Consider the following 144,179-nt stretch of genomic DNA (forward strand, 5'->3'; position numbering starts at 1 on the left):
CCTAATTGGGTGCAAGCTGTCAGCAAAAATATGCTGGCTCTCTCCTGCAGTATTAATTCTGTAAGCCATACAGATATTATTTCAAAAAGATGGAAACATATTAAAAAGAACATGTCTTTTGTCTCCATTAATAACAAAGGGTGGAATTTAATGTTATGCATTTGATGCATTTGCTGCCAGAAGAGTTTCTTCTAAAGTACAAAAAGCCACTGGAAATCAATGTGCTTCATTGACATAGGCCAGAGAACTTTAAAAGGCTTCTCTGTGTCCATACAGACCTGGGAAAATGCATAAATTTCTGTCCTTAGCCCATGTGTTGGGCTGCAGCAAACAAGCACTGCAATTTATACCAGACATTGGAGAATATGAATATTTTCTTTACTACTCAGCTCCGGGAAAGGATAATTATTATAAGCAAAACCAGATGAAAATCTGAGAATATTTTATGATCCACTTTCATTACAAAAAAAAAAAAAAAGGTCCTCTATTAGCCTTAGAACAATGGGGCCAAATTCACACTTGGAGTAACATGACTGACATCAGTAGAGCACTACAATTAATTTTGCCCATGGGATCTACTCGAAAATAAAATGTTCTGCCACAAGGATGACAGCCAGATTCTGTGCAGAAAATCTTTCTATACCAACTAATTTGGCTTCAAAAAGACAGCACAGCTGTACAAGCAGTAATCCAGTGGCCTGGATCTTCAAGTGCAGCTCTGCTCACATCTGTACAATAAAGTTAAGTTATAACCATCTGAGAATTTGACCAAGCACCTTTTCACAGACCAAATGGGAGATCACAGTATAAGTATTATTAGGCACTAAAACAGTGCTTGCATGACATTCATAAAAAACAAAGAGAAGGATACTGGGAGGTAGAATTCAAGAGCAACCAGGTAGCCAAAGATCTAAGTGAAATGCTGATATCCCTTACTAATCCTTTCTTATCCTGGCTCCTCTGTCTTCCACCAAGTAGTCTCCTGAAACATGTTAAGCTGCGGGAAGAATCAGAAAAAAAGCAGAAGGCTCTTTTGCTGTTTCTGTTGTCATTTATTTATTTTTGAACAGAAAATTCTTGTCCGTTGCAGTGATGACGTTTTAATGAATCCATCAATCACTGCAAACTCCAAACTAGAATCCTACATAAAAGAGACCTATTTGTAATACGTGACCTAAGCCCATACCTAGCGAAATTAGTTCTCAGGGAGACAATGCAGGTCTTTCAGTGCTGTCTCCATGGAATCGCAGATGATTAAGCTGGACAGGGCCTTGTGGGTCCTCAAATCCAACCCTGTACACCTAACATCACTTTACCCCTGCCTCGTTCCCCTGAGTGCGTTATCTAATCCTTTGCTGACTGATTGTGACCCACCCTACAACTTCTCTTCCACGGGCAAATTTCCATTGTGTGCTGCCTAAGCAAGCCCTTGATTGGTCCTCTAGGTTTTTGGTTCTCCTCTATCCGTGAGTGTTAGGGTATTTGGATCCAGGCTATCTCCCCTCCCCTTAATTACTTTAAGTCTTTCCAAAATTGCCTTTTACTTTTTTTGGTGTCTTGCCCATTTGCTCTGTACATCTCAGCGCTGCAGGTTCTGTTTTGTTACACCTCTGCCACCAGGCTGGGCTTCTCAGGGCACATTCATAGTCAGATCTTTGACTTTATTTTGTTGCTGCCATATGCAGTAAACCCCCAACTTCACTAAATCATGACTCAATTTTTTGCTTCTCTTTTTATGGCTAGCAGACCTATTACAATTTGCTTTCATTCCATTTGCACCATTTCTTTCAGGTTGACGTTTCATAGCTCTCACTTGGTGCTTTCTTACCACAGCATTGCTTTTCCTTGCCACTTTTCCTGCACCTACAAGATCTGAGCTTACTTCTTATCCCAGACTGAGAGGACTATGTAAGTTGTGAGGTCAAGAAGATTCTCCCTGCTCACTCCTCCAGGACTCCCTGCAGTGACGTCACTGAGATGCAAATCCATGAGATGATCTTGAAAATAAAATTTGACTTAAAGAAGGCCCCGACTCCACATTCAAAAATTCTGAGCTCTCCGCTCTTCAGTGACTGTTGTTTTGGCTGCTGGTGATCTAAACTTAAGTAGATGAGAAACATACTCAGCGTGCTGCATCTGTGGGCAACTCCATGGACAAATGTTCCTGCCGGCTTCAGAAGTATCAAAGAAAGCAGTTGCTGCTCCCTCGTGGTCATCAGCACATCCCTGTTTTTAAAGTTACTACCACCTAAACTTTGCAGCAATTTATGATCTTCTATCTCCTGTCTGCCTACAGAGGTGCTTTTATCTATAGCTTGGATAAGTCAAAGCAATCCAAGGTAATGGAGACTTACTATTGAAATGGCTTAAGCCAAACCATGTCTGCAGCCTCATGGGATGACTCAACAAGACTCAGACCAGGAGAATGTTACAAACAACAGTTTCTAAATCAACTGGGCAATCCTGAACTCAGTGATTCCCCTCCATCCTTTTGTACTTTCTCTTTTACCACTTGGTAAAGTGTTTTCACTAACTACATCTCCTGTCAGTACTGTCTGGCACAACTGATCAGCCATTTCAAAACTTAGGTGGCCTCTTAATTTTTACAGAACAGATAGAGACCAGAACACTTATATTGTATACAGACCTTAGATGTTATCACACAGCTGAACTCCTTCTGTGCTCACCATGGATGGCATCACACAGCTAATCTGCAATTATAAAGTGAATGGCAATTCCAAAACCTTTAGAAAAAAATACATCTTCATGTATTGGAAGCAGCACAGAATGAATACGTTGTTGTCACTATTCCTTTTTTCTTTTGGGGTCCATTGTCCCTTGCTATACACACCATCAGCATATTCCTTTTCCCACATGTTAAAACCCAGCATGAAAATCAGACAGGGCTCTTGAGCCTGCTTCTCACTGTTTTACACTTGAAAGCTGGCTTTACTCACTGCAATTTTCGGTCCTGGAAGGCAACAATCACAAGTGGCCAAACGGAGCCTGCCCTCAGAGAAGAATCTGCTTTAGCTGCTCGCCTCTCAGTAGCTTCCTTCACAGGGCTAGTTCTGAGGAAGTATAGCATTTTTATTAGCTTATCATTTTCCATTGGGACTGGAAGAGTTTTGTGGGAAGAAACCCCAGAGCACCTGTAACTTAAAGCATTGTCCCCTCTCTCTCGGGGTTGCTCAACAACTGTTTCCACAGTATCACCTGAATAGAAGACAATCCTTAATTCCACCAGTTTTTCTTATTTTCTTTGCCCTTGTTTCACATGTAACATTTCTACTTATGGAAGAACAAGTCATCTCTGCTTTTTGCCTCTACATTGTTCCTCTTTTGTTCCAAACCATTAAGGAACCTGTCTGCTGCCATGGGCACCCCTGTCATACACCATCATAGTGGTGGGATCTCCTCTCTTTCTTGTGTGAAAATCAGTCTGTCTTTTATTTCCCCCTTCATTCTCCCCCATGGAGTCTCAATCCAGGCTGTCTCCACTGTCTTGTCATTTGGTCTTTGGGGGATAGTTTCCCTTCCTTTCTTCTTTGCCTCTGAATTGTCTTCCTCCTCCAGTTGAATAAATTTGTTGCTCAGCTTCATCTCTCCTGCACTAGCTAATTTCATCCTCTCTCCTGTCCTTGGGTAGGGTTGTCCCGTGGATATCCCTTTCCATCTTTTTGTTCTTGAGGCCACCTTTTTATTGAGGAGTTGTGCACAAGTGTTGCTTCTGCTCTCTCCTCAGGGTATTCCTCAACCACATCTTTCAACTCCTGTCTGAATTTCCAGTTACCTGCACTTGTCTCTTCAGCACTGGCATTGTTTCCTCCTTGAGTATGGTCAAATTATGTTCCATATTTACGTACTTTCCATCTTGTGCCACACCACACTGATGTACAACTGGGAGATTCTGCAACCATCCAGCATCTTGTGAACCCTTTCCTCTTTTGTTTCTTTAAAATTATTCTTCAGAAGAGCCCAACTGAATTAGGTACCAAATTCCACAGATATTTTCTAGGTGCATTCGTTTATAATACATGTTAGAGAAACAGGAGACTATCACAAGCTGTTAGGCAATAAAAATCCCTGCAACATAATCTGTTGTGGTTGGACATTTTATTGAAATCCTGGATAGTCATTTGCAAAAAAAGCTGACATGCCGGGTTTGGATTTAATCTTCACATTTTCACTCAAACTGTGGCATTGTTTGAACACGACAGCTTTGGGATCCTGGCAAAAGAGTAAAACTGTCCGAGCTGTTCCACTCTGGTTTGAATTATCTCTCTTTTTATTTATGTATTTCTAGCTTTGAAGTCTGTGTACTTTAAAAATCAATGAACATTATATTAACAAGCAGACACTAATTACATTTTAACAAACTGGAAAGGCTTGGCTACAAATCTTTGAAAAGATAGATTCACATTTTAAAGAGCTTTCTAATCCAACTGGCATCATTGTTGTAAGACACTGACAAAGCCTGCACAGAATGGAAATGTTAAAGGAATCTGTTTTCCAGAATTTTTTTCTATGATTTATAATTAGTCTTCATCATTGTACTGTTTCATACACTAGGTCTGGTAAACAGAGTACTCGTGACTTTTACAGGATTAATGGAGACATTCTGAGATGTAGAAATTAAAAGATCACTCAGATAATAGCAACATTTCACTCTTGTAGCTCTTCTCATCAGTTCAACTTATGGTTTTACAAATTAGGATTGCTATCAGAATTCTACAGAGGGGTAAAAATGAGGCAAGGAACACTAATGTGTCTCATCTGCAACTGCTTAGCAGAACAGAGACAAATCAGAACTGGGTGTCTTGTATCCAGTTTAGAGCTCTAATTCTTAGGTTACAGTGGTTCACTGAGCAGTTTTTAAAATATGGGTATTGGAGTGTGCAGTGGGAGTCAGAGAGTTTGTATCAGGATGTTCAGCACATCAGGAAGTGCCAAAAGTGTAAATAGATGGTCCTGGAACTATAAAAAATATCATGCCTCTTCTGGCCACTCTGTCTGAGAGCAGCTGTGTCCTTGGTGAGAGGGTTGCTGGAAAAGCAGCTCCCACATGAAAGTAGGAACCCCAGCAATGCACGGAACAGTTTCTGCACAGAGCAGAGAGCCAAGACATCACGAGGTTTGTGTGGTAACAACAAGGGGAGAGTAGGACACAAGAGGACACAATTCTTGTGTCAGAGCAGGCTCCAGGAAGCACTCAGGAGAAGCTATGCTTTTGAAATGTCCCCACTGATTTCATCACTTCCGTGCACTCCAGAACAGCTGCTTGAGAGGTAAACAGACAAGGAACCCACTTCAGACGAAGCTATCTCAGCACACCAAAGCCAGCCTGTGCCAAGAAACACTTACCCACTGCTGTGTCATGGACCATGTGTGGTCATATCAGACCCCAACAGGTTCAGCAGGCCACTCTATGCTGTGCTCTGAACTGGTGAGGCAGAGATACCAAAAATAAGGGCAACAAACTTGATGGCACGTCATGGCATGAGAGATCAGTTCTGTGCTCCAGGAGCTGGAAGATACAAATACTCTGGCTCACCCACAGGATACCAGAGTCAGCTCATGTCCATAGGGAATTTCTTGAGACAATTTCAAATGGAAGGGACAGCAAAGCACCATTGCTCTGTCACACACATCAGTATTTCTCTGTCACTACAAGTACTTACTTGTGACAGTTGATTTTCTAGACCTCCTACAGAGTCCTGCTTTCCTGGCTACATCTTCTGGTTGAGCTAAATTGCCAGAAAGAAGCTCATCTGCTGGACTGACCTACAGCCCAAGTCCTTCTGCATCTGCAAAGAAGAGGACAGACTGTCATGCCTGTCCTGGAGCCACATCAGGTGCGCCTGGCGGAGCAGCACAGACAGTTGTCACCTCAGCACAGGCAGTCCCAGCAGTGGCATCCAGCAGTGATACCCAATAAGAGCATCCTAGCCATCAGTGATTCTGTGCACTCCTGTCACTAAAACAATCTCTGAGTTATTTCCAGCACCAGCACAGCTCGCTACAGCTGATGGCTCAAGCAACCCTGGCCACCCCTGCAGCACAAACTGTGGAATTCAGGTACATTGATAACAATTAACAGTTTTGGGCCTTAGCACAGCATCTGGCAGAAGTGACTCTCTGTAAAGGTTCTATGAATAGGGTACCAAGTATCAGGGTCACCTGCTATGGCACCCTGTCTACCCTTTCTCTTCATAAACAAACTGGAACAACACAGGTGGTGGGATGCCTCTGTCTTTGCCTCCTTCAAAGTCACTATTTTGATATTAAAGAGCATGTTTTCCACTTTCCCACCTAGCTGGTTAAAAAGATTTAATAGCTCCTGTAATGCTTGCACAAAAAGTCTCTGTACACAACTGGATCCAGTCCAAGTCTCCAGGTCTACCACATCTCTCCAGATCCTGTGCCACTACACAAGCTTTTCATTTGGTTAGCACATGATATAAATGGATTTATCTTTGCTTCCTTATGTCACTTGTCAGTGACATGCTACATGTGTGGAAGCACACTCCCCTCTTCAGTAAGTGCTGAACAACCAGCCTGACTCAGACCCCAGACTCCTGTTCCAATGGTGCTGAACTATTATTTTGTGTGGTCAGATGGGTGGTGGTTTTGGGACCATCTTGACAAGTCTGAAGCTCTGCCTCCCAAATGGATAAAGTGAGTTCTCACTATCTTGTGACTGCTCTGCAGGGAGTACAAACCACCCTGGATGTGCGGGTAAATGAGGGAAACACCTAGATGCTGTTTTTGAAGGCATCCGGAAGCTTGAATGTTCAGCTGCCGATAATGGCATGACATCTGCCATTTCTCAGCTGGTGGTGTGGTTTCCTTAAAATTTGGTCCTGATCTGTGTTTTAAATTGTAGAACAATTAAACTTCATGCACAAATAAAAAGCAGATCATATATTAGAGAATCTCTATTGGATTTTGAAGCAGGCTAGAAAGTACATAAACACCTTTAGTACAGACTGCTTTTCCTACATTGCTACTTTATTCCCTGTCTCAGCAGGACAGGGAAACATGCAACACACCTTCAACGAAACACATTTTGGAAAAAAAGAAAATAAAACCCAGCTGAAATCCTACCTTAAATAGATCCACTCCATATCTTGGTCCCCTGTGAAGAGCAGCAGCTGTGAAACAGTCCAGAGACACCAGCGTTCAAACCCCTCTGAAACAAATGCAGGCAGCTCACCTCACACTGGCAGGTTCCTCTCACAATTGTACTACTTTTAAACCAACAGTATGCACTTCAAAGCAAGACTTAACTGATCTACACTTGCAAAAATGTCAGAACAAGCCCGTTCTTGGTTCAACAGCTTGGGCAGTTCAGATTCGATTCAGCGCAGAAATTTTGCACCAGTCACAAAAAACTTCTACTTGAAAAGGAAAGATTAAAGTCTGTAAGAGCTGATGAGAATACCAGGAAAAGCAGGCAGTGAGGCAATGCCCAAAAAGCCAACTGCTGCACTCAGGTTCACTGCAGCTGCCTGTGTGCTTTCCCCCAGCAGAAAGCAGCAGAACAGAGAGAACAATAGAAAAAACCGGAGAAGTGGAGGGGGGAACCACTTCGACAAGTTTGATAAGCTCAGGAGATGAAGACTTTCTAAAACATGAGGTAGAATAAAGGTGCAGGAAAGGGCAAACAATTCAGTTTCTCTGCCAAGCAGAAACTCTTGAGTTTTCCCATATCATAAAGGCCAATCAAGATTTTACGCAAGATAAGAGGATGCAGCTTGCCCACAAAAACTTAGAGTAGTTATACTTACATTTCCACTGGATTAAAATATGACAACTTGAGCATTTTTTTCATTTATTGAAGGCACTTCTTCAAAACCTTCTAAAGCAATTACAGAGAACTATGTTTTCCAAGAACATGCATGCCTGAAGAGGGAGCACACTCTAGGAAATACACGATCCTGTGTTAGAGGTGCAAATTCCCTAATGGGTACTCTATCGGATTTTTTCTTACACGAGCTAAAATAGAGTCTTCAAATGCTGATCAACTCTAAATCTATTAAAATTGAAGTAAACCAGGGAAAACTCCACACTGCTAGAAAAGCAAGTGCCAGACTATAAGCCTCATGGGGAAAATCTAAAAGACTAAAGTTCCTGGGAGTTTCATTATTGCACCAGTGGAGCAGAGATTTCTCCCTAACTGCTCCCCAAGCCCTGGGGTAGTCAGTCTGTACTTTCTCTAGTGTGTAAGGGATGGAAGAAATCAGAAGAGAGCACATAATAAATCAACTGACAGCCTCTAAAAAATAGCTGTCCTGTCTCCTTAACATGAGTGAGAGTAATGTTCTGAGGGCAGGAAGAATTCAGCTTTAGACTGAAAACATTCCCCTATTGGGGTACAGAAAGTGATCACTCTGTAGTTTAATCAGTCTCAGGCCTCTCTTTGAGGGAAATAGCGTGTTGCCTGCAACAGCACGTGTAATAATGTTTGCTGAAATATAAACTATGGCTATATACCCCAAGATGGAAGGTCAGAAGTCAACTGAGGATCTGGCCACAGATGTTCAGCAATAGAGATCAAAAAGCAATCTATCAAATCCAGTACTTTTCCTCAAGGAACAGGTTGCAGAAATTTCTCAACCCATCTCCTTTCACAGTAAGTGCACTCACCCTGCATGTAACAAAGCTGTGCACCACAAACTGCCAGGTTACTCAAAGACAAAGTTCATGCCTCCTAATTTCTCCTTGTCCTGTGCTCGAGTGTTTAAATATTTATATAGTGAGTTTGCTCTTATCCACAAACACAGCTCCCCTGAACCTCCGCAGTGCTTTCGAAGCCCATCTACCACAGTGAAGAATCACATGACACACCACTTAGTCCTCCCCCAGCCCTTGATACACGTTTCCTAAAGCTGACATTTGATATTATGGAATGTGTTGTAATCAATTCTTAAAGTTATAGCACCACGGGATTTTTATTAACTTGCACAACAACAACAACAAAAATCCAACAAAAAATGGGCCCTCATAATCAGTCAGCCTTGTTATATCCTGAAAGCTGCTTTAACAAGCAGGGAGTAATATAGTGTAATTGGTACTCCGCAATTTAATTGTTCTGTTCTTAAATCTAATATTGCAGCTGCGGGTTAAGTTTACACCACAGCTTTCAAGAGAAACATGAAAGTGTGGTACATCTGTGCAGCAGAAAGCTAAACATCTCTCATCTGATGTGTTTACAATGACATTTGATAGCATGGAATTGTTTGGAGCTCATTCTTAAAGCTGCAGAACTGCTTTTCAACGCTGCAAAAAAAAAAAAAAAGGAAAAAGCCTCCAATCTCCTTCCAGCAACTGAGCCCACACAAGCCTGATGATACCACTGCTGGCATGGCAGGGAAACTGCTGGCTGGAACAATTCCTTCAGGTAGCTTTGAGCATTTGTCACTCAGGCAGTGGACAAGGGGACAAGGGCATCTTCCTCTTCGGGTGATATAATAATTATTTGAAGAACAAACAACTCAAAAAAACTCCTGGACAGGACAACCCCTGACATGCATAAAACAGACAAAAATATTTCAAGAAATGTTATTACATGGATGACTGTAGCATGTATAGAAACGGTGGAGTTTTCTATTTAACAGGTGGCAGAACTGCTTATGGTATCTTGAACTTCACATTCTGTATAACTAACAGCTTCGGCATTATGTACTTGTTAGTGAATTTATTAGGCCCATAAGTAGTTCAAGAAACTTAGGAAGGGGCCCATAAATGTCATCTGCAGTTTGTGAACTGCAAGTATCTGACTGTTTTGATCAAGGTTTTTACGGGAAAGTTAAATGGTTATTAAAATTATTTACTACTGCGCCACAAAAAGGGAGCAAGCCTGCTGAAGAACTTAGGTAGTGATAAGATGTGATAGGTTGTAGGTCAAACGCGTTGGCAGAAACGCATTTCTGTTTACGTCTAAGCCCAAATTTTTGTACAATTCAAAGTTGAAAGTGCATTTAAGAGGCCGAGAAAAGGTCTGTGGAGGGGAGGAGGAATTTTCCCTTTCCTGTAACCTGCTGTCAGAAATACAATCTCATCAGGATACTTTTCTTGTTCCCAGCATTAGCCTTTTTCTAACATTTTCTGTCCTTGGAGAAATGCATGATAGTGCAACTTAGTTAAAGAGGTCACTTTCTGCTCATTCCTTTGTAGCAGTCCACACTGGCATCTCGATTTATGATCTTTAACAGGTAAAAGTCTCACTGATGAAGCTCAGCTATATTACACTGGAATCTATTAACTTTTTAAACTTTATTATTTCAGTCACAATTAAGACTATCCGAAGCCTCTTCATAAAAAGGGGCCATATCAAAAGCTGTATGTTAGCAACTGGATCAATGGATGCATTCATTCTGCATCAAAAATACCATAAGAAGAACAGATCTCTCCTGGGGAGGCAAATCTGTATCAATATTCCAGTCTCTTGAATACAGAAATTTGATACAACGTGATGCAACACCCGAGCTTCCCCTTCTTTCAATTAACTGAGAAATAAAAATTGTCCTTAGAAGGGAAGAAATGCATTTGTATCGTTTAGTTTTCGGGTTTTCCGCCCTTTCATAGCATCATAATGTTCTCTTCATGGGTGGAAAACTTAATCTTCAAGTTCAAGCCTAGATTCTTCATACAGTTCAGGATGAGATGACTTGGAATACCGGGAATATTTCAGATGTAGAAAATCACCCAATTCATCCAGAGCATTCAAAACCTGTAAGATCATGATATTTTGTCAATTCTATAGGAAAAGAAATGAAGTTCTAGTAACTTCTACTTTACTGCAGAACAAGAAGATTATAAAAAGAACATCAATCAAAGTTTAAAAGACAGACTGGCAAATTTTGCATTCATTCTAGAACAGTGAACATCAATACAGTCGTAGATGTACAACAGCATCTATGAGAAAGGAATTTGCTCCTTCAGTAGGTTACGGTTTATTAGTAAGTGCATTAATTGAGCACAGATGAAAAAAATTACTTTTTCTAAAAGCATAGGGAGGTTACAACCCAGGCAAAAATTATCTTTGCTTGTGCAAAAGAAACGTGTAAGCTATACTTCAGTATTTCTCCATAGCTCCCAAAGACTGGAGTTGCCAATGCATTTTCTTAGGTAGGACTCAGCCCCCAGTGCTGAGCAGAGTCAGCATAAACAGTCTGAATAGTTGAAGATAATTTTAATGAACGCCATTATCTTACATTAATATAACAGAGACATTTAACTTTTGTTCATTAATACTGTAATGCAATTTGCTGAGCTGAGTCTCCAGCTTTCAGTAGTTTCAAAATGTAGGCAGGGAATTCTGTATCATAGGGTAGCAGCTCAGTGTTTTGCAGCACCTGACCCACATTCAAGAGCAGCCAACTTTTTGGCATCAAAGAAGGAAAGAGCAATTTTGATTTTGAGCCTGTTTCTGTTAAGTCACTAAAACAAGCTCATGAACAACAAGATGTAATTTAGAACAAAAAGAAGTAATTTAGTAATGGTTTATGCAGAGAGATAGCTTCCAGGTCATTAAGGAAGTTATTCTTGGGAGCTTGCCCTTTCATGGATCCTTCCTCTTTAGTTCCAGGCTGAGATACGAAACAAATTTTGTGAAAGGGAAACATTTTCATCGTGCTTGTTACCTGTTGTTACCCTGGGTTTAGGCACACTCACAAAGTGTTTTGTCCTAAAAGCTTTGCATCTGCAAGTAATTAAACTCAGGGCATTTCCATTCCCCCAAACTGTAAGAGTGCCACAAGTACTGTGGCAAGACCACAGCACGTTCAGTGATGACTGGGGAGCGTCAGATCTTCCCTGGAAGCAGCAATGTGAGGTAGCAGGAAGTGAACGTACAATGATGGCCCAAAAATGTGGTGGGCTTGACATTTGGGGGCAGGGGGAAAGGAAGAAAATCAAAGCAGCAGCCTCAAGAGATTAATCTTCAGATCAATTTCACTGCCTGTTACCAGTTACATAAGCCAAAATCCACACAGTCAAACAGCAGAAGCTGGCAAGGACCAACACGAGAGCTATGCTCTGTTCTACAAAATACTACCTTAACGGTATTGTACCTCGTTAATAACTACTGCACCTTTAAAAGCAGCAGGAACTTTACACTGCACACATGCAAGGCAGGTTTTTGATGTTGTTTGAAAGTTACCTACACTGGTATGGGAGCTGGTCAGCAGGGCAAGGCTCTGGCCTCCACATCCATGCGCATCTCAGGATGCAAAAGGAGAGTCAGGAGCTCTCTGCAGGCACAAGTGCTTGTCTGCATGAACCAGTGGCATATTTAACTCAAATGCCTTTCCATGTTCAAGGATTTTTTGCTTTGACCATTACACTCGTGCGAAGAGAGGAAAACAAAGCCTGAAATTTATTGTTAAGCCTCTGTGTTTCATGCCTCCAAGTTGGCTTATTATGAGAATGAAAGAGCATATCTCAAGCCAGGCCAAAAACACCTTCGGCAAGAAAGGGAGACGGAAAATTTCAAAGAGTTTATTTTAAACACATTTCTGACTGCGTTGGAACGGAGGTTTACGATGGAAGTCTCAACATACTGTTAATGGTATTTCTGATATCTGAGAAAGATACGGAACTGAGACTGGCCAGACAGCACCAACTAAACTTAATTAGGTTCAAACAGTTCCAAATACTGTTTGCAATTTCCACCTGTACCCCCAAGGCTGTCCCATATACTTCTGCAATTCAAGAAACATGGGGAAATATGGAATAGAAATATGCGTATGGAAAACTTGATTTTCAATTATTTCCATATCATTTTGGGTTTCCTACTCTGATAGTTTTGACATAGCATTTAACTTTTGTCTTGCTGTGCTGTTCATGCAGGTTTTTATTAGTGATGACAGATTTGGTCATTCTTAGAAATAGAAGAACATAAGAAGTTAACTCTCCGATAATTTATTTTAGAAAATAAAATGTATAAGGCTCAAATGCCTTTAAAGATCAAGTGACAAGGCCAGAAAAACAAATGTAAAAATGAATTATTGAGATTCAAAGTAACAGAGGCACAGCTTCTCCCAGCCTCCTTTGCACCTGAAGTTAATTTGGGCAGGACATCTGCTGTGCTTACCGTGTCTAACATCTCCCGTGTATGTGCAGCTGACACACAAAACCGAGCCCTGGATTCTGTGATAGGAGTAGCTGGAAACCCAACCACGACCACCCCAATATTTTTTTCTAACATGCGTCTTGCAAAAGCCCTAAGGAGAGAAAAAGTAGAAGGAGAAAAATCAGAAATAAATTATCTCCAATAAACTGAACACAGAGAGAAAACATTCAGATATAATGCAACAATAGATAAAATCCTGTTTTCGACTGATTGAATATTCCCATTGATTTCCATAAAAGCCAGAATTTTACCAGTAGGATTGAGACTGTTTGCTGCTTAGCCACTCATGAAGCCAAGTGGGTGTCAAATCCTAGAAATGTGATGGCAGAGAGGGCACTGCATGATAAACAATTCATTTCTGTCAATGAAAGTCTCTGAGTACAAATCAAACCATGCGGACATTCACAGTCCCTAAGCATGGAAGAGGTTGGGCTTGTGGAAAGTATGAATGCTTGGTTCCTGAACATCAATAGGAATACACCAATCTGTGTGATAGTTTATTTGCCCTCACAATTACTCTGCGAGTTAAGAAGGCTTGTGTGGTATGTATGAGACCTAGAGCTCACAGCCACCCTAAGCTACTTGCAAATTCTCCCTACAGCTCAACCCTGACATTATGCTACGACTGACTTCTGGTCTGTGTGCCCAAGTCAGTGCACAAGTAAGTGCTGCTTGAGTGGAACTGAATGGTAAAACATGCAAAATCCATTCAAAGACCAGATGGGACAAAAAGGCATTCATCTAAACCAATTCATACATCAAAGGCAACATGTCTCCTTTAATGATTACAAATTAAAAACCAAAAAATTCAAATGAAAAATGTTATCAAAAGTATTATTCCAGACCACGTTAAAAAAGGAAAAGAGAAAGATTTTAAAATTCTGAATTCTGGAACAACTCAAAATTAAATCTACGGGCAAATCTAAAAGAAAGCAGAACTAAATGACGTATTCAACTAACAGTGTATGCTCCTCCTGGGAAGCACCTACCACACAACATCATCTTCTTCAACATATACCAAATAACCATCAACATGAATAGTGCTTGTTTTGCCAGCAAAACAAGTACTTTTTTTCAACACTTACCCTATTTTACCAGGCATATAAAGGAGCAAGGGAACAACAGGAGAATCATCATTGCCATAAATGATGAAGCCCATTTCATGCAGTTTTCGTCTGAAGTACCTTGTGTTTTTCTCCAGCTGACGCACTCTTTGGAGCCCTGAAATGAGCCAGTCAGGAGAACAGTCAGTGTAAAGATCATAACTGGCGTCTAGTCACAGGCAAGAATCAGGGCTGGGGGTAACAGTTTGGCTGAAATGTAAATGTTGCTATTTGATTGAGAAGAAAAACACAGAATGAGCTAAATACAACTACACTGATTATTGTGGCATTGTAGGACGGATGGCTGATACTCCTGTAATTGTGAGGTGCCTTCCCATGGCAGAAACAGTCCCTCTCTGGGGATAGACATGTGGGCAATTCCCTGGACTTTGTTGTGCTAAATAAAGCCTCCTAGATGACACACACCTACAGAGAAGTAGTGCAGACATGTAAATAGAGAATTTATTTCTCGGTGTAATTGAGTATTATCTCTGCATTGTCCCTGGCCTCATTTAGTCATGGATGCACAGATGTGACCCCCGGCAAAACTGACAGAAGAGTTGAAACCAATTATTTTTATGAAGGAAAAGGACAAAAAACATCAAAGAAAAAATGTGCTTGAAAAGACATTTCAGCCATTTCTTTTGCAGTGCCACTAAGGAGGTGGTTTCTGACAAGTGCAACTGCTTCCCAAACCATTGCATAAAGAGAGAAGAGACATGCTCTACATTACTGTAGTAAGAGATATCATATGTCCTTTCACTACTCCACCTGCATTATATTTAATCAGTAAGCTGATCTATGTGCTGCTTTTCCACTGCTGTGAGGTGCTGACAGGGATGGTGCCACCTCCTCCACACCCACATCCCTGTCCAGTGCCAGTCCAAGTTGACACGGCCACACAGCAAATCGAGCCAGGTCTGTCATCTGCCTGACCTCACCAAAAACAAAACTGGCAAGCCACCATTAAGCAGATTGAGTCTCTAAACCTGATTGCTGTTCAGCAGCTTGGATCTGCCCAGCAGAGGTGGTGAGAATGTGTGGTAAGACTGGGATTTAGCAGGACCCAGTTACTCTTAGCTTTCATTTTCCTGCTGTTCATCAGCCCATACTTTCAGTATCACTTACATTATGTCACCAGACATGAACACTGAAACCTCCAGTACAACTCATTTCCTCTTTGCCTTTGCACAGATGTGTTATGTTTTCACTCTCCATTTACGTTTTCATTTTACTTTACATTTTGTTCGCTTCATTCTTCATTTACTACTTTCTGCTGTCACTGTTCTCTCACTGGATGCCTGTTTCCTAATTCCCCATCTTGCTCTGTGCAACCACAGTGGCCAGTAAGGCATTTGTAGCAGCTACATGCCACCTTTGGCAGATTTGTCCTCAGACCACATTCTGCCCCACCATCTGCTCTGGCTTTTCTTCCTTTTCCCTCTTGGCTGACGTGGGGATCACCATACCTACATGAACCTCTTTTCCATTAATATGTCTGAACATGTGTAGGTTTGAACAAGATCTACTACTTCATCTGTTCTGTATCCTCCCGAGTCAAGGTTCTGTCAGTTTTCTGGCTGGGAAATTTATAGGAAAAGTGGGACTTGCTTCACAGTGATCGGTGTTTTGCTTGAACAAATTAAAAGATCTCATAAAAACAGTGCATTTGTAACTTTATGCACACAACTGCCCATGCAGACAACCTGTTACTTACAGTCTCAGTCATTCAGTTTAAAGCACTCAGTGGAAGAGATCTGCTGGGTTAGAAAAGGCCACAAATAGTTTAACCATCTCTCTAATGCTGCTAAAGCAAAAACAGCTGTGCCAGAGCAAGGAAAACAAATGAAACACAAAAGCATCCTACTACAAAGCTTTCCAGTCACTAATAAAAACAATAGTCTGTGGTATTTCCAAAAATATTTTTGGTGTAGTAGATCTCAAAGAAACAGGAGGAAGAGGAGGGGAGGGGAGATGATGGTAAGGAAAGGGAGTTAGAGAATAATGTGGCTGAAGTCTAAAGAGAGATTTTTCCCTTGTTAAAATTTGTTAAGATGTTATTAGCACCTCCTCAATGTCCGAGTTACAAGGAAGAGGGTGGGGAGTAACCTGAACTGGGGGCTCAAAGCAACTGCTGTTTCTTGCTATATAAGCAGCCCCTGAGCTTGTTTCCAAACTCTCAGTTGGAAAGCATTTGAAACTACTAGATTTTCAATTAGGGAAAGTTTTTCATAAATGCAGATGTTCTTGGTGAGTGCAGTTTAAGACTTGCTGCCTTCTCCTTTCTATTCACGCGTTTACCACAGAGCTGGAAACACAGTGTGAGCCATGCGAGATTCCAGGCGGTGCTGTTCGCTATTTATCAAAACATATGTGCAGGGCCCAGAGGTGATCAGTTTGTCTCTACTTAGTTTTGGTGCCAGAAATTTATACTCCAGCTAAGGAAACTTTACAGCTGAAAGAGGAGGTTCAGACAGCCCCCCAAAAGTCAAACACCTCTTCCTTTCTAATCTTCCTTTCCCGATTCTACATCCTCAACTGGTTTGTGATGCGAGATCTCCCTTTTCAAGACTCCCTATGGAGCTCATTTCAAGCCAGCCAGTGCTGATGCAAAAGAGCCACTTGAATGTTTTAGCAACATCCCAGAATACTAATTTCATTTGCAGGGATGCATTAAAGAGCCAAATAAAAGATCAGAGCACTCCCATATATCTGGAGGGAAAAAAAGCACATTAGGAGACGATTGCTACACACACTCTATTTGTGGGTGGGTGGCTGGGAGGAACCTATTTCTTTACCAAATGTCAACACTTTCCTTTCTCATGTTAAGTTTTGTGGTCAAAGACCACAGACACACATCATATACACAGGCTTCTTATATGCTGTCCCAATAAGAGCAATAAAACCATTAAAATTTGTAGCTGTATTTCAACACTGTTTTTCATTCCTTTATGGGACCTTCCAATGTCAGATAAGGAGGTAGATCTGAGCAAAACATTTATTTTTGTTTCACTGGCCTGATTTTCCCTTTACACTGCAGATTAAGAGTGATGAATTCAGTTTAGAATCAGGTCTTAGTCCAAATGCACTGTAGTATGTTTAACTAAAACCACCACATTTAGAAAGTATTTTCTTTGATTCCTGAGGCTGTGATCTCGCATCCTTTAATATTTATTGAGTGAAAATCTGCAGAGCAGACCCTTGAGCTAAAATAATATGGCTGCATCTATGTGAGTGTAAGAATTTACCTGTATGGGACTAATTAGAGGATCAGGTCCCTAGACAGTAAATATATGTGTTAGAAAATTCTTACTTTGCAAAATCCTTGAGGATTTACAGTCTATGCAAAGAGCTTACAGCACAGCAAGCAGCATATCCAGAGAGTTATATTCCATAAAATATGTGAACCACAACACAGCACATGTTTGGAAAAAACAGCCTGGACAGGGAAAACCAACCCTCCTCTATTTAAAACTAAGCCCACTAATGCCCCAGAGTATTCAGCTAAGGCTGAGAATGACTTTATTAAGTGCTCTACATCTTCTTATTGACTGAATTAAGAAGGGACAGAAAGAGAGAAAAGTAAACGATAAACAGTTCCCAAGTTTCACAAGTTATCTTCATGCTGGTGGGAACACACACAGCCAGTTTATGGGGATTTTTCTGAAATAAAGGATTAGTTGCCTGGATGGTACAAGAAAAGCAGATTTACTGCATCAGCAATCCACCTTCTGCTGGAAAATTCAGAGTTTTCATTTGGTTGCACCACTTTAAAAATATTTGGTTTACTGCAAAGTTCTAAGGTGTCGGCAATTCTGGGAAAAATGCTGATTATATTTTTATGTGACACGCATCATTGCATACTGCTGGCTTTAGCTCATTAGTTTCTGCAGGCTTTTAGAAAGCTTTATAGCTCAAAATTAATATGGTTTAGTTGAAAGAAAAATACAAAAAGAAGGCAAGAGAGAGAGAGAAATGATAAAATGTAGTAGCTTGCTCATAATTTCTTTGAAGCAACAAGCTTTTTAAGAGAGCCACTTGGAGAAACAGACTTGGCAGAAGCTTTGTCACACACTTTCAGGGTACCTGACATCAGGAAGGCATCCTGACTACATGTCTGAGGGCCTGATCCCAGGCTGGCTTTACCTGGCACAGCTCTGTGCACTTCAGTAGAATTCTGCTGTTTATGCCAGCTGAGGACCTTATCCTGGCAGTGAAAGAGGCAGTAAAATTATCAGCTCTCTAAAACAAAAGTTCATTTTCCTCTTCCACAGATGTCTGCTTTTGCCTCCCACAGAATGTTCATAAGCAGAGAAGCTGCCTGCATTCAATTCCTGCACAGTCTACCTTTGAAATCTTCTTGTAGGCTTCTACCCTCGGAAGTTGTGACTCAGTCTATTGAAAACAGGAATAAACAACCCGTAGCCTTTCATATCAAGATCTCAGGTGTAGGAGGGGAAGGAGAGCTATTTTTCCTGAACCCGTTCCAGGAAAGATAACCCCACGCCTTACTGGCTTTTGGCATGCGGTGGGCTCTTCAAGACACAAATCCACCTGCTTTAATCTTCTCCAGCTGTTGTTTCATAGGGTCCTTGTAGATAATTAATTACACAATTGGACTTTCACATACCAGTGTCAGTGTTCCTTGGATGGGGAACTCAACTCCCTGCCTCCCTCTACTAACAGCTAGATAGGAAAAAGCAAACTTCCATAGGCTGAAAAAAAATTGGAAAACAATAGCTCTCTCCCACTAAACTATTGCAGATGGACAGATATTTTTCCCTCTGGTTCCATTATAAGAGTAACACACATGCAGCTCCATGTGCATTAAATCACATACAGAATGCTATAAAGTTGGGGTGCCTAAAGGAAATATGTTCTCAGATAAAACAATCTTCATCAAAAATAACTTTGCAATGAACTGGGGAGAAGTGAAGACATTTACTTCTACAATCTAATGCTAACTAGAAACCTAGTGATTTCAACCTAATTCAGCTGCTAAATAAGCCCTTAAGGACTTATTTGAACTGTGAACTGCTGCAAAACACTGTCCAGAGAAGATTACGGGAAGAAAAATGGCAATTTCAGTTGAAGCAGAAAGGAGAAAAATTGTAAAGATTGGGTCATTTTTACCTTATTTCTCGGATGAGTCAGCTCTGCCTAGCCAGCACCTTATCTATATTCAGATATACAATGCAGGGACAGAGCAGCCAGCCTTGGCTGAGTCCTGTTTACTCCCAGCGCAGGTGATTAATCACGAAGCGGGTCCGTCCCGCCGCTGAAAACCAGCCAGCGCACAACGCGCTCCATCTGCATCCCATTAGGTGTTTCTGAAGCGCCAGGGATCCGGATGCCGCGAGAAGCGGCACTTCGCTGCTTTGCGCTCAGCAGGCTGAGGCTTTGCTGCTTTGAGCCAGGCAGGCGCTGGATTCCTCGGGCACCGCAGCGCCAGCGGCATCTGCAGCAGAGGAGGGATCCTCACTCTCTTCCGGCAGCAAAGACACCCTGGAAATGGGACTGTGTCATGGAGCTGCCTGCCGCTGTCCCTGGGGAAAGCGTAGCTGTCACTGCTGGGGGACAGGTCACATCCAAGTCTGACATCCTTCCTCTGCCTGCAGGTGATGCTTATTTCAGGATACAGGGAACATCTATCCATGGGTAGGGTCTGCTAGAGGACTCCAGCACAGGTTTAACTTTGAATGGGGAAAAAGTGACTGCAAATGAGGTAGAATTCAGTTAATCCTCAGAGATCTTGCAAGTCACTGCAAATGCTGTTAGTCCAAAGCCCCTGCTTGTTCAGATCCACTGACTCTCCGTGCATACATTTGATGCCCTGTGGCAGGTGAATCCCATGGCAGGTGTCTCCACCAGAACAGCATATCTCATTCATTTTGAGCAAAGATGTCTAAATTTAGCTCTGTTTCATCATCAACTGCTGGGAGAACATCTGTGATGTTCAGCATATACAAATAACTGTGGCAGCATATTACTATCACTAATATCTTCACTGTTGTCGTGACTGGAAGCCCTAGTCATGGAGCCAGTGCTGTGCAAACAGGGAATAAATGTGCTTAAGGGCTTGAAATGTGACCACATACTTACTGGGAATATTAACTTAAAATTAAGCCAGGGTTCAAGCATTCTGCTTGCTAAGGACCTAAGAGAAGCAATGCCCTCAGAATGAAGCCGCAAAACAAGAATTTGAAAAAGATAGACTTCAGCATGACTGATTCTGCAAGCTGTTTTGAGCAGGTCCAAGGGGTCCCTCGCTAAGTCACTTGCAGATTTAAAGCTTAGAGCAATAGCTTCATGACCAGTCCAGTCTGGCAGACATTGATTTTGCTGCAAAAGGGATTGTTCCTCTCAGCTCCAGCTGCTCAAGTCCTGGCACTGGGACTCATGGAGCCATATGGCAGATTGGCTCTGGGAACCAGTTTGGGTGTGGACTAACCATGAGTGGGAGGGCTGGTTGCTTTTCAGCTACATCAGTGCTCTGATTCAGTTCCTTGCATGGCTGCACGAACACCCACACTGGCGTAGGGAGAAGGGGCACGAGAAACAGGATGGGCAGGCGGAGGAGAAACTGAGGACAAGACTGCCCTTCCTTGCGCCAGTGCTGGCTTATGCCAGCTTGTAGTGATGTGGAACTAAGGTTTCTGAATTTAGAGGATCCTGGCAAAGCAAAACTAATATTTTCAAAAGACTCTGGAGGACAGATAGCAGAGGAAAATGCTGGAAACTGACTTTAAGGAGCTGGTCCTCCATTTATACAAAAAATCTGAGACCAATGGAAATACCTTTAAAAAGGAACCTTTAAAAAACAATCTCTTTAATGCCAAACCAAAACAGAAAGTGGCATTCTGCCACTTCTCACGATCCGAATGAGCTCAAATGCAAGAACTCAAGCACTTGCTAAAAACACAAATGAAAGCTAGTAGTTACAAAAAGATAAACCAGTCAGCACAAATGGGAGAGTAAATGAACATTTTAAAGGAACACTTCTAATCTAAACAACTTCAGGAATTATCTTTTAACAAAACATCTTTTACTAGTTTGAGAGGACAGGCTTTTAAATGTTTCAGCATCCCATAAAAACATGAAAAATGCCCACTGCTGTGAATTATTGTTTGCCATGCATTAAACAGAAAAAATATTTCCTTTACAAATGCTGCAATTTGCTTTTTACACCAGTATAATCTATTATTAGTCATTAAAAAAATTGCTTTGGATTTCCCAGCAGTCTTAACTCCGTCTGCCTAGTGGTTCTATTTTATACCTATCAAATTTAAGTGTAAAAATATGCTTTTGGTATTCTCATGCAGAAAGGGGGGAGGAAGAAAAGGTCTGAGGTCACAGCTGGAGGGGCTGTGTTGCATGCAAGTAAGTGTACTTGCAAATTTGTGCGGGGTCCAAACACTCTGAGTCAACTCCAGTCTCATCATGGGATAAAACCACGAAGGCAGCTGCTGAGTTTCCTGAGGTATCTCCAGTGGTGTAATGAGAAGCCACAAGGAGAACACATAAAGAATATCTATATAATGAAATATAAAGAGTAAATGCCATGGGAACTTCTGCTTCCCATATTTCCTAATAAATGAGCTGAGATACATTTGAGATGAAAAGGCCACAAAGGCTTAAGAGGGATAAAATTGTTTCTTTTTTTTTTTTAAATAGATACATGAGCCGAACTGTGGAACTTGCTGCATTATGACATTACTAGAGGAAATACAGCTGCCAGAAGTTCATACACTTTTGAACAACTCTATTAAAGGAACTATGAAAGTACCTATGATGTTATGGTACTAAGAACGAATGTGTTTTGTTCTGCAAGACATCGATTTTCACAGTTCTGTGAAACATGGCACTGAGAAAAACAGGACTTTTACTCCACTGAAAATCTGATTTCACATTTGCATTTTTTTGTAGTAAAAAATTTTGATTCTTTGGACATAGTCACTCAAGAAATACTGGCAATATGGACCTCAACCTAGTCCTCCTTCCCAGGCAGGAAAAATGCTGTATATCAGTTTTGAGGGAGCTACTACCTTCTCCTAATTTAGCATTTCTTGCCCTTCATTTTCTCAAGTCACCACAGAAAACACAACAAAAGAAGGAAACTGCAATAGCTGGCTGTGGGCTCTGCAGTATCCTCCCAGTCACATTGTCATTAATGTCTCACAACCATCACAAGTACTGGTAGGGGACATACCCTCATGTTTATGCTGAAACAGACATTGGCTGTGGGTAACTTCCAGCTGAACAGTTTAGGTTTCACAGAATCACCCTGAAAGTGCTAACCTGTTCCTTCCTTGTGATGAAGCAGTACCCCCTGGGCCCATAAACATCTATTCATATCCTGCAGTCATGCATCTGGTATACTGATCCTGTCCTGGAAATGCACATCTCGATTCCTTTGCCAAACAACCATATTCTTACTAATTGAAAATAAAGGAAGAAAATATATAAGATCAATCAATTGGATACACACCAGGATGCACAGGCAGTACTGCTGCACTTCTGGGCCCTAGCATTACCTACTACATAATTTCATCTGTGCTAGTCTTTTCTAGATCAGCTGCCTAACAAATTAGTGGAGAATAACTAGCAAGAAATCGAAGGGAATGTAATAGTCTTATATCTGGGAAAATAAAGAAGACCAAAAAATATGGATTTTTCTGAGCAGCAGCTTAAATGACCAAATCAGTTTTCCTTCTCTTAGTTTTCTGTTAACCTGCCAAGGAGTCAGTCATGATGTTCAGATGGAAGAACATGCTGGATTAACACATTTGTTTTCCCCTTATTTCATCCTCTTTCCAACAAACACCATCTAGTTCACATGGAACTTTTTAGCAAACTCTAATTTCATTATTTTCTAAAACATTCCCAGTAACTTTTGCAAGGCTCACTCCCCTAGAGAAATGACCTCTGGAGGATAAGCCGTTGGTGGACATCTCCTTAAAAAGGATTCCCTTTATAAGGGATAATCATCCAGTGGGCAGAGAATGCCATTTAAAACAAATTGCAAAATAAACTCCTATGGATCTGAGAGGCCTCCAGAGAACATGTGGTCGATACTACCCTGCAGCAACTTCGGTTCACTTGAAACTTCTCTGCTCCACAGCTCATGCCCTCACAAGAACAACTCACATGCAGGATTCACCATTTTCTGTGATAGTGGACCAAAAGAACTCTGCCAAGGTCATTGTCCTAGGAATCAAAAATATCTAAGGAGAGACAGTGCTTCCTCCCTTCTGTTCCTTGCTGCTTTCTAAGCCACCACCTTCCTCTCTCTGATGCCAAAGCAACACATTGTAGTGTGGTCCAGCAGAGCATTTTTTCCCTGTATTTTGGGTTGTGGGGTTTTTTTGTAGTCCACAAGACAGCCTAATGAAGGGAGGCCCACATGAAAGAAAACCCAAAGACTAAAATAATGAGTCTGGCTCAGAAGGACAAGAAACAATTTTACACATCATAGCCAGCTTGCTAGCCTTTGTGCAGTGCTCTAAGTTGTGATATATGATTTATTCATTTGTTTTTCTAATCATTTGCATTTCATATTACAAGACAATTTTTTAAAAACTGACAAAACACTAATTTATTTCGTAACGGATTTGCAGAAGACTTAAAAAGCTCTTATTTTGCGCAGAAAAACAAACATTGTGTCATTAAACAACACTGCTTGTGGAAGAGAAAATGCTTCAAGCTCTTAGCCCTAAGACAGACACGCACATCTTAAATCTTGAACCTAGTTCTCCTCTTACCCTGCACTGAACTGCATGCAGAATCACGCTAGCCGAAGAGCGTTCTCAACAGGCTTTGAAGGCCTGGAAGCGCTCTGCGTGTTCCATGCTCCACACGCGGCATCTGCGCGCTCCCGAGCCAGCCAGCCGCGGGCAGGCTCGGTGTCAGACCGCCCTCTCACGGCAAGCGCCCGCGCAGGGAGCGCCCGCGCAGGGAGCGCGCCTGGCCCGACGGCCCGCACGCCGCGGCCCTGGGCTGCAAGAAACGTGCCGGAGGTGGTCTCTTATATTGAACATATGTAGGCATCAGCACATGCAGCAGTGACCTTCCAAATTTCAAGCTGGAAGCAGTTTTTACGCTCTGGCTTCTCTGCCAAAATGAAAAGAGCGTCGCTTCCTCATCGTCTGCACATCGCGCCGGAGTTTTGCTGTCTTTTGTCCTTGCACTTGGCAGAATTTGGCACTGGGACTGGATTCTCTATCCCTCCTTCTGTACTCTGGGGTCTTGTAAATTCCGGTCTCATTGAAGAGCTGCGATAAACGTCTTAATAGCCTCGTATCTGTAATTTGAATATCTATTTGAAACGGCCCTCTAGGGCACTGCAGCAGAGTAGTGCAGAGCAGTATCTTACCTGCTCTCATCTACTCTTTATCTCTTCCATTTCCACCTTATCCCAGTCATATCTGTCAGGGAGGACTAATACAGAATTAATTCTGTTAGTCTCAGACAAACTAAGAGAAAATAGCACTGCTGGACCGGTATAAAACATTGCAATTCAGAGCAGAATCTGTACCTTCAGCTGCATGTTAAAGAACATCATGACTCTCCGGCATTCCCGAAAAAAACTACATAAATCCAATCAGTTTTTCTCCATATTGGGATTTAAGTCCTAGAACACTGAATACATATCAGCATTGCTTTGAAACAGTAATAGACAGATATGTCACAGTTGTTTTGTTTGTTGTATAGAACACATATTACACAGAGGATAAAACATCACGCAGAGGATAGAGCACGTCACACAGAGGATTGGACAGTAGCTGCATCTGCAGCTTCAAGAGACAAATAGAAATACACCTGATTTTTCATAAAGACACCAAGCAGTCAATGCTTTGGGGACAAAATGTAGCACAAAACCAGGTTCAGGACACCAGAATTGATGCCTGAGGGAGGTAGGAATTATTATAACCATCTTCTCATACTATGATTTAACATTCAATACCTGTTCTGAAATGCTGCACCATGCTTGAGTTGCTTGCCATTTTGAAGGTTCACACTTACAAAGAAGCTAAACTGACAACACCTAGCCCGTAAATGAAGGCATATCCTTATGAAACTGACTACAGGGTCAGACAATACTACAAGGAAAATCCATGGGTTTCTATTTTTTGCTGCAAAACAGGATGGGCTGGCGACTATGCAGCCAGAATTCCAAAATACTTCCATCCCTGCTACATGTGGATGAGCATGGAAAAAACCCCCAGGGTCGACAGCACTTAGAAGTATGATGATTTGGGTATTAATTTTACAATAAGAAGGATTTCTTTTGCATTGCCATACTTCTTTGCTGCTGATGACATTTTGCTTGTGTGTGTACCCAGGAGATGCTCTGGTCGCAGCTGAAAGGAGGGAGGGAGGGAGGGAGGGAGGAAGGGAGGGAGGAAGGAAGGGAGGGAGGAAGGGAGGAAGGGAGGAAGGAAGGAAGGAAGGAAGGAATTCGGAAGGAAGGAATTTGGAAGGAAGGAAGGAAGGAAGGAATTCGGAAGGAATTCGGAAGGAATTCGGAAGGAAGGAATTCGGAAGGAAGGAATTCGGAAGGAATTCGGAAGGAAGGAAGGAAGGAATTCAGAAGGAATTCGGAAGGAAGGAAGGAAGGAATTCGGAAGGAAGGAATTCGGAAGGAAGGAAGGAAGGAAGGAAGGAAGGAATTCAGAAGGAAGGAAGGAATTCGGAAGGAAGGAAGGAATTCGGAAGGAATTCGGAAGGAATTCGGAAGGAAGGAAGGAAGGTTGGTTACCTTGTGCTGTCCCATCCAGTCCCATGAGGCATTTCATGGCCCTGATGATTTGCTCTGCTACGGCGGGACACATAGATGTGGCGTACACAGCGCTGTGAGAATGAGTTCGTAAAAAGTCCACAAGGTCCTTACACAAGCAAAACAAAGCATGAATGAGCTGTGAGCTGGCCAAACAACAGATCTCCCTCTTAACTACTGCAGGAGTGGGAATGTGCAAAAGGAAGAGGACATTTCACCAGCTCCTGGATTGCTTTCTTGGCTGCCACTGTTGATACATGGCCTGAAGAAACATCAGGCAGGTGCAAATACTTTACATATAAGTGGGGCAATTACAGCTGAAACAAAAGTCTGGAATAGAATAATGTTTACTTCTGCGCTAAGACTTATTATAAAGGAGCCAAAATAATTTCAAGACCAATGAACAGCTGTGCTTAAAATAATGCTGCTCAGTTCCTCTCTGGTAATGAAACAAAGGCTATATGACATCAGTATAGGTCCTCTGCCACATGACCTAGCCCAGGAAAAGCAACCTTAATGGGATCTATCTTTGTCTATAAGCACATAAATTTTCAATCAAAATTTTCAATCACTGCGGCAGGTACAGTCATGTTAAGAGTTGGTATAATTGCTGGTATAACTAAGAACACAATCTGTGCTCTTAGAAAAACCACTGATATACTGTAGGCATATCTAAAGCACCAGTAACTCTCCTGAATCCAGGCCTGCAGTAGGGAATTCAGATCTTATTAAGATCTTCATTGTTATAACAACTTATGTCCCTTAGTGCAAAATATCAGAGTAACAGTTACCACACTAAGAGTTGAAAGCATGTTAGTGAGGAAGGGATGAGGCCTGCTTGAAAATTGACTTTGATAAGAAAATATAATCAGAAAAAAAAAAAATCCAGTGAGAGTAACACAAATCACTACCAAAAATACTGTATGAGTCTATGCAGTAATCCCAGTGCTGGGGATAAAGATTTACCTAACCTTACACAGGTTATGCACGGCCATATTGCAATTGTATTCCTAAGGGTTTGGTCAAAAGCTAAGGCGGCCTCTGGGCTCCAGCTGATGCAGAATAAACAGTGCCACTGAGAGCGTTTGGCTGCAGAAAGGAATGTAAGTGGGTGAATGGGTGAGCAGCCTTCCAAGGCTGAGAAGCCTGAGGCAAAGCTTGGTGATACACACAGGCATGAAAAGAGCAACCTGTTTGCATTTAAAAAAACTTCCAAGGATTAGAGGATAAATTAAATCAAACTACTTTTCACAGGTCTAATCTTTCTATACTTTCTAGCTACATTAGCCACATTGTCTTTGGTAAGAAATAAATGTAGAGATACAAATTCAGGAAGCCAATGAAACAAAGAAAATTGATTCTTGATGTATTATGACACTTGGTTTTAAAATCTCCAGGGGCAAACCCAAAAAAGACAGTAAAATATACACAGTTTATACTTTCTTATAGCCCTTTTATTCTACTGTAGGACTACCCTTATTAATGTTATCCTGACAACAACCATATGGGCTGTCTAAACAGGCTTCCCACTCATTCAGCAGACTGCTTAAAAAATACATTCAGCTGGGTATGAAAAGAGCAAATAATCAGCAACCATTTGATCTCTCTGTCAAGCAACAAAACCAATGACATTTCACAATGGCGCTGATTATGCTTTCTCTTCTACACCCTCAGTTAAAGCAAGCTCAGCTCTACTTTTTGTTGACATCTGTTGTTGGCAAGAGACTGTTTTGTTAATGTATGTGGAGCAACTGAGGACACAGAATTTACTATTGCAAAAGGCCCCCAGTAACCTTTCTCCATTCTCCTCAAAAATGCAGCTATGTCAATCCACAACTCTTTAGGAATTTTATTATCAGTGGATGAAACTGTGGTTTTAATCTCTCAATATTGCTCCACACACTGTTTACAAATGTGAAACAAAGTAATGAGCAATCCGCATGCAAATTAATGTAGGGAAGTATATTTAGCCAACCACAACATGTCCAAACGTTTCCAAGACAAACAACAATCATCAGGGTGGCACAGAAATAACCCAACTCAAGCAAATTACATAATGTGAACATGAGACAAAAATAAGAAAGTCTGACTGTTTGATGTGCATTTGGGATCCAGGCAAAAATGATGCTAACTTTAGAATAGTGCTCATGTTAAGCAGTCTGTGAAAAAAACCTACTGAAATATATCATGTATAATATGAAAGCAGTTCCCACACCCTTGATGTGAAATTGTTTATGATTTCCTTTTACCTTTCTGCCAGCTATGTATCCTCCAGCTGCACCAAAACTCTTTGTGAATGTTCCCATTAATACGTCAACATCATCGGGACTCATTCCGAAGTATTCCACAACTCCTCGGCCCGTTGCTCCCACTGCACCAATGCTGTGAGCTTCGTCCAAGTAGAGGTAGGCTCTGTATTTCTTCTTCAAGGAGACGATCTCTGGCAGGCGCACGATGGACCCTTCCATGCTGCACATGGGGAGAATCAGGGATGAACAACAAACCCTGTACTCTTTCTGATACTGGCAGAAAACACAGTCATTAATTGCCTTATTCCACCAAAACTCTTCTGGAATCTCAATTTTTACTTACAAGCCAAAGAAAACTTGCAACCCTTTCCCGCTTGCAGGTGAGTATAAAACAGTTAAATAGTTTTGGAATTCAAGCAATCAAAACCAGTCCAAAAGTCTTTGAATGTTTGTAAATTGTCAACATGTCAGAGGAGAGAAGGAAAGGTGAAAAGCAAGGGAGAGATACTTACCCAAAGCAGCACATTACAGTTCATCTCTACAAAACAAATATTATAAAAAACTGCTATAGTTCAGTCTGGTCCTTGCTTACTTCATCATCAGCTACTGTGGCAATATTTGGGCATAATAGCTCGAGAGCAAATTCATCTGGTGCAGAGGAGTTGAGTCCAACATACACTGGAGATGGGCCATGTGAAACCCACAGCTGGTGCCATAAACTCTAAGCAATCCCAGCCTTCACAGAATCAAGGATTAAAACAGGCAGCTGAAACCCAGTCTTGCCAATTTTTGCTCTTGATATGTACTTTTTAGGAAATGTAGCCTGCTACCTAGTAATCAAAAAAAAAAAAAAAGTTTCCATTCCCTTTCTTTTTTACTTTCTTACAGCCATGCAGAAAAATGAAGTATTTTGAACTGGCACAGGTTACTCAGAGAAGTTGTGTCCCATACCTGGCAGTGTTCTAGGCCAGGCTGGATGGGGCTCTGAGCAACCAGGTTTAGTGGAAGATATCCCTGTCCATGGCAGGGGGGGTTGGAACAAGATGAGCTTTCAGGTCCCTTCCAACCCAAACCACTCCATGATTCTGTGATTAATAGTGTATTGAGATTTATAGGAATGAGAAAAGATGATAAATCTTTTGCACTGTTGGCAGTCATGTCAGTAAATGAGAAGACACAGAGGAGGTGTCCAGCAAAATGAAAGCCCAGGGAGATAAATAAGAAATGCTCTCTGATCCCATAAAGATGACATATCCAGAGTTTTGCTGTGAAGACTTGTGTCTTGAAAACCTTTGTGAGATGACTACAGCTATGCTTGGATATGCTCAGATGCACTCAGTATTAATTTCATAATGAGTTAAATGTGTTCTCTTCCACTAGCTCTAGTAAGCAGGTCTTTAAAAGCTAAAAACTTCCTATCAAACACAAAGTCAGCACGCTGTGTGCCAGGAAAACCAGGGCTCTTGTGGCTAAGGCCCACAGCTATGGTGTATCCACTTGCAAACTCATCAAGTTTCAGGTGAGCAGAAACATGGACTTTGGTCCCAAATAGCAAGTACAAAAGAGCAGTGCAATCAATAGTGTCCTGGGAATTTTTAGATCCTGGACCGATGACTTTCACAGGCTGCTTTGTTGCCACTCTACTTGTACTGTGCAGCTGGAAGTTTGGCACCACAAAAGGAGCATGATGTGCTTTTAGCACTCAGGAAATTTCTGACAATTTTAGTCCTTCTTCATCCTTTGGTCTTCTGAGTAAGCTTGGAAACTGTTTGGTCTCCAGTTTTGAAGGAGACCTGCCCACAGGCAAGTCTCCATCAGTGTAACAGCACGGGGGAGTAGCCGTAGACAAGGGTTGCCTGTGCTGTTCATACTGGGAGGTTCAGAGAGCCTGGCTGTGTGTGCCTGGAGGCATATTTTTGGCTGTTGGTGACTGCTGGCAAATCTTGCCCTTATGTCTTGCCCAGCCATAAAAGAGGCAGCTGTGGGACTGTATGTTGGCACCATGGTCCCTTGCAGCAAAGAAGGGTGGGCTTGTACTGCAAGCTCCTGAGGACTGGGCTTTCTCACTTTTCCCAAATGGCACTTGGCAGCTGTGGGAGAAGCAACTTAAACCACCACAGCTATTTTCCTAGTGAATACAAGTCCTCACATAGCCCAGAGTCAAAGCATTAGTCAGCTAAAATGACACTGAGCCACTGGGTGTGCTTGGACATGCAGCATCCTACGTGCTGGGCTTGGCAGCTTTCAGCTGTGTCTGGTCGGTCTGCAGGAGAGCCAAGGAGCACCTCTGCAGAGGGAAGCACACTGCCATCCCACCCTCCACCTTCCAGCAATGCTTGGGCACAGAAGGACAAGAACAGTTTTTCCACATTTATATGGTCATCACTACGCTTAGTGGCTCACAGAGATTCAGGCAGGACAGACAGCATCTAACTTCAAAAAGACAGGAGTAAAAAAAAGGCAAATTAAAAATGCTGTGTATTTGTGTAATGGAAGGAAAGTTGTGCTGAATCCCAGAATACATGGAGCTGGTACATGGCTGATGCAAGATTCAACCATTTAGAAGATTTAATGAAAACTTTTCTTACTCATATGAGTAGGAGATTTCTCTTGGAACTCTAAGCTGTTTAGAAAAACAAGGTACTTGTATTCAGTTTCAGTTTTGAGTTACTGCTCTTGAAAGATGCTGGCTGACAAAAATGCAGTAGTTGACGGAGGTCCTAATGTGGCCTTGAAGTGTCCATGGAATAGATAAAAGTGCTGCTGGAGTGCACATATTCTGTGCTGCCATTCAAACAAGTGTCAGCCCTCCTGACGCAGAGATGAGAACTGTTTTGCTGCCTGCTCTGGTCTTGGTCTCTCTTTTGACCCTGGGAGACGGTTAGTGATATGCACACCTAGAATTGCTTCAAGATAAAGCTCATTTCACATGATCCCTTGGGTAGCCCAAATAGAAAGTTTACTGAATCCTTCAGTAAATGTTGATGTCAAGTAGCTTAAACCAAAAAGCCAGAAATGAACTGTAATCGTTCTGTCTCACTCTGGTTGTGCCACACAGCTTTGTGTACAAACAGCTATTGGGTTCAAACGTATTGATCTGTTTCCAGATCTGCTCAAGCACACAGGGCATATAAAAAACCCCCAGGCACAGATGAACTCAAGCTGGCTCTGCCCAGGCCAGGCGTTCCCATTATGTGGTATGACATCCTGTCTTGTGGCACAAATTCTTAGCTTGGGGGCAGGGATGGAAAACTTCTAGATTGCAGCTGACCCTCGTATCTCCCCTGTCTGGTGGACAGGCACAAAAACTTGAGTTAGTACACACTCATTTTGAACGTACTTCCAGAGGTGAGGAGATAATCCCAAATTTTGGGAACACTCCAGTTTGAAACTGGACATTCCTCCTGATGTAGCTGATGAATTGTGGACCCAGGTGCTTTGAGAGACAGGAGGTGTGTGCTTGGGATGTTCACTTCACTTGGAACGCAGGCTCACCCTTGACATGATACTGATGGTTTTTTTGCCCAGTTTATTTTGAAACTTCTTGGGAAAAGAGGTTTCTACATTCTGCTACATTACCGCAGTTTCCATTTTTTTTCCATCAGGAAAACTAATTTACAAATATTCCACCTGTTATCTACTTTGTAACAGCATCACTCAGCATCTCTAGACATGCCCTGGAGTACCACTGTCTTTTCAACATTTGAAGAATTTATCTGTTCCCCTTTCAGGCTAGTTCGTAATTGGGAAAATCCCTCCCTTCCTGGCTTGCTACTCCCAAGACATATACATTCCACTTTAACAGTTATTTTAGGTACTGTTTTCTTACATAAACCTTGTACATTCATACAACAATCTCTGTTTTGTAGTTTAGAGCAATAAATTTAAGGATATCTTTCAACTCTGCCCTCAAATACAACTCCATTTCACCACTGAAATGATAGAAATGTTAACCTTTAATGCTGGTCCTTGGCCAAAGACATTAAATGTTACCTCATTCTTTTCTGGAAGTCCAGTCACTTAATCCCAGGAAACAAAAAATAACCCCAATAAATTTCCTACACGATTGGAACTTCTAATGCACATGAAAAGGCATTGGACAATATCTAACTGATCAGAGCTATTTTCTTAGCTGGAAGGGAAAATACACAAATTAAATTAAAAGCAAGGAAAAAACAAATGAAAACCAATCTGTTTTGATCAGTTTCTGATGCCCCATAACTCCTGCCCTGGGCCTTGGCCTATCTGACTCCTAAGTAAATATGCATGGCAGAGAGCAGAAGCCTACCACAAACCATGTAAGAACACAGTAACTGATTAATCCTGAACTGGAAATGGTAGAAGCCAAGGGAAACATTAGCTGGAATTCAAATAATAAAAATATGATTTAGCAAGTCAGTTTAACTTGTGCCCTGGTCATTGCCAAAACTTGTTCATGCTTTTTGGAGTCAAGATTGATGGCTAGATGGCCTCCCTCAGTTCGGAACACAAATGGAATATATTTGCTCCTAAGCTGGTCCAAGTTAAGAACCAGCTTTCACTAGGAGTTACATTTAATTTTGATGGGGTTTTTTTTCCTTTTTAAGATAATAGAGACATTAAAAAGCAAACAAACATATACTTAATGCTATTTATTTGACATGTTGCTTGAGTGCTCCCCAAGTCGAGGGGCTAATTGTGCCTTCAGTTGTAACCAAACAAAATCTGTGGTTTATGGTATCAAACACAAGTCTGATTTCCAGAAATGCTCGCGTTGGCTAACAGTCACCCTTTTCAAATTTTGCCAGCTGGTAAGTTTAGGCTTATGCACAGTGTAAACACTTTAAGATACTCCTAATGGAAACAGAAGGCAAATTTCTTTCCATACCATAAACTTCACCATACTAAGACTATGGTGTCCCATATAACAATATTTTTTTAAAGAAGGAAAGCTTAGTGTTTTCTTTTACATCTCTGGAAAAAGCATTTCTGTAAAAATTTGCCAAGCCAAACTTGCAAATCAAGACATTTTAACTTTGAGAATGGCTCTGAACAAGTTGTTTAAATTCTATATTTGCTCCCCCTGTAGCATAACTTAAGGAAAAAAAAATAAAAAGCAGTATTAACTATTGTAAGAAGAATACATTAAATACACTCTAACTCCTCTTAAACCCTCTTGATGAATGCTAATTTGGCATTTGGCAGACCTTCAAGAAAACTAACACTAGCCAATATAGGGCTGGAAAATTTTAGTCTTTCAAAAATCCCGGGCCAAGAAAGGAAAGAACATACACACGAAAAGAGTAAGAGTATTTCTATTCTGTCCTTCTCCAGCTGTTTTTTTGCATATGAAAGGTTCTTAGCTACCAAGTGGCTCAGACTGCCCGGCCTGTGAGCCTGCTCCCGGCGTGCCGCAGGGCTGCCTGGCTGTGCGTGTCCCGGGCTGGCAGAGGTGGCAGGGCCACGGCACGGTGGCACATGGTGGCATTCACCCTCAAGTCACAGCAGATTTGCTTTACAACCAAACCACGCTCTACAATTTCTGATCTGCTTAGACCACGAAAACAACTAAGCAACCAGCCTCGCTACTGCTAGGGATAGTTTCCAATGAGAGACTATTAGAGAGCTGAGCTTTGTTTTTCTTTTACTTTATGCCTTTCAGGGCATGAGTGGTCTTAACATTATTTTGCCTTTATGGAGCTGAAGGAACTTTACGGTTCCTTTTAGTAGGTACTCTGAGGTTTAACATGCTTTTATTTTGCACTCCAACAGAAGGTTCTTTGAACTCCGGAAAATTAAATCTCATTTGAGAATGAACTGCAAAACTAAAGGAAAAGAAAACTCTACACCAAATATAAATCTGGAAATACAGTTGTAAGTTAATGTAGTTAAATAGCTGACAGTGGATTTGTCCCACTGCTTGGATTGATCTGTGTTACCAGTCTACCTTCTTGCTCCCTAGTGGTCAATATTCAGGGTAAAGGATTTAAAAGTGAACAAAGCTCAGCAGCTGGAGCCTTTTCTGTCAGCCATGTGACCAATGGGAACATTTGTCAGTAAAATGTTGGTGGTCCACTTAATTTCTGCATGATCAAAGTCCTTAAATCTGAGCTTTCTTTTAGTAGTACCAAGCGATGTTTATTTGTAGTTTTGCTCTGTTTATTCTGGTTGAAAGGACATGTTCAGCCTGCTTTGGATCAGCTGATCTGCTGCCAACCTGTTTCACCTCTGAATGACACGTGTTTAGATAAGGACTGATTTGGTCTCTTTGCAGATGGAAAATGTTAGGCATAAAGAAAGCCCTGATTACTCTGAAGTTGTGATGACATGAGATCATAAAAAATTTATCACAAAAAAAAGCTAATTTGCTAAGCTGTGCCAGTGTTTTGCAGTAAAATGGCATAAGTGACTGCCCATCCAGACTGGCTGTATTTCAGCCACACATGATATGATCCCTACATATAAAGTTTTAATGCCACTTTTATAACCATGTCATGTCCTGTGGATGAGTGGTTCTGGTTCCCTTTTCCCTGGGGCAGGTCTCACTACTCCCCAAACTACCCTTCTCCTGCTCCCCCATCTCCTGTCATCACCCCAGTAGCCGTGCCTAGATCCCTGCAAAAACCCTCTTACTGTCCAAACCCCTGCTTCTTCAGCCCTTCCTGCCTTTCCCTTCTCCAACTCCTGCCCATCAGTGCCTCCCCTTCCACGAGCCCCCTGGCTGCCTTCCCAATGACCTTCTCCAGACTGGAGAAGTTGCCGGGGTGAAGCCCAGGATGGTGAGCCTGGCTGGTGCCACTGCTTTGCTGCTCAACTCCAGTGACTGTTTGCCTTTCTGCTTGGGTATAAGCTGCACCACAGGAGTGAACTGGAGTTACCTGACTGAGATGCTCTGTAATTATATTGTATTATTTATGCTGGTATTATCAGATGGATTCTCAAAGGCACTTCTCTCATTTGAATTCCTCCAGGGACCAGGGCTACATTAAATACCACTCCATAATTCTTTGAAAGCCAGTCTTTCAATTATTTTCCTGTTAAAGTGTGAGTCTATTAGATCCAGCACTAGTTATTAGAAAGGTGCTGATATCACTTAGCTTAAGTTTAGCTTGAGATTTAAGATTCCAACAGCTGGGCAAGAATTGGGCATGCAGACCTTAATTAATTCTGTGTAGTTGTCTTTTGATCTGCCCATGCATAACAAACAACTCCAGAAAGCTCAGCTTACTCACTTAGCAGAACTCCTCACCACCTATAGCTCCATGAACTCTATCACATCTGTCACAGCAAACATCACCTTATCTGTCTTGCTCTCACAGTACATCTCCCACTCCACTGTGATTTGCTAAATCAACATCCAGAACAATGTACAGGATCTAACTGGAGCTACAGGATCCAAGGTTCAGGATGACATAATGGAAATCAACATATTTATGAGATCACAGAATGTTACTGTAACTTCCACTCTCGTTAAGATTTTCCTCAGATACCTACAGTCAGAGTTTGCCCCACTCAATTCATCATTCTGTCCTCAGAAATGATAGAATACTCATCTTTCTACAACATAAACATACCTGTAAATGCCCTCCACGAGGATGATAATTTTTCTCCATGCTCTGTGGGTGCGAGGCTGTCCATATATTATTGCATCCCTCAGCAACTTCTCGAGGCTCTGCATATCTTTATTTAAAAATAAGAAAAAGGAGGAAGGAAAAACATTAACAAAGATCTTTCTCAAGAACTTCCAATTTTCTCCTGGGCACTATTTTTCCTATACAGAAAAAGACAACATTACAAAACAATGTGTCCTAAAGATAAACTTCCTTTATTAGTAGGCAAGACCCAACAATTAATTTAATTGGCGTGAATGCAATGTAGTGACAAAAAGAGTTATAAAAAGCTTCGAGTAATACACCTGCTCTGGGAAACTTTCAGAAATCCTTGGCATACATTTTTATTTAAAGGCAAAAGGGAATCACTTTGCTTCAGTACTGAGGCTAATTGCCAGCAGCTCTGTGTAGGGGTTGCTGATACTCATAATTTATCAAGGCTTCAATAGTGAGTTTTGGTTGCTTTCCAATCACAGGCTCATGAACAACAAACATTTCTTTAGCAAAGGTTTTAACAAGGCTGCACGAAGCACATCAGGATGGCAGCAAGAGAAGCCTTGTCCTTCTCAAGAAGGAAAGCAAGTGGAAGGTTGCTGATGAAAAAGGAAGAGACAGGTGGATACAAGCACATGGCATGGATACACTGATTTGGGGCCTAAATGCTTGGTGCTTGTGGGACTTCAATAAAAGGAGACCTGGAACAAGGTTATGATCCTTAGCTGATTTCTTAAGGGCTGAGTGTGGGTCACCTAAAAAAATTCTTGAAGGAAAGCCATTGAAATTTTGAAAAACGTGGAAAAAGCAAGAAAAAACACCACAGAAATCAGGGTCAGACCAAATGTGGCTCTCAATGCACCAGCATTCTAGTGTCTCTAATGCATGGACACTGTTCAAAATGAATTATTCTGGTACTTTTCAGGAATTTGGATTGGTACTTCAAAATGTTTTCCAAGAACATCCTACAGAGTCTCATAATATCCCAAGGAACACTACAGATCAGCTCAAACTGTGGCCTGAGAAAATCAATGGCATTTTTTCCCAATATAACCCCATTTGCTTCAGCAACACACCTTAACACAGTTGATATAACCTACTACAATAGCACAAAGTTAATGTGTAAAATGAATTGTCCCAAGCAAAGAAAATACACCTTAGAAATATTAGTATTGATCTCTACTTTGGTTTCTGCCCGAGGGGAATGGGGTCATTTGCACATTAAGTGCCCATCGTGAGTAACCTGTGCCCTGAGAGGTGGCCAGGTTATGACCCAAACCCTTCCACATCCTGATGCCTCACCTGTCCCCAGCAGCATTCAGTGATGTTGATGAAAGGTGAAGTTCTCAGCAACAAAACTGCCACTCTGCACCTTCCACACTGCCACAAGGACCGAGCAAGCCCTTGCTGTACTCTACAGAGCACAAAATAGGCATGAACAATACCAGTTGCCCCTTATTTCAGTGGTGCAATCGCCTGCACAGCTCAGTGAGCTCCGAGACGGAAACGCTGTTAGGAATGATGCACACAGCACACTTTCCACTAGATGGCAACCAAGGAAACAAAAGTTTTTTGGTGCTTTATAAGGGAAAGCTATAACCAAGCTGAGCATTTGCAGCTGCTCACGTTGTCTTTTGTTTCAAGAAGATAGTATTTAGAACTCCTCCTAAAGGGCTCCCTCAGGATGACAGAGAGCTCACAGTAAAATTTGGACACCCCCTTTTCTCCACCGAATTGTTCTCTACTGTTGTCACTGTCATCTATATCCTTTTGGGACCTTTCAAATCCTCTTCTGAATCACACAGGGTTTTTCAATTCAGTGTTCTATGTGTCAGTCCAGATTGGCTCTTGACTTCAGGGAAGTAATTTTGCCTCTGAGCTAAAAGCATGGCTTGAAGATTCAGTTGTTTCAGCACACATTCACATGAAAAAAAAAGGAAAGAGGGGATGAAGTGAAATGTATAATTCTGTTTTAGAAAATACAAGGCTGTGAATAGCTTCTCTGTTCAAACTACTGTGGAACATGAGACCACAGACTGGGGAGAACCTCTCTGAGGGATGAGCTTCCCTGATTTTACACATAAGATAGTCCTGCTGGAGTACAGGCTACGGACATGCCTGTTTGCAGGGTCAGGGCTATTTCACTTTCTTTTCAATATCTCATTCCAAAAAACATATACATGTGACCCTTTCTGAAGCCTGTAATAGTCAACACATAATCTGTTCAGGTGCAAATGAATTTTACTGACCTATTGACTCTGTGCCTCATTTGAAAAGGGGAAATAGGCAGGAAGAAAAAATCTGTAACTTTAAATATTCCCCACAAAAGGCTGATTCCATTCTTCAAAGTGAAGACAAAGTGCTCTATGTGTTTGTGCTTAGGCTTTTCAGAAAGCAGGGATATACTGAATAGCAGGAAAAACAACAGTGCAACCCCAGGTGACTTTCAGATATCAAATTATTTACCCATTAAATATAGTTAGATTGAGAGACATTAGGACATTAAGATGATGAGCTGCACGAGTCCATCTTGAATAACCAGTTATAGAGAAAATAACAGTCCTTCCTTGTTTGACCATCACCAGCCCAGGGTTTTCAGTGGCAATGGCCAACAACTGCTCACCAGCCCAGGAGCTGGTGTTAAGAATTTGACTTGAGCAGTCTGTCAAAGCACAACCAAATCTGTCCATGTTTTGCTTTCCACCTTGTCCTTATAGCATATTGTCCAGATATGGAGGGAAAAGTTTCCTAAGAGGGAACAGTGGATCTATCAATGGGTTGGTGGACTTGCATAATCCTTGTTCGGGATTTTTCAGAGTTACTTCAGGAGAAAACAAACTGCCAGTGGGCTGGAGCGAGTCTGGACCTGGGCAGGCAGCGTGTCATGCTGCCTCCAGTGCAGGTGGGACACCAGGCTCCTGGAGGGAGCACAGCACGCTCAGGGAGACACGGCGTCTCCACCCCTCATCCTTACACTGCAATGCTGGGGATGTCATCACCATTCCTCTGCGTGGGCTGGCAGCTGAATCCTGTTTAATTAAAATAAACAGGCTGCTACTACTCTTGTCACATTCTTCTTTTCACTTTGTGCTTGTAACTCTGATTTTCAGTTTCTCCCCTTTTGCACTCTCCTGCAAGTTCTTGCAGACCCTGTGGCTACACATGGATATCTGTTTGGAACGTGGGAGTGGTGATCACTGCAGCCTCAGTGACAGTCTGAGACTGCCCTCCCTGCCCCGTAATAAATACCAATCTCTCTGAAAGGAAAGGGCACTGGCTCAAGAAAGCTCCCTGCTCACACTTGGCAGGTCAGACGTGGCTTTCTCAAAGCAGAGAGGACAAACGCAGACACAGCGTGCAGGGAGCAGGACAGACCAGTCTCCTTGCCCTGGTGGCGTCTGTATGTGTCACAGGGAAATACACACCCAACTGCCGTCCACCTATCTGGGCAATAATCCTGTCTCTGATAGTGGCCACAGGCTTCAAGAAGCACAAAACTCTAGTGGGTAATGTGCCTTTCATCCTGCTCTGTAATAGCTGTAACACTGCCCTCCCTTCTGAAATTCAAGGCCTATCTACACACTTAAAAAAAAAAATATTAAGGAACCATCCTGTACTAAGCCACCACAAACTCTTTGGGTTTTGTAACCAAAGAGATCTCTTTCTCATTTTTACATGTTTATGTATCTCTTTCATTTCCCTCCTATTTTATTTGCTTGCTTGATTAGTTGCACTTAGTTTACCAATTTTCTTTTTCTTTTTTCCTCTTCTTTCCTTCTTTTTAGCCAGAGAATATATTTACACTGAAAAATGAAGGACTTCTGCCACTGAGAAGTTCCTTCAGTATTAACTACAACTCCTCCAGGTAGCTGTGTTTTCTCTTTAAGGTGTCCTCATGGCACTTGTATCTGAACTCCAAAGCAGTAATTTGACTGAGTAGACTGAGAAATGCCAGAGTTGGATTAACATAAATTCACAGTTGTTGTCCAAGTTGGAAACTGTATTTTGTATGGAAACCTGGACAGCTCACACCTGCATCACAGACTTGTCATCAACCACGTGATCTGTGAGAAACTAAAAAATCCCTTACTACTTTCACAACACTGAAAAAGGGCATAAGGAGGAGCTAGGAACGTTTTGCCCTGATTCCCATTTCAGATGTGGAGTCAAGCACCAGATTAGAGGCTGGATTTTCACCAAGGTGCTTGGTTATACTTTGCAATTCCCTGCCTTCTTCATAGGATCCCTTGTTCTGATTGCTCAGTGAAATGCCCTTGCAATGAAGAGAACTGGAAATATTTTTCCCCCGTGGCCTGATTTCTGTACCTTGTCACAACATTCCCACAGACAGTTCCGGCAATTGCAAATCTAAACCTGAAAATGGGACTGCAATTGAGTTGCCTGATGCTGCAGGGGAAAAATGCAGTAGAATTAGAAAGAATAAACAAATCCTAAGCCTTGTATGGTGCCTTCTTTTACAGGCTGATAAGAACAGAACTCACTTGGATATAGTTAGTCCATAACACCCTCATCTGTTCACTGAAGGAACACCTGATACTGGTATAAGACCCAGAACTGCTGTGAGAGACACTCCTTGATAAAATCACAGGCGGATTGATTAATGGTTAAATATTTGGTTTTGCTTTTCAGGTTTTATTGGAAGTATTTATTTATTGTTACTTACCCAGATAAAGATCGGAGGTCCTGAAAAAGGGCTGTAAATGTATGGTGTTCTTAAAAGAGTGCCTTAGAAATTAAAAAAAGCTAAAAACCAACAGGGGATAAGTCAATCTCTCCCTGAGCCAGGAAGTAAATCCTGAGTTTAGCCCCCATTTAGCTGAAGGACCCCCATGCCTGTCACTTGGGGAAGGTGGGAGAGAATCCCTGGAGCCCAAGGCTGGTGAAGGTAACACCAGAAGCCTTCTGGCAAAAAACTAACCAAGGCCAGGCCACTACTACCCCAGAGGTGGGGAGGGGTTTTAGCCTCCCACTTTCTCCCACTGCATACTGGCTGTTGGACTGTGCTGCTGCCTGCATTCCCAGTGCAGCAATGCAGCTCTTTCCCATCTTCCCAAAGAAATCACTGCCTGGGAAGTGGTAACCTGAGTGGTGTCCACACCACAGCAGGGGAGACAAAAGGCAGGTGCTTTATGGGCAAGTTAGAATGATTTTAGTCCACTAAAGCACATTTAGGACTGCTTAGACCCTTAAATAAAATTGAAAAAAAATTAAAATCCCCTAGGCCTTCCTCAGAGCAGAGGCTCAAGGGAGCTGAATGTTGCTCACAAAAACCTCACAAATGCCTGCCACAGAAAAACTCCCTGAAAGGCCAAAACCCCTGTGCCAATCCTGCTACGACCTGGGCAGGGTGAAGAGTAGAGACAGTGCTAATGAGAGCCCACAGGAAGGGAAGGCCCTGTCCAGTAGTTTTTAGTTATGGGGCTAAGATGGAATATTCTCTTACATTTCTCTCACATGGATGATCTGTAGGTGTGTGCCTGTGCATTTCTCTCAGGCCTGTAAATTCCTGTCTGTTTACAGGAAAGGGATTGTTCACTGGCAGGCAGGATGCAGGGCACATTCCTCTGTCCAAATAAAAACAGACTTAGAGGTCCACAGCACATTTTTGTTCCATTATTCACCTTAAGGCTTGTAAACCTTCTCATACACCTGTGCAATTTTTTTGTCAAAAAGGAGAGATATCTGGATGCCTTTTATTTCATCTAGGAAAAGCATAGAGGTCTAAGAATTTTGCCTGTTCTAGAAAAACTACTCAAATTTTTTATGGAAAGTGTAATGTCTAAGAGAGCTACTCACTTATTGAAATAGAACTTCATTAACTTTTTAAAGAATAAGAACTACATTATACATAATTAAGGTAATAGGTAGATTCCTTCTTGTCTTACAAATGAAATAATTCTCTATTAATAATAAAAGAGTAATTATTTACTTTTGAAAGATGAAAAATCAATCCAATATTACAGATTTTATGCTTTGAAATAAAGTAACACAGTTTTACAGAATTAGCTGTAGCACAGCCTTTGAAAGATGAAGGTGTTTCATAGCAAGTTTAAAATGGTAGATTTTACTCTCTTTTCCGTGAAATATTTTTATCATAGAACAAAGTTTTGTATAATTTTTCTCTGACAAATAGTTTTTCCATAACAGAGCAGGGAAAGGAAAGAGGAGAGAGATTTATATGCTTGTTAGAACCTGATGGTGAAATTGATGCTTATTAAAGATCTTAAAGCAGTAACTTAAAGTGCAAAGTTTTCTATTCGTGCACAGGGCCAATACAGCACAAGGAGCCTTGCTTTCACATCAAGCAGTGTGACACAGAGCATGGCTCAATTCCCCTATTCCTAAGCATGACAATGACAGCACGAGCATACTCTGACAATTTGGGCATGCCTGTATACATCATATATCCACACAGTAGCAAGAATGAATCTGGGAGCATAAGCAACACAGTTCTGATCTAACAAAACAAACATCTGTCTAACTGAAAAGAAACCTCCCAACCCAAGCTGGAAGTTTTGGTTACTTAATTAATACAATTTTGGCCCTTAATTTATTTGCTGTACTGACTTGTTTACACTACTCCCTGACAGACCCAGAGAGAACAAGGCTGTCTGCTTCATTTTGGGTGAAACCATGCATCGTACAAAGGCACTTCCTGCTGTATTATGCTTTCCACATCCTATTTCCTCCAAAGCAAAAGGCACCTACATACATCTCTGTGTGTGTGATTTTAGATGTTAGTGATGTGTACTCATGAGTATGATTAAGGAAACATTAAAAGACAGAACTTTCTAACCATAGAACTAACAAGCTGAGAGACTCACAGAGGGCTGAGAGAAAGCATGAGCATGTGAAGCTTTCTCACATGAAGTGTTCTCTAAATGCAGCTTAGACTTGAAACTACAAAATTGTGACAACAAAAGCTGTCACTCAATTCCAAACAGTATTTGCAAAATTTTCCACTGTTTTATTTTGGAAATAAGTTAAGGCAATGTCTCAGCAATGGCATACACGACTGTCTTTGTCAAATAAAGATCTCTAATCTAGATACCAATGAGTTTTTCCAAAGCTTTTCCACTTGAATGGGCTTCCCCTGAGGTTTGCCAAGATTCTTAAAGGAACTGTCTGCATTTTCCAGTGCTGGATTAGTGCTGTTTGGGTAGCTCACTATTATTTTTAGGTTCACCCATTATTCAGAAGAGCATCAGATTTATTTACTGTCAGTGCAACAGAAGCTGGTTAGGTATCAGGTTCTGGGGAGGGGAATGAAATATTGAGAGATGGTTAGAGACCGAATTCCTTAAAGAGAGCGCGACAGCTCCAGGTGATATCTTCACAGCTTAGAGTAATAAACTCCTCAAACTGTGCTTGAATGTGCTTTGAAATGATGTGGGAAGTGACAGAAGCCAGCTGGACTGCACGCAGCATAGGTGGGTGGAGAGGCTGAGAACATTTGGATTTGGGTAGTAAGAGGTCAACCTGCAAGATGTGATGTAAACCTGATTGAATGGGAAAAGGCTTTGGACAACTAAGGAAAAGTTGAGAAAAGACTGGTGTGGCAACCATGCTTAGCATATCCAGATTTGTGGAAGCGGACCAAGATGGGGTATGCTACAGGTTATCTATGAATAATTAATTCTGGAAAAATATTCATGTTCAGATGGTCTTTAATTCTTGAATGATCTCCAGAAATTGCTTCTTGCTGAAATTATGAATAGATATTAATTATAACAACATCTTATAATTATAGTGTGCTTTTCATTCCAACTCATCCTTAGGCCTTTTACAGCATATGCATAATTCATTTTTGCTCCCCTTGGGCCTGAACACAACACTTAATAAAGAGAAGGGATTGTATTAGCTATTAAGAAAGGTAATCAGACCTCTCTTCTGATTTCTCACCACTTTTCTAGTTTCTAAACCTTTCTTGCAATCACTGTCTGGTGGCAGCAGTGAGGATGGAAAAGGGAATTGCAATGGGGAATAAGGGAAAAGAACAAGGTCTTGCCATCAAAGGCAGTCCCAATGTCTGAGAGTAACCACAGCAGCTTTAACAAAATAAAAGTTAAAGAGCATGAGCATTTTATAAGGTAACTATACAACTGCAAATTAATGTGTGATTTCTACACTAAAATTCTATTTCAAAGAATATTTGGGATGATGCTCTTCATATAACCATCTGCATCTTTGCTATTAGATCCCTGGGAGTTCAGAGTAACTGCTTCAAAGGAATGCCAAGTTAAGGTAATTCTGGTTTCACTGAACCTGCTGGAAACAGAAGCATGTTTCTGTAATTGTGTTTCTACTGTTTGGGCTACAATGACAGTAACAATAAAACTTTTATGACAGCACACAATCATTCAGCAAGTCAAAAAGACACAATAGCAATTATAGTATTGCACTATTAATTTTTCCCATCAGAAACCACTCCTAATATTAAATGGTTGATCCTCCTGCCTGGACAAAAGTATCATCTAGGAACTGACAGCAAAGTAAGCATTGAAAGAAAGCATTCTTGCCTTTGAGATGTGAACAACTCTGTCTCTAATTTTTCCAACTTCAATACTCACTATTGTGCTTGAAGATTCTAATAGTGGCACCTGAAAGCCTCGCACCAAGAACGAGAGAAGTGTGGTTCAACTCATCACTTAAAATGAGGCAGCCCTGTGGAGAAGGAGTACAGTGAGCATCTGCATGAACTGGGAGGCTGCTGACACGTGGGCATGTGTGTGCCAGCACAGAGCATTGCACCAATTAAGCTGTAAGGATTAAACATGAAATGAATTTTCTGCCACTTTCCTGAAGGTGCCAGGGTGCACTGCAAAGGCAGGCAGAAATAATGGGATCAGATTCTCAGGCATTCCTGGTGGTGAAATGCTTCTTGTAACTGGCAAGCAGCAAATAAGCCTATTAAAGATTGAGTGCTTTATAGTAACATCAGGTGATGTTGCTTACTCTATCACCTGTCTACAGCCCATTTCGAGTTGTAAAGAAACTGCAGCCACCACCCCACACATAAAGACTGTGTGACAGCAGTGTAAGGAGGAGTAGTACTGAGGCTGGACTGACATCAGCAGTTTGGACTGCAGAAATGAGATCAGGAGAGACTGATGCCTTGTAAGTCCCACCTCCACAAAGATGTGGGTGAAGTTTAGGAACCAGAGTCTTCCTCTGGTAAATGCATATAGAGTTGACCTGTAGTATACTTTCTATTAATTAACTCAGTTGAAAACTCATTTTGTTTTTTGGAAACAAAAATAGAAATGCGGGAGAAGTAAATTTGTATATTGTACTAACAAGGGGCAGGACTCACAGCTGAGTTCCAAAGCTTGAGCCCTTGTTTAGCTCTGCTTTCTATTAACCATGTTTCGCTGTCCTTCATTACCCAAAGGGCAACACATCATTAAGCAAAAACTTATTCTCGAATAATGGATTAAGCCTAGGTTGAGAGATGCTCACACAATCCCCCTAGACACTGGTATGCAGAACTAACAGTAAGTGCAGATTCATCTTGACAAGAAAATGTAGCTGTTAGGCTTAATTATAGAGGAAAACATAGGAGTAAATCTCTCAAATATATGGTGGATAAATAATATTTGTAATATATAATATATAATAATACTGTATAATAATATATACAAGAATATATATACAAGAAATAATATATTGTCAAGAAAAAAAATACAATACATATTTATTATCTTTATTTGTGCCACTTATATCTAAATATCCCACCTCTGACAGAAGCTTGAATCTCTACATGAGGCCAGGTAAGGGAGGGAAAATTATTATACAGCTAAGCAAAGGACAAGTACCTCACACTGTATACCTGCAATTTCATAAATTTACCTTCATTAATTCTCTGTATCTGTTCCCTTTTAAACTGCTGGACAGGTTCTCTAGCACTGCAGCAGACTGAAGTTCATGTTCTGGGCAGCTGAAGCAACTCTCCCTGCCCAACACTTGTAAACACGTATTTTAGAGATCTCTTGCAAAAGCTGCATTCATCTTCAACAGCGAGTGAAGAAGTGACTTCACCTCTACACTGGTGTTTCAGAAGAAGTCTTGGTCATACACCTCAAACTGAGCTCATTCCATTTCCACCAAGAGGGAGGTCATGTTTTGTATTTGCATGGCACACTTCATACTGTTGCCCAGCTGGACGAGCTGAGGAGGAGTTACGCACTTCCCAGCTATCAGCACAGTGCATCTGCCTGTGATCTCCGGAGTGATCAGTGGCAGGATGATGGATATCCATGCCTTTGAGTTAGGTACTCCAAACTGGAGATGAGGTCCCTTTGGCACCAAGTAAGAGCCCAACTTTTGTAACATGATGGCAGCTTTAGACTTGCATTTCCTGCCAGCTTTCTTCGAAGGGCTGGCTGGAGCTCTGTTCGTCAGGAATGCTAAGCACCGTGCTTTTTCTTTTCTCAAAGTGTTGTAAACTCTATCCTAATCATCATCTTTCGTCACAGGCAGCTGGGCAAAATCTCAGCAAGTAGCCCAAATACTTCATCCCACAACACCTGGACATGTGATTCAACATTTGCTTAATTTTTAGGGAGAAACAACTTCACTGAGAGGAGCTAGACAGCCATGTCACCGATCCTTAAACAGATGTTAGGTATGTGCCATAGCAACACTCAGCGCTAGCACAGATGATAAAGGAGCCTATTTAAAGTCACGAGGTCATCGGCTTTATGACTCACACATTCCTGATAGCAAGCTTTGTTCCTCGATCGAGCCTTTCCACTTACTGAAAGCCTAGAATACTGCAACAGTAGTTAAAACAATTAATAAACGATTGCTCTGCATGTTCCTGAAGGAAGTACTCACCTTTCCAACAAGGGCTGGAATATTCATCGAGTTAGTTGCAAAGCCCATGCCAAACACCATAGCATCTTCCACACCAAGGAACTTGGCCACAAGTTTCTCTAGCTCTACATGTTTGTCTAGGGTGCCTGCAGAAATAAGCACACGGAATATTAAATCTCATTAAACTGTGAAAGTTATTAAGACACAAAACATACAAAAGAACAGGCTAGAAGTGTGTCATTAAGCTCTACGACATTAAGTTCTAATGAAGGTCTTCCATTTGTATCCTGTGCATGTGGGCTAATGCAAGAGGTGCAAACCAGCTGTGACTAATGCTAACAAACACTGCTGCTGTTAAGGCAGCAAAGCAGTTGCTATGGGAAAAAGCTTCCTTTTCCCGTAATAACTTTTGACATAGTTTATTCTGAAGACTAATTTTTTTTGTCTTTTTCTCTCCCCTGCAATGAGGGTAAAAATACCTCCTTTTTGCAAGAAATGTGGGACAAACATTTTAGGCATTCTTGAGTTCTCTCGATGTGAAAACAAATATGGGTGACAACAAAACTCTCCCTTTTTTATTGCCTGCCTATGTATATGTACAAAATTCTTAATTAGGATTTTATATGGATAGACAAACAAAAGCAGTCTCCATATTTTTCTGCTTTGGAAAGTAAAAGCTATTCCACTCCCCATAACTGATGATAACTCTCCTCTTTCCTTCCTCTCAACAGGAAACATAAACAATAATGCAGCACTAGAGAGCCTTCTTAATTGCATGTTAATTATCTAATATTAGTGCCTGAAGTCTCCAAACAAGTAAGGTGCTCCAACTATCCAACAAAAACAGTATCCTTTCTGCCCAACTCACAGCGGAGGATGACAAAATACAAAAGGCAAACAAACAAAAGAGTGGTGTTAAGAGACTGAGATAACAGATAGCTTTGAACAGTAAGGAATCATCTCAACTTGCCAGCTCTCTAGTCCTTGGTTGCCTGGCTGTGCATTGCAGGGACCAAGGCAGAAGGAGCTCTTACAGGATGATCTGTGGGGAAGAAAAGAGAGTGGCCTGTGGATTCTGACAGCATTTCCCCTATGAATAAGGCTGTAATCAGAGAACAGAAGAAAAGAATTAGGCAAGTGAATATGTTACCTCACTTGCACTGCACAAACTGATGCCACAATAACATAAAGTGAATTACAATGGATGGGACAGGAAAGCTGTGCTCACTGTGATGAACAAAGGGCAGATGAAGGAGGAAAGCAGAAGCTTGGCTAGAGTGTCTCAACAAGAATGATGAGTCAGGAAGATGATCTTACCTTCACCATGGAGCAGAGCTCATTAAAAAAATCAAATATAAGTGGCAGGAGAACAGTTTCAGCAACAGCACTAAGTCAGCTGGTTACAGTGAAGCAGCGTTTTCATTATTTTTTCTCATTAAATATCTAAAGTCAGAATGACATCCGTTTGGAAATAGACTGTGACAAATATCTATCACACAGGCAGGTAACTCTCCAACAATCAGGGAGATAAGGAGCAAGGGTCATGTGGCTTCTTGAAAAACGTGGATTACATGGACAGTAAAGGACAGCAGTGCTGAGATTTTGCCAGGGCCCTCCTGGGCTGTGCTAGACCAGAGCCTACTCCAGCAGAGCTTCAAGAGTGAGTCTGCACTCGTATCACACTGCATCTACCTGGAGCTGGGTTGTCTCTGTGCTCTGAGAATTAGGTAGTGTGATACAGAAAAGGTGGCTCTGCAGAAACTCCACTACGTGTGAGCTGAGTTTGTGTGAAGCTCTTTGAGGATGGCTATTTTTTGAGTTTGTACAACCCAAGATACACAAGGGTATGAGCTGGCTCTGCACACAGCCACTGTTTAGTAGCCAGGCTCCATGAAATACAAAACAGAGCTGAGCTGCTCACTGGGAATGTGGGTGAGAATGTCTTAACTTGTAAGCCCAGCAGAACTCAGCACGTATTTCTGTGGTTAGTTCTGTATTTTTGCAAATTGGGCCCAGCTAGTTTTCAACCTGGTTACAGTTCTCATTGACAACTAAGAATTCCAGCATGATCAGCTGCCTTAGTGTTCCTTTCACGTGTTATTTTGTCACTTGAGGGCTATCAGCACACAAAAAGGAGATGAAGTCGGAAATGGAAGCTTGAAGCCGAGCACACTACGGTCATTGCTTGAATTAGAAGGTTTGTGAAAGCATGAGAAACAAGCAGTGCGTGCTTTGCAAGGCAGGCATTTTAAGGCATGACACAGTTGTCCCTGACTATACCAGGGCTAAGTCTGACACTACTGGGGTGGAGTTAAATTGCTTTTTCGGGTTGCATCACATGTTTTCTGTTGTTGCAAACAGGAAAAGCCTGACTCAATACAGATTGTTCTGTTAAAGCTCCTGTTAGATGACCCACAAAGGAACAGCACTTTTTGGAGCTATTTTTATTGATTTTGTCATGGTGAAGAATGAGACATTCTGAAAGTGACTGATTCCTACTTACTATTTACTGATCCTAAGAGTGAATGCAGATGATATTGTACATCACTATTGCCCACAAATCCTGGAATACAAATTGAAATTGGTTTGCAAAACAAAATCCTGAATGACAAGGATTTGCAAAACGAGCCCTGGTTTTGAATCATGCTAATTACCGTGGCAATATTGTTGGTGGTAGGTAAGGTGTTGCAGAAGCAATACAACACACACCAGTACTGTCAGTGGGAGGTTCGTGACAGCTGTGTACATCGAACAGAGTTGAAAAAGCATATAATTATGCTTTTAATTTAATCATATCAGATTTAATTTAATCATATCAGACGATACCTCCACACAGGATGTCCTTGGACACTCTATAACTGACACCAATTCCATCACCTCTCTTCATTGGAAGAAACAAGGGGGCAGGTGTGTGCTGCTGGGATGAGGCTTGTCCACTAGCATTCCCAGCTGTCACAGCCACCGCCACGACAAGCATAAGCAGCACTACCAGACAGATGCGAATTTGATCCAAAGGAACTGGCACAAGCTGAAACATCTCAGCATCTAAAGCTACATAACAAAGGCAGTAATTACACAGCTCTTCATTAAACACAGCCTCAGAGATGTCAAGTGAGGTTATCCTGGCCCTTTTAGAATGTTTTGTGTTGTACTAGATTCAAGGCCAGTATCGTGATCTGATGAATGAATAGTGATATACTGGCTACATTTTTTTTAATACATTGTATACACAGATACGTTTTATGCTTGCCCTATAAACAGACATTAGAATTTCCCCACTGACTGACTACAGCTTGGCTTGACCCAACAAATGAGGACACAACTCAATAATATACACCAAATCACCAGGAAAGATTTAAGGAAAAAAAAAAAAAAAGGTAACTGCATCTTTAAGAGACAAAATTAAATCCTTTTGAAAGTTATTCTTCCCTGCTGAACAGCTGTACGTAATAGAGTATAGCAGGAGTTACTGTGATCTGAGACTATATAGGTATTAAGATCAAAGATCATATCAAAAGTGGACTTTCACAATGAGAACCACCTCCACAGATTCCCACACTTCTCAAAGCAAACCCCCTCCTTTTCAAAATCTGGTGACCCAGTTCCCTCCATTAACTTGCCACTGCACTCTGTTGACAAGGAACATGAAGTACACTGTGTTTTGACAGGCTTTTTCATAGACTTACCCATGCTGTTGGGCTGAAAGTCACTGTCAGACTACTAGACTGATAAAGCTGGAAGATGGACTTCCCATGATGCATACAGCCATTATTTAGTTTGACATTTTCAGCTCGGACAAGATGGTTTATGCCACTGGTTAATCTGCCCAAGACAGTCTTTCAGGTTCTTATACACCAATGACACAGACTGGTTGAACTGCCAACATGGGCAACAGTATCTTGTAATAGAATTTTATGCTTGGAATTCCAAGACCCAAAGAAGACAGGGAAATACCTGCTCGCCTCAAGTTAAACAAAAGCTGGGGGAGGAAACTGATATAAGCAACAAGCCCTTGAAAGAAAAAAGAACAGCTGGGAACCCTACGCACCCCTGAGGTGACTCACCAAGGTGAATGAGAACCATTACACTATGAAAATGAGGGCTTGTCAGCAGCATCCTTGGGAGGGTGGGGAACAGAACAAAGCACCTGAACCTCCTTGTCGCATTTGACACTTACGGACATAAACTCACTCTGGTAAGATGCTTGTCAGAGATGAAAAAATCTGTATTATTGAAACACATACACGCTTTTACAAAAGCAAGATTGGATGAGTTATCAAGAGAAGAATGAAGAAACAGAAGCTGGAGAAATGGTATTATTTCTTTACACTGTGTTGCCAGAGTAGACGATGCAGATGGTATCACTGTCCTACAGAGCCACCACCAGAGGAAAGCCTCAACTTGTAGACTGAGACATGTTGGAAAGAGAGGGAGAGAAGCACACAGTAATGTTATGTAGTTGCCTCATTTGACACTGCATGTGCAGAAAAGAGTCCTAAAATAAAGAGGTTTTGATGAATCATTTGATAGAAAGGAAATGCTCAAGTTTTCTAAACATTGCTACCAACTGACAGGGCTTTCATACCACAAAGATGCCATGGGTGCCATATATCTAATAATGTACCTGTGTAATTTATTGATTCTCAGAAAAAAGGTGGATTAGTTTTAAAAAACCTTCCAGTTGAATTTAGATCTTCTGGTTTTGCTTCCTTTTTTTTTCCCTTTAGAAAAACGCAAGGTTAAAATTTCCAGTTTAAATGGAGCTGCTTCATGCTAAAGCCTGTATGGCAGTATCTTAAGTATCTAAATACTTGCATGCCGATAACATCATATATCGGCGATATTTTAGGTATTAAACAAGTCACACAACCCTTAACTCCTACAGATGCCTTCAATTCCACCTGCCAGAAGATGGACTATCCAGACTATTAATCCTGTTTTGCAAAGTATACTTTTGTAATGGTGAAATACCAGGAAATATCCTGACCCAATGATCCCAAGTTGTTCGTAAGTTGTTCATAAGTTGGATTAGTTATTTATGAGAGGGTAGGTACAAAAAAGGAAAAGGCTGTTAGTAGGAGATGACAAAAGAGAATTCTAATGTTTCCTAATTTATACCATACCCTATCAGAAAATAGCTAAGATTATGAAGTGTGTGTGTGTGTGTGTATATATACAAACATGCACACAAATTCTCATTTTTGTGGCTTTATTTCTCCTTAAGATCCTACTTGGAAACCGTAAATTATGGAAAATTCAGTTCTTTATCTCTTTCTCCTAACTGAAAAATGAAACATTTATTAATGTTTGTACAGTATTATGTTTAAAATGAGCCCTGGCACTAATTAAACCTTTGAAGTAGTATAAAAGAAAGAACGGCCAAATAGTTATTTTTGTCTTTTTGAAATGCTGCTAGAAATTCATATTGGGCCTTAAAACCCAAAGGAAGGAGGTAAATAGGATTGAGCTACTTTTGTAGGTTGAATGTTGGCACAGATTTTCAGATCTACTTTTTAGAAATGAGACCACAATCAAGTGTAAAAATCCTCAAAGAAAAAGCCCTAAAACTGAGTGCAAGTTAGGTGTTAAAGGGTAATCTCCTAATATGCCCTCCAGAGTGAATCACCCTGCAAGTGTTCTGTGCAGGCTCCATCTTGTCTTTTGGTCCAAGGCATAATCACAGGAGAAGGATTTCAAAAGGCAGGAATCCTGCCTGGCTGCTTAACCAGCACTAATGACACGTTTGCTCCAGTTACTCACGTATACCATCTCCATGAGGAATAATGGGGAGCTAGATAAACAGAGCATTGGAGTACTGGCTGTCCATGTGACAGTCCTGTCACCAGCCTGGTCCCAAGCCTAGGAGCACTCAGAGCACGATAATCTGCCTTATCTTAAAAAAAGTGTAACTTTGCTGATTTTATTATCATCTGAAAGCAGCAAGCAGGAAACTAATTGGCATGTTTCTCAATAATTCTCAGTCACATGCTTACAAAAGGCTGACTATAAACACTGAGCCACAGGATGGGCTCAGAAAAAAGGCTTTTGAGCTGCTTCCAACAGTAGCCAGCTCCCACTCCAGCCATTAAAACACACTGATTTGCATGGGAAAAAGGATGTTATGTTCAAGCTGTCATTCTTTCATATTTTTCATTATATGGGGGAATACTTACTATTTCGTATTTATTTAGGTTCCTATTTGCTGGCAGTTTTATTGAGCTAAAAAGTAACACTTCTGAGGGAAAAAATTAACACACGGAAAACAGTATAGGTATTTTTGGGGGGTAGTTTACACGAAATACCCTAATGTTACAAACACTCCATTAGTTGAACAGTTGCTGTCCAGTTACTTATGGAATCATGGAATGAATCACAGAATAGTTTGTGCTGGAAGGGACCTTAAAGATCATCTCATTCCAGTGCCCCACTTTGGGCAGGGACATGGACACCTTTCTCTAGATCAGGTTGCTCCAAGCCCCATCCAGCCTGTCCTTGAACACTTCCAGTAATGGGCATCCACTGCTTCTCTGGACAACCTGTTCCAGTGCCTCACCACCCTCACAGGGAAGAATCTCTTCCTGATATCTAGTCTGACCCTGCCCTCTTGTCAGTTTGAAGCCATTCCCTCTCATCTCGTCACTCCACGCCCTTGTAAAAAAATCCCTCTCCAGTTCTCTTGTAGCCACCTTGCGGTACTGGATGTCTACTTAAATCCTTCATTAATTATTTTCCCAGACCCAACATTTATTCCTAAAAACTAAAACTTCCTACTTATTTTTGTCCCAGTTGGTTTCTTGATGTATAGTGAACAAGCCAAGAAATAAAAACAATGACCTTTTCCTGCACCTACAGGAGAGACTGCTGCTGACAAAAGCTGCTTTAATTTAAATAACTCCCATGGTCAATTTTGTCAGGTACAGTAGGGGCAGATCTCTCTGTATCCTCCCTTGGCATCTCCCACAGTTAATAAGGGCACTCTGAATCAGGTACAGTTTGGGTATTTCTAGTAACTATCAATGATCTCTCCTCTGCACGCGTGGCCGATGTCCCTTAGAACGCAAGGGAGTGAGAAGTCCTGGCACCTGCAGCAATGAGCTCCTTGGGTCTGCCAGTCTCCAGTATTTAGGTGAAAACCTTCTACCAGCTTCATACTGAAGATCAGTAGATCTGGTAGTGGGAGAGGCAATGGACAGTGAACCCTGACCACTCTTCCACATCACACATTGTATTGAACACTTCTACAATTTCTCCCTTTAGGCTCTTTTTGAATGAGATGACAGGCATTTGTGACAGCTGAAGACAGCAAGCTCAGTAGTTGTTCACCCAGAAGCCACCTGAGGCCTTTGCGGATGTCTGTGGCCCTTCTCTTACACTTTCCAGTTTTGCTAAATATTTCTGATCAGACCTGCACAGAGTACTCAAGACAACAGCAAACAGCAGCTTTATGCAGTAGCATACTGAGGCTCTATGGCTGGCTTTCTGTGTACTTTCTAGTAACTTCTAGTGTTTGATTTGCTTCCTGACCATGGAACAGTAAGTTAATTCTTCCATGGATGTACCACTTATAACTCCAAGATCTTGCTCCTAAGGGATAGTAGCTAGCTTGGTCTCAAAAAAAGGAAAGTATTTTTCTTTCACATTGAAAGTCCCACAAACCCCTCAGAAATGTGTCTTAAACAACACCGTTATACTAAGAAAGTAATTTATTAGTATTATAATTAAATAGAGCATGGAACTAAAAATTGAGAGAAAAGCCTTAAATCTTTTTATGAGGGACAAATCTAGGAAGGTCAGCCACTGTTTTCATCAGTTTTAACCATGCTCTAAGAGGAAACTACCTGCAACAACATTCTGGTATGACAGCATTGTATACCCTCTTCACAGCCTGGCCAGTTGTAAGAGGAGGCGTGTAGGCAGAAGACCATAAAAGACAGTTTTACCATCATGTATTCTTTCAAATATCACTCACATTACTTTCACTTGTGTCTTCTTTGTTTTACCCTCTCTCTGAAATCTTCTGAAAGCAGTGGAATGATGCTTCTCAAAAAGAGAGCTACCACTGCTTACAGAGAGATCTTGGTAAAACTCAAACATGCCAGACACTTAAATGCACACAAGCAGAGCAGTACTTCCAAAGTCAATTAGCCTGAAAATATAAATATGTTCAAGTGCTCTCTTGGATTAGAACCCCACAGGCAATTTGCACAGCCTTGGCTCTTGCAGCTCACTGCACTTTTACTTGAAAACACTTTAGCTCTGCACACAATAACAACAGAAGTTTTGAAATGTGATCTGCCCAGAAACAAACTCATCCTGTTCTTTTTATCTAAGATGAAGATGAGAAATGATAATTTAAAAAGTTAAGACCTTTCATTCAGACCCTTCCCTATCTCTCTCTTTGATACATTTAACTCAGAATTTTTCTGTTCAACTGTGATGAGAATGCAGCACAAGAATGTAAAGGAGCAAGGAAAGAGGATATCCACTATGAATAAGAGGCTGTTTTCCTTAGGCTGTTTATAGAGATCTTGGTGACAGACAGGCTCCAAAGAGCCAGCACCAACGAAGGAACCACTGCTCAGCACACAAACACAGGCCCTCTGTTACCTGCCCAGGATAAAATGCTGTGACTGCTCATTTACACCAGCTAAGTCAGGCCCAAACACACTGCTTTCCTTTCTTAATAGGTCTATGTCCAAGCTGCTCTCCGAAATCCACTTCCAAAAGACTGAGACTCACAAGGATTTTAGGATGTTCTTTATCTGTAGTCCATGCTTGCATTGTGAATAGTCTTGATGCAGTTCATGGGACTGTTTGTTGTGAAGGTAATTAGAATGAATCTAAAACCCTGCTCAATCAATGAGGACAACAGCAGCACAGGAGCTCAGATGAAGAGAAAATCCTATAAATCTCTACACACTGGCTCTCAGATACACTAAATGAAGTTACCTAATAAGATTTTTAATATTTGAACACAGAATCAATCTTTTAATAAGTTGGGTTGGTTTGTTTTTTTCTTATAAATTAAGCCACACAAGTCTTCCATTAAAAAATCTCAGCAAAAGCTACAGAATAAGGAACACCAGCCATAACCTTAGATGTACTGAAAACAACTTGAAATGTTCTTAGACAAAATAGAACCCAAGAAAAAAAGAGAGAAAGCTTCCTTCAGTACCTTAAAGGACTAGCAATGGTGACCACTTTCAAGCATGCAATGCAGGTTAAATAATATATTGCAGTCACCAGATGGGTCACCTACAAAAGGAAAAGTAGGGTCAATCTGTAAACCCTCTCTGGGTGGTGCCGCTGACATAATTACTATTGGCAAATCAAACCACAATGACAAGATAAGAAGCAGGTGACAAGGTTTGCATTACTTTTTTGTCTGAAATGGAGACTTTATATAAAAACTTAAATTAAATACAGCATTTTTTCTGTAAAATTTATGGAAGAACAGAGGTTACTTTGAAGATACAAAACGTAATTTTTTCAGGTTGCTGGATTAGAAACAAGAAGTCTATAAAGACTTCTGCATTCTGGGAAGCCTACATCTTCTTTCTTTTTTTTTTTTTTTGGATAACTCCCAAGAAAGGTAAAGCCTGAAGAGAAATCTCCTCTTGCGTTTCTATGGCTTGAAACGGTTTTATTTTTTCTGAAGTGTAAGATGATGGTACCATAAGGAATGCAAGGCTTTGTGTAAAAACAGAAAGTTGAAGGTAACACTGCATGCAGCCTACAAACCAACAAAGCAGACAAATCATAAAGGACATATAAACCAAGAATGTCAGATGGAGCCTTCCTGAATTTATTTGCTAAAGGCAAACTAGAAATATTTTGTTTGCATTTGTGTGGAAACTACTGGTTTTTGCCAGTAGTATCTCATAAAACATTGCAATACATTCTTAGAACACGGGATTAGAAACATTATGTAAAAGATCATTTTACTAATCTGAAACCTCTGTGTGTGATCATTTTACTAATCTGAAACCTCTGTGTGTGGTAACTGATATAAATCTGTGATGCAGTTGAATTTGCCCTTGAACAATACTTGAAATCTCAGTGCGTTTTTTACTTCTCTTAAAATATAAGCCTGTTACTTCCGTCATTAAAAATCCCAGGCCAGTATACGACACATGTGCTTTTGCTTTTCCAAAAATCAGTACTATTTTTCCTTTAAAAAAAACCCTCATGTGAGAACAAATAAAACACAGCATTCCTTTTAATTGTGAAACGAGTATTGCTGATGTGATTAAAGTTCTCTAAGAATCCAATTCTTTCAAGATATCTGTGAGAAAATGAGAATAGTTTTACAGAAACTTTGGTGGCCATCTTGCTGTTTACTCACCCATTTCTTGCCTGGTACTGCAGACTCCTGTCCCGTATTTTTCTAACTCTATGGTCACAGTTTTCAAAGCATTAACATCTGTTTCTGCAAAGCCGAGGTAGTTATAAGAACCCATATTGATTACATTCTTGATAGTCCTTCCTGTAAACCTACAATTAAAGCAAATTTTGAACAACAGCGCAATTTTCCCTCCAATCCCAAATGAAAAGAAAAAAACCCCAAATTTTCCCACCAAATTTTGTTCTGGTGTCAAATTCCTACTTGGGAATTTACAATCCTCATACTCTAACAGCCCCAAAGTTTTTCTAGCCTTTCTCTTTTCCTAACTAAGTACTGCTTCTTGGTCAGAGTGCTTTCTAGAAGCCACACTGTAGATGGCAATATACTGGTAAATTGAATGGTGAATGGCTGCTTTTATGGTTTTAAATAAACAAACAAACCTACAACTTTATTTAAGGAACAACTTCCAGGCATTAATTTTTCAAGCAAATTGTCAACTGCTTCCATTAAGTCATCGGTGTTCTCACACAGACAGAGAGCTTAAACTTGATGAAAATACGGGAAACACTATGATGCGTTCTCAGTAAGCTCAAATACAGCCAACCTACCCATTGTCTATGCTGTGAATTTCCATAGCTGCTTAATTCAGCTGCAATACACCAAAACCTTCAAGCTGTAATCTGCTTAAAACCCACTGCCAAAGACTCACTATGAAGGCAAGAAGCCACATTCATGCAATGCAAAGTATTATGATTTAAAACCTAACCAAGGGATAAAACAAATTTTGTTGTAATATTTTGAGTCAAGGTCTGTTATAAATGGAGTGTGAGCAGTCTTGTGCTGACACAGCCGAACAAAATCTTGCAAGCCAAATTTTTGGACTGTAAACCTGTTTGCAATAGAGTTGGAAATCCATACTGCATTTCCAAACAAATACTCAGATGAAAAGGATCAGATTGTCGGCATGGTGCTGACTGCAGAAAGAAGCATGCCGATGGATTCTAGACAGAACTTTCTGTGCTTTGCAGAGGTATCAGGAGTATGCTTATGAAGCTGAGAGCAGCAGAGTGTAAGATGACTCACCTAAATGTCCAGTTGTAGTCATCTGTAACGCGCTCCATGAGGTCAAACTGTGGCCCAGGGACACTGCAAATTGGACGATTCCAGTTATCCCGTATTCTCAAATAGAGGTTTCTGGTGTAAAAGTTCTCAAAATCTTGATAAAGTGGCACAAAGTCCTGGTTTGAAAACATGCACAGGGTTATGTTGCTGGGAAAATATCTGCTTCTGTACCCAACTCATTCCTATTAACAGGGAAAAACTGATTCATCAGTAAACAGAGCTATAGCAGCCACAAGTTGGTCTAATTCCCCCTACATATCCTGAATGTTGGAAATGGTAAAAAAATCAAAATTCTTTCATTTAAAGAAACCAATTGTTTCAAATTGATTATTTTTCTACATGTGGAGCAGATTGCAAAAGTAGGATAAACAACTCACTACATTTCATGAAATGCTGGATACATTAGACTAAATCTAGTCCAACATATGGGATTTGGGCATTACTGGCCTGACCTGGAGGTGCAAACATCCAGTTAAGACAATTTTTTTTGGTTGAGAATTAGTGTCTATCTAAGGATTTTACTTGGAAATTAAATTTAAACAAAGCTTTATATGAAACAGCAATATATCCATGTTGGGCACTGCATACAATAAACTGATAAAATAACATGGCATGCAGTTAACATACATGGGAGAATTAAATAAACATGCAATCCATAGTGAGGACAAAAAAATTTAAGTGGCACAACTGGAATCAACAAATTGATAAATCATGAAGTGAATTGAAAATGATATTCATTAAGTTATGCACACATCTTTGAAAATTGAAAACAGGAAACAATTTCAGGAATTTTATTTGCAAGGGAAACAGTAACACTCTCCATGTTTTTCCTTCGTTATGCCAGGTGTTACCATAAATGATGACTCAAACTGCACAGAGGAGGAGGAGCAACGAAAAATTCTAAACAAAATTGGAAGGCTGTTGATCTTGCAAAGGTGCAAGTTTCACTTAGAACTATGTGGGATGAAAAATTTCGGGAGTTACAAGAATTCAGACTACATCCGCTTTGTTCTGGGACATGACTCCTTAGTGCTCTGTGACCAGCAGTTCAGCAAACAAGCCAGCAATTATAACAAAGTTAGTACTGCCTCGCTGTGAAAGACAACATAAGACAGCCAGATGGGACAAAGGAAAATCAGGGTTTAGGAGATTTGGAAAGATGATATATTTAACAATAAGGCATTTCTGAGTTTTCTTTTTCTGTGGATTGACCTCAAATACTGAGATTCTGTTTTGCTGAGAGTATTATGGCACTGTTACAACAAAGTGAACATGTGCCTGGGTAAAAATCAGGACTTTACATAAATGTGGGTACATAATCATACACATGCATACAACTCCACTGCAGGGTGTGTTCACTCCTCTCACCCCTTGTGCAACGTTCTGCAAAAATGAAAGTTGTCTGCCTTGTTACTTCCACAAGTCACTGTAAATCACTTGCAAGCAGGGGAAAACTCAGCTGTGGATACATAACGTCCTTTTCATACATACTTTTTGTTGTTCTCTCTCCGCAGCAATGTTACGTTTTTCTAGTCCCCAGGCTCTCATAAAATCTCGCAGGTAGCCAAATATTGTTCCCACTGCAAACCCCACGAAAGTAAAAACTGCAACATACATTGGTGCCTGTTCAAAGTGCTCAATAAATGTTTTTTTGTAGAGAGTTCCGTTTGATACTCCATTCTTCTGAAAAAATAGAACAGAAACTTTTGATTAATATGTTTCATCTCATCAAAACTTAGACCTTTAGACCTTGGGGCAAATCTTTTTCTCTAATTAGGAGAGACTTTTAGACCTCACACTGTATCAGCTGAAGAAGAGGACCTTTAACACTGAAGCTGCTACTGACCACTACAAGTATCTCCCATTTTCTCTCCTCTCATATCCTCAGTTGCAGGTGTCTTCAACACCACTCCCTTGTCTATTTTGAAACATGTGAAACTTATGAAAGGTTGGCAATATATTATTGTGCAATTGAACAATTATTTCAAAGGTGATTAAATGGAAACCACAATACTCTGTCTCGCAAGACAGAGCTATAAAAAGGGAAGGGCAGCATTAAAAACTCACCTACACTGTGCCTGACTGCTTCTGGAAGTCTTGTGTAACCCATTGCAGCAACTAACCTTTATAAAACAAATCCTGCCTAAACCAGGGCAGCTTTATACCACAATGTTCTCCAGACCTGACGAAGTATCCAAAACAGTTATGATCCAGGCCTTCTATTTCTCTTCTGATTTCACAAATGCTTTTAATTACATTTTCAGTGACCTCTCCCATAATTCTAAGGGTACTTAAAAACAAAATAGAGAAGAGCAAAAGAAAAGGAAAAAAAAAACCCAGAAGACACACAGACAGCCTTGCTTGTTAGAATTAGTGATTCCATTGTGAGCAAATTCTAGAAATTTACAGCTGTGTGTGGACAAAATATTTTTTCAATAAAACATATTAAGATTTCAATTTTCAAATTAAAGAAGTTAAGTTTTTCAGTTGCAATATTCACTAGGCTCATCAGATTATTCTTTGGAAGAGTGGTAACTCCCTTATTTCTGCAAAACATCATGGCCTTTACAGTTACTGTCTAGTAACAGCCAATTTTCTAATTCAAAACTAACAAACCACAGTCCAGAAAAAAAAGTGCCCTGTTTAAAAAACCCCAAAACCAACCAACAAAATACCCAAGACATATACTTTGACATATTATAAAGCAAAACTACTAGCATATGAAGAAATACCATTAATACAGTTCTGCCTGTGGGAAGGATGAATTAAACAGAGTAGATTACCTAGTTATGTAATGAAGCTAGCTGAAATACCATATTCATATTAAGAACAGTTGCCAATTCACTATACTTGTAAGGACAGATTATTATTGATCTTCATACTGCATCAAAATGTTTTTATCCTCAAAGGATTTAGATTTCTGTTGTAACTTGCTGTCCAATCCTGGATTCCCAAGGGGTTTTTGGGAGAAAAAGAAATCAAAAAAAAAAGAAAAGCATTGTTGGCCACAAGAGAAAATAGAAAGGCTGTGAAGGAAACCCAAAAAAGAAAAAAATATTGGTTAGTCTGAACAGAAACACATTTAGACTTTGGAAACACTTATTGCCCTGCAAGGGAGAAAGAATGCAGGGCTGGCTCTCACCATGAGAGGGGACACCTTTGAAGCAATGCCACACATGCACTCCTACCTCAAGCTAATTGCTCTTTTAGGGCAACCTATTTGCCATGAAAAACATTTTATGAGGACGAGTTAAATACGTGGTCAAGTCAAATTTCACATGAGTCACAACAGCTGTGTGCACACAGTGATGAGACAAAGTAAATATTTCAGACAGGATTAAGCTCAGTCCTATTACCTTACATTTGCCATGGGCTAAGAGCACATTTATGGTCATCTATGGGAAATTCAAGTGGCATTGTAGCTTGATGCTCTTGAATCAATTGGCGTCAGGCTGTGATGATGTGACAGTGCACCTGAGCCAGAGGAGAGAGTTACAATGTTTCTCTTCATCGATTTTATTAAGAAACACTTAATTGCTATAAACCTTATTGGTAAAGGAACGGGAAAGCTCCTATCAGACTTTTGCATTGCAACACTCTTCTTCCACAATAAAACTCTGCTGTTGTGGAACTCTCATTTCAGCAGGTGCCATTTGATGCAGTCAGTATGACACATGTATTTATCAGGTAACTGCTGTCACTGTCCTTAACACAAACAGCTGGGAGTAAAGAGCATAGACACTAACGAAGTATGAAGAATGTAGAGTCAGATCTGACCCACATTCTCCAGGCTATGAAGGAAAAAAACCAAGATTCTTCATACACTTAGTCCAAGGCTGGGAGAACAAATTCAAAAAACACAGTGACATCTTGCCTAAAAAATAAAGTGAGGAAAACGAAGCGCATTTAATCCATCCCCAGAGTCCCACAAAATAGTAAAGAGAGAGTCTCAAGAAAGAATAACCAAAACAAGTGGATTTGCTGCTTCTGGAGAGTGGGAGAGTGGTGGCGGGGATGTTTTTGTGCAGCACTTCTGATCCAAGCATGGGGTACATGAGTGACTGACTGAACATCATGAGGCTGTTCAATTTCAGCCAGTCTAAACTGGCTGAATTGGTCAGTGAATGAATGCTTAATAGTCATTTTGCACTACATTACTGTCAGCTTTTTCTGTGTTACATAAAGTTTTATCTCAGAAGAAAGAGGTGGATTTGGAGACTGTGCATTTAGAACAGCAGCTATCCAGTGAAGGGTGATTTAATTCAACTCTGACTGGCATTGAAATCAAACACAGCAGATTTCCTACAAATGGCTGAAACGACTCAGAGATCATTACTTACACCATTACCCAGTTGGTGCTCTGCTGAACTGTGCACCCACAAGTGTCTTATTACCTGTAATAACACCTGCAGAAGACAGTGCATTTTCTCCTCCATACCTTCAACTGCAGCAATTGATTGGCCAAAGAGTCTAAAAAAATATACATTCTCCCAACTTCAGCAATTGGTGGCTTTGAGATTTTATGACTCTAATAGTGTGTTATCACCTACAATAGTCATCAGGGATAACTGTGCATGTGTTCACCGTTTTTGAACCTAAATATGTTGGGAAAATGAATTGTGACTTTTGATAATTCATTTCATTTTTAAAAATCTGTTTCCTTTTCTATAATAAAATTACCTGACAGTGTCACGACAGTCTACTTTGACTGTTCTTGTCTGTTCAGCTTTCCTACTCAGCCAGTTACACAACTCATAATTTTCTATACCTAAATAAATTCTGCCTCTCCACTTGTCTCTTTCCAGCCTATAAGAATCTGAATCTATATAACTCTAGTCCAGTCTCCTTGTGCTAACATGGACTTAAACCCCCCAAAAATAAATGTAAAAACTCTGTATTTTAATTTTCGACTTTCTATTCACTCTGCAAAGTTCAATAAAATCTTTCTGAGATACAGAGGATATGAATTAGGATTGCATACCGCACTTGAGAGCACAGTATGGATTTATATACCTGCAAATGATGCTTTGTCTTCTTTTCTGTTGCTTTTTAAAGACTGTTAACATTCTATTTGCCTTCTTGCCACAGTTCAGAGTTTCATCTCTTATGATTACACATATCCTTCCTCAGTTGCAAAAATACCAAATTTAGAGCACACTGCTATTTGCGCATTCTTGGGACCATTTTCCCTTCCAATTAATTATTTGGTTTTTATTTAGTGACCTGAAATTTTTTCTGCTCTTTTGTCAACATTATACACACTACCAATGAGAAACTTCTGCAGAGTTTCTTGTTCAGACCAAATTTTGCAGCAACCTGAAGAATTCTGTATTGTCAATACATACTGTCACCTATTTCTCCTCGTCCCTTTTTCCACACCATTGGTGAAAATACGAGAGAGTGCAGGTCCAAAGAGTGGTCCCTGGGGGACTCAACTCCCTGCATTTCCCTCGTCACCTTTTCAAAAATTGTTTATTTGTAACCCCTAATTTCTCTGGCAAAAAGGCCAACATAAGCAGCAGCCCAGAATTATTCAGCAACTTTGTCTTCCTTTAAAAATCTTGAGTAAATACCCCTTTCTGATGTGTTAATCCACAATTTACTGGCTGTTTTAAAAATTCTGTTGGCATTCCAAATCAAAATAGTTTCTCAGTGGCCTGCCACACAGTAAGTTTACCTTCTAGGCACAAACGCAGGAAACCTACTGGTGCAACATAAAGGCACGCAACACAGAAAGGCTATAGGCGAAATTCAAGGAGAATGGATGTTTTACCAAGGAGTTTTACAAATCTAAGATTTCATCAACTTTTTGGAAACCACAAGCACAATCAGGGCAGGCAACTTTTGTGTGTTGATCCTCTGCTTCACTGGTTTCCAGTAAGATACTGCAGCAAGAGAATTCCTTGCAGCAAGATTTTGATGCCAAGGAAGTCAACAGGAGTGATGGCAATGCAGCACAATCAGATTTATGTACAATACTCTTAGATTCCCATTCCCTATAATTAGCCATAGTATTTCAAAACTCTCCCCTAATGAAGAACCCCTTCCAAAATGCCTTCAGGTTTTCAAATGGAGAAATCAACTCTTACAACAAATCTCAGAGTGCTATGAGAATGGACATCAGTATAAAATACTGAATATAAGGGACACACAATGTTAATCAAAATAGCTTACTCTAGTAATAATGTAAACTCATCTTGAAGTCTATTAAACACTTCTGGCAACACCTTTACAAGGAATAGTTACAAAATATATTTGCATTAGCAAAGAAAAAAAAGGATAACTATGCAACAGCATTAATAATACTTAAATATTTGTTCACACTACCATTAAAATTAGGAGATAATTTTTCATTGCATTTAGGTCCTGCAGCCCTTGGAATTGGCTAATTGGCATGCTAATCGGCATGAGCCAGATTTGCATTGAGGGGAGAGTGAAGAATTGAGCAGCACAGACACGGTGCCACAGTACCAACCCTGCGTGCTGGCCCTGATCAAGTCCCCAGCAAAGAGGTAACCACATATGCTGGCACAAGGTGTGAGTAAGCCCGTGTGAGTGGAGTTGTATCAAGGAACCAGAGACACAAGAACTCATGTTGACAAGCAAGTCTGTTCTGCAGAGACAACAAGCACTAATTAAATGTTCTTCTGCTATTATGGCCATTGTCCTTATAGCAGCAGGAGGTGCAGACAGGTATATCTTTGAAATAAAACTACTGGGAGAACAATAAAGTCTTTAAATATAAGTTCCCTGCTAGGAATCAAATCTGATCCAGAAGTGGATGAAACTTTATGTGTGTTTCTGGATCAGATTTTATCAAGTTGTTGCATACAACCTATGAAAAAACAATACAAGCTGACTGATCCTAATACTTCCCTACAGATATGTATATGAAGAGAGAGGTGTTGAAAACTGTGAACCAAGTGACAACCATGTTTGCTCAATATCTGACAGACCTACAAGATGACAGTGAAATCTTAAGCAAATTAGGACAGGGTGTTCTTACAGCAAAAAACTGATGGGAGAATAGACATAATTGCTAATGCAACATCTGATTGCTTGTAGACAGTTTGGTTCTAAACAGGTGTTTCCTCCCCAGCATTTGAAGAGCATCTGGGACAGGACCCTAAATGTAGATGATTTTACATGTCCTAGGATGTGTGAGACAGCGACATGGGGAAGAATCTAAGTATCTACATAACTAATAACATAAACAAGTAACAGGATCTACAGAGGCCTGTAACCTTCTGGAGCAGAAGCGGAAGATGGGATACTACAGGATTCCATTTCAGCCAAGGGAAGGGTATGGTCCAGCTGAATCCCACTCAGAGCTTGCCACTGGATAGTCACAACTTGAAGCGACTGGTGAGCAATTCTGTCTCCTATAGATCACTGTCACCAGAGGGCTGGGTCCCAAAAAATAAAACTGTCAGGTTCTGTGCAAACCCACCAGGATGACTGTCACAATTACTACTTTTCCCCCAAATCACTTCAGAATCCATTAGACACTGGAGGAATCTGGGTGATTGCATGCAGTTCCCAGGAGAGAAGAAAAAAGGAAATTGAAATTATGAAAGCAGAGGTTCCCTGTAATGAATATACTATTGTCACAAATTTAGATTACTTCATAAATCTCCTCACTTACTGGCAATGATATCCTTCACTTTAAATGTGTGATTTCTTTTCTGTAACAACCCATTTCATATCTTATGGGCTCAAGTTTCTAAACCGTAAGTCAAAAATGGCTACTCAGGGAATTCATATATTACTGAGCTATAAAGACAAGACTTCAATTAAAAATAGTTGTGAAACTTTTAAGTCTAGAAGGTGCTAAAACGAAGGTCACTGCCCCGCACAATGTAACAAAGCCACAAGAAAGTGGCTACAAAACAAACTGCAAGTAGCAACCAAGCCAAAAAAGCTTTAGCTCACAGTAGTGTGCCTGCAGAATCCTCGTTTAGACTGATTATTGATTTCTACTGAAGTTTCAAATAAAATATACACCTGGTAGTAATACAGTCAATAAGGACTAAGAGTAAAATCTCCAAGATCGTCCAGAAGGTTTAGGAAATATAAAACACCCTCAAAATAACTTAGAAAACCATGTACTCTTGAACTTGCCAGAGATTCAGGATTTAACAATTCAGAAACTCTATAAAGTTCACTCCCTGTAAACAGTATTAAATGCTGCTTGTTCTGCTGCTTGAGGTTTGTTTGAAGATTGGGTCTTCACCACACTTTTCACAAGCACCAGGAAATGGCTTTTCATTTCTTAATCAACTGTCATCTAATTGCTGGCTGAAAACTTGCAGCCTCTCTTCAACTACAGGCAAACACCAAAACGATATGAAAAGATGGGATCTTCACCTTCCAGACTTGCATAATCTTTTCAGCTGAATGCAAGCTAAACTCCAACATATTCATCTTGCAGCAATTCTTTCAGCATCAACTAAACAAGTCCTGCAATGCTGACTGTGACACTAATATTATGAAAATACAGATGTGAATGACAAACACATTAGAAAAATACTGTGAAATACTGTTATGTAACGAGGAAAACAATACACATACTATATAATTTTCAGACTAACACTTTACTCTGATGCTAAAATGATACTTTTGAGTGCAACTTAGGAGGTTGGGAGGATACAGAAGACTTATTCATTTATAATGTCGGGGACGAACATTCAACAGCGGCAAGAGTTCCAAACAAGAAGAAACACGAACTCAGAAAGTACACATTTTATCTCAGTTTCGTAAGTTTTTGTTAAGGTATTTATATTAAGAAGTACCTTATCTGATATATCAGAAATTTTAGCCCTGCACACACTACAAGCAACATGCACTCCAGCATCAATGAATGTTTAATTTCAACTATTCAGAGACTGTCTACTTTGTGCAATTTTTCAGCAGGTAGTGGTCACACCACAGTGTTTGCCAAAAGAAAAGCCATATATAACTCTTTATAGCACAGAAGCCTAGATTAATGCACACAGACTCAGAACAAATCCCAGGAGCAAACCATGAAAATGCAATCTCATGAAGGGGAGAAAAATAGTAGAAAACACAATTCTGAACTTCAAGGTTCATAAACTGCAATATAAACCATAACAGCTACTACCCAATACCAAATAACTACGGTACTTACATCAAACAGTACATGGGAGACAAAAACAACTGCATAGCAAACTCTTTTCCCAATGGCTTTACATCTGTACATTTCAAGCAAGAGTAAGAAACAGTAGAAAGAAAAAGTAACATGACTGTCTTATACAGCTGTTATTCTGCTGTTACTCCCAGAAACTTCAAAGTGACTCAGCGTAAATAGGAAGGCATGAGGGCAAAGATGGAGCTTAGTAATTTCAAATTACTAGAGACAAAACAATGAAGTTCACTACCCAGAGAGATACTTACAAACACCAGAAGGTATTTCCTAACCTTACAGCAATTACAGAGCAGAAAGCCAGGCATATGGGATCAGAGAGAAGTGGATGAAACACCTGGGTTACAGCAATCCCGACATAGTTTGTGGAGTCAAGTTGCAGCAAGAATTTGGTATGATTTCCAAAGCTTAAGGTAAATTACAGGATTCACACTGCTTGGCCACATCACAGTATCTCCTGATCATCCAAATCCTATGGCTTTGGCTTTAAAAATAAACAAACAAACAACATGATGATGAAGTGGTATCACTTCAAAGGCTGCCAATTTCTGCACATCACTGGTGATGATCTACTAATATGGGAAACTACTTCCAGAAGTGATCCAGCATTTAGAAATTAATCTTATGTATCTCACATACATTTTTGATACGAAATTGTTCGTTGGGATGAAGACTGTAGCTGAATGCAAAGTTCTCAAGATGCGCTAAACAGATTGCTACTGATTTTGCCCAGTGTGGATTCTGAGTAAATATCCACATGAAGCAATCCACCAACTCCCACATATTTCCTACACAGTGACTTTGAACCAGAAAATGTTTTAATTAGCCATCAAATTCCTCTCCATGCAAAATTCCCTTGTGGAGAAAATGCTTCATCTTCTGCACTAACTAACATAATGAATCCTCATTGGATCCCAGACCCTTCCCCATTATATGGCACAAACAGCTTCAAACAGGGCCAGGATTTTGCATTGTTTTAATAATGAGTTTAATAATGACACACACATTCCCTATCAGAATGGATGTGGCCATGGATGCTGGATCATGCCAAATACATTGCAAGCTTAAATCTTAAGGTGTTAAACCTTTAGAGGTGGTCTCAGGCCATCCTTGGTTCCTGAGATTACAGCAGCAGTTTGGAGAAAGACTTCTGGAAGTCACAATACATCCCTTGTTAAAGGAGCACAAACGTATTCACACTTCCTACCTGGAAGTTGCATAACGTTAGGATAATTTGCACATTATTTTGATGATTCTGAGAGTTATGCACAAGTTAAGTTGAAACTGTGTGCCTTCCAAGACATTCCTATTATTGCAAGGAGTAACTTGTTATATTTCAAAAACCTGATGAAAGTCGTTGCCAATTTTGTTAATGCAATCAGTTTAGCTGGATTTATGCTACCTCCTCCAAGGTAATTAACTACTTTAAAACAATACTTAAATATAACTATCTTGGCATACCACAGATGGAGAGGAAAGAGAGAGAGAAGAAATTCCACAACAAAAAACCCCAATGGGGAAAGCAGAATTTCTCATGAACAGATGAGAAAGAGGCAATCAAATTTGGGCTGCTAGCTTGACAGATAGGGGGATTAAAAACTCAGTAGGAAGATGATCGTCTGGGTAGACAAGGTCCACCTCCAAGCTAGGATAAGAATTCAGCATCAAAAGAGAGCCCTAGGGTGAAAAAACATCAGGATAAGTTCAGGTAAGGCATAGCATATAGGTTTGTAGGACAGAAGATTTCGAGGAAGGTGAAGGAGATACCCATCCTATCAACGTGTCAAGAAAATGAATAGCTTGACACCTTCAAACACAATAGAAGCTGTTTTAAGCAAGAAGACAAAAATGCATTTAGCCAATCGTTAGGCAACTTGGCAGCAGTGACCACGGCTAATTAAAGTCAGTTGCCCTATACCAAAGCCAGCATCACAGCTGGTACCTGTGATCAAATCACTGCACCATTTAATTTCACAACATGACGAGGGCTGCAACCCACCTATCATCAAAGTGTCTTCAGAGAACCCCAGTCTGGAGTAACCCACATTCACCAGCTTGTGCCCTAATGCAGCGAAGCTACTTCGTTTAACCAGCGACAACCAATTACTTTTTCTTTTTTTCACCTAAAAATCTACAGGAGCAGTAACATCCTTCTTTAGCTGCTTTTTTTTGTTTGAAAACTACCAGGAAAAGGCATTTTCAATCTGTCATGGTTAAGTAGTGCCCACACCTATACCTACGAGAAACTTACAGCTGGATGCCTCCAGGAACAGCAGCTCTGCAAGAGGCTCTCTCCTCTTCCCACCAATTTCAATTTTTTCCTTGTACAACTGGAAAAGATGATCTTGGCCTATATGACTTCTTAATGGCTATTTAATTGTTATTATGTTAATTAACTATTATTAAATTGACTAATTCAATCAAAGCTCAAAAAATTTCATTTTACTTCAATTGCTCAAAGATCAATAAAAAAGAATCTAGAAATAAATTAGTGCTTTTTAAAAAAAGAGTGCATTCTACATTGAAATGCTCTTTATAAGTTGTTCCAGTAATTATCTAAGTCATAACACTGAGCATGAGAAGTGCTAGCTTTCTCTCATCTGAACCTTCTGTAACTACCCAGGTTTGCAGAAACATCTTTAAATAAATGCTCTCCTCAGATTTTATAGCAGTCTAGACACAGACAAAAAGGGAAGTCCTCAACCCACCTTGTACTGATTTTCACCAGCGGGTCAATGTCTACCTAGAGCCTGTGGCTCTTGGCTGGAAAGACATGGGTTAGGAAAAAGAAGCACACGAGAAATTCAAGAGACAAAAATCAGGCGCAAGAAAACTGAGGGAAAGAGATGACTGAAGTGTTTTGTTGTTTCAGCAAAGGACGACACCTCAAATGCACTGCAAAAAGTAAAAATTCAATTGAATTAGCCTTTGGGTTTGAACAATCTTAACTTTTTTTTAAGAAAGCAATGGCCTACTCCCTCATGTTACTTCTCTCTCTGCAAGTACTCCTCTACTAAAGCTTTTGAACTCACAGAGCATTTCCATCAGATCTGATGAGGCCTTCATGATATCAAATTTTCTAAAAGCTTCAGGAAAATGTAACCTTGATAAGGCAAAGGGATCCAAATCCCTGAACTGAAGGACAGGCAGCAAAAACTTGGCTCTTTAGCCATTCTTGGAGTGAATTACACAAGCACAACTGTAATAACCCATGAACCAGCCTCTAGTTAGGTCTGAACAAGGTTCAGCACATTCTGCCTCTTGCCCACCTGGAAAGCAAGGATGTGGTAGGCAAGCTGGGATGTTCTGGGGTGGCAGAAGATGCTGGATATGTAACAACATGAAATCACTGCTTATGGAAAAAAATGCTTACAGGCATTTCACAAGTCTTTCCCTTACCTCTATTATTATTTCCCCCCATTTTGCCATGGGGCAAATTGGAAGACAATACTTAAAACATTGCTGCACTTTGGAAGTAATTTCAGGACACATTAAGGTGTATTAACTCAAAGTTTTCATTTATACTGATAAAATGGTAGAAATCAAGGGACTTAGGAAAAGTAGGAAATGGAACAGCAAAATCACAGATTTCAGAAGAGCATGACTGTATTCAGAAGTAGCAGGTATTGCTCTAGGAAGCAATGTTAAAAGTAGAAGGAGTTAGAGAAAAAACAGCTATCTCTTAAGAAACTCATGTTAAGGGCAAAAGGACAAACCATTCTAGAGCTACTAAGCAGTACTAATGCAGGTCTCAGCTGAAGTGTCCATCCAGCTTCAGACACTGCTTTTTGAGAAAGAAGATGTGAACCAGATGGAGGGAACTGGGAAAGAAGCATAAAGTCTTGTCAAGTAAGTTATGAGGAAAGAATGAATGAATTAGAATTGTCTAGTTTAAAGAGAAGAGAAAACTCTAATGACTGGCAGCCTAAGAGTCTTCAAACATATAAAAGATAACTGCAAAAGAAAGAGAGTACTCTGTGCTCTATTAAGCATCAATGTGCTTAAATCACAGCCAAAGTGATCTAAACCAGACATTAGAAGGAGCTTTGTACTGATAAAATCAGTTAAATGTGAATCTAGAGCAATGGAGGTGTTTAAGATGGACATAAACCACCGGTAGGGATATTTCATGTAAAGTCAAAGCTAACATTGTCTAGCAGGGGACAGCAGAAAGCAGTGCTGTCAGTCTTAATGAAACCCCAAAACAGAGTGGCACATCTTATGAGCTGAGAGGCTGCAGAACAGCCTTCAAGATATTCCAGCAGAAAACCAGCCCTGGATAAAACTGACTTGCAGAAACTGACTAGATGACATCTCAAAATACTTTTAAGCCTCATGTCCTATTTTTCTGCTTACCTGATATTCACCTCACTATGACATGAAATGTGGAACAGAAATGATTGAGAACTGCAAAAACAGCTGAAACATATCTTCAGAGGGTAAAATGTAAGCAGATAGAGAGAACCTCTGAATCACAGGTGCTGGAAGAAGGAAATAGGTATACAGACTTTCTGCTTAAAATTAAAATAAAATTAATATTACTCTGGCTCTAGGCAGCTGTTGATGTTTGGGAAACCTAAAACTGTTCAGCACATTTCACAAATCTGTGCAACAAAAAGTCCATATAGACATTTTTTTCCCCTCTTTTGTGGACAAACAAAACCCCCCTGTTATCTTTACCTCATTAACATCTTTACATATCACCATTCTAGTATATCAACCCTCTGAAAGATACAATAAGGTTTCTTTGACTTTTCCTTAGGATAACACTTTGGTACAGACGTCTGTGCCCGTGCTCCTAAATTTGGGAAGTACAAAGTGACAGTAGTTAGCAAAGCAAAGGCTAGGCAGGGTCATCTAGAAGGATGTGCTGAAGCTCTGATCAAGAACACACTCTCCTGAGCTACCTGATATGTTTCTAGAGCAACAGAAGATGCCTAGATACCAATCTGACTTCTTGTCAACGCAATCCAAAAGGAAAGCTCACGTAAAAAACATAGTTTTAAAGCCCATTAAAATGTAAAGATTTTAAAATACTAGTAGTCTCCTACTTCTGAAAAAAAGAAGTTACTGTTTAAACTTATACATGATAAGCAAATAACAGTAAACCTTCATGCAGAAGATAAATAAACGTTTTTCAGAAGACCTCATGTTTCACCTCTACTCCTCCTCATTTGCAAAAAGAACCCCCCAAAAAATACGAACTTGAGCATAAGACAAATGTTGTACCCTTCTATAATGGCTGCTACAAATGTATTTCTGCAATGAGGCAAATAATGAGCAACAACAAAAGGTGCCAGTGTCTCTCTCAACTGCAGTGGAGAGAGGGCCTCAAACTTGTTCTGACAACTTTAGTTCATCCAGGAACTCCCCTGAGAGGATGAACTACATACTTACAGCCTACCATCTAGCAGAGAAAAATATAATTTATTTGTGAAAAATGTCCACATGTGCAGAATGATCTCACTAGCATGTCCCATGGTAGAAATCAGTTAATACAGAATGAATGAAATTCAGCTACAATAGGGAAAAAAACCCCAACAAACTACTTGAGGTCCCATGACAGAAGCTCCTAACAAGATCTAAGGAGACACTCCTGTAGGTAAGTATTTAGATGTTTCAGACATAATGCTTTACAGTGAATTCTGAAACAATATTAGTATATTCTGATAACTCCTTATTTTACATTCTTTCCCAGTCCACAGGGAAAGCTGTGCACTCCCCTCATACTCAGTATGAAATTAATCATAATTAAGAAATTTTATGTGCCCATCCTGACAGCTCCCTTATGGACTAATGGAATAACATCAGCCTGTGTGAAAAATATCAGTTGATACAAAATCAAGAATGGCAAGAAGGACATGCAGAACAATCATCATAATTCAAGAATATCCCCCTCTGAGGACCAAATTCATAGTAGATAGTATTGTTGTCTCTTTTTCCACCCATCTTTTTTCTTTATTTTCATGGATCAGATCTAATCTCTTAAAGCTGCTGGAAGACAATAAGTACACTAAAATACTACCTGCAGTTCCTACACCATAATTTTTCGTCTGCATTCTGCTTAGGAGAAATAAAGTAGAAGCCCGTGAACAAAACTCAGGTGGAGCTGCCCCCCAGCACGGACTCATGAGGAACAATCTGGGGTCACTCAATGGGGAATGCAGCTAAGGCACTGTGAGCTGCGAGGAAGGCACAACTCAGTACTCGGAAGCACAGCTGTTGGCACCACCCCAGGGCCCTAGAGAAACTTGGAAAAAAGATCAATCTTGCTATCAGAAAAACAGAACTGTCAGCTGTAAAGGCTAAACGATGTAATTAGCTTGAATTACCTGTTTAAATAATTGCTTGAGTATGGGAGGTCTGGATAGTCCCAACAATGCCTTTTACTTTCCCCCTTTAAGCAGCAGGGCTTCCATCCAGGCTGCAGGAGATCACACACAGGGCCCTGTGCTGCCCAGCTGCACTCCTTGTTTGACAGTCAGTCAGTCAGTTCGTGTGGCAGGTGCTGTCTGCAGTGCCTGGAGGCATGGTCTTGCCTCAGTGACACACAGGGGCTCCTGGCTCCCAGCCTGGACAGGAGCTGGCAGGTTTGTGAACTGCTGCCTGATGCTGTTTTATGAACACAGGACACCCTGGCAGTACCTTCCCTCTGTGAGAGGCAGCGGCTCTGGAATCCAGTCAGCTCAGTCAGAGGGGTGGGCAGGTGTGAGCCTTGCCTGCATCCACCCAGGAGGAGATGACAGTTCATGTCCCTGTCCTGTTATAGAGCCCAATCCCTGAAGTGCACCATGATCTCTAGCTTTAAGTCAAGAGAGAAATGAATGAAAGGCTTCTCCTTTTGGATAAAGGCAGTTCAGACTAAGTCAAGTGCTCAGTACAGCCATGTCCACTGGAGCTGCTGTGTGAAAATGATACAGAAATGTCCAGTAAAAAGCACTGGCTTGCCTGAGAGACCCTGAAAGGTACCAGCAAAACGTTATGCCAAATTTGGAAGAGCCAGAGAAAAGCATGCAGAGAGATTATATCCTTTCATGTCAAATATTCTAAAACATAGATTCTGTATGAGTAGTTTACTTAAAGGTCTGCCTTGACCAATGCATTTCTGCTTTATTCTCACAGAATCACTGTAAGCCAAAGCACAGGGTAAAATCCAGTATCCTGCCATTTGTTAATTAACAGAATAGATTAGAATTTCATTTAAAAAGCCCGGACAAGTAGAGGAGTGTCCAAATTGGGATTCTATCAGCCAAGGAGGAAGATTGGCTCCTACACCAAGAGAACTGAAAATGCAACAGACAGTGCAGTGAAGGTATACAGGAAGACACAGAAAGGAAAGACAATTATGCTTAAGGTTCAGATTATCACATAGGTCTTGACTGGAATGGAATGTAAAATCTTTAAAGTATCTTCACTCAGGTGCATCACACTGTATAGATTATTTACATTAAAACAGAACATAACCTCTGGGGGAATAAATCCATGCCAGGAATGGAAAATATTTGACGCAGGCATTCCTGCACTGTCAGGAGAAAAGATCATAGACCACAGAATTTTGAAATATTTTTATTTTCTGTGGGAGCCATTCCAAAAATCTGACCACTTAGTTTGCAAAGCCTAGTGGAATTATTTTGAAATTCCATATATGCCCTTTTGTCTCTGTAGTGAACTAGAGTTAAGTGCTAACAACTTTTTCCTGTGTTATAAATCTCAAAAGAATAATGTGGAAGTCTTGCATTCCTACACAAACCCCTAGAATTCCGTCCTCATTTCCTAAGATCCATCTCAGTCCCACACAGCCCTCAAATGTGCTTTTGCTATTTTACGAGACATGCTGCAGAGGACACCACATTTCCCCAGAAACACTACAATTTTGGAGCTAGCAAGAAAATTTAAAAAAAATTAAGTATATCCTTGAGGGACATATGACAAAATGGATTAAAGCACTCTTACAGACTCAGAAAAACAGAAGAAAGGTGTTGTAAGCAGTTACAAAAGAGCTTGTGCTAGAATTTTCCTAATGGGAGTATGGAATAGAGCTGGTGGTAGCAGCCTCTGCTGCTTCTGTTTTAACTAAACATTCAGTCAGCACTAAAGTATTTCATTTCTGAGTACTACACTCTAGTCAACACACGTTACCTGTGAAATTATTCTGCAGCAATCCACTTTCCAGTCCTATTTCTTTGCTATTTATGAAAAAAAAAAAAAAAAAAAAAAAGAAAATCAACTCCCTTTAAGACTGCAGCTGCTTACAGATCTCCATCTTCCCCTCCTTGTACCATCCCTTCCCTTTGGTTCCTTGCCGTCATCCTGGCTGGGATCACCTGCTACAGACTCAACCCATCCACCTTTCACCTCCTCTTGGCTTTCCCTCCGTAGCCTCGGGCTACGCCGGCACCACCAGCGCACCCGGCACGCCCTGACCCAGTTCTCACAGCGCATTTCGCTCCCTGGGGCAGCTCCACCTCACTCCACCCGAGCACCACCACACTGCTGAACGCTGCTGAAAGCAGCTCGGGACAACCAAGCGAGCCAGACTCTCCAGTCCAACCACTGCTTTATCACACTCGCTCATTTCCACCCCGCCTGGCCAGCCGTCACCTGGGAGAGAGCTCTTTGTCCCTTCACTAACACAGATTTCACCGACCTGGCCTTGCAAGTGAGAAGGAGTTACAACAGTTCAACTGTGATTCCTTGTCCCTGATACTGACACCTGAATAATTACAAACTGTTGCAGACATGAATGTCACGTTTCCAAGTATGTTTTTCTCAGATGTGAAAGTGGGACCTAAACAAAGTGTTTGTTTATAGCTGTAACCTGCTTGGCTTACAACATAAGCAGCTTTGTATCCAGCTGGTGATCACCCTTAATATGAAACTAACCAGTATTAGGTTAATTAGATATCCACCATAGCTTGAGAATTAATTTTCATAATGCAAAAGTGACCAGTATCCGTACATAAAGACCTGTTTCTGGCAGCTTTCGAGACATCCTTCCCTTTCAAAGCCTTGCATGTGTATACATTTTCTTGTTCCTTCCATCTCCTCCACCCAAGTGAATTCTCTTTTCAAAACTCAGAATGTTTCAATGCACTGCTAAAGTTCTTACCTACTCAACTGTTTAAACACTTGTTTATGAGCTCTGCTAAATCTTACATGTTGAACAACATGGACTGAAAGACACAAGCTCCTATTCAGTTTTGCAATGATCTGTCAGAAAACGTGAATAGATAAAGCACAGGTGTGTCTGCTCGTTTTACCCATGCCTGAATGAGGCTAATAAAGAAACAAGACTCCAGCATCTGCTTCAAGTTAAGAAAAATATTCCTTTTTCCAATAGCACAGAAAGTAACACTAGTTAATTTGCCTCTATCATAAGTTTCAAGAAATTGTGTCAGAAGATTTATCATCAGACTTGGCAAATCCTTTTATCACCATTATCTCATAGATAAAGCTGTTTCCTATTCCAAGGAAGTATAGTTGGCAAATATGATTTGTTACAGATGATTGATGCCCATCTCTGTTACCTCTGCTGAAATACTGCATTGCAAACCCTGCATGAATCCTGTGGAAAAGGTCTCTTTTATTTTTGGCCACACATCTAAGTGGGGATGTAGCACAGCCAAGAATGCCACACACTGTGCAACAGTGACTAAATGCAGCCTTGAAATGCAGCCATAAACCAGGAAGATGTACAGGGCTGGAAAAAAGAAATACAGGAATTAGCAGCAAACAGTGGAGTCTGCAAAAAAATTATTGTTAGTCAACCATGGTGGCTGCTTATTGAGAAGTGACAGAGTGCAGGGATGTTTTGATTAGCTTCTCCAGCAAAAAATCACTCTATAAAAAAAGAAAACTAAAGAACCCTCAAACCATCCTCTGCCAGTTATTTCCAGTTATAGTTTAGAGGCATGACCCTTCTTGGATATCTGGTTAAAAGCTGTTAAAAATCCTTCCACACTATTCAAGTAATTCTGTGTGTAGCTCTGAAAAATAAAATATTCTCATCATGTTCATATTAATCTCAAGGAAGAAGTATTCAAAGCCCTCTAAAATGCCTGTGCATCAACCTCTGGCCTGAGCTTACACAAATTACCTGTCACAGAGTGAGAGGTTTGCATTTCTGTCTTTAAGCTGATGTCCTGAAATACAGCTCCAACTAGAATGCTGTTGCTGAGCAGGCAAGGTATTTGATCAGCAGGAGGTGAACTGAAATAACATGGCCCTTGTGAACAGGAAGAACACCAGGCAGACGACAATGATGAGTTTGGAACTGCTCCCCTTTGGATAAGACTGCTCTAAGGATGAAGAACTGATGTCTGAGTTAGGAACTGAATTACGGGAGAACATTAACATTTAACATGAACTCAAGTTTCATCCGTAGATAGACTGGGAGAACAGAAATGTCCCATGAGAGATGCCACCAAGGCACACTTCTCCATCCTGACTTAGTAGCATCAACTAGAACAAGAGGCAGGGCAACTGCTTTACACAATACTGATGACAAATCAATGATATTTGAAAAACTGGGCGACTTTGATAAAAATCCCTGTGAATAAAGGTACCCTTAATGGACACTGATCATATGTGTACCAAGTATTTTACAAGTAGAGACCAAAATAAAATGTCTTTATGTCAGAAAGTTTATGGACTAAACAAATTCCAGAGAAATGCAATGGTAAGATACACACCATGGAGAAATGAGTTGGAGCAGAAGTAAACAGAGCCGTGCGAGCTCTGGGAATAATAAATCCTGGGGTTTTTTTATATGTGTCTTGTGTTTGCTGACTTTGGTGTCAAATAAAGGAACACACTGACAGAAACTTCTTTCTTATTTGGAACATAGGTCAAATCTCCTTTCTGCTGCAGACTGTCCAGGTCACTGGAGGAATCAGTTCGCACTGCAGCATCTCTTATTTCAGCAGGGAAGGTGCTGGGCCTTTCTCCTGTGCCCAAAAGCCTACTTAAAGGAAGGAGTGGATAATACAAAAATGGTTCACGAGTTCACAAGCTGTTAAGGAGTTGACAGACAGATAGCATAGTATCGCTAAGTAAGTTTTGTTTCTTTAGGATACCAGCCAAGATTTTATAATGCTACCATGCTGAAAGCTCAGACTACGTAGGTAGGTTTTTTCCCCTCATGTAACACTCCTGTTCCCCAATCACATACATTTTGGACACCTATAAAGTGTTCGGTGGGGAATAAAAACAAATAGGCCTACCCAATGTTTTAAGAATCTGCATAACTTGCCATTGATTGAAATTTTGTTTCCTGTAGATGTTAACATCTTTGTAACAATAGCACAAGCTTACAACACTGTTTCTCAGCAGCTACACATTGAAACAGTCAAAAAAGCCCAAGTCTCTGATGATACCAAAAAAAAAAAATTGAAATCATGCTTCAATTTACTTAAATATACCCATGTGATTCTTAGCCCACATGCAAGTATTATAAAGGTCTTCAGTTACACTGAATCACAGATATAAAATTACCTGCTAATGATACCTTACTTCTGCAAATTTTAAAATGTTTTCTACCTATTGATAGGTAAAGCTAATTTTTACCTTCTGACTTGCTTGATTTAATTATGCTGTGGTGAAACCATAAGGAAGTTAATACAAGATTTTCAAAGGCATAAATGAATGGATACTTTGGGTTGGGGATGAGATGGAAGCTGACAGAGCTCCATTTTTGTTCTGTCATGCTTGGTAGTGCTGTCTTGTTTATTGCTAGCAGAGTGTCTGTTGACTTTCATTCTTGCATAACCTCCAGAGATGGATTTCTAATGCAAAACCCACAGTGACTTCTTTACCTAATCAAAGAGGTGATGACAGGGCTTCACTTATAGAGAAAGACAGTAAAGAGAAGAGTTTTCTCTCATCTCAATAGAAATTTGGCAAGAGGCAAGACGCTAATGAAGGGCAGAGAACAGCCTGTTGGGAAGGGACAGGTGAACTTGTGTGCTTGGGAAGACATTGTACACAGAGGGATGTGGAATGGTCTTGCAGACATTACTTCACGCTGAAAACTGCTGCTGCTAACAATATATCCTCTGCTAGAGGACCGAGGGGCCAGCCTGCTCAGCTCCTCATCCTTACAGTAGACACATGGAGAAAAAACATGCTTCCTGAAGCCCTTCTTGATCCTGAATATCTTTGGCTCAAGACAGTCATCGTGTGCACAATTTTATTTCTTTACCTTTCACTGGTGAGCAAGAGATGCAAGGAGGTCAATTAATTCCTCTTCAGGGAGGTAATAAATTACACCACTTCTTGGACAAAAGGTTCAACCCAAGGTGAAGCCAGATTTTATTAAAGCTGCTCCTCAGTTTACAAAGCACAAGTCTCCTGTCTCAGGACACAACCTCGTAATTATTTTGCCAAGTCTTGCTAGTGCTCACAGAATATCCAACATTTCACACTACGCACATCAACCTACCAGTGCCATTAATATGCATCTGAAAATAGACACAAATTATGGAATTGATACATTTTCTATCCCCTGAAAACAGATTTTAAGAAAAAGCTATTAGACTTGGCATATATCAACAGCATACTTATCACAGCATGAGAAATAAAAATACTAGCTTTTTTCTTCAAAAGGTGTTGTTTTTGGCAAACGTACATTTTTGATTTGGAATCTGTACTTCCTTCTTGGTTATGAGTAAGAAATAGATTTAAGAAGCAAAGGTTCTGAGTTTAACTTGAAAAGACACTGTTAAAACATGTATTGAGAGCCAAAAAGTAATAACAGACAAGTTTTGCCCAGGAGGCATTCTTCCCAGATCATTTGATAAAGTAATTTCTTATTTGCTAACCTGCGATAAAACTGGGCTGTACATAGAGAGAAATGAAAATCTGCTTTGTAACACCCCTTACTATTTATTTACCCACAGATGCACCAATCCAATACTTAAAGGCTTATTTCACAAAGAGTTTTTTTGTAACCTAAAGCAAGCAGAAAGGAACCAAGGATAAGGCCCACAGGGGAAGGTGATTGTGATTAGAAGAGAGGAAAAGGGATGGAGACTGCATCCAAACAGTATGAACAGGTTTTCTTTTCCTTTCTGATCAAAATAGAACAATCAAAAGCCAAGAAGATTTCCCCCTTCAAGATTAACATATCCTGATATCTGATAGAACCTCCCAGACAATCTTACCACCCACATATGCGCACAAAAAACCTGTTTATATAACACTGATGCAAGGAAAATATTGCACAGAGGAGCAATTTTAAAACAGCCTTTTATAAAGAAGAGATGACTTCAGGAGACTTGCAGACACACATTTGTGTGCCAGAGACAAAGTAGAATGTTCCCTGTGAGCATGACTGATGTCAAGAGATTGCTGGAAGTTCAAAAGCCCAAACCCAGAAACTTGCATGAATACAATCTCAAAAAGAAGGGCAAACATGATTTTTCAAATGCTTTCCTGAACCCTGAAATGCCTTCAAAAAATCTTGTTCACTTTAAATTGTTTTGTAGTTTGGTGTTGGGATCTGTGCAGCACCTGAAGTTTTGAGGTTGGTCAGCAGGAGATATATTTGATTGGATCACAGGGCTGGGATTCTTTCAGGGAACAGCTGACAATGAGGTACAATGTGACAGCCACAGGTGGTCTTAAATTTATTTCTCAAGTTATATTCCCCGACCTCCAAGGTCTCATGTAAATCACTACAGTCACTAACACATGGCTGCTAGGACTGGGTGGAAACATCTGTGCCCTGCTCTCTCCAGGCAGCAGTGTGGCTGATCTTAACCGATCTCCCCCACAACAGTGTGCAAAAGAACTTGGCTGCAGCTTACCTTTACCTGCAGGAAGTGCAACCTGGTGATGACAGGGGAACTAATGTCCCTTTACGAAGAAAAACAGAGTTTTGTGGAAACACAAGAAATGGGCAGAAAATGGAATTTCAGAGCTAGATTGAGGGATTCTCCTGCAGAACAGCCCCGCGAAGCTCAAGAACATACAAATTGGCTGCTGTGATTCCAGATGAAGGCTGACAGCTTTGGACTGTGAAGTCTCAGATAGCTACATGTGAGTCACAGGGAGAGATGCATAGCAGCTCTTCAGGCCGTATGAATCAGCAGCAGCAACAGGGAAGCAGAAACTCAAATGGAAATTCCTGGAGGAAGCAGAGTGCAGCATTATCTCAGCTGAAATGGCTACAAGCCTCAGCTCCGCATCTTGAATTTGTCTTTCCATATTTCTTTTTTATGTGAATAAATCCTCACGTCTTGGTAGGCTGATGGAGAAGACCAAATTTTTTGGAAGAAATGACAGAGCACATGCCTGTGCTTGATCAAATGAATGAAGGCAAGGATACAGCTGAATGACTTCCAAAAACCCCTGAGATGATCAGTAGAACAGATAAGGCATTGCTGTGTTACATCTACACTGGGTGTTCTAGAAATTCAAAATACTTTAGGTGGGAGAAAGACACCTGGCCAGAACAGGTTAAATGTTACTTTGTTCTGAAGACATGGGTGTACACAGATGGCATTTACCCTGGAAATTCAGCTCTTCATCTCACAGTTTTGTGCTAAAGGTATCTCGCAGAATGTTCTAGTCATCTGTCTGAATTCATGTATCTTTAACTGCAAAACACTCCAGTTCCTCCTCTGGCTGGCACACAACACTGCCGGTCCTGCTGCCTGCTCTTCTCCTTAAATGACGTTTTTCTTCCCAATTCAATATCCATGCCACAATGACAACTCTCAGACAATAGAGAGCAACCCTCACAAAATTCCTGGCTGGGTTGCTTTCTTAAAGTATTTTCTGTGGAAAAAATTAGCTGCCAGGAATGGCAGGAATTCTCTGGCTGTGCCACTGGTCATTGTAGGCAAATTTAATTTCCTGCTTTGCTGGTTAATGCCACAAGTCCTACCCACAACAAAAGTTAATTTCTTTAAAAAGAAAGTAAAAAACCAATAATCCACAAGAGAATTCATATGTCTATGTTGGCAGAAGAAACAGACCTGCATATCATGATAAATTAGGATCTTTATGGTTGTCTTGTACCCTATAAACCAGGATTTGAAACACCACTGCACACACGCAAAGAGCAAGCTGTGAGAGAGGCAGCATGATGCTAAACAATTTTCTGGTGAAAAGTCAGATTTTATAGAAACTATGGGAACATAACAGAAGATTGTTGAGGAGAATTATAAACATGCTGAAGTGATTGCAGCTGAGGTGTAGAAAAACACATGTATCATACCAATTGTTGCTTAGCTTTGTATGTTGGCTAGGTCCAGGGTCTGTGTTTCAATAATACAGGCTGAGATAGACTTATAGGCACTCTATCAAACACGCTTGAGATTCCTTCCCTGCTGTGGGAAAGATTGAAGCAGGGAGGTAATCTACACCTGTGAGAACCCCTGAAACACAGGTGAAAACAGCAGGTTCAGAGATCCTCTAGCATGGACCAAGCAAGAACTGAGCTCTGTGGCTCTGCCCAGGTGCTGCTTTGGGGATCCCTATTTTGACAAGGTAATGAAAATAAAATAACTCTTTTCATTTCATTCAGTGTTCTGTGGTCATCCCTGGGTCCTGTACATGCCAGCTCACACAGAGACCCAAACAGGCCCTACGCAGCCATAATCTTATCATTCTGCTAGTTATTATTGATGAACTTGCTTCTGCAATGGAACACATCCAGCCACATTGCTCGCTGACATTGCAGGTAGAAGACACATTTTACCTTTCTTGTTTCTGTAAGGCAGACCACCACTTACAGCTTGCACAGGCAATTAATTCTCATGCTGAAGGGATGTAAATAGGCGGGCAATGGGACTAGTCATGCCATGGCTTTCTATTACTAATTACCTCTATTGAGCATGAATAAGCTGCTTGCCAAATAGCTACTCACAGAAGCATGACTGGGGTTCTGCATCAGTTTAATCCATTTTTGGATCACTGCTGCTGACTCACCACAGAAATGCTGCCTCCTTGCACTGAAAGGTCACAGACTCACGTTGACTGGATGGTCTTCTGTTTCATCTTCATATTTAAAGGCAGCTCAAAACCAAATTCCCAGCAGGGTGCTCAGGGTTTTGCCCAGCTCAGCCCTGAAAGGCTCCATATGTCCCATTGCTGTTACCCATTATCTTGATTCCCACTCCCCATCTACATATATGAAACCTCTCCAGCCTGCAGGCAAAGTATGAACCACTCACCACCACCCTTTGAGTCCAATGATCCCGTCATTTATTAGCCCTTATAGTAGTCTGCCCATTGAGACCGTAATGTCCCAAGCAGCACATGAGGGTGGTGTGGCCAACGTCAAGGTGGTGACATCCATTACTCACCTCTCATACACAAATGCATGGAAGATAGTCAAACATTATTTACCTCTCGTGCATCTATGCTTGTTATTCCAAATCACCTTTCTCCCTATGCTCCCAGAAGCAACCTTTGCTAGAAATGATCTGTCTTTTGAAGACAGGTGAAATATTTGTCTTATCAGGGATCTTTGACACGTGGGAGCTTTCAAAAGCTGATAGTGTGTGATATCACTGTGATATCAGCTAGCACATGTGAGTGCTTCCTTCCTGATCCCACACCCTTGTATGGGTTGTGATTTCTCAAGAGATCCATGACTGAACCTTCTTTCACTGCTGGTAGTTTGACAACACAGAGGCTTGGAAGACTGATGGTGAAAAGTGAGGCAAAGAAAGCACAGAGTACACCTTACCTGCATCTGTGGTAAGGTATAGGTCACTAAGTCATCCACCCCAGTTGTTGATGGGACATGTTTTCCTTGTTTATTATCTACTACTAATGTAGCAGTAAAAGCTGTTCTTGCTTCCCTTGGTATTCCCTGCAAATGTTGACTCCAGGAGATCTTTGGCTTTCCTAACGCCATCCCTACATGCCCCCAGAATGTTTCAAAATTCCTCTTTCAAAGGCCACTCCTGTTTCTATCTCTTGTATAGTGCTTATTTTTGCACTGGAGCTCAGTCATGGGTTATGTGTGTAGCTAAGCCAGCCTCCCAATACATTTACTTGCTTTCATGAGTAGAAGGATGAGCTGTTACTGTGCTAAGAGGAGGCTGACCTTAAAGACCTGACAAGCTGAATCTTTCAAGCCAAGGTAAATTTCTCTCTGTTATTTCTGTCATGGCTTTACCTTCCAAAATTTAATTACCTGAATTTAGAGATTTCCAGGCGTTAAGAAGGTAATGACTCCAAACCAACCTTACATATTGAGCTATGTGAAAAATTGCAGCCTTGCATGCAAAGTCTCATGCAACACACTCACAGCATTGCTACAAGAGTCAGAGACTGCTACATGTGCCCACACAGTGGTGACACCTCGGCTGCAGAAAGATGTCCCCAGTGTTTCCTGCTTCCAATGCATTGAGCTCATCACATAGCAGGACAGATGACAGAAACAAGGGCGTGGATCCAAGACCTGTGATTATTAGCTGAGAGTGCAGGTGCAAAGCAACACTTTTCTCAGGCTTGAAACCAAGGAGAAAAGAAGGCAGGAACTGAGGATGAGAAGGTCATATCTATGGTGCAGCTGAAGCAACAGGTACAGTAATTGGCAGAGAATTTTACTGAAAACCAAATTTCAATTTTTTTCCTGACGTCACTATAGCTACGAAACCCAGAGGGCAAATGGGAATTGCACTTTCCATGAACACATGCACAATGGAAACCATCCAAAATCCTGAGCTGCTGTAAGTTCCCTTTCAGTTTGTTTTTACCCAAACCAGTATCAAAATATGAAGATATTTCAGAAAAAAGCTATTATGTTGGTAGACCATTATGGCACAACTGATGCTGCAAACAGAGCAAAGAAATTACAGGCGGCCTTTACAACATGCAAGAAAGTTACTCCTATGGAGAACAGTTGCATGGCATGTTCCATTCCTCTCCTTCTAAACAATCAATGCTTTCTTTAAGATCCTTATTAGGGAGTAAATGATTTGTAGAGCAGAAAGGGGAGGAGGAAAACTGGAAGAGGCAAGAGCATGGAAGGGACTCAGATTGGATGCTGGAATATTTAACCAAATAGCTAAGTAGAACAGCTGGGAGGAGGTTCAGATATCACAGGACAGAGGTTAAACATAAACAGTTTCTGAATTTTAGAGCCTCCAAATGTTGGAGGCTATCACATTTTCAGGCCATCAGAGTGGGGCAGATGCTGCTGGGTTTGGTCTCATCCCAGGCTCTTTTTTGCTTTCAGACAGGAGCTTCAAAGTCCTGGAAAAGGTTATAGTCTTGCTGACTACACGTTTCTTCCAAGCCACTGCCATTCTCAGTGCAGAACATCAAAATAATGAGTTTGCAAAATAGCTTTATAATGTCTTGGAGGTTAAGGCATCCAAGGAAATAATCTATCGAAGAAATGGAACTGTTGCATGTGTTTTATAGGAAAAATGTTTCCACTAGACAAACACATTTATTGTTTTAAAAATCCAATGTCCCCTATTGTTGGTACCCAAGTAACAGCAATGAAACAGCAATGAAACCATCACTAGGAAAATACCTTCTCCTGGCCAATACAGTTAGCTAAATAAATAGGTTAGCTACTGAACTGTGCTTTGAGTAAAGGCAAGTCCAGACTATGGATTCTGGAAGAACACAAAGCATCTGCCTCTGGTAAACACTAACAAAGTAGAAGGCATGGTCTGCAACCCACATCCCGAAGTTTAGGACTTACTGTGGCCCAACTTCCCAAGACTACCTGGAGGCAGCATGGCTGTGGGGACGTGGTTAAGCCTGATGTCCACTAGTACATGGAGAGTCTGTGCTATCAGCCAGAATTGAGTGAATCAGACTTAAAATAATCACAGAAGCTATCTGAACAAGCCATCCCACCCCAAAGCAGTCTAGCACTTCCCCAAAAGCAACAGCTTCTCTTCTGGAAGGATGCTTCACTGCTTCTTTATCACTCGGCTACCTCCTCTCTGTCCTTCGTATGCCATAGATTGCTGGAAGCAAAGAGAGCCTCCCTGCTCCCCCACATTTGATCATCCCTCATTACCTTTCCCAACCCATTAAACAAAATCCTTTCTTCAGAAACCCAGGGTAGATGGGGGGGGTGGTTTGTGGTATCAGAATTGCTTCTCTATTTCTGTCAAGCACGCACAGACACAAAAAATGTTCTTACATCATTAAGATGCAAAACACATTGTTCTTGAGCAAGTGCTTTCAAAAGCAATGTTTCCAAAGCCAGCATTTCCTGAAGCCAGTGCTTCCTGTGGGCTCCCTTGGAAAAAAAGTGTATATAGAGCTGATTTCTGCAAAGCCTGATGTTCCAGCCAGCCAATTGTGCAAAACTATTGCTATAGGCTTAGAAGCCTTCACTGTGCCATTCTCTCACTGCAGTCTCTGCATTAGCTGCCTCTCTCAAACCACAGCATCTCTCCCTCTTCTGCTCCTTGCAGAGTAGCACGGCCGTAACTGAGCCCAAGAATTTTGGAACTATCATCAGTCTTAAGTTCTAGAACCAGCATCAGCAGTCACATCCCCTGAATATACTAGCACTATATTTCTGCTATATAAAGTGTTTAATGGTCAATTAATTTACTGCATGGGCAGTAAAGTACATAAACATGTGTCAGAGTATTGCGGGAAATAGGGGCAAGGTGGCTAAAGAGCAAAAGAAGAAGAAGGGAGAATGACTGGAGTTAAGAGAAACCTGGGTCTGGCTCTTGTACAGGCTTCTGTGTGCACCCAGCTGCCATATTCCCTGCTTCTCAGATCCCAGCTTGTAAAGTGGGAAGCACACCCCAGCAAGGGGTTGCAAATACAAACGCGCGGAGGGCTGTGTGGAGCCACACACCTCCAGCAGCGAGGCTCGTAAACAATGCAGGGAGGAAGGAACAGTATCTGTTCCTGTAAAATAGCATCAAGCACTGAACAGGGTGAGGCAGCTGGGGCGGGGAAACAGACCAGACAGGAATGGGGAGATTCCTGCCAGGAATGAGATTCCTGGTTCATTCAGGACTCTTGTCTCTCTTGTCTGCTATTGTTTCCTTCTTTCCCAATCTGTGTTTGGAGCAGAAAGAAAGGGGAAATGGTGTGTAATTCAGAGCACAGTGCTCGACCTGGACTTACCAAATCTGTCTTTGATAAGCCTCCTGAACTTTCTAAGTCTTCACTTCCTCACCACTTCCCTCAGCCATGGATGGTATTTACAAGTGGCTCAGTGCTACTGTCAGGTGTCGCACAGCAGGGTAACACACCTTCTCCTCCAACCATGTGGCGCTCGTAAGACTTCACTAATCTTGAAGGTTCACCTACTAATATTTCCCTCATTTCTTTGCCACCCCTTTCAGGCCAATTTTTTTTTTTTTTTTTTTTTTTTTTTTGCTCATCCTCAGTAATATTATTCATTACTTCTCTAGCTGTTTACTTTACTTCTCTTTTTTATTAAGGAGGAAATCCTAGTAATGCCCGCCTGGGATTTCAAAATCACTCATTTCAGTTGACAATAACTGAATGGCAAAGCTTAGCCCTTGAAATCTGTCACAAATGGAAAGCAAAGATTTAGAACACTGTTGTGACAAATAGCTAATGTATAAAATGATGAGGAGGTGTATGTGATATGTATAAAAGGATACTGAATTAGGTTTCTGGAAGCGAATCCAAGAAAGGCCTTTTTCAGTCATTGCGCAAGACTTTTTGCTTTCCTCATCCAACACAAACCAGCGATTGGGAAACACTCGTACCAGGGGAGACACCTAAAGCCAGACAACCATTAAGCATGACACTGGGCGTGCCTTCATTAGAGTGCTAAGGTGTGTTAGCGCCCCATTTAGAGAAAGATAAAAGATAGCAGTTTATTTGTAAAACAGCGGAGCCCTCACCACAGTCCTTGTCTAAAGCTTCCAACAGGGATAGTCAGGTGAATGCTCAGGCTCCACAAGCAACCTCCTCCATCCCCCTCTCACCACCACACCGTGCTGTAAAGCCAGTCACTACAAGACTTTCTCCTAATGATTACATCAAGATCCAGAATTAGGACACTGCAAGACAGACAGTAAGCTCCCAGTCAAAGCAGGTATCGCAGACAGACAACCTTTAAGACTTGGGCTCTTTTGGTAAAAGTATACTGTTAGATTTGTCATTCATCCTTTAGGATGTTAACATGCCAACAGTTCTACAAAATACTCAGGTATGTGAGAAGTGCTGCTTCAAAGAGAACAGCTTGAGAAAATAGAAAGTAAACTGACTTGGATTTTAAGCAGTACAAGGTTGGAGAGCAGGCATCAGTAAAGTGCAGGGATCAGCTAAACCAACCCTGCAGAAATGTAAACATCAAGAAAAGACAGCTTCCCCTGCCTACATATTTTTATTGTTATACTTGTACAGCGACAAATTGCACTTTAAAAATTACTCCACACACACTTGAAGTTGAAAAAACAGCCCTCCACTAGTGATTAATACATTGCAAAGTCAACTCCACCACTGGTTAAGCTTTAGAAGGAAGCTACTACATGTGTTTGATATGAACTAGAGGCTGTCAGTCCACAGGACCAACAGCATTTGCATGAGCATTCCCAACTCTCTCTTGCAGTTTAGGAGAGACAAAAGCTGTGTTAGGTCCCATGATTACAAAACTTAAACAGAAGCCTAATCCATACAAGTTGTTCAATGGACACTAAGACGGTTATAAATCTAGCTTAATAAGTAACGTTGCAACTACCTACTTGTTTTCAATATTGAGGCAATTAGGGTAAACAATTAAACCTTACCTTCATTCCTTTAGTGATTCCATTTTTCTTAAATATTCCACTTTTTAAGAGGTTATTCTGTTTCTGATGATGATGATGTAGATGTCCATTGCAGACAGCACTGGGATTAGCCATCTGTTTAAATTAGTCAGATTCTCAGTCCTTAAGGGTGTCTCAGGTCTCTCTACAGTAAAAAAGACAGTGGGTTGAGAAGATAAAAGTTCTTGGTTAAGGCCTGAAAGGTATCCAACTGGTCTGTCAGGATTTTCCAGGATGAGAGGAGGAACTATCTTTTGCAATATCTTTGAAACGTAAAACTTTCTTCCATACAGCTTCAGCCTCAGCAAGCTAGAATGAGAAATACATAGCAGGAGGTGTGCTCTTAAAATCTCTGAAAAATACTGCTCATCGCTGGCTCTTGCATGAACACGGCTTCTGTGAGTCAACAAGACTGCTGCAGCTATCAAGAAGTGGGTGGATTCAGAGGCGGAGACACTTAAACATATATTACCTCTTAAATACCTCCCAGGGAGAAACCTGGTTTCTTTTCTCCGAATTACACTCAGTGTAGAGCGATGTCACTCCATATAAACTGCCAAAATGTTTTGAAAATTTTAACAGAGTAATCTGTACAATTACATGCTTCATCTTGCTAAGAGCATATTAGCTGAAAACAAGTAGTATTGCCCTGAGTAAAGCAGAAACATTTCTTTTAATCTTTTCTTATATAAGTAGCACGACAGACACAACATTAACCCTGCAAAGAAATGGAAAGCATTTTGTCACTAAAATGAAAATTTATCTAGAGCTAGATCCTACAGACACGTGCACAAGTACTCACTGGAGTGAGCTGTCCCTTTAAATTCAGTTTGGCCAGCAGCAGGGGAAACGGTGTGCAATGAATGGTATTGCAATGAATGAGAAATGGAGTTTTATAAAGCTGATTAATATAGTTTTAAAACAAGTCTGGCTTTAATCATATGTGCAACTACTAAGGAGGACTAACATACATCCTTTCTTTTAAGAAAAAAGATTTTTAATTGTGAAAATTAATATATGGTCTTTGAATCAAATTCTCATGCTTCAGATTTTAGTGACAAAAAGTAAAAGTAGAAGCATCTCTGCTAGCATTTCATAGGATCCCTTTATACCAAAATAATTAAAGTTAGTGTGGAGACAGATTAAAGGAAAGCTGTGTTATAATATCAGTTTTGAAAAACAGTTAGGATGAAAGGCTGGGAGAATAAAAATACTTGAAGTTCTTTAATTAGAAAAAATTGCTATGCCATCCTAGCAATGAAATGTAAGTAATATACAGAAAGAGAAGCCTAGAACTTGAGTATGTGGAATGCAGGAGATGAAACGTTACATGAACCACTGTGAAAATACACAGGGGAACTCACTGTGTTGGTTTTGAAAACTTATCTTAGACACATAGCATATTAAATCGCTAAAATATATTTTCTTCTTTGAAGTGATTTGCAAAGCGAAATATCTTCAATGTGCTGGAAAACTTTTGGGTCCTGCTTAAGAGAGATCTAAACTTAGATTAATAAGACTGCAGTATTTTAGGTGAAGAAAACAACCCTTTAACTGACTAAAATGACACAGAAGCAGCAAAACACCAAAATGTTTTGCTTCACAATTACACAAGATTCACCATCAGAAATCAGATTTTTAAAGTTTTATCTTTTTGGTGCTTTTCCTAGGCAAGAATACCTCAATTCTGTACAAATCAGTCATGTTTAGGCTTCATTAAGGCATCTGTAAGTACACCTCAATGACAAATGAATTGTAAACATAATGTCAACAACAGTAGCAAAATAAATTGTTGGTCTTAAGAGTTCATATTTGCTAAGGAAATTAGAGACTGAGATGAGGACAAGCCTGCAGGAAGGATGGTTGGTAATACCTCCTGCCTACCTCTCACCTCTGAGCTGCTGATAAATGGAAGAAGGTAATGCGAGGCATTCTCTCTGCACCTGGCAAACCCCTCCCACCAAGAAGCTTTCTTCATTTGGGAATTATGTCCTTGATTGTTACGGCAAATCAAACACCTGTAAAACACCCCATCTGCTCAGTCAGTTACTGACCATCTTCCCCCTACTGGGATAAAGACAAGAACACTTACCGGAGTAGTGCTCTTCCCCTTACCAGCTTCCCGTGCCCCAGCTAGCACCTCTGCCAGGTGCTCTTCCCGACAGGCTCAGCACCTTCCAGGGCACAAAGCAACAAAATTAACATCTCATATGTCTCTTTTATTTTTTCCTGTTAGGTTCACAAGGGAGGTGGAATCTCCAATCAGATAACGCTTCAGATAATGCAAATTCTGCTGCCAGGTCCAGGTTCTAGGTCTACACTTGATATCTGTTTCAAGACCCATGAAATACCAGTGTCCTTACATGAATGTAATAGTGAATTAAGTATGTTATAGTAATTTTAGTTTTCAGTATCTATAATATTTAAGACAACAAACAAATGGAACTTTAAAAAAATACTACATTTAAAGATGACTTTAAATGAGCAATTAAAAAAAACTCAGAGAAGAGCTGTCCATTTGGATATCTGTTAACCATGATCTAAAAGCCAGTGCTCACAAAACAAATACCACTAGAAGTTGACTAAAATTCCTGCCCTGACCCTATTCAGAGCAAGAAGGGACAAGTCTGGCCAAATACACAAAAATGATCTGTAAACAGAATGTGATATTTCTCCTGCAGTAAAAAAACAAAAAAACCCCAACAACAAAACCAAAATACCCACCAAAAAAAACCAAAAACCAAAACAAAAAAAAACACCACCAAAATGAAAACCACCCAAAAAACCAAACCAACCAACTGACCAAACAAAAAAAAACCCAACCCAAAGCCAAAAAACCAACCAAACAAAAAACCCAAGCCCAACCAACAAAAAAACCTAAAAAAAGAATTGTGTCCTTCAGAACTCCATCTTACTCAAAGCCATCTCATCTATTACTCAGCCTTCTAGATACGTATCTATCATTTTACCAGTTATCTGCACCTAAATCTATTACTCAAAGATATGAGGAGCTGTGCTGCCTGGACACTGGAGGAAGGACTCAATAATTGTCTACTTTGCAGCACCAAAACCACCACTAGCAATACCCTATTTTTAACATTCTGGGAACTGGGAGCAAAAAATTTGCTATGCTGACCTTAAAAGAACTGCACGTATTTAACTGCAGGGGACACCAATCCTACTAAGATTATATGGGCCCTTCTCTTTAGTGGCTTGGGTACTGGTCACCCTTCGTACATTGGCAAGAAGATGGTGAATTTCTAATATTACCAGCAGACCACACATCATGTTCTACAAAAATGCTAGTAAAGTTTGCAAGACATGAGTGCAATTGCTATAAATCTGTAGGAAAACCATCAATGAATTCCCAGGTTCTAGGTTTTATTCCTTGCTTTGTCATCATCCTGTTAATGCCAGTGGATTTTTGCTAACTCACATCAAAATCAGGATAAAAGTGTTTAAGTCCTTTTTAAATGCTCTGAGACAAATTGCTGAGGAGTATGGTACAAAAGTGAAGTAAAATATACTCAGTTAATTGGCCAAGGTTTAACAACAGAGCAGAGAAAACAGGAGGGGGGTAGGGTTCTGTCTAAGTTGTCTCTCAGCGTGTGAAGAAAATCACTTTTATGGTATGCACTCCCATTGTTACATAGGACAGGTTAAAAGGCTGAAATCTGCTGATGCACCCAAGAAATGGGGACAGAAACATCTAACCTCCCACTAGACTTTTGGCCCAGTCAGACATGTAGCGTCATTGGAGTGGTCACAATGTCTCCATTTAAAATAACAATACTGGATTCACAGTGTCCCCATTTATAATTGCAGTACTGGATTACCTACCAATAAAAAAACATAAATGTTGCAAGAAAGCATGAGCGCTCATCCCAGAACACTGTCATGTCATAAGCCAGAAGGACTTTGTAGGATTCCTGCTCACCCCAGAATACAGTTACTTACAGCACAGTTGTGAAATGGTCTTGCAATCTAATGGCAAGACCTCGATAATTTCAGTTCATGACAGATACACATTTACATACCACACGAAACAATAAGCATCTAAGCAAAGACACCTGGCAGCTTTATGCTTGTTTTGAGTGGACAAACACCGATGTCAAACACGAGCTGAAAAAACTGGGAACCCAAGCCTGCTCCTCTGTTAAAATCCAAGATTCTAATAGTGTTTAAATTGGCAGCAGAGCATGCCAGTAGTGGAATACACAGTAAAAAAATCCTTTTTGCTCTCACAACAATTTCCCTTACAACAGAAATCCGTCTCATAAATTCTGTGTACCATTGATGACTTCTATTTATATTTCATGTATGTGGACACATGGATGTTGGAGGCAATTCCTGCCTCGCATATGTAGATGACTTCATGAACTGATAGGGAGACACAATTACAACAAAGCAACAGAAAGTACCAGCCATCAGCTGGTCAGTCACCTCCATTGGTGTCTTTCGAGTCATCCACACTTCACCAGCACTGGCTGTAGACTAAATTTCCTAAATGTTCACATGGAAGAACCCCATATCTACATTTGCTTCTTTACACCTTATCTAGCAATACATACGTGGGAATGAGTAGGGATTTGCCACTACACCTGGGTGTAAAACTGCACACTAATGTGGAAGGATCCCCTCAAGTGCCCTTGCACAACTTGAAGGACATACAAAATGGTTTGATATCGGTCAGGGAATAATCTAGAGCAATTCAGAACCGTGGCACAGGTGGATGCACGCAACCAGTGTTGCAACAGGGCAGGGCATGGTACAACAGGCAGGGCTCCTCCATGTCTGGCAGGTCCATGCAGCCCCTGCAGAACCCTGGGGCTGGCACAGCTGCCTCTTGACACCTCTGCACCTCCTTGTTCTTCACAGTGCACAGTAAGATAACAAGACAATGGTTGAAAGCCTTAAGCATATAAAGATGCTGTCAGCCTGGTTTCTTAGGCAATATTACCAGAACCAGTTTTCTGACTGCATCCAGATGTCAATAAGCTTTGAGTACTCATAGCATTTGGAAGTTGTTGGGATTTTCTATCTGATACATATATCTGATTGATATATGATACATAAATCCAATCAGGAATCTGTAGCTAACCTGAGGACATTTGTAGCACCTGCAACTTTTACCTCCTTGCAAGGAGTAAGGCTTCATAAATTGTGCAACTGATAGAGTTCTGTCTTTATCTTATGATACAAAAATAAAATGAATCTGACTAGAACGTCATGATCAGACGAAACCAACATTAATGCAAAAAAATCACACGAGACAAAAAGAATAACCATATAGCAACTAAGAGCCTGCTGCAGAAATCCAGCAGCAAGCACAAGTGAGCCCACTGTACCTTCTGCTCTATCTTCTTCCAATTACAAGCCTGATGCCATTACTATACTCTTACCTGGGAATTTCTCATAAAGTTGAATCTGCAATTCTTACTCAAATAAAAAAAACCTTAACTCAGATAACTAGACCCAGTGAAGCCAGTAGAACCACTCAGCCAAGCCAAAGGCTAAAAAAACCACTTTAGAAGCACCAGGTAGAGGCAAAATGTCTTTCCTGAGACATTTCTCTACGGACCTCTTTCAGTAGTGATGTGATCCATAGCCATGTACCCTCTAGAGCCGTGCAAGGCAGATTTCAGTTTACTTTTCCAAGACGTCTGCCAGTCAGGCTGATTTGCTTGCTGAGCTCCGTAATTTGCCAAGAGCCAGCGTGGTATTGTCATTGTTTCCACTGGACACGATGAACGGAGCAGGGGCAGCTCTGTGCCATCTGTTCCTTCTCTGTGTCATCACCACGTCGCTTCAGACAAGTCATTCTCCACTACAAACACCTGGAACATTAAGACAACTGATGCTTAACAAGGTAGACAAATCTCATTACTATTATACTAATAAAACTGAACAAAGCAGACATAGCTTTGACCTATGTTTAATGATGAAATGTCAGTCTCTGAACAGGAAATTATGAAGTGATTTCACACAAAAGTTAAAAGTCATTGCTTATTGTTCTTGGAATGTAATTTTTCAGTGCTTCCAGAAGCATGAGACTTATGCAGGCCCAGATGGGAACTAGTAGTGCTACTCAGGAAAAAAAAAAAAAGTAGGATTGCAAAATACCCCATTTTTTAATCTAACAAGTTGCTCTGTTTTGCAATTCTTATCCATTCAGTGAAGCACTTCATTGAATTAGACCCAGTGAGGTCAATACTCATGCAAGTAGTAGTTACGCTTCAAAACCTTTTTATTAGCATTACTAAACTTAGTGACATGACAGAGTAGATTATTTGCCTTCCCCATTGCCAGCAAACAAATCATTTCAAGACATGCTACAGAATCAGATTTTTGTGTTACATGTGACTCCATACATGTGCTCTCTGTAGACTTATTTCCTCTTGTCACTACCTACAGTTTTGTTATTCACACCTTCAATTTTGTTCATCCTATCTCTTAGTGAAGTACAGGTTGAGAGAGAAAAAAACCCAAACAAAACTCCAAAACCTGTGTTTCCCAGTTATGGTAAAGAAGTGGTAGCTGAGTTGCCGTATAAAAACTTAATATTTTTCATTCAGTTGCCTCATGATACTTTATTATGGTTGACATTAGTTATTTTTACCCTACAATGTCAAACAGATGGAAGAAACCAAAATATTGTTCACTTTACGTACTTACTGTAAACTTTCAAAAGCTTTGCCAGATCCATTTTTTTTCTATTTTCACTTGTGCAGAATTTCTTTTCACTATCAAGAGTTTTGCTCTCCCTGCAGCTTGGCATAAATAGTTGCAATTCTGTTTTAAGCAGACTTAACTGCAATTCTTTCTCAATTTCATGCCTCACTGAAGTCAATGGAGCTCTGAAGAGGCGCCAAGTGTCAGATGGGAGACTGAAAGGGGGAAAGAGAATTGAGAAATTAATTCTAGAAATTGCTGCCAAATGCAGGAAGGGCAACGTTACAAAATTATCCCAAGAGTTTTTTTAAATTAGTAAAGTTCTGAGACAAGTGTTTTTTGAAGTTAGTTTAAGACTTATATTTATCATTTTGACAACAAAATAAAATGTTATTCCTTACTTGAAGTTATTCGTATTAAAGGTTCAGTGCAGAAGTCTGAAACATCCAGCATTTGTTACAGAAGCTTTAGGAACACACTCTGGTGTTCCAGAAACAGGGCCATGTTTCAGGAGCTACAACTCCAAGAGTTCAGTTCAAAGCTGGTACATATACCAGAAAATAAAATTAATTGAAAGTTTCCCAGAGCAGCAGGTCCTATTCAACACAGTTTCAGTCAAAAAAGATTTTCATTAAACCCAGTCAAGTTTAGGATTGGAGTCTTTTAACTCTCCTGCCAAGACACCAGAAAACTAAAGTTTCTTTCCTGTGGTATTTGTTTGTTTTTATATTCCATGTAATCTCTAACATTATGCACAGTAAGCTTGTCAGACCTCAGTAAAGAGCTGGAATCAAATGTTACTATTTTCCAGTCTGCAGTTCTCTTTTGAAACAAATTCCAATTCAAACAAAGCAGCATATTTCATATTGTTGGAGAAGAGTTGGGCAAGTTGGGCCTTAGAGAACTTTTAGACAGGTGGCATTCCACTCTGCAGCTGTTCATTCCTTAGCTGGGGAGGCAGCTTTTGCAGCTGCATTTAGCAACCTATTGCTTGAAGTGGATTTCAAAGCAACGTTTTCTACACAAGATTAGCCCATGACAGAGGTCCTGTGCTGCTTTTTCAACGCTGCTAAAATTTCAAGCCATTAAGTGATCAGCTACAACCTGCTCTGAGAGTAGTGCATGCCCTTCAGCTCCAGCACTCTCACTGTAGCTAACAGACATCTACACCAGTCTCTTACCTGGACTAGCTCCTTTCCTCACCTGCTATGCACTATGCTGGCAAACAGCAGCTGATGTCATAGAGTTACTGCATCATTACAGTTTCTTTGCATAAGGTTTCCTTCTCTTCCTTTTATCTGCTAAAAATGGAACAGAGGTGACTCATGACTGAGATAAGCGAAAACTAAATACTCAGCAGTAAGGGCTCTGCTGAGGTTTCCACTGCCTGAACTGGTTCCCTTCTTATGCTCATCCATGGGATAAACCTATTCCTGGCAACACCTCAGCCCCTTGGACCATGCCACAGCCCTGGGGGGCTGGCTGGATCCCCCACCCCAGCCTCTCCCCAGTGCCATGCCTTCCCCGTGGCAAAAGCAGTGCTGGTGGAAGGTCTTCACCTGGCTGATGGTCCAAAGCTTCAGCTCATTCCCTTTGCCATGGGGCCTGGCTGCTGTACTCCTGCCAGTCTGTGCAGGACAGGTGAGCATCACCCCCAGCAGGGTGGGGGAAGGTTTAATGACTGTTTCCATTGCAAACAGATGTATAGGGGAAAGGAGTTGAGCAGGGTTTGAGAACTGTCGGGAGAAAGTCTCGAGATGGAGGTTTACTATTGTACTTCTGTGAAAGGAATGCCAGGAAAAAGCCCTTACTCCTCCCTTCCTTCCCACGGCAACAGCCATGCTTCAAACTCCAACCTTTACCAGTCCTAGCAGCCAATTTAGCTCCTAAGATTTCTGGTCCTGGAAATGGAGACAGCTGAGCCATGGCCCTTCGACTGCTCTAGCTGCCCTGGATGACTGGCTCTTCTGTCTAACGTGTAAGGCAGGGGTGGAACAGATCTGGCAAAAGCATTTGTTCATGGGGGCCAGTTTCTACAGCCCTGGGAGCCACCTGACATCAACAGGTGAGTACAGGAACTGCTACTCCTTGTCATGGAAGAATTTCAGAATTACGATACTGTTTCTAGCCTTTTAAAACAGTGTGAACATTACCTCTTTATCACTAGATTTCTGAGGCCAGGAGACACTGCCAATCATTAGATTCAAGATTAGAATAATTAAATTCAAGATTAGTACAGTTTTACTCAGACAGTGTAGCACTCTCCTAGACCAGAGCCTGGTGCTCTATTAGTGATCTGAGTTTGACTAAAGGATCTCTCAGAAAAATTCTCTGATGTAACTAGAATTGCTCAACAGTGGGAAACGTAATACCTTTGCAACACGTTCAGAATTACCCAGAATCGGATTTTGATGTTTAAGGCAAAGAACAAACACACAAACACACACACACACACACACACACACACACTCTCTCTCTCTCTCTCTCTCTCTCATCATTAGTTCTATATAAAAATAAAATCTAGAGAGGAAACCAAAAAAATCCCGTGATCACTCTGCAGTGAGTCATGGCCTTCTCCTTAAGAAGACACACATGCCTCTACAAGGCTTTGCTGACTTCACACATTCTGTCCAGACTAAGATTTATACCTGGGTCTATCTAGGCCTAGTTTATACTTGCTTATATTCTTACTAGCTTAATTCACTATCTTACTGAAACTTGACAAGAAACTTAAATATCCACCCTGACACCAAAGCACAAGAAGTTTCAGACCAAAGCCACCTTCCACATGATGCTCAGGGAAATATTTTAATTAACTTCAGGAAGCAGTGTAATTAAAGATAAATCCCAGATTTCATGTAGTATAGAACAGCAAGAAAAACATCCACACATTTCCTCTTTCCCACATAAGATTAATTAGAACTATAAGTGGACTTCACAAAAATTCAAACCACCGTTCACTATTATGACCTTTTGATAACACAGAACACCTTTAACTGAAGTCTTTTTAACAAACTACTCTCTCCCAGAACAGCAAAGCTTTTCCTGCAGACATCCCTGCCTTCTTACAGTTCCATACATCCTTTGGACATTTCCAGTCAAATCAATACAGCTATTCATAGTGTAAAGTTAAGGCTGAGAATAATTGTTTATAAAATACAGCAAATTCCTGACCCTTCTTATAACATTTCTCAGATCATGATTATTAAATGTGGTTACAGTTTGGATTCTAAGAAGTTTTCTTTCCAGGGTTGTCATGGCCTTCCTAAGACCTCACTGTGTACCTCTGCTGCTCAGCATCAATAGAATACAAGTAATTTTGCAATATCCTAATGCTATGAGACAGGTAATTATTACTGAGTCAACACCAGTAAAAAGCAAAGACTTTTGGGTCAACAGTAGCTGATGTGGCAACAAAAGTCAGGATACTGCCTTGTTTAGTCTCTGTTCAGACCTCACAGCATATATGATAATGTTTGATCTGTATTTTATCAGATACTGGTATGTCCCAAGTCATTCACCAGGGCTACGGAGGCTTTCTAGTCAGTTCAAAGATGTTCTCTCAATGTCTATTCTCTGGCCTCACATTTGAGCTAGACACTGGGAGAGGATTCTCTTCCCATACTCAGCGTTCCAACTGGCACAGTTTCATCAATAGTCTAACAGCATCTAATGTTCCTTCCTGTAGCCCCAGCTCCTGCAGCAATGGGACTTTATGAGATTAGCTTTTTATCCTTTTTTTTTTTTTTTTTTTAAATGACAGTAGAGGAACACTTCAGTTTGGTACTTTTCCCACTTTCTCATGGTCCTCTACAGGCACAAAGACAAAACCACGGTATCTTAATGAAAGGTGAGATGATAAATAGCTCTGGGAACTAGGCTTAAAGATAAACAACCAATATAGTGAGACCCATGTTGAACCTGAAGCCCTGGTAATTCTGGCTGTGCAGCATTTTGTAATTTTTATTATCCTCCGAGACCGAGTTTCAGTGTTTCTTCCAATAAAATCAAGTTAATAAACGGCATTTTTAATTTTCAGTTGACCTTGTACACTTGAATTTTATTTTCAGAGCTTAGTTACAGATAAGAAGCATTCACATTATTATTCCTGCTGCCCAGGGAATGAATAATCATATTTCATAGATTTTTTTCCTGTGTTTCAATATTTCTTTTGGGTCAAACCCAAAAGCAAGTTTTTCTTAAACACTTAAATGCATTATAGTTGCCTTTTTTTTCTTTTTTACCTTTTCAATTTGTCTCTAGAGGGCAAAGATCCCATAACTGATAGACCATTTTCATAGTGGGAGACAGAAGCTCAAATTCACTCTCTGCCAGATTCCTAACAGGGATTCTCAGCCCCATTCTGCACCAGGGACTTAAACCACCAACTTCACTGCCTTTCTTTCACTCTCCCACCCTATAGCCAAATAAAATTTTATTCACGTTCTTTTAGGGAAAAATTTTCAGTGAAATAGATGTAGAAGGGTACAGAAATAAGTAAGAGTTTGGGAAAATAAATTCAGAACTTCCTGAATCTTTTTTTACCTCAGAGCTTTCAATTTTTAGCAGTTCATAGCATGGGCTTTTTTTTTTTTTTTCCTTTTTAAATAAGTATAATTTAAAATCACTTATAAATCCACAGAATGCTGCCTTCGGACCTCTATGTTCTTTAGCTGAGGATTATTTAGATATTTTTTTCAGAGTGCACTTCACTGTGATCCATTAATACTGGACTCAAACGAGCCACTGAAATAACACATTGCAAGGTATAGGCTCTTTGCTGTAGCTGTCCTGGGGCTCCCTCTTGGCAGCTGAAATGCCATAACCAGCAGGTTTAATGTCAAACAGAGCTCAGGGAGGCATGAGCATTAACTGAGTATAGCTATTCCACCCATTCCAGTCCTTTGTCAACTGCTGAGTGAGACCTCCAAAACTAGAACAAACTTTAAGTGGTGCTTTTCCTGGGACACTGCATGGAGTCAAGACATTTGCCTCAGCATACATTTTGTGTTCATTAGCTTCTCACTGTTCCCCAGAACCTTCCTACCTAGTAAGATGTTGTAGATGTGAAGCATCATTTTCTTGATCAGCAAAAACTTGCCATGTAAAACTGGAGGAATAAAGGACCATAAAGCTGCTTGGATGAACGAACTTGTACTGACCTCCGATGGCTGGAAATGTGTATGAAACACAGTCCTGCAATTATCTGTGCTTCCTTAGGAGCTCCAGGGCTCTAACTGAAGTAATGCTGACATGACAAGAAGGAAGCATTTTTGAGGTGGAAAGCAAATGATTTATAAGGGAATCCTGGGATTATTTTTGCTTTGCATCATCATTCTCTTTTCAAAGCATGATGAGAATGTATTACCAAATGTTTGCAAAAAAAAAAAAAGTTATTTTCAGTGGGAAGTTGGTTTTTCTCTTGGAAGTTGGTTTGGAAATTTCACAAGAAGGTTTTCTTAAAACAATTTCCCACCTTATTTCTTCTTTATAAATGATTTTATAAGGCAGAAAACAAAACCACGTGAGCATGATAAAAACTACTGTCACAATTTCTATGGCTGCTGGGTTCACAATACACTAGAGAAGATCCAACTGCTAGGGATGCTAAGTCAGGAGAAACACTTGTACTTAAATCACTGTCACTACGGTAGAAACTGCCTTGTGAGCTTTGGGATGGGCCCACCTGGGGCACCAAAAAAGGTAGGGGACAAGGGAGAAGCCAACTTGATTCTGACATGATTTTTCCCTTGTGTTTGTCCCTGAGGCAAACTCTGAGAATTTCTAGAGCTTTATGCTTTGCTCCTCCTTTTAAGGAGTCTTATAGGCAGCAACTCTGAAGAGTGAGATTATGCGCTACAAAGTATCTAAAATAAGCCCCAGTATAAGAGCATAGCCAGGAAATTCTGGGTGCAGCAGGAATGAAGAAAATATATTTTTTTTTAACATTGATATACAGACTTCTTTTCCTCTGTACAGTGAAATGAAGAAGTTGAGTGACACAGGAATAGGGTTAAAATCCTCACCTATTAATTCAGAGAAGACAAACAATTAAATAAGAATTACGGGAAATGGAGTTTGCCCATTTTAGTGCAGGAAACCAGAAAATCTCAGGCTGCCACTCTGAGGTGGAAGGACAAATTGTGCAGAGATACCAAATACTGGTCCTAAGTTAATCACATCTGCTTCAGTGGAGAGCAGGTGAGAGTGACACAGGAAGCTCACAGATGGATAAGCACTTTAAAAGTGACTGAATCTGAGTAGGTACATCTGGGAAGGAGAACAGCAGAATGCCAGATGAGCGAATCAAATTGAAATATGCGAGTAACAACCAGGAAATGAAGGAACATTGGTTGCCTATGGGAGGACATAAATTACTTCCAAGAGAGAAATTCCACTATCAGCCTTGGCATCTCCATACCAGCATAACTTAGGAATACTGCAGCTAAAACTATGAATTCATTGCTCAAAATGCTGTGTTTAGCTGGGGTAATTAACACACACAAGGCTGTAGGTTTTTTTTTAAACAAAACAATCCAAAAAAAGCAGCAATGTCAGAATACTTCAGTTTCACTGTGAGGTATGTCAACTTTAGGCAGATGTATAGCACTGATCTTCTAAACTGAAGTGTCTTGCTTTCACTACGCTTTACCGCAGGAAAACAAAGGTGTATTAGTAACCCTGAGGTAAAAGAAAGGAAGGAAGGAAAAAAAAAGCTGCTTCAGCCCTATCGACAAATAGTCAGTTTCATTTACTGTAAAATGAGCAGAAGGGCTGTGCCTAGATAGGAATACAGCGCTGGCCTCACATACCTAGCCAGAGGCAAGCACCTGAAGTGTCACCTTCCTCTTCTGTATTTGTAGTGACATAATCCACACTTGTTAGCTTGCTCTAACAACCTCATCTGTCTTGAGCAACGAAGGTAAAACCTTCTTATCTTGGTTTTGGGGTCAAAGGCAAAGCTTGGAGAAGGTTATTAACAGAATCAAACATATTCAGAATTCCTAGGAAACCATTCCAGTCTATTAAAGAAATCGGTTTTGTTTTGCTCACAAATTTCTAAGAGTTTTTCTTTAGCTTTCAGTAAACATAAAGCACCCATCACCATGCCTGTCAAAGCTGTTTTACCTTTCCCTTGCCTTCGTCACAAACCAATATATCAATTCCCATATCCCTCTCCAGACTGCTCTGAGAATGAAGTTATTTACGCAGGATAAAAGTTATACCTTCCTCTGACATTAAGGATCAGTCCTTCTTCCCCAGAAGCTTCTGGAAGTGAACACCTGCAAAGAGCAGCAGTCAGCAATTTCAAAACTAAGTCATTTAAAGGGAAAAATCCAGACTTTATAGATTAAAATTGAGCCAAAGTCATGAAATTCATATTAGATATAATGAAATCAGAGCAAGTCTAGACCTTTTTTTCCCCAATTTGCTGATGAAGCAAGAGTAAAACGTTACCTAGCAGAAAGACCAGCTTCTCAAATCCAGCACGCAATCTGGCAGGCATCTCTCCTGAAACTGTCTAACCTTTTTCTTCCTTCCTTTCAAGGGCCTTCGTCTCAGGTAAGAGGACTCTATTACCAGGTGGGATGTGAGGATTATTCCTGTTCTAATAGTTGCATACACAGAGACTGGAATGCCTTTCCAACCAAATTGTCCATTGAGTTTGGACAGAGACTACAAGATTTACCTCCTGTAAAAATTGAGAACATTTTTGTGCATTAAGGCTATATTGTCACATCATAGAGTAATTTTAAACCTCTGCTAGGGGCTGGAATTCATAATTAATAAATTTTCCCTATCCAACTTTAAACTCTCAGACAGGTACAACCTAAATGACAGCATTCAACTCACAGTAAGATCTGCAGGGATGTGAACAAGCTGGCCTGCCTCAGATGGTGCTCTTATCCTTCTAGCTCTATCAGTTCAGCAGTACCTGAGCCTCATTTAAAACAGAATATTAACCTCCTGATGAAAATGTGGGATAAATGCACCCCAACCAGAAGCTGTCACGATCTAAGTCAAATTATTGAAGTGGGACTTGAGGGGTGGGAAACTGCCTCTGCGTCCTTTTTGGAGCAGTTCCCACTCAGCCCGGTCAGCTCTGGACGCAGGAGGCTGCGGGGGCCAGCCTCCGGAATCCGGGAGACCAGAGGTCTGGCTCGTGGGTCCTTCCACAGGACCGCGGCAATAGAGGCAGGTGGTGGAAGAAGGAGGCAGGCTCAATTGGGGATGAAATCCGGAAGGTTTATTGTGTCTCCGAACAGGGGACCTCGCCCCCCAGGGGCGTCCAGCAATGAGCAACCCTGAATGCGCCTGCCAGGGGTTTTATGGGGGGGTGGCGACAGGGGAGGGATGACAATGGCATCGAATCAGGGAAGGAGAAGGATGGGTCTGCGGGATGAGGGACACACAAGGGAACCTATCTTGGGAAAGGAAGGGAGGGATCCTCCCCCCAAGACCAATCACTCGACGCCCCTGCCAGAACTTTCTAGAAGCTTGGGAGGGGTGCTGGAGCGATTGGCAGGGGTCTGGGAGGAGACAAATAGAGAAAGCAGGGTTATGAACACGAAACCAGGAAGGTATAAACTGGGATGGTACAGTAACACGAAACCCAAAGGGGAGACCCGGACTGAACCAAACAAGACATACTCCCACAGGAAACAGCACAGGAAGCCACAATATGAGACAAGATTATCACATGGAGTGCAGTGGTCAAATTCTCAGTGTTTGCAATTTGCCTATTTCCGCCACAACAATCACAGGTGTCAAATGCTCACAAAGGATGTGCGCCACGAAATATAGCAAACAGATCACTAGTGCAGCTCAACCAGTACAGCCTTCTGCTCCATTATTTAGCATAATCAGTTGTTGGGGTACCTTTCCTATGGTTCAGATGCCCTTGCTCCTCGGCCTGTATCTTTTGCAGCCAGTACTTGTTTTCCCTTCGTGTGATTTCACTGATCTACAAAAGGATATGGGGAGAACTTAGAGAAAAAAAACCAAATTAATTCACACCCATTTAAAATCATATTAGAATTAACAAGTTACTATTTATCTCACTCTAATTTTTATTGAAATTCAATCAGTCTGTACTCAGAAATGTATAGGGTGTGATTTTTAACAGCGGCTCAATTGTTTTCTAGCTTTAAGTGTAATTGTCCTCAGCAGGGACAAAAAATAAAGCAAGCCAGGGACCTCTAGAAAATTGCGGTTTGTGCCAGATAAGAACACTGATAAAATTTCCATTGAAATTGCTGTGGTTAGGAGCTTAATCCTGAGTACCAGCATGCAGCTGTATTGGCTAGTGACTGCAGCAATATGTGAGAGGCTCACAAAATCCCTGCCTGAACACACAGCACCACAGTACCATATCAAGAGCTCTCCTGTGTGTTATTGTCACTTCAAAGAGAGATAACCAGCTCAATCATTACACTGTGGTAAGAGGGAGAGCCAGTATATCCATTGTTTTGTCTCTATCTAATAAAAAATCTGGAGACAGACAGCAGAGTGAAGTTACCTCTTTTTTATTGGGAATTGAACCTACCTAAATGGTCCCAGATCCAGGAAAGGTACAAAATCAGTTCAAAGTAGAAGCCTGGCAGAGTATCTCAGATGAGAAAGATGTGCTGGTCAGCCCCTCAGCACAAATGGCAATGATACGTGACTAGTCTCATTTACCAAATCGTAAATCTGTGTCAGGAGATCTGGGACAATCAAAGACCCAGTTTGTGACTGTATCATTTAATGATCTCTATGATGGAAAAGATTTTTAGTAGAAGTCAATAGCCTACAAAACATAAAGATCCAAGATATCTAATTCAAACTTCACCCTAACCCCAAGCATTTAAAGATAAATGATTATCTTCACTTGCATGTTCCTTACAATGCAGACCTGAAGGTGTCACACAAGCCCAGGGACAAGCAAATCTCCTGTACTACACTGCCATACATTTAGAGATCACTGCTTGCTCTCCCCAAGCAGTGGATCAGCACCAAATCCATCACCTTTGATAGCACCTGGCTACACAGTCCTGCAGCACAGAATTGTTACTTGGGAAAAGATGCAGAAATCCAGCCAACAGCATGCTGATGACAAAGCCCTGCCTGCACCCCAGATGTCTGCAGCACTCCCAGGACCCATTTTCACAGGCATACATTTCCTTCTTAGTGGACTGCTGCTCAGCCTGAATTTAAGCTCTCCACAAAGACCATCTGCCCTCGCAGTGAGCACTGTACTCATTCCTGCCTGGCTGCAGGCAGCCTGCCCTGCGACTGGGAACCAAACGGGTTTCTGCACAAGCCAACAGATGGCTGTCTTGCATTTCTTTCCATTAACAGTCACATGTGCTACAGAGAAACAACTGTCACTGTTCTCTGGAATCTATTTCCCATCAGGATTCTACACGATTTTGCAAAAAGAAGGAATAAGAAAGTCTCTAGACCATTTCACCTTGTATATGGAGAAAATTTTAATGATGACTTGAGTGCTGCACAGTTTAAATATAAATAGTATAAATACTAAACATTCCTTTTTTTCTAATTAGCCCTCATCTATTACTATGCCAGATTTTTTTTCTACTTTTATTTAAACCTTTTCAGCCTACCTATATTCAGCCGAATTAAAACAATAAATGCACGTAGATATAATGATCATCCAGCATAACTAGGGAAGAGTACCTGATCAATACTATCTAGGAAATCAGAAAAATGACCCAGTAGTCTGGGCTGGCCTTCAGAATCTCTAAGTCAGCAGTTTTTTATAAACCCTAGGCAGACTTGGCTGAATACCACACAAAATAGTGAATAATTTTGTCATAAGCACTGTCAGCTCTTTCAGTTGTTATTTGTGGCTTATTATTAACAACTGCATATGCGTATCTGCATGACAAATGGTTTTTTGCCCTGAAGATGTTTATGAATCCTAAATACTTCGCAAATAGTCAGTGAATAATTATTCATGTTGAAAAGTAATATTGCAAGTCATTATGGGTTAGATATTTTTGGTGATTTTCTCATTTTAAGACTAAATTATCTAATCATAGTGTAGAAACAGAAGACTTGAGTAAGCAGACAAATCAAATGGCTGAAAACAATTACCAGATTCTTGAAGAACTAGTAGCAGGGGATTCATAAAAAGCCTTTGTAACAATTACTTTTTTTCTTAAGTGGCAAAAATTAGAAGAATTAACACATTCATAGCAAAACCTGATCAGTTCAGGAACTGAAGAAAATAAAAAAAGATTAGTCAGTTCAGTAGTTCATCAAGGATAAATCTGAACACTTCTAGTCTATAATGGACTTAAAGATTTACAATAAATCACCATTTTCAGAGTGAAATTCTCAATCTACATAGAAAAACAGCTTCAAATGCACTATTTTAGGATAAAATCTAGAATCTCGATAAAAATGTTTATGGCTCAGCCATTAAGAGAACAGAAACACTATCACATAACTAGCACATCAAATAAATCATGAACTCCTCTAAACAGATGTTGAAAGGAATTTGTAGCTCAGAGTTGCTCAGGTAATCATTCTAAACAAATACACTTGGAAAAACACCACTGCTAATGTCAAAAGAGAAAGGAAAAGTTAAACTTATGAAATACAATTTCTGCTGTTCCTTACTTCCCTTAACACAGCATTTCTTAGTATGCAGTTGCTGGGCTTACAAAACTGGGCTACCAGAGGAAAGAGAGCAATGATGGTTAAGCAAAAGGTTTATTTTCTGTCTTAACAGAAAAAAAATCTACAGTCACTTACTCTGGGGAGAGTTCACATAGTATCAAATCCTCACCTTGCCTTTTCCCCTTGTCTTGGGAAGGGCTCTTTTTTGACATGGTAGAGGTCAAACATGAACATGAGTTCAGAATCAGAGGAAGAGACAGATGATGATTTTGTAGAATGTCTTTGTGTGGAGTCTTTCACGAGAGGCCAACCTCCCAAAGTTGCCAAAGATTGTGAGGATGATGATGAGTACATTCACATGGTGGTGAGCAAGAACAGGCAGAACACCAGGGATGTGACACCGATTACAGTCCAAGTACTCCTGGGTCTTTTTTGTTCCATCCACCCTGACACTTCATCCTACAACAATGCTTGGATGCAGGAGACTGAATAAGAAACTCACATTTCTTCTGCAAAAGAACACAATCTTGTCTTTACTGTGGCGTATTTTTGGGAAGCATATACTGCACAGCAGGTTTGTAATCTGCAGTAATCAAAGGGCAAGTATTTTTCTGTAGCAGCAGAAGGAAAACAATGGCCCCTTTTTTTTTCTGGAAAAATATGTAGCCCACATTTATATGACAGCAGAATGTATTAAAGAGCAGTATATCTGTGAAGTGAACAACCACAGGTAAATTGTTCCTGGCCTAGCTGTTGACACAGCTCGCAGTCTAAGGGAAAGTTTTATGGTTTACACAGTCGGGACTCAACAAGCCAACTACACCACCATCTCTGCTGAGAACCAATTTCTTTCCAGACTCTCAGCAACTCTTAAACTCCATGGTGTCATTATCTTCCATACAGCAGATAGATTATCTTGCATACAACGTGCTCTTTCTAGTAGGACATTATTTATTTAAACAGAAGAGAGCTTTCCATAGCCAGGATGCTGGGAATTGTCCAGATTGCTGTGTTCTGCTGAAGCTGCACAACTTCTTTACAGACACTCATCTCCATGTGTGGCTGATAGAGAGATTGACAGTGTCTCCTCAGAAGCTGAGTTATCACCCACAGAGGAGCAACCACAGCCAGGTCTCCTTAACATACTCCAAGGTTACCTTGGCATCTAGATGAAACTTAAAAATCCCAGCAGCCAAAAAAAACTTGTGGCACTGGCAGTAGAGAAAAGCAACATCCTGCAAATCTTCCCTGTCAGTGTAGTGGAGAGGGCACCATGGAATATTACCAAGACCCCAACCAATATTAGTTCCTTTTCATTCCGGTCTTGATGGACATTATCAACAGCTTCTGCTAAGCAGGCTGCATTTCATATTTACAGCTAATGCATTCATAATGGAGCAACCAAACCTTTGCTTGTTACTTTAATTTGCTTTCACATCACTTTAACTAAAACTTGAGATTCTTCCCTGGAGCCTCCCTCCCTTCTTTTACAAAATTCCCTTCTGCTTCAGAATATTGTAACTTTTTATTTTATGTTTCTGGGTTGAAGCTAGTGAGACCTGCTGGCCTGCAAGTGAACAGACTAGCACTGCATTTCTAGATATGGACAGAACATCTCAACCCTGGCAAAGTCTTTTCAACAGTGCTCCTCACACCCAGAGCTCTTGAGTTTCTGCAGTCACTCACAGCCCTGCCCAGGAATTAGCTTTCCTGTTAGGAAATTTTTCACAGTTGTTAATGTAGGGGATGCACAGACTGCATTCCTTGACCTCCTCACCATGATTTAGCTGCATCAGCAGCCCAGTGTCACTGGAGCTGACTTAAAAGACACAAAAGGGGCAACTATGCTTTGACTTCATGTCTGCACACTTATCCCTATGCTCATTTTAGGAGCGTTGATAAGATTAGGTTGCTGTGAATAGATTTTTCTCTACATGTACTTATGCTTGGCTATTTCAGATTAACTGGCAAACCACAGGAATCTCATTCCTAGGTAAAAAATGGTCTTGGAAGATTCTCATGGTGCCCAAAATCGGTCTTCAGCAATACCTAAACGCATGAAGACTGCACAGGTTATTACAGATATTGTGTAGCAGAGGGTCTGTGTGAAAGAGATAATAACAGTTGCCGCAATAAAGAGGTAATTTAGAGGTGCAAGAAGACCACACAGACCCACACCCCCTAAAAGACTTATCCTTCCTTAAACAGGGGAACCATTCTGGATCTCTGCTTTCATATGCATCAGGAGAGGAAAATATTTATCCTGGGAGAACCACTTACAGTAGTAACAACACAGCTGGAGAAACATCCTGTTTTTCAAAATGGAGTATGTTCATAAAAATATCTTTAACCAAGTCATACTTTATGGAATGATACTGACAGTAAGAAAACCCAAACCTTCCATAAACTTAAAAAAAAAAAAAAGAGAAAAATGGTATGGAAGGAAAAGAAAAATCACACACATGACAGAAAAAATTCCAGTATAATCTTGGGGTTGGAGACAATAATCATAATTTTCTTCTTCTTTTTCATTAATATTTGTCTTCTTTTACTAAAACATGCTTACTAGTAGCATGTCTTCAAAAATGATTATGAACACCTGTCCCCATCCAGCCACTTACTGGAAAAGTTTATGAATGAACATTCTCAGTTCCCTGACTGAGACAGCAAACTGACAAGGAAACACACTTAAATCTAACAGGTGCTGGTGCATATTCAGCCTTGTGCTGATTTGGCACATCCTAGTTTTTGGTAGCAGGGAAGGACCACAGAAGTGGCTTCTGTGAGAAGCTGCTAGAAGCTTCCACCTGTCCAGCAGATTCAATCCCTGATGGCTCTGAAGATAGACATGCTACTGGCCCAACTAGAGAGTTTGGTATTGCCTCTGTGATGACATATTTAATAAGGAAATCAAAACAGCGCATGCAGCAGCTTTTTCCGAGGGGTGGCGAGGTGCCACCATCAGGGGCAATCCCAGCGCTGCGTGTGGCCATGTGGCTGCCACCATTTTGGCATGGCCTGTGGCGATGAAACACGGAATTTTAAAAGAAACATAAAAGATTTAGTTAGGAGGTTAGCTGTGCTGAAGTTAGTTAAGAAGAGCTGGACCTGAAATGAGTTTTCAAGATGCGAGTAACTGATTACTGAATAACTGATTACCTGTCACTTTTATGTTTGTTTAGCTGTGCTTAGAATGAGGAGCAGAAACATTGACAAGTAGATCTAGGGAACGTAAACAATTATCAATTTTCTCCCCATCTGAGAACCTATTCAAAAGTCACGCAAACAGGAAGTGGAAGGCCACCAAAAGTAATTTGTATTGTCAAAACACAGGAAGGCAGAAAGGTCAAATCGAGAAAGACCACTTTTACTTCATCTTGGAGACCACCGACCCAATTCAGGGAGCATACCACGCATGCTTAATGACATTTAAGCTAATTTCCATACGAAGCGGAGAATGGGAGGTATCATTGTTATATATATGCATTTGTATTTTGGATATTCATAACTTTTGTAGATAAATAGACTCTGTATTGGCTTGTAACTTTGCACTGCGTATCAGGGAATTATCCCGCACAGCTGCCCGGCGCTGGAATACGCATACACTTTCTAACTCTAAACTGTTAGAGAGTCTTTGTCCATCTCATATGGGTGTTGATATTAGATCCATACCCTTATTTTGGTAATTCAGCGAGCCATAATTTGCCTGCCTGGCCGCCCTTAGCCAGCCTCACAGTGGGTGGAAGGGCAGGGGCGGTGGCTTCTCCTTTTTGGCACTCCACATGAAGAGAGGCGTTGAATGGTGCTGGCATCGCGGCAGTCAGCACTGCCCATGCGGTGCTGGCTGGGCCACACGGCCGGCAGCGGAAACACAGTGAGCAATTCCCCGACTCAGAACCTAGATGAGATCAACTCCTCAGCGCTGTGAGATCCTGCAGAAATCTTTGGATTGGTGGAATTTGTTGGCAATGGTACTTATGAGCAGCAGTTTTTTTCCTGACAGTCGGAGAAAGAGGAGGAAGGGAGGACATGTGGAGAAAGACAATATGGTGGCACCAAGGTCAGTAGAAAGAAAGAGGGGGAGGAAGTGCTCTAAGCGTTGGAATTGAGATTTCTCTGCAAGCTGTGGTGAGGACTATAATAAAACAAACTGTCCCCCTGTAATCCATGAAGTCCATGGGGGAATGCAGAGATCCAATCGCAGCCTGTGGGAAAAGGTGCTCACGTTGGAGTGGGTGGATGCTAAAAAAAACCTGTAATCCAGTGGAAGAGCCAAACAGAGAAAGAGCCCTTGTTTTCCAGAGATAGAGAGAGAGAGCCCTTGCTTCCAAACTAGAGCAGCTTATCCTTAAAAGACTACAGCCCATGGACTAGTGATCCATGCCATGGCAGTTTTGGGAAGACTGCTTTGCCCGTGAGAGGGACTCACATTACAGCAGGTTGGGCAGGATTGCTACTTGTGAAAATAGAACTATGCTGGAGAAGTTCATAGAGAACTGTCTCCCATGGGAGAAAGACCCCATGGCATAGCAGAAGAGAGACTCCTCTCCCTAAGCGAATTGAAGAAAGATCTCGAGTGACGAATTGATCAAACACCCCCACACCTGTCTCCCTGCACTGTTGGTGGGAAGAAGGGAGGGACTGAGAGGGAGAAAGGTGTTTTAAAGGCTTATTTTACTTCTCGTTATCCTCCTCTGACTCTGTTAATAATAAATTTACTTTATACCTTTAAATTTGAGTCTGCTTTGCCCTTAGAATATTTTCTCCCAATCCTTAACTCATGAGCCCTTTGTTTTTTCCCCTCCTCTGCTCAGCTATAGCAGAGGAGAGTGAGTGAATGGTTTTTTGGGTGCCTGGCATTTTAACCAGTGTCAAACCATGACAAGCCTAAAAACAGTAAGTCAAAATTATCCCCACAGAAGTAAAACAAAAATGTTTCCAGAAGAAAGAAGTTCCATGGTTCCCATCACAACCAGCACTATTTAATCCCTTTCAGAAGAGATCTGATTAGAATTAAATCCAGAGGTATCCCCAGCTAGAAACTGAAACACACTGCTGGAGAAGCTTATTCACTAAATCAATACCAAACCAATAGTTTCTTGTCTTGGTATGGTTGACTGTGTATTCTGCTTATTCTAAAGTCAGTGATAAAGTTCATATTGACTACAGTAGAGCAGACCTGACCAGACAATGGCAGTGCCCTTTAGGAAATACCACCCATATGTAATAAAACAACAAAGAATTAGGACAAAGAAGGTCTAGATTCATGTCACAGCTCTTCCTTAAAGTTCCTGTGTGAGTGAAAAAAACCCAAAAGTCATGCCATGCCTCTGTATCAGAGCTGCCATATCAAAACCAGGGCAAAGGAACTTTCCATTCCTTCACTTCTCGTCTAAGTCTAAAAGGAGTGACGAAGATTTAGCTCCATCTCTTACCATCCTGAACACCATATTTGTAGAAACATAGAATCATAAAATGGTTTGGGTTGGAAGGGACCTTAAAAGTCGTCTAGTTCCAATCCCCTGCCATGGGCAGGGACATTTTCCACTAGACCAGGTGGCTCAGAGCTCCATCCAAGCTGGCCTTGAACACTGAAAACCTGTTCCAGGGTCTCAACACCCTTACAGTAAAGAATTTCTTCTGTATATCTAGCCTGTATCTCCCCTTTCAGTTTGAACCCGTTACTCCTTGTCCCATCACTACAGTTCCTGTGGAGTCCCTCTCTGGCTTATTTGTAGACCCCATTCAGGTACTCAAAGGCTGCTCTGAGGTCTCCACACAACTTTCTCTTCTGCAGGCTGAACAGCCCCAATTTTCTCAGCCAGTCCATAGCAATGAAGTGTGCTTGTGTGCACTGATCCCCATGGGCACAAGCCTAAAACTGCTGAGACTGATACCAAATAAAGGGTTGTTTGAGTTCCTGGGAACAGGGCAGCTGTTGGATATGTTGCTCTGGGAGTCACCTCATCCTGTCCATTCACTCAGACACCCCCAATTTAAACACCTATGAAGCAGAAGCAGTTGAGCTGCAACAGCAGAGAACTTTGAACAGGCTGTTGTAGTTTTCCAAGAAGCCAGCTCCGGCATCTCTGCTCTGTGCTGTGGCACTGATGTTTCCTTTGTTACAGGGAGGACATCGCTCATCTCTCTCTCCCCAAGTACAAGTGTCTCACAAGTCAATTCTGTGGTTAATGCAAGCTGACTAAAGGAGGTTTATGTACTGTGCAACAATACCACTGCCACTCACTCGAACAGAAGATACTTCAAGGGCAGCCTGCTCCTATGTGACACAACTACTGCTTTGCCAAACAGAACAGATGACTTGCAGTGGTAACGCTGTTTTTTGCTGTAAGTCCCTCAGCTAGACTGTTAACTTCTCTCTTGTGGCAGATGTGCCGATTAATTGCTATCTCAGCCTGCAGTGCTCCAGCTAATTTAAACACAGATGCACTGTGGAGAGTACAGAGCCTGGAGGAAGAGGGAGGGGAAAGCTGGTGTGCTTTGAAGGAAGCCCAGCCTGCTAATATCTACAAAAACTGAACAAGAAATAGATAAAACTAAATTAGCGATCTATTAAAAATAAATTAATGACATCTGCAAATGAAACTAAATCTAAAATAATCACTCTAGTAGCAGGGTCTCTGGTGAGCATTAGTGCTTAAGTTTTTCTTGTATTTGATGAAGGCATCTATTAATTAAAAATATTTATACAAGGTAGAGGCTTGACAGGAATACTCTGTGCAGCTGTTCTTAAGGGAGCTGCTTCTGTAAATCAGCTATTTTAGAAGAAAATGCCTCTAGTCTATGCAATGAAGGCAAGATTGTACTTCAATAAATAATATTTAAGGCCTGTGCTTTCTAAATAGTCTCTGCAGCTAGACTTGGATGAAGTAGGCTGCTTTCTACAGATGATATAATGCATTTCCCATTGTTTAGTTACCTTGTACTGAAAAGAAACCTTCATCTTATCCTCCTCCTTTTTTACCACTTTTTTATTGCTAACATTTTGTTGAATTGTTGAACATCCAGGAACAAAAGAGAATGATCTGATATGTATGAATGCATTGTACAAATGAGGAAGACAAAGCTAAACACACATTCAACCGCAAGTATAAAAATATCAGACATTGAGGCAGGGACAAACCAAGACTGTGTGTCATTAAAGAGACTATTCAAAACAATTTTGATGAAGTTATGATTCTATTGTCATCCAGGACTGAGAAGGAATCACTTACCATTTGAAAAAAGAATTGTTAATCATTATGCAGCTCTCTGGGGCACTAACTCTTTCAGGATTTTCTTCTTTGTCTCCCATCCCCCTCTTTTTTCTATTCTTTTTTTCACCTCTCATCTTTTCACTGCTATAAAACAGAGGGGATTAGAAGTTGTCCCTGACGATGTTTCACTGTAAGGTTGTTAGTTTTGTCTTTCACCATTTATTGGTTTGAACTCTGTATGAAGCACCTGTTGGCTGATGAGAATAAATCAACAGGAAGGTCACAAATGGGTTGGTATTGTACGCTTGCCTTTTTAAGCATTTTGGGAACTCACTGCTTTGATATACAGGAATAAATGCTGGAAAGAGGGCAAACCAGACTGTCCAACACTATTTCATTATGTGAATTATGTCTGAATTGTGTAGGCTCCTAGAACAAAAGTTAGGATTGAAGTCCTGTTGCTAATGTTGTCATAATTAACTTAGGCTAGTGAGGGCAGGAGTCTCAGGTCATGACACTGGTTAAGCAACCCACAGTTCAACTCACCTACCACAGCTATTGTGATGCTGCACGGAGAGAAATGAGCACTGCGAAAGGGCACTCAGAGAAATAAACAGGGAAGGTGATGTATGGATACAGCTTTCTGAAAGCTCTGATAAAAAGGCCTGGCTGTGCAGTCCATCATGCTTGCTAAGTCAAGGATGGGTGGCATAAAAGCAAGTGATGAATGTGTTAAATTGCTAAAAAGTGGATCGGGGGACAGCCTGGGACTTGGACTTAATGATTTCTTTTGCTTATGCTACTGCTATGATAAAACACTATCGCCAGCCAAGTGGGAACAGAGCCCCCTCAAGCCCCCTCACTCTTTTAATCCTGGGGACCTAGCTGAAGTGAACTCTGGAGTAAAGAATATTTCTTTCAGAGAAGGGAAATAAAAAAAAAATATTTTATTTTAGCACACAACTTGATGTACATCATGGCTCATGAGAATGTCCAGTTCCCCATGTCCTTTACAAACTACAGCTGGGCTTTACAATGAGATCTTCACAATTAGATGTTTCTCACCAACACTGCCCATTTCTGTAACACTGCAGTATATCCATAAGACCACCTCCTCAGGAATGGAACACTAAATCAATTCCCACTTTGGGATGGGGAGGGAAAGGGATGCGACCCTCCCAAATCTAAAAGCCTTTCTCACCTGGCAGTCAGCTCCATAGGCACTCGCTGCTCCATCCCGAGAAAGTGCATGAAAAGAGAATTCAGAACTGAGCAGGCCAGAAAGAGGGAGCAAGAGCTGTTGTGCTCCAGTCCCTGTCCTAAGTCTTGCTTATACATTTTGATTAAACATAGCTAAGTATCTTGGACTTTTCTCATTTCCTGAAATGCCAAGAAAAAATATTCCTCCTTCCTTTCTTCTGTATAACCCCCGTAATCTTGCAATTTTTAAAAATTGTTTTTTTTCTATTATTAAAGATACATGCTATTGATACTTTGCATCTGTGGCCAGTTATATCTCCTTTTCCTTTCATTAGTAAAAGATACATTTAGACATTTATCCCTGTATTTTTTTAAATCAGATTGGGTGTTTGATGAAACATTTCTTTTTCTTATACAATTTTTTTCACCCATCCCTGCAATTTGGAACTCCAGCCAATACCAAAATCAAAGCACAGCCAGAACATCTTTTCATGTGCTAAGTGAAACCGTTAAGGGTTGGAAGTTGAATTCATTCTTTTCAAAGCTCATGACAAAGCTTCTACTGGTTTCAGTGAATATAGCAGTTTTCCAGGTTATTTCAATATATGAGCAGATGAATGTTACAGTGCAATCTATTGTAATTTTATTTAAATTGAAGGAACATTCAAATTACAGGTAGTTATAAAAGTCAGGGAAAAACCCCTCCATTTCTAACCCAGGAGGACAGCTTTAAATGTTGGTAAATTAGATTCATTTTTCCATAAACTCACTGATTTTCCAATTCCAGTTTTACAGATGCTGTAGGTACTGGCATGGTAGAAATACATATTTTTCCTCTTCAAGACATTATTCCAGTAATAATCAATTAAGAACTCCCAAACTTTTAGCATTTGGCCATCATTAAGATGCAGCATAAATTGGCCTATTCCCCAGGTCCTTCATTCAACAATGAATTCTGATGATACCAGCACATTAAGCAGCAAAGAAAAATAGATAATAGGAAAAAAAAGAATCGTCATTCTGTCTCCAAGTGTTAGTGAACTGGCACTATTAATGTTTTTTCAGTTCCATTGATGCTTGCCATGCGGCATGCAACACGCGGTGCCAGCTCAGCAGCTGATGTAATTTGTCATTTTTCTGACAAAGCTAATGGATCTGTGTAAGTTTTCCCCCCAGGTGAGAATGTGACCCAACATTTAGACATGGTGTTGCTTTGATAAATTTGCAGTATAAAGAGGATGGTGGCATGACAGGCAAAAGCCTCATTGTGAAGGCAGAAGCCAAGACAACTGTAGTCTGTCAGCACAGGTGAAAGAAGAGGGGCTGAGGAACAGAATAATAGTGATAAGTACCAGAATTTTATTTCACTACCTAGAGAAGATCTGAGGGGTTTTGCTGGCCATTTTACAATTCTTTCACTTGACTTGTTTACTGATGGAAACGTTTGCCAAGGAACTTTGGAAAAATAGTGACATATGAACAATCTGTTGTGGCATATTGTAGTGGTGATGTTTGTGCTGCTATAGTTACTAAGATTTTAGCATTTTTGTAATTTGTCTTGAAAAAACTGGAATTTGGCATGAAGTTTTTGGGTACCTCCATGTTCAAGTCAGATGGTTTTCATATTTTTTCTTACATTTCTTGTTTGAAGAAAAGCCTGAATATATGCTGTGTCAAGGAAAAGGAAAAAGCATTCTCAGATGAGAAAAGAAGCAGAAGGAGGGAAAAGAACCAAACACATTGCAAGATTAGGAGGAACAAGTGCAATCTACTTTTCAAGGTGAGAAGAGTATTTACAGGATACTCACAGGTCTTATGCAACTGCAAAATTAATCAGGTTATGCCAAAAATGCCTTGGGATTTTTTACTTGTCATTTGATTTCTGATCTGACACTAACACTGTAAGGTTGGTTGTCACTGCGTGATAAGCCTAGAGCAGAACCTCATGTTCAAGTACTTGGAGTTCCACATGGCTCTGCTGTGGTGGGACACAGAGCCACCCATCCGAAATGTGGCGGTACGAGCAAACATCTGATAGAAAGAAGTCTAGAGCGGAACTGAGGAACAGGGAAAGAGCAAAAAGGGAACAAAACCTAAAAAAAATTGTTGATGACTAATCAAACAATAAGAGGAGAAAATGTCATATTAAAGTTCATCATGAGGGAAACTGGGAAGTGATAAGTGTGGTCAAAATACTGGTGTATGTTATTCCATTTGGGAACCCTTCCCATCACATCCTAGGGCTCTGTATACGGGTACTTCCCGTTACAGCTGAGTGCATATGAAATACTGATTTTCTGTCAGAAGAAGAATACTCTGCCTCCCCCTCCCCAAAACACAGCCCACAGAAGATTCTATGCTCCTGCCAGGCATCATCCTGAACACAGAGAAAATCTTACCTGACACCTGTTAGATTAATAAGGCATTTAGCCAGTGTTATGGAAGTCTTCACTGCTTGAATGCATGTCTTATCACAGTTCTGCAAGAATTTTCTTGACACTTTGAACTTTCCAGAGGTCTTTCTGAGGAAGAAGGAGGCTGAAAGAAGAGTATTACAGTGCTGTTAATGAACCTATTAGCAATCATGCTTGTTCTGTATGTGTTGGGGAAGACAATATATAGATAATTGTGTTTGCTTTTAGCATTTTGCCTTTCATAGTAGTTTAGCAGGTGGATGCATAGAAAAGTTGACTATAGCAGCATTGAAAACAACTGAAAAATTATACAGTGTATGTTTAACCAGCAGAATTGATTAACTAAGGGAAATATAGCAAGAGGTTTGGTGTGATTAAGTGGGATTAGAGACACACATATATCATGAGATATAACCTATCAACATTTGTATGGAAAGAATAATATCCTGTATTACATTACCTGAAATACATATTCATATCCATATATAGATTATACAAGATATCAATGCATGTATTAGAAACAATTATGAACCAAAAGAACAATGGTTAGCCCAGAGCTCACTGAAGGTTATTGGAAAGAAAATTCCCCTCTGGGAAGTTTATTCCAGAATATATCTTCTAATTCACTCTTTACGAGCTCACAGCAGCCACAGCTGTATACTGGATACCTGCTTACGGCCCTCCAGTACTATCCTGCAACATGACTCCTAAGTTCTGATGTTCTCCCCATCAGTCCCTGTCCTGCTGTCTCATACCATGAAACACAAATTACCCATAAAAATGATAATTCTCTTATTAGTTTTAAAGGTCAAATCAAATGATGTGGAAAATATGCGGCAGTGTGACATATAATTTGCATAATTGCCACAAAAACACTGCACTAAAGCTGTGTGAAAAAATAATAAATAAAATAAATCAAGCTCCATTCCGAGGAAAAGAGAATCAGCCAGATTTGTGGTGAGAATAAATGGGGGCTGTGCTACCAACATATGAACACCAGCAACCCAACAATCCCCCCCCATTCAGGTCTGAATTTACTCACCTCTTCTCCTTTCCCCCAAATATTTACACACACCCTGAAAAAGGGAAATTTAGATCTTTCCCACCAATCCTGGATTTTGAACTGATTAGTTCTAGGTGTGGAATGTAATTTCCAAAGTCTTTATATGGCACACTACACTTGAGTGAGGGGGGGACACAAAGATGAGATTGCCAGTCCCACCTGATGTCCCAGATGGGGCCGCACATGGGAGCTAAGGAGGTGTGAGCAGAGTCAGTGCTGGGCCCTGCCAGTCCCTGCCAGCCCCTTTGCAGAATTTGCTTTTCCCTTGCCCAGGCTCTCAAATCAAGCAGGTAAAGGACTTCCTGACAGCTGACAGCACTGCCCTTCTCTTCCAAGGCTTGCCATAGTTTGCGGATCCTGCTTCTCCTCAGGACACAACTCATGTGGGAATAAGCAGGAGCCTCAAATGCATGGGGTGCAACACCTCAGATCCCAATGGATCTCACAAAAGCCAAAGCAGCAGCCAATGTGCCTGTATAGGGAAGAATAGAACTCAGATTGTAGCTTAATTAAGGATTTCCCGAAAAGTGCTCACTCACAGGAAATAGACCCTGGATAAATATAGTTTGAATCCATTAAAGAAAGACCAAACCCCAAACACCACAAAACAAAATCTGAGCTGTTTAAAAACAAGCTTCAGATTTCTTCTAATGCCCTGATGCTGCTTGACTACTTGAATTGATTAACATGGTGGCTGGGCTTGGCTTATGATGTTAGAGGTATTTTACACAGGAATTAGACAACTCAAAAAACTGGCAATAAGCTCGACATCTGCCCATTTTTCTGAAAGCTTAGGGAGCATCCCTCTCCTCTGCCTCCCTAGCACACCAGTCATTACATTAGATTTCTGCTTGGTGCATCTGGCAGCTGACACAATGATACTTATTTCTGAGATGAAGACAGCAAGTTATCCCTCTTTGTGTCAATGGAGCATTAACCCCAACTATATACTTGGTTACCCTGACTCCGTTTATTAGTATATCCTCTTGGTGTTCTCATATCTGAATTTATGTGTGCTCTGTTAACTATAGATACATCTATTCCCCTTCTTTTTAAAAATTAACTATTACAAAGACAGCCTTAGCCTCCTTTGATTAATTAAGGTTGATCTTACCTTACAATAATTAAGCTGACAATAGGCGTCTACACATTAGAAAAATGGGGTATGATGTTGAAAAAAAGGTGGCTTTGTTACATTATGTCTACATTTTGGATTTATAACTCAGTTCATTTCAGATCATATATATTTATCATCTGTGTTCTTAATAGAACTTTTTAATCATCAGAAGTTAAGAGAGATCACTTATTCATCTGACATATTACAAATTAATAAAAATGCAATGAATGAGCACCAGAAACCTTGCTGCTTCTGAAGTGCAAACCTGTGTTATGAAATAGAAGAGCTAAAATTCTTTTAGCTATCAATGGGCATTCATCTAATTCACTGCATATATTAAAGGAATCCCCACAAGGTATCTATTCAAGGTCAAGTTATTTTACATTTCCATAATATTAAAAAGAGGAAAAGAAGTAATGCAATGACACATTGAAAGAGGACATTGGATAATTAGATATGGAACATTTGTGATCTGGGCATTCAGAAAGCTTTAAATTAATTTTAGAAGTGAGCAATACTGCTCACTTTTTTTTTTTTCCATATCAGATTAACAGCAGCCTCAAAATATGGCTGGGCTGAATTATACAAGCGTCACCACAAAAATCATTTGGCAAATGGCTATCAGAGACAGCACAGGTGGAAAAAGTTCAGGCAATAGTGGTCAATCACTACAAAGTCCTTACAGTTGTGAAACATTACCAGAAATTCATAGATATAATAGTTGAGTGAATTTCCTTTTTTTTCTATGCTGTCATAGCATTACATACATGTTGATGTACATTAAAACTATTAAAGCTCAGTAAATAAACAGTCAAATACTGCATAGTCAAACATCTAGTTTTTACTACTTCAGCCCACCTCAACCCCAGGTTTTTGTTTTTCCTGCCTGTGTGCTCTACCTTGTCTCTGACAGCAGATTAGAAGGGTGAGAGTCACCACCCTCATTACTACAATTCCCAGCACAGCCAGGCCTGAAGATGTTACAGTAGTAATAATAATAATAAACCACAGTCTGAAGGGACACCTCAAGCAAGGGAAATATTCTTTGGCACAAAGAAGTTGGATCTCAGGTGATATCTGGGCAACTTTCCTGCACGGACCATGAACACACCCCGATGACTTTCTGGAGGGCCCATGCTGCGAATGAGGAACTCGGCACCTCTCCCAGTGCATGTGTTTCCCTGCTTTCCTTGGCTGACACTACTCAGGGTGCTTGTGTTGTGCTGAAACTATCCTATTAGGCCAGCTATTACTTAGCAAGTACTAGATTTAAGTCTGTCCATTTTCTTGACTTTGAGAAAAATAATGTTTATAATTATTAGCTTTCTATTAACAGTTGGCTTCTCAGACTTCTACCCACAGAGAGCGGGTTTAAATATGTGTTAGTGCTGAAACGGCGTAAAGCAACTGTAGTATGAGTCTTGATCACTGTCTTGCTTCATTAATTGTGATAATTACTGCATCTGATGGGGTTCCAGCCTAGCCAAGGAATGGGAGGTGCAGGCAACAGGTTTCCCCATGGCAGGTCCTGGGGTACAGAGTTGCATGCAAGAATTGCCAAGACTGATTCTGTCACCTTACAGTCAGTCTTGCCAAGTGTCACACTGCTACAAAACTGTTCCTGGGTTCCATAACCTGATTTCTGCCACTGTTGTTGGCTGACAAAGATGAGTAGAAGGCACATTATAAGATAAAACATTGGCCTTTGGTTTCTACTGTGATTATGAATGGACACCTAGAATTTTTTATTCACATTGATTGCTTTTGTTGTCTGGTATATGCTGTTCCATATCCTGGACTGTAGGGTTTCAGGGGCAGACATTGTCTTTGTGTCCTCTGCCAAACAACACAGCTCTAATCCTTGCTGGGGATTATTAAATACTACTCTAAAAATAAAAACAACATGCACTTCTGGACAAGAGAAGAAGAGATTGAAAACTGCAAGGTCCAACTTGAAATTTGTGAATGTAACATGATAACGGGTGCAGAGCATCACAGCAGTAAACTGCTGAGGGGTCCAGCTGGGAGTTCTCATTCACAGCCCTGCAGTGCAGGTAGCTGCACCAGCCCACCAGAATGACTTACAAATTTCATGTTTATTGTCACTTCTTTGTGTCTTTGAGACAAATAGTGTGGGAAGGTACAAACTGGATAGATAAGACACCTAAAACAAGTAAAAATTGTGGCTTAAGACAGTTGGAAATAGTTACACTTCCACCAAATCTCAAGATCAGGCAAGATTTATTTTTCATTTGTACCTTGGTTTGGTATGGGAGCACATGAACACAGTAATCTGTCTATCATATACTAGTTCCAGACTGGATTTAGATGAGAGAAAGCAACATTTCCGAGAAATGTCAGATGAGAAAACAAACTGAAGAAGACGGCAGACCTATGCTGCAAAATGGAAAGATTACGTACACGCTAGCTTATACATCACTACTGATTGCTGTCCTCAGAGCAGAACAATATTTTACCTAAAAGGCTAATATCAAGAAAAGAGAAAGAAAAAAGTAAAAAAAGGTGTAGACTTCTTTTACAATTATTTGCTCAGATGTTAAGAATCAGTTTTCCACACTGAACTAACCACCACTGGCTTATCACAACATCGGTGTTTTCTCAGTAAGAGAAGAAATCACAGTAGTGATATAAACCTGCAAGCTTCATACTAAGTAAAATTATTAGGAGTGTAATGTGGATGCACAATCTCTTTAGGCAGTAATTCAAAGCTGTTTTTTCCATTGCTGTACATTTTGCTTTATGCCTTAAAGAAGCTATCAAGAGGGGAACATTGTTATCTCCAAGGCTGATGGGCCAGAGGAATTGCAGTTCTCCTTGCCCTTCTGGAAGTTCAGTTGTCCACATCGAACTAAATCATGATCTCTTCCCACTTAACTCCCCTTTCCTGCATGATTTCAGGCACCCAATTAGTTTCCAACGTGACAAGCTCTTGGGATTGTCTGCCATAAGCTCTCACAGTAAGAGCGATTGGGATATTGGGAATAGTAGTCAGCTATATCCATAGGGTAACTCTTCCCACTCTGAGACAGTGGGAGTAAGGAGGCTATGCTGGGGTTTGAGGTTGTAAAAGGTAGGGATTGCCATTAGTTCTAGATTTGATTTGGATGAGTGAAAAAGATTTTTTATGAGAAATGTCAGATGAGAAAACACACTGGAAAAGTAGAAGAGAAACCCAGCTGTTCTTAATCTGACCACTGAAGTGTTCCTAAATGAACATTTCAACGTGAACATACCTGAATTTAGGTTTCAGGAAGAGCAATGGACTCTCCTGAAAAGCATCAACCAAATGCTCCTAAATGCAAATTCCCTCCTCAGCTACCCTCCCTGCTGACACTCAGTCTCATCGTTGGGTGGCTGTGGGTGTAATAGTGGTGTTACTTGAAATGGTTTCAATGGCTCAATAGCAGTGATTTGTCTACCTAAGGCTGGTCTTGACAGTAGCTGCTGAGACACCAGAGTCAGGCCAAGAAAAACATAATTACGGATTATTCTGACAGCCAGTCTGTCAGCAAATTACTGCCTAACCTACAACTACTCATGGCCCATTCCCAAAAATGAGTAAGGCTTGATACAGATCATAACCAAATATATTCCAGTGCAAGAAGAGCCAATTTACTGACCCCCCCCCCCACCCCCTGCAGAAGACACATGATGCAACATTACTTAAGCTTGATCAGACTGACAGCAGGGAGGAGGAGCTTCAGATCTGGCATAAACAGCAGCTCATCTCATGGGTTTCAGCTGCTTGTTTAGAAGATGTCAAGTTAATGAGTCCTGAGTGAGCTCTGTGAGGTGTTTATCTTCTGGTGGCAATGTTGTATTTTTTTGTGTGACTAAACCTTGGTTTGGAAACATTTATTTTTTTTCTTTTTATTCAAAAAGGAACCAAACAAGAAGATCACAAACTAAGCCAGTGAATGGAATGGAGCCCTGTGAAGTACGTTCACAGCCATATTTCAAGAGCTATTGTCTAGATTTTTTTAAGAGGTTTGGAAGCGTTTCCCTCTGTGTGAACCAAGGTACAAGTGAAGAGAGAATGCAGATCAAATGACATCATGCTGATTTGGTGGGGTTTCATCACGTACTCACTAGGGTTAACATGGAAGACTGTTCTGAGCCTTCTGTCACTATGTTTTATAAGCAAGCTGCAGTAGGACTTCTGTCAGCAGAAGTTAAGTGTACCCGTTGAGGGCAGTATATCATCTGCACAAGAACTCACATAGAAATGGAGCATGTGTTTGTTCGGTAACATTTTTTCAGCCAACTAACTTTTCTTCCTCATCAGAATTTTTTTCCAGCAGATTTTTCCAGCCTGTTACAGAATGGATGTTATGACACACAAAAAAAATCCAGTCTGTTCTTGTCTGTACAGAACAGAATATTGTTCTCTGGCTTAGCCTTTCAGTGATCACCAAACAGTGCAGCAAATTATTGCTGCAGGAGGTCTGAAGCAATCTATGCAATTCTTTTTTGTGGAGACCTACTGTTATTTCTCAGCAGTCACAACAGAAGAATATATATTGAATACCTTATTACTTTTTAGCATTCATAGAATTTGTGACAAACATGTTAGGAGTTGTCAAATGCAGTAGCCAGATAGAGGAAAGGCTGCTGCACTCCATGTTCCCAGGTTCCATGAGTAGTGAGGCTGAGTGTCTATCCCTAATAGGTGCACATAAAACACAGGTATTTGACAAATAGATGTGTAGGCACATGGCCAGCTCTGTGGCTCGCTGCAGACAGAAACACTAAGCACTCACACAAACAGCAACAACCTCCTCTTGTTTTCCTCTCTGGTTGAACAGGATAAAAGGCTGTTGATGGAAAATACACACACACACACATACATATTAACACATATATCTACACACACTAAGTAACTGGTCTCAGACAGTCTATCCACCAGCCTGCCCTCAATCCTTGTTCTCCCCAGCTGCAGCACCTCAGGCCCAGCAGCCCCACTACAGCTGCTGGCCCACAAATACTCTTCCATGCACATTAGATATCCCTCCAGTGACTGGCCTCAGGCACTCAGCCTGTCTGGTATCTTGCCCTGGATCCTTTCACCTCCCTTTGCTTCACAAAGAGACGCTCACATGCAAATGGATCCCACTCAGTTGATCCCTGCTCCCAGCTTATGGATCTTATGGTCTCCCTAGTCGAGGGCTTCTGGGACCCTACCACAGCCAACTTGCAGACCCCCTGATCTTGCTGGTATGTGGCCCAGACTCAGAGTTGCCTTGATACCCAGCTCACAGACCTCTTAAACTACTCACAGGTAAACCAGTTTTACGCTCACTACAATCGTACACAGATGCACACATGGTTGCTCCTTTTGCTGGCACCACAGGCACATGAGCCCCTGCTCTGTGGTCCAACTGCACTTGCTGGCCATGAGATCCCCTATCACACACATGCGTTTAGAACAGAGGCGCTCACCCAGTAAGACCTGTAGAAAATGAGATAACTGAGTATACAGGACAAACTGCAGTGATCAATAGACCAATAACTTTTGTCCCCTTTCTGTTTCTCCAGGCTTGTTTCTTCCCAAAGCACCTTGGTCCCTCTCCTTCCCTTTGTCTCCTCCCTTAAGTCAATGATCTCAACAGCAGATTCAAGCCTAACTATCCAGTGCTCCATTTTTCCTGTAGAAGGAGGCATTCCTCAGAAGCAGAGTGAATTAAGAAGTTATACTGTACCGCAGAAACACAAATAGATGTAGAGCTCAGCAATACATTTGCTATGCAACCAATTTAATCTACAAGCTAATACAAAATGTTTCTGTTCTGCATTCTGATTTCGCTGTTCATGTTAGTGCTTTCTGGCTGTAAGCTTTATACAGAACTACAAAGGTATGTGAAATCAGTATATTTCTATACTTCCTGTATGATATTTTAAAAAAAGAAACTCATTTTGCCACACTCTAACTCATGTATAAGGTATAGAACACATATATTTCTGCATATATGAAAACAAAAGTGTACACAAATACAATTGAAACCCAAAGATCTTTGGATCGTTTGAAGCTGACAGTCTATGAGGTGCTAAAGCTGAGGTATTGCCAGCGTGCCAGTTTTGGGGCTGATTGTACAGAAAAGGTTAATTTCAAACCCAGATCCTGTAGCTTCCATGCAGATCTGTTCTGTCCTAACCACTTTCTGATTATTTGCTGTAAATGAACAACCTGGCATAAAAATGGCTCACTCAAGATATGAGGCAACAGCTCAACAGCTGAAACTCGTCAAAGCAACAACTTTACTGCCTAAATGGCCAGAGATCTTGCTATCAATGTGGTAACAAAATCAACAGGGCAGTTTGATATGGAGCCTCTATCCCTGACTAACGGGAACAGAAACTCTCTGATGACCCCTAAAGGGGATCTTGCTGCCTGCAGCACTGAGGTGAACCAAATCTTCCGTGGCTGAAAAGCTCAGAAGGAAGGAAAAAAACCCCAACAAAACAAAAACCACCACAACAACCTAGAAATCCAGGTACTTTCTAGCCCTGGGGCAGAAAGAGACTGTCTTATTTAAAAGGGCCAAGTGTGCTGCACAGACCCGACAGTCCCATATTGTGGGCCATCACAGGACAGGAACTAACAGAGTGGATGTGTACTTTCTTATTTCTATGGGTTTTTAAAAGATACATGCCAGCCTGCACACACATTCGTTTCTGGGGATTTCTGAGTCAGTCCTCTAACTTTGTCACTTGGGACCTGGGTACTGTTTTGAAACTAATCTCCCAGTTGTCCTTACATGTTTTAATTCACCCCCTGCCCCCCAACACAGGATTTTCTTCAAGTGCACAAATTGGATCCCTTTGGGATGTACTGGACTGGAAGACAATGCCTGAGAAAACCTCCAGTACACTCCAGGTAACAGGAGTGGCCAGTTCAGAGTCGTGCTACCACCAGAAGAAGCAATACTCAACTCCTGTGCAACACATCCTTTGAGAGAGAGCAACCTCAGCACCAGCAGTTTCACCCTGCACATCCCAGCCCAGCTTGAATCCCTCACTGCTTATTGTGAATTTAGTACATAGAACACAAAAGCAAACATCAAGGAAGTAGGTAATATCTACTGTGTTTTAGACAGGGCTGCCTAAACTAGAAGTGACATTTAGGACAGAGAAGGAATCCACAGCATTTCTCAGAGAGAGCAGTGTGTAAAATTATGACTACATAGGATCAGGAAGAAGCTGAAAACCTTCTGCTCCTGAAAGCTAACACAAAGAGTCAAAGCTACCCTGCAACAGAACTAAACCTGTCTCAGAGTTTCTCAACAGAGCTGCATGAATTGTGACCCACCATCAGCTGCTCTTTGCCAGAATCAGAGAGAGATGTCAGATGCACCAGGCCGTGTCCTGGTGAAGGTTGGGGTGGTGACCCATGTGAGCCCATCCCCTGAGAGCCAATCCATGACACACCTTTGAGGGGAGCACAGAGCTTGTGGGAAAGAGCAGCAGCCCCAATGCAGAGAAAGGCACCTCCAAGAAGTGTCAATGAAAGGAAGAGGTAAGAGTTCAGACCTTCTGTGGTGTTTGACAGTGTTGAAACAGGAAGGAGACACAAGTAAAGACTGAAAACCAAAATAACATTTTTAAAGGTCTGACCAGGTGCTGTTGACAATGAAGTAGATCAGTGGAGATTCACCCTGCTTAAGAGTGCAGATGTGGACCCTAAACTTGGCATTAAAACTGCATTAGCCTTGTTCTGGTATTTTTGCCTAGCCAATGTCTGCGACCACAGGTGAGAAAGGGGAGCAGGTACACTAAATACCAAAGGGGAAACTGGAAAGGTGGTAGAAAGGCAGGGTTAGAAAAGGCAGTGTACTGCAGACCAGGCTGCAAACACCTTCTTCTCCTCTTAGAAAAGGAACTTTCTTTGGGTCCAGTTGAACAGCCAGCTGTTCCCCAATGTGAGACAAAGATTTACCATGTAGCACACAGAGTAGGCTCAGTATTATCAGCCAGGCTGAGATGCAACTCTGGCTATAATTTGGGTATCTGTTGAAATGCTCTTTTGCATTATAACACACAATTCAAATGATCTACCCTTGGACAAATTGTGATTGTGATGGACCTGGCACTCAGTATGGACACCAGGAGCCATGGATAAGCACGGAAATGACTGGCCTGTTTTTCTCAACTACAGAGCACCCAGTATTCCAGGAGCTCAGGGGATTAAGTATTAAAGTTTTGGTTCAGTCTGTTGTAAAGAAAACAGATGCATATTTGTATTCAGCTGAACATCTCAAAAGTTTGAGATGGCTTAGTACGATCATAATTTGCACCCATATCATCTTTGAAGACAAGAGATGAATCATCTGCAAAATTAGCTGCAGATGGAGGCTCAGGTCTTGGGAGGCTTGAAAGATTCCAGGCTGTTTGGAAAGGTTTCAATTTGTATCCACAGCCAGTTCAAAATGAAAGATGAACCAAACCAGCTAATACACATTGCAATAGACTGAGGATCTTTTTGTCTGTTCCCTGGAGGAAACTTCTGGCTTAATAAAAGGCTGCTAAAAAGAAAAATAATATTCCTTTTCATATATTTTACCCACATTGTAAAAATCTCTTTATTGTTTTCCTGTACTGCTGTTGTGTGCCTGCCATAATTGAACAGCCTAATGAAAAAAGAAATATTATACAATCTGAACACAAACATAATGGATATTGAAAAAATCTCTGGCAACAGGCAGAAGTTAAACAAACAAACACAAAAATATCTTGCCGAGACACAGCATTTCTATTAAAGAAGGCAAAGAGATGAAATGCCTTTGTGTTTAAAAGCAAGACATTTCTACATATACTCATATATATTCAACTCTAGCTAGTTGTACACTTTTGTTACAAAAACTTTTGTGATTTTGGAGCATGGACATCTACGTCTGCTGTGTCCTGGAAAAGAAACCTTTTATACTCAAACCTGTGGCAAAGGTTTGGAGAAGAAGAAATGGAGTGAACCAAACTGGGAGTTGAGATTTCTGCTGACCAACATGATCACTCAAATATGATCTTGCAAGGAGTATTTTAATATTTTTTAGGTTAATGGTTCAGATTGCACACGGAAACTAAGCCTACATGGTACAGTGCTTAGAAGAGTAAACCAAGTTTGAGATGCAGAGCCATCGAAAGCAAAGAGACAGTACTGCCAGTGCTTATAGATTTGGTACTGTTGTTTTGTTTTAAAATCTGTTCATATCAAACAATATTAAGAAAGCTTTATGTCTTTTTTCTTCCCTTTTAGTAATTTAGACAGAACAACAAATCAACTGGTTTTGACAACAGTTGGAGGACAATCTGATGAGGAACAAGCTGTAAATCATGCAGGGATTTAATTAAAAAAACAGATGTTGAAAAACAGAGAAAAGAGATCACTGTTTGGAATTTCCAAACTATTAATGAATGACAAAGATAAAAATGTAATTAGCACACAAACTTACATCTTCCAACAGCTTAGACAGGAACAATAGCATTAAATCTGGATTTTTCCAAGTGCTAGTAAGATATCTGTACCCGTTGTTGTAACTCCAATCTCTGCCAAACAATATTAGCACCTTTTACTCTCACCACGTCTGTGAGGGTGCCTGTCAGCTTCCTATTGTTCCTGCTAATTTTTTAATGTATTTTTCGCACATAATAATATAATATAAAAATATATACATATATATATATACACATACACACACATCTATATATGAAATATGTATATATATAGACATATATATATGTACATATATGAAATGTTTTTTATTTCCACCCCCCAGGCCAGAGCAGACATGTACTTTGCTGGCTTTACAAGCATGACATCCCTCAATGATAACTTGAAATGAAAGAGATTAAATTGTATGTGAGCGTAGTATCAGTTCTAAACATGTCAGGGCTCTAGGCACTTAACTGTATGAATCTTTTGGAATATTCAAATATGCCCTTTTCAAAAAATACTGGAGAATAATGCTAATTAAAAACATTTGTCTTCAGGCAGTGTAACATTCTACCAATTCTTAATTGGCACACACATCTCTCACAAGAGTCCACTTGACACAGCACAAGTTTTGTGAGTGAAAGATTCTCCTTATCTCCATTTTTCAGCATTTCTTCTGTTATTTTGGGATCCTTTAGCTGATATTGTGAAATTTTTTTCTGGAATGAGACGTGGCAGATAGTATGGAAACTAATTAATCAAGCCCCACGGATGTCTATCAACACATACATATCTTAACTACTTCTCTCCATAAAAAGGAGTTTTCCCACTATGGCTGGGCTACTGTGTCCAACATAGGCCATGTGGAAACTAGCTCTCTGGCTGGATCAGATAATGAGAGCTGAAAATCCACACTAAGATATCTTCTGCTAAACTGGAAAGTTCATTCATAGCAGGCCCATTTACTTAAATTCCTAAAACACGCAAAAGGTTCTGTAATACTGTCACTGCCCACAAGAACGCTGTAAAAGAGTGAATGCATATCCAAGAGAAGTATTCAAGCAAGAGTAGATAAAGCTAATGAACTGCAAACACAAGGAGAGTTGTGCTGGAATGCTAATGCCAGTTTGAGGGAATCACCTTTTTAATAGTACCAGCAGGAGTATCTGTGTTCATGCATTTCTCATCAGCTGAATTGGAGTAATCCTGAATCCTGCTGTGACAGAAGGGCAGAAGTTCTCATGCCTCTTTGAGAACCTCCACATCAGTGAGTGTCCTTCTCCTTTCTCAAAGGCACGGTTCTCATTCCCATCAGAAGCACCATTGATTTTCTCCCACATAAGATGCCTACTACCCAAGAGACCTATTTACATAAATAAACACTTAATAAAACTCAACAAAATGCACCTGAGGACTCTGGTCCATGCAGCAGTCCTTCTAGAGGGAAAATTTTATGGTCCAAGTTAGGAAAGAAATCACGAAGTGTCTTGAAATCTTGCTGATGATTTTACAAATAAATGGCTCCAGTATAAGATGCCTAATTCTGATCAACACGCTGATCAATAACAGATGCCATGAAACCACCTCAGAACAGACAGTCCCTTAAAGTAAAAGGGGTCCAAGCCACATTTTGTGCATAGTCAGGCTTCTGTTTGGCACTGGATTTCTGTGAGTCTGTGCACTGTTAATACATCAAAATGAAAGTCTTATCTTTCCTGCCATATGAAAATCAATACCTAAGTGTATTATACTGTCTATCAGACAATAATTGGTGCTGCCTTCTGGAAGCACAGTGCTGACTATTATGGAAAGCAACAGAGCTCCAGCTCAGTAAGTCACCTGCAATGGGTTTTGCTTAATAGTGCTTGATTAGTGTCTACTTCAAATCTACATCCAAGGTGATTACAGATTGAGATCCAAAGATTAGGAATGCAGGTCAGGTGACTGGAACAGCAAAGATTTATTACTTGTAGCCTCCATTCATTTTGGGCTGTTTTGCATTTTTTCTGGCAGGGGTTAGTTCAGATTGTTCCCTTCCTTTCCAGAATATAGGATTTTCAGTGGGGTTATTAGAGATAACATCTGCACAGCACCATCCTCTGGGTAAAAGGCCGCACTCAAGACTGATCTAGTGCAACAGCATGAGCAATGTTGTGTCATTACAGCCTCACAGAATGGATGGAGGTGACAGAGTTTACCTTAACCTGGGAAAGCTGAAAATAATACCATGAGTGGACAGCAACGGATGATGTGCAAAGCACACTCAGAAGGGGAAGCCAGCATGGGAAGATGTCACAGAATTGGTGATTCTATTTGGACTCTCATAATGTATTTGCTATCATGATAACCAAGGGTTTATCTAACTCTTGCCACTTACACCTCATTCATGTCACCCAAAAGCTGTTGCAGGGCTATGTTGGCACAGGACAACAAGGAACATTTCCAGTGTTGCTATACAGACGAAGGCATGAGGTTTGTTGAGCATATATGACAACTTCCCTTTAACATGGAGACCGTCAGATGCCTCTAGGAAATATTCAAGTACATGTCAAGATTTGGAACAGCTGGGATCAGGTGTCCTTTAAGACTGCTTCTACTAAGTCCAAGCAATCATGGAGAAGCAGACAAAAGAGTATTCCAGTCAGAAACCCACTGCTCTCTGTGGCCAGCTGTGACACGGGCTTATCACATCTACTGAAAACAGTCAGAACCAGACAAATGGATCCTTGAGGAGAGAAGCAGGTCCACTGGCAGAAGGAATGAAGGTTGATGAATTCATGAAGGCTGGATGGGGGGAAGACTGCTCATGAAAACAGTCTGTTCAGGAAATTTTACTGGAAGCACATTGATATTTGTGTCACTGGAGAGCTCAATCCATACTGGTATCTATCTGTCTAGATTTTAACTTTATGCATGGATTATTTGAACAGTGAGTGATCACTGTGTCCCATGAGAAGAACCAGAAATAAACGGAAGGAAAAGAGTCACTTCTAGGGTGATAGCAGTTCAATGAACAGTCATTTGTAGCACGATGACATCCCTCTTGCTCAAGCAATGACACAACATGGATCTAATTTATTTAGACTCTGCAGAGGCAGATACCTTGTGATAGCTCTGACCCAAGAGCTTTGCTATTGATCCCAAAGATGCGGGGGGAATGGACAAAGACAGGGCTAGTGGAGGGCCAAAATGTATGTGTTTCACCTCTTCGTGGCCACCCATAGCTTGCTCTGCTCTCCACAAAACAAGGTGTTTTCTGCTTCTCTCTGCAGAAGCAGATGATGTGGTGCAGCAAGTGTCAGGAATAACAAGCAATACTGCATGATCAGCAGTAAACCCCTACTGAATATATAATCCTATATGAAAAACTCTTTCATAAATACTGTAAAAATATCTGTATTGGCAGGGGGGGTCACAGATCATAAGCTTCCTATCAATCAAAAACAGTCAGCATGGATAAGCTTTAATTTGCTCTGAGACTTGGGAAAAAAAAATTACCTTTCATTCAGGGCACTAACACATCACCTATGCACAGAATATGTTTTTGCTTATGAAGTATTAATGTTAATATGATTTCACCCCTGAGTTAATAGGATGATAGGTCTGTTTCTATGATAGGTCTATTTTTATACATGTGCTCTTTAGAACCAGTTTGAAGGAGCTAGTTTTAGTTCATCCATTGAATAATAAAGTAAACCCTAAATGAGGAGGGAAAAAAAATACCAAGAGCTCAAATTTAGGGTTAATTCTTTCAAGCTCCATAAATCTTCAGTGTCCATCAAGGTGTATGCAAGACATACCTGTATCTGAGCAGCAAAGATTAAGGTAGATGATCAATAGGTGTTATCAAAATGTGTTTATTTTTTTTTTCCCTTTCTCAAATGATAGCTAATAGACCTGGAAAGAATTGAGAATATGTCTGCAAAAAGCAAATAAATTCCAGAGATACAATCTGTTCAAACAGAGACTGGTTAAACGTGTTACTGTTTGGTAGCAAGCACTGGAACATTTCCAGTTCTCTGCAACTTGTGGAAAAAAATAAGAATAATCAAGAAGTTGATACTAGTATTCTCTATGTGCAAATACACAAGGACAACAATACAGAGCCTGACCCAGAACTCACATAGTTATAGTGACTTAGGCCAAGAAAGCAAAGAGCTTCTATTACAATTTTTCTCTTATGTTTAATCCCAACTGCATCAGAAGTACCATAATGTTCTGCCAGAAAGACATAAAATGTTTGTGCCTTTTATGGATAATTCCATCCAAGGTAGATGGAATGAGAGAGACGCAATTTATCACTCAGAAAGTGACAAGTTTGCACATGCAGGTCCATGAGAGTAACACAGCAGTTCCCTGTCTGCACTGCCAACCTCTGGAGTCCAACACACACCTCCAGAGAGCACCATGGCTGTGCCAGGCAGTAAGCAGCTCAGTACGCTCCAGCTGAGAAAAGCTTTCCAAGAGTGCACTTCAGTACCTAAAAAGGTGCCAAGTTCTGGGCTCTGATGCATGAAAAAGACCCAGTGCCTGTTAAAGTGAAGAACTTGTTAGAGAGTGCCATGAAGAGCTTGATGGAAGCAAAGAGACTGGGCTGTGACAGCAAAGAACAAAGATAAAATTACATTTTGCCAAAAGGATAAGCATTAGCAGATTAATGGCCACAGGATAGTCTAAGTATGCTTCTTATCTATAATGTTCAATGATATTTTCTGGTGAACAATACTCCAACAACCAGTATCTAACAGTGGGGAAGAAGGGTTAATTAAATAATAGCTTGAAAATGGACAGGTTGATGGTGCCACCTCTTGGAACTTTCCAAGTTTGTAGAATGCAATTAGCTGCTTAAAGCACAAGAATGTCTAGAACAGCTGCGATCTAACATTAAACAAACATGCATGTTGTTTTAAAATAACGTTTTCCACATTTGCAAAGCTATGTTTTCAAGGTAAACCTATTAATTTATCCTTCATCTTGTCTAGGGAAAAATCTGACACTAAGTAACCTGGCATGCATGAAGCAGCCTGTACTTTTGTGGGTAGCAAATCTGTTCACTGACAAACTTCTAGAAAACCTGTCACACAGCAGGCTTTGGAGGTCCCCAAAAGGAGCAGGACAATCTGCTACAGACCTGCCAGGGCCTTAGCTCTAGGTGGATAATACACATGACCATATTGCGGGGCGTTGTTCTCTCTTGGCAAGCAGTGGCCAAGCATCTTTGGCAAACGTCAAGAGAGCAGGGAAGAAAATTAGAGGTCATGAGGAGCACCATCAAAATGGGCTTATTGGCAAATGCCTTTTGCAAGACAAATAACTACAGAGAGGCAGGAGCTTCAGAAACACCTGTGTTCACCAACTGTCTTGCCAATCACTAGGAACTGTCCATTTCCATGCCTGCAGTTCTACATCAGAACACGCAAAGCTTATTCTTTGATATACTGAGCATTTGCTGCTTCTGTATTATTGCTGATATGAGCTACAAGATATAAAGTCAAATTGTACTTAATTACTTAATTATGTAAAAGTAGGCCTATTTAAGTTTGAAAACAAATTCGAGTATGAACAGGCTTAGCTTTCCTATCAAAGCACCCTTTTTTCCTGTGCCAATCAATTTTGGGTAGAATCTACTTAAAACCCACCTCTGGATTACAAGCAGGGGATCAAATCTATAAACCCCAAGGCTAGTATTGGTAAAATATGGCAGCAGTAAAATTGCACTAAATTATCAAACCCATGTATTTACATGAAAAGGATTAAAGTTCTCATAGTCTAAGGAACAATCAAAAGACATCACCACATGAAAAAGAAAGAAATAATCTGTATATCCTAAGGTGTCTGCACAATTTTGATCTAGTACTGCAGGTTAATCCATCCTAAACTAATATCAAACAGTAACGACACCATTCATCATTCTTTTAACTGGAAGTAATGACAAGATCTCTGGTGGGGAAACAGGAAATTTTGTTCCTCAAAAGATACAGAATTTGGATTCTCCAAACTGAAGTGGAAAATGAAAAAAAATTATACCAAAAGTATCTAACAGCAATATTTTAAGAAGTTGGTTTAGTTCTTCAGACATTCAGGTTATTGTGATTTTTATTTCTTTTACTATGTTAAAAAGTTCAAATGAATCTAAACCACAAAAATCTCAAATTATAACAATTGGAACCTTCAACAATAAATCATTTACTCTTTCATTATTCCAGGCTTATACAGAAGAAAATTTATCTCCTCCCCTCCTCCCCAGAGAGGCTTATTTGTTCATCAGGCATTTATTTAAAAATACTCTGCTAATTTCCATGCACATTGCAAAGAAAAATAGATGCATTTTATAGATTTATTTAATTCACAGATGCTATTTTAATTGGTCTCCCATACAATTGTCTCTCACTGGGAATCTGGATGGCTCTGGGGAATTGGCAGCAACTTTCAGAGCTTTTCCAGGTCAGTGATTCAGATGTAACCAGCGTCACTGGTGGCTGAGAATTAATGTGGATAAAACTATTTGATGGCCCTATGTGAAATAAAGTAATGATTTCAGTCCAGTTGTGGTTTGACAGATTACCAGCAAAACTACTCGGTGCTTTTATGGGCCTTTTTGGAAATAGACCCAGAAAATCAGCTTCCTCAAATTATCTTTCCCATTAGGGCTGAAGGGAGCCTTCAGAGTCACAAGCATGAAGCCTTTACTATCAGTTCACCTTTTTCATGATTATTTATGAAGATTTCATTTTTTTTTCCAAATTCTGTCACTTTAATGTTCTGGGAACTGTTTGCCATGCTCTGCTTTAGAGTAAGAAGGTTAATCTCTTTAAGCTTCATCTATTGTCCCAAGGTGGGTGGAAGGAGGAGAGAAGAGAGGGAAGGAGATGCTTGTCCTGCATTATTCTCTACAGAGCCTCACTGAGAGAATTTGGAGCATCTCTCTTCAGTGATGGAGAGACTGCCTTGGGCACGTAACCTTTAGAAGGATAAAATTTGCTTTTGTAGCCTTCTCCCTCATTTCCCAGCAAACATACTGCAAGTATTAGGCTAGGTTGTCAGAAATGTGTCAGACCATGAACTGGGATACAAACATGTTAGCACAGCAGTAAGGATTTTATCCCTCATCAAATATTCCAGTAAATCCTAACTGGATGTTTTGATTGCAATTTCTGGTTAAAATAGGCAGTTATCCACCTCACACTCCTGTTTGATGAGCACATGCTTGTTTTCTGAACTCTCATTCATCCAAACCAACAAGGCTTCCTCAAGAACTGGCTTTTAAAACAGCAGCACTGTTAAAAGACATAGCTCAGGCCTTTGCTTAGTTTTTTTCCTTACAGAAAGAACTTACAAAGCAAACTTGCATCTGTAGTGAAATACTGTTCACGCAGACCACAAGATTCTGCAGTCTTCAAGGAATGGCTGCACTGATTCAGCTAAAATTAACATATAGAGCTAGGATGAACAGAAGATGCATATGTTCTTCAAATTCTTATATAACCATTTCCATGATCTCATTAATTCCTACTAAAAAAAACCCCAAAACCAAGGAGATTAGTTTCCTCCCATTTACTTTGGCTCTCAGTGGTGCACCAACACAGGGATATTTGTGTTGCTTTTCTTGTGAGGTTTGTAATGAATTGCCTCTGGTAACAAACTAATGAGGTTGTCAGAAGCTACAACAAAACAGTTTTGCAATTTATATGAGCAGGATAGGGTCTATTCAAAAAATATAAAAAGGTACACAAAATCCATCTCTCCTCGGTGCTATACAGAGAAGAAAAGGCACAAACATCTTTGTTTAGTGTCATTTCAAATAAAAAGCTTAAAAAGGCAGAATGAGAAATGAAAAATTTCCCAGGAGAAAGAATAAAAAAATGCAGAAAGAAAGCTAATGACCCATTTTGTCCATGGCAATGGAATTGGGAAGCAATACACAGCTAAAGTCTAGATAGTAAGTACTTCTCTGGTTTTAAAAGCAAAATTTTTCTTCTTCCTTATCATAACTTATTCAATAGTGTTTTGTGCCAGGAAAGAGAAATCGTCTATGCCTAAAGATCTCTTCTCTGCTTCGCATATTTTGAAGATCTGGAGTTGAGAAGTTCAAATTCAATTTACAATTTATGACTCCCATGAGAAGTTTAGAAATTCAAACTCACTAGAAAGATGGAGGAAACCAAACTTCTGTTACTTCACATTTAAGGGCAGAGGATGCTGGGCTTCCTTCTGTGCAACAGTGACAGCTGATTTTCTACCTTTTTTTTCCCCTCCTGCTATTCAGTGGTCAATTTGCAGCTAATTTTATTACCTTCTGAAAATGTCAATGGTTGGCAACAGCTGTTTGAAATCCATGGCAGTCCCCAATCCCATAGAAGAATTTAAATAGGTAAACTGCTGTGCAGTAATCCAGAAATAAGTAGGTATAATACATCATCTTCTGCTATGGCTGTCAGTTCTGGAAGGTGTTGGTTCAGCGCCAGTATGCAGTCAGACTGTGCAGGAGGCTGCACACCACAGAACCTCCTGACAGCACAGCTCTGGAAACCTGGACAACAGTCCCCAGGCTTCAAGGATCTGCCTGAGCACAGAAAAAAAAGCAGCAGAAAAAGAGCATTTGCTCTGACAAGGGGTCATTCTAATTACCAGGAACAAAGTAGTGTAGAGGCAGATAATTCCCAGTCACAGGAATTTGTATTATATTGATATCCAGGATGGAGTAAGATATGAGGTGGTGAAAACTTTCATGGACCAGTTAAAGGTACAGTTATTTATGTGAAGGGAGTACCCAGACTGATTTTGTTAACCTAGTGAACAACATACATGCCTCGTCACTCTGTCATGGAAGCATATGTGATAGCAGAATAGCTCTGTGCCAAAGTATACACACACACAGGTCTCCACCCACACTTATCCTGAAGAGTGGAAGAACTTCTGGTCAAATATGTGTCAGTTCTGGCTCACTGAGGCTGTCAACTGGCTCCTGGGGAGACTGCATTTAAGGCATGCCGGTGACAGAGGGTACAGAGGTATCCGCAAAGTACCTAGATCCCTGGAGTAGCATGTGGCAAAATAGTCTAAGACCAAAGAGATCAGGTCAAATTGAGTTCTGAAACCAGGCTGGAAGCAGCCCAAGTAAGAGAAGGCAGGACTGTGACAACACTTGGCCTAGACATCTCAGCAGTGTCATTTTCAAGTGGAGACATCTTATCTTAAGCCTAAGGTACTCATTCCTGCCCCCTCCATTCTCCAAGCTCCCCACTGCTGCTGAGCTCAGGTGCTGCAGCTCACATCTCTCTTCCCAAGGTAACGGACACTGCTTTTGTCTCTCTCTCCCTGTACCCAGTGATGATGCAAAGCAGTTCAGCAGTTGCCACACGAGATACTCAACCCAGCAAGGCAGACAGCTGTGGGGTAGAATTCCCAACCAAAATGTTAGGAGTCCTTGCTTGCAGATAGGATATTCTGGATACACTGCAGTTGGTGGGGGACCAGAGGCACACACTGCTGAAGGAGAGGAATCCATAGGCTGAAAATATAGGGGAATGAGTAGTTCTTATTTCACAACTGAGACATTCCTTGAAGCCAAGTTAGGACCTGAGAATTCAGCTGAGGCCCCAAAGGGCTTGGGGGTTGACCAGCACCAGACCACAGCCAGAACCAGCTTTGAGGAAAAGCAGCCCAGACAGTTGCTGGTGCTGCTTGACTGGGTGACCCAAGAAGCAGCCCACGCCACCCAGATTTTAGCTGGGAAGAGGTACTGGACCTGGGATCTGCTGCTGCACCTTACTCACAGCCATTAAATTCCCCTTCCATGAAACCAGCAGTGCCATAGTTAACCAGCACTGAGAGGCAGGTAGTGGAAAGGGTAACTTATTTCTAGTTCTGTGAATGTCCAGTGTGCTGTGCAGCCAAACATAAGCTTTGTAGAATAAGTGCTACTCTCAAGGAGAGGCAGAGCTTGCAAGGAAGGGATAGGTTCATGTTCCCACCCCTTGAAAGAAAAAGTCCATAGTAATGACAGGAATCTGAGCTATTCAGTAACTTAAATAATTATGCAATTGCCAGACTGCTTTTCTGCAATCTCTGCCAAATACCCATTTTCTGGCTAGAAGAAGCATTAGGCTGAATTTTGTAGGGAGTGTAGAGCCCAGGGAAGATGGAATAAAAGATAAAAGAAATTAAGGGTTTCGTTATCAGCATATGAGGCTAAAGAAATTATGTACTTACCTGTTGCTTTTCAGAGTGTACAAGTGCACAAATTCTGATTGCTCTCTCCTGGAAGCAAAGTGTGTGCTGAGGGGTGCATCAGCCTACCTGCACTCCTATAACCTTTGAACACTCAGGTGTGCCTCACATCCATGTGCTCAGGTACCTCTCTCAGAGCACCAGGGTGTGCAGAGTATGTGTCACCATGGCACACCTGTTGCACCACATCTGTGTTACTACACGTGACTTTGGGGACTTACTGCTCTTGTCAAGTAGAAGCATCAAAACAGTGGAGAGCCACATTTAGTCAGCAGCAATTTCATGGGTAATTGAGCTATTCAGGTAATTTGATTTCTATTTTTTAATGCTATAAAGCATCAGCCTATGATTTAAAGAACCTGTCTGTGCTGTGTCTTTCTGCCACCAAATCTGTGATCTTTCCAAGAACTGAGAAGCAGGTTGTTGCTGAAATTTCTTGGCTATCACTATGGAGAGTATCATGTTCACAGAAGAAACTTTCAAGTGGCAGCTGGAAAAGTTCAGTGCCTGACAGTGTTATGTCCCAGCAGCAGTGACTTTTTAACCCACAGTCTGAAACAGGAACAGAGTTAGTTCTTAAAAAATGATTTTAAACACTGCTACTACTCATGTCTTACCCTGATGCTAACAGAACCCCTTTTGGTGAAATATTTTTCTGTGTTTCTATTGGTTTCTTGTATTGTTTTGCAAGGTATTGAATTATTCATTGTAAAAATAAGGAGTGCTATATAAGTAAGATTTTGAGATCACATGTATTTCAAATGTTCATTTTTATGCTTACATGCATGACAAGCTCTTGACTTTTTTCTTGGCAAGAGGGTAGAAGTCGACTTTAACTTGAGAAAGGGGCCAAAGCCAACCTCTAGCTGGTTGCCTTAATTGCTGTGCATAGAATCAGCATGTATATAACTTGCAATAAAAAAAATCCTGGCCAAAACCTCTGTTTCCTATAATGACTGTGAGAGCAGAGAGGTGAAGAAACTCAGTTTTAGCCCGTGACTTGAAAGCTTGTTTTGAGTGTCAGGGGGAAAAAGGATTCAGCCTTACTGTATTTGATCATGCTCATGGTCAAGCACAACCTCTTCTTCTAGGGACCCTTTGCAAATGTAGGAAAGAGATAAGCACTTCCAGAAGGGATTTTATGCTATAATAGGGTGGAGGGCATAATTCTCTGGGGGTGTTTACATCTCTGTGTAAATCAGTTTTAACTAACTCCTGACTTTAGGGTTGCAAAAATAAAGTAAAATGAATATCACACTATGTTGTCATACTCCTCATACAGACCATACTCTGCTGGAAAATTAACAGCTACAATCACTTGATGTGGTGAGACAACCTCAGATCGTGATCATAACTGCTAAATATCTCAGTCTTAAAATACATGTTAAGGGAAATTTCTTATGAGTGAGCAGATTAACACAATTTAAAATAAATACTCAGTGAGGTATTGATTCTTGTAGACATAAATTATAAAACATGTAAATCATCCTTGTAAAATGCTTGGGGGTTTTTGGATGGTATTGTTTGTTTGTTTTTGGTTGGTTGGTTTGGGTATTTTTTATGCTTCATCCAATCCCCTGTAAGCTGCTTAAAATTTCTCCTAATTTAAAGTGCATGCAAGCTCCAGATGATTATCCTTGTTGTTCTTTGTTTAAAAGAAATATTACATGAAGTGTGAATATTTTCAGTGCAACTAAAACAATTTGGGGTAGTAACACTGCCCAGCAAAAAGTTTACAGTTAATTCTTCAGGAAAAAAAATTCATTTAACATAACTGACGGCATTGTACAGCTGAAGCAGGAACACATTCTAGGGACAGATGTTTGCTGTACTACAGAGTATCCTAGGAGGCTGTGGTTAGCTAAGGAGAACAGGCATCATTTTCACTTTTTCAGGAGAAAGCAATGAACACTTTACATGTAGGCACTTCGGAAAACTGCCTGAGTGACACACAAGGAGACCAACTCAAGTCCCAGCAGAAAGGGAAAATTAAATGTGAACAGATGGGCTAATTCAGCATTTTCAAGGAGTGAAATTCAAATGTGAAAGAAACCTAGCCAGCTATAGATGACAAGGCCTGTCTCAGTTCAATCTTCAAGCTATAATAGCAGACTCTTGATTTTTTTTTTTTTTCTCCATCAAATTAATCTTCTTCAGGAAACTGGCATTTCAGTGGGTTTGAAGCAGTCAAATAATCTTCCCACTCCTGGGGATTCCGTTTCAAATCAAAATTCAAGGTACCACTCACTGGACCTGTTGCTCTCAGTCTATTCAAGAAAAACCAAGCCCATCTGCACAGTTTGCTATTTATGTGTGCCAACATCATCTGTTTGGAATAGGTCAGGGTAGAAGAAAAAGTTTTCATAGGTCAGCCTGTGAGTGCCCCACCAGAGGTACACACAGATACTGAAACAACTCATTTCAACATTGCCAGCTTCTGGCACAAGCTGATGATCCACTACTTTTCTGAGCACTATATTTGGATAAAAGATTAAAAATGCTTAACTGAAAACAAAGAAAAGGAGAAAGAACACCCACCAAGCTCAATCTGAATTGCCAACATGCCCAACCACACAAAGCTCAGTTACTTGTAACTTACCAGTAGCATAGTGAACCACAGAAGGTGGGTTGTGGCACTGGATAACAGTAAGGATGTGAAAAAAATTCGCAATTTTTTTTTTTAATGGGAATAATGGTTTGGGTCTTGATATGGGGGGAAAAAAGAGTTCTGGAGAATCTGATGCATCTGGTTATTTCTACTTGACATGAGTAAGAAAGTAAAGAAAAGCAATAAAACCCCCTTTTTCAGTGTTATGAGTTTTAATACTTTGAAATATATAATTTAAATTCTTATAATTTAAATTTCAGTAGCTGTTTATAAGGTAACAAATTGACTTAGTCACCCTCAAACAGGTAGCAATTCTCCTGTTAAATTTTTAGTTCTCTTAAAAATGCAAAGCTCTGTGAATTTTGAGACAGAACAATTTTTTTTCTTCCAGCCTTCAGCACTATGACTAAACTAAAACCTACAGGTATTTCCACAAAAAAGTTTTTTGAGGAAAGTCAAGTGGGCAGTGCAGAAAAAGAAGAACGTGTAGTAGAGGTAGCAACATTTTAAGGTTGTGACAGAACTCAAACTTACATTATCTGAATTCCACCAAGCATCTTGAAGCTTACTATCTTTCCAGAAAGAAAAATTAATTCTTAATATCATGTCATTATATTTCATCTGAAGTTTATAATCTATTCATATTGGCCCTGCTGCCATTATGGGTTATTAACACAAACCTAAAAAGGAAAAAGATCCATATTTGTTTAACCATAATGTAGTTTTTCATTATTTGTATCTCTTTCCAAGGATACATTTGCTTCTGTGCTTCTTCCTTGGGTTTGGATTGTTTATGGAACCAACACCGATGGTTTCCCTCACAACTGCTGAAATACTAACTCTGAGCCACTGGCATAATACAGAGATCAGCAAGGGATCAGTGGACAGGCTGAGAGCAGCTCAGTCTCTAGACAGAAAATTGTTCAAGAACCCTCTTCTATAGACTCTGGTCGGCAATGACCAGTGTCAGAGACAATTAGGGATCCCATTTATTTTCCTCATTCTAGCTCTGTGTCTATCTAGTGGCTATTAGAAGAAATTTTTAATCAACTTGAAACAGGAATCTGTGATAAATGACAGTGGGAGACTGATCTGTGCTCTAGATTTCATCATTCAACAGCATGTGTATGCAAGCTTATCATAGTCAAGAAAAATAAAGTGAACTGGTTTTGAAGCTAAAGGGAGTGGAGTAGCTGGTGAGCTGCTCTGCTGAATTCTTGTTATCCTACTTGGTATGTATTGACTGGATAAGTTTCACTAAAATGTCATCCTTTCACAGTGATTTTCCATGAGATACTAAGGAGTGAAGCTGAACTCTTTCCAGGAAAGTAAGTATACTGTTGTATTGAGGGATAAAGAAAATCTGGGAACTGTTGGCAACACTACAGACATACAGCTAAATCATTAAGCATGACAAATACATGAAATAAAAAAATGTGAGGCAGAACAGCAGTAAAATAGAAGACGCTGATAGGAACCAAAATATACGTGTACTAGGAAATGCAAAATATAGAAAAGAATCAGAAGTATACTGTAACA

At 40.6% G+C, this 144,179-nt stretch overlaps 1 protein-coding gene across 6 annotated transcripts; it reads right to left on the reverse strand.

The window, feature by feature from the left end:
• Nucleotides 1-10,259: 10,259 nt before the first annotated feature.
• Nucleotides 10,260-97,029, reverse strand: SPTLC3 (serine palmitoyltransferase long chain base subunit 3). 6 transcript variants are annotated; one of them, XM_042049323.1, is made up of 16 exons: nucleotides 96,922-97,029; nucleotides 95,714-95,933; nucleotides 94,628-94,883; nucleotides 91,139-91,220; nucleotides 89,029-89,191; nucleotides 59,644-59,835; nucleotides 58,114-58,268; nucleotides 57,031-57,179; nucleotides 46,707-46,831; nucleotides 44,441-44,534; nucleotides 35,820-35,925; nucleotides 28,267-28,486; nucleotides 26,000-26,126; nucleotides 14,224-14,359; nucleotides 13,100-13,229; nucleotides 10,260-10,735 (listed from the first exon to the last, which is right to left on the reverse strand). In XM_042049323.1, the coding sequence occupies exons 5-16, from the start codon at nucleotides 89,140-89,142 to the stop codon at nucleotides 10,622-10,624; spliced, it is 1,662 nt and encodes a 553-aa protein (XP_041905257.1). In that variant the 5' UTR covers nucleotides 89,143-89,191; nucleotides 91,139-91,220; nucleotides 94,628-94,883; nucleotides 95,714-95,933; nucleotides 96,922-97,029; the 3' UTR covers nucleotides 10,260-10,621. The 6 variants fall into 6 exon arrangements, with proteins under 6 accessions (XP_041905257.1, XP_041905258.1, XP_041905259.1 ...); XM_042049324.1 differs by lacking the exons at nucleotides 91,139-91,220; nucleotides 94,628-94,883; nucleotides 95,714-95,933; nucleotides 96,922-97,029 and adding an exon at nucleotides 90,931-91,119; XM_042049325.1 differs by lacking the exons at nucleotides 91,139-91,220; nucleotides 94,628-94,883; nucleotides 95,714-95,933; nucleotides 96,922-97,029 and having other exon boundaries at nucleotides 59,644-59,832; nucleotides 89,029-90,883.
• Nucleotides 97,030-144,179: the final 47,150 nt, after the last annotated feature.

Source organism: Corvus kubaryi, unplaced genomic scaffold, assembly GCF_017639235.1.
Source record: "Corvus kubaryi isolate FWS band 111438036 unplaced genomic scaffold, C.kubaryi_AGA036_p1.0 70, whole genome shotgun sequence".
In the NCBI taxonomy this organism is placed as follows: Eukaryota; Metazoa; Chordata; class Aves; order Passeriformes; family Corvidae; genus Corvus; species Corvus kubaryi.

Excerpts from the sequence above, each read along its gene's own strand:
- SPTLC3 (XM_042049323.1), bottom strand. The coding sequence starts at position 89,142 with ATGGCTAATCCCAGTGCTGTCTGCAATGGACATCTACATCATCATCAT. Across the intron at positions 26,127-28,266 it reads GATACATAGCTGGCAGAAAG|GACCTTGTGGACTTTTTACG; the intron begins GTAAAAGGAAAT and ends TGCTTGTGTAAG. Across the intron at positions 14,360-25,999 it reads ACTGGATGGGACAGCACAAG|GGCTCCAAAGAGTGCGTCAG; the intron begins GTAACCAACCTT and ends GGCTCATTTCAG.